General features: G+C 47.4%; 5 protein-coding genes, 3 long non-coding RNA genes and 1 pseudogene across 14 annotated transcripts in view; 2 read left to right on the top strand and 7 right to left on the bottom strand.

Moving 5' to 3' along the window:
• LOC102575846 (chymotrypsin-C-like) overlaps positions 1-41 on the bottom strand; it is a 3,841-nt gene extending 3,800 nt beyond the window's left edge. The window contains exon 1 of the mRNA XM_006265984.1: positions 2-41. Coding sequence (XP_006266046.1) covers positions 2-41 — 40 coding nt within the window. The remainder of the gene's footprint in view (position 1) is intronic.
• A 6,231-nt stretch (positions 42-6,272) lies between these two features.
• Positions 6,273-11,526, bottom strand: LOC102574676 (chymotrypsin-like elastase family member 2A). Its single transcript, XM_059716488.1, has 8 exons — positions 11,487-11,526; positions 10,575-10,663; positions 10,383-10,480; positions 10,168-10,290; positions 9,473-9,609; positions 7,986-8,131; positions 7,131-7,280; positions 6,273-6,290 (listed from the first exon to the last, which is right to left on the bottom strand). The coding sequence occupies exons 1-8, from the start codon at positions 11,524-11,526 to the stop codon at positions 6,273-6,275; spliced, it is 801 nt and encodes a 266-aa protein (XP_059572471.1).
• A 2,524-nt stretch (positions 11,527-14,050) lies between these two features.
• Positions 14,051-20,211, bottom strand: LOC132244637 (chymotrypsin-C-like). Its single transcript, XM_059716500.1, has 8 exons — positions 20,172-20,211; positions 18,347-18,435; positions 18,155-18,252; positions 17,602-17,724; positions 17,023-17,159; positions 15,769-15,914; positions 14,915-15,064; positions 14,051-14,068 (listed from the first exon to the last, which is right to left on the bottom strand). The coding sequence occupies exons 1-8, from the start codon at positions 20,209-20,211 to the stop codon at positions 14,051-14,053; spliced, it is 801 nt and encodes a 266-aa protein (XP_059572483.1).
• Positions 20,212-25,494: 5,283 nt separating this feature from the next.
• Positions 25,495-40,046, bottom strand: EFHD2 (EF-hand domain family member D2). The gene is made up of 4 exons (XM_019500054.2): positions 39,776-40,046; positions 30,171-30,318; positions 28,683-28,817; positions 25,495-28,018 (listed from the first exon to the last, which is right to left on the bottom strand). Exons 1-4 carry the CDS (start codon positions 40,030-40,032, stop codon positions 27,884-27,886), a joined length of 675 nt encoding a protein of 224 aa, XP_019355599.1. The 5' UTR covers positions 40,033-40,046; the 3' UTR covers positions 25,495-27,883.
• A 1,504-nt stretch (positions 40,047-41,550) lies between these two features.
• On the bottom strand, positions 41,551-97,347 carry FHAD1 (forkhead associated phosphopeptide binding domain 1). Of its 7 annotated transcripts, XM_059716327.1 has the most exons (30): positions 97,125-97,346; positions 95,749-95,868; positions 95,072-95,278; positions 88,266-88,539; positions 86,460-86,551; positions 85,258-85,488; positions 83,012-83,135; positions 81,861-81,991; positions 76,750-76,815; positions 76,049-76,153; positions 74,274-74,381; positions 72,137-72,217; positions 71,245-71,376; positions 67,612-67,807; positions 65,049-65,119; positions 64,469-64,606; positions 63,087-63,194; positions 61,798-61,887; positions 60,874-61,099; positions 60,080-60,161; positions 58,839-58,945; positions 58,008-58,167; positions 57,529-57,655; positions 54,291-54,426; positions 53,148-53,257; positions 52,270-52,362; positions 50,183-50,403; positions 48,235-48,400; positions 44,490-44,612; positions 41,551-42,161 (listed from the first exon to the last, which is right to left on the bottom strand). In XM_059716327.1, exons 2-29 carry the CDS (start codon positions 95,842-95,844, stop codon positions 44,514-44,516), a joined length of 3,777 nt encoding a protein of 1,258 aa, XP_059572310.1. In that variant the 5' UTR covers positions 95,845-95,868; positions 97,125-97,346; the 3' UTR covers positions 41,551-42,161; positions 44,490-44,513. The 7 variants fall into 7 exon arrangements, with proteins under 7 accessions (XP_059572310.1, XP_059572309.1, XP_059572307.1 ...); XM_059716326.1 differs by lacking the exon at positions 41,551-42,161 and having other exon boundaries at positions 44,251-44,612; positions 97,162-97,345; XM_059716324.1 differs by lacking the exon at positions 41,551-42,161 and having other exon boundaries at positions 44,251-44,612; positions 97,125-97,345.
• LOC132244610 (uncharacterized) lies at positions 89,061-100,387 on the top strand. The gene is made up of 3 exons (XR_009456215.1): positions 89,061-89,384; positions 89,514-89,660; positions 100,184-100,387. It is a non-coding gene; the product is annotated as an uncharacterized LOC132244610 (long non-coding RNA).
• Positions 100,388-104,542: 4,155 nt separating this feature from the next.
• LOC132244609 (uncharacterized) lies at positions 104,543-114,849 on the bottom strand. Its single transcript, XR_009456214.1, has 4 exons — positions 114,250-114,849; positions 111,716-114,143; positions 111,535-111,619; positions 104,543-109,796 (listed from the first exon to the last, which is right to left on the bottom strand). It is a non-coding gene; the product is annotated as an uncharacterized LOC132244609 (long non-coding RNA).
• LOC132244611 (uncharacterized) lies at positions 109,796-112,723 on the top strand. Its single transcript, XR_009456217.1, has 2 exons — positions 109,796-110,453; positions 111,626-112,723. It is a non-coding gene; the product is annotated as an uncharacterized LOC132244611 (long non-coding RNA).
• Positions 114,850-115,293: 444 nt separating the features above from the next.
• On the bottom strand, positions 115,294-118,850 carry LOC132244656 (nicotinamide N-methyltransferase-like; annotated as a pseudogene).
• Between the last annotated feature and the right edge of the window lie 12,721 nt (positions 118,851-131,571).

A 131,571-nucleotide genomic window follows, 5' to 3' on the forward strand; every position in this document is an offset into this window, starting at 1 on the left:
CCGTAGCCCAGGAGCAGGATGAGGCACACAAACCTGAACATGGTGACTTGAATTGCAGGCTCAATGAAGGCAACCTCACGGTATTTATAGTGCAAAATTAGCTTGACCCGAAGCCAGGAGCGGGGATGGTTGCAATGGAAAGTCACATCACCAAGAGATAAAGCCTCGGTCCTAACCTTGGCAAGTTATCAGTGGGCAAACATGGCACGCTGGGTGTTTTTTGAGAAAAGAGACATGCCTTTGGTATGGAAAATCGATGTGCTAGAGCATTGCTCCTCCCTGGAGGGGTAGCAGACAGCCTGGCTTCACTGAAATGTGGCCACCATGGGATGGGATTCATGTTAATTAGCAAAGGGGAAAAGAGAGTATTTTAACCAAGGAACCACCCCACATCCCCTCACCATGGGATCCCCACATCCCACGGGCCTTGCCTTGCAGATTAACCTGCCTGGAGCAATGTTCACCTCATCTGAACTCACCCTCCGTCTTTCAAAGGCAAAGGGCTGGGCTGCCCCCTTCCAGATTGCTCAGCATGCTCCAATTCACACAGCAGCGATGCCGTACATGCGCCTCCGACCATAGCCCAGGGGCAGGGTGACAACTGGGCGTGTTCAAGGAACTAGAAATGCTTCTTGGATGATGACCTAGAGCCAGACAAGGTATAGCCCCGGAGGGATAATGGATATCCATGCACTACTGTAATGGGGCCAGCAGTGGACTTTGAAGGAGTGGGGAGATGTTGCTCCTCAAAGGCGAGAGGGATGTTTAGTCCAAGCAGTCTCAGCACAGATCCGTACTGTGGCCCCTCGAAGGCTTGCACAGCCCAGGCAAGACCTGCACGTTAGTGTTTCAAATAACGTGCATCCCCAGCCCTTGGGCAGGTGAAGGGTTAAGTGATCCCTGCAGCTGGGACGTGGCCAGCGAGCCTGGGAACGGCAAACCTGGTGATTAGATGGGGCTTGGCCCAGGCTGCAAAGGTTCGTGGGAGGGGCCGTCTGCTGCTTGCTTATCCCAGAGCTCCAAGGTGAAGCTGGAGCCCAAGACACTCCCATCGCACCTGTCACCTGCTCTTGTCCCCCCTGGGCTCTCCGGACTCTGATTCCTGACCCCTCACCTGGACCCATCGCCTCTGACTTTTCTCCCTGCTGTTCCTTCCCTGGCCCCACCTCCCCCCCACCTTTCCTTCAACATGCAACCATGCTGCTATGCCCTGTATTGCCCGCTGCTCTGCTCCTCCGGACCCACGTTCCTCTCCAGCTACAGCCCCCTTCTCCACTACTTCCAGTTAGTGCCCCCTGCCTCGGTCTGCTCCTCTTCTCTGTCCTCTGATCCTCTGTAGTCTGACTGCCTTCCCATGACAACTTTCTCTGGGCTAAAGCTAATATTTTATCATTGTGAAAGTCTGTCTCCTGCCAGTTACCACTGCCCCGGGCCACACCATAATGCTTAATGATGTTGCAAATACTCCCCGGGTGCTTCATATGTATGAGACATTTTTTCTTGGTAAGGTTATTCAGGTCTACATGCACAAAGACCTCAGATCGCAGGGTAGATGGGCGCGGGCAGCCGTTCACCGGAGAGCCACGGATCGCACAGACTGTTGGGCCTTTTGCATTCAGGGTCATACAGCTAAGTTACCAGCCATTAGGAGGTGAGTCTTTCCCAGCTTTCTGTTGGTTGAAGCTGCATTCCAGCTGTTCTTTGCTCCTAGCCCCAGGGTGGTGGGCAGTTTTTGCCCTTGCAGTGTATTTTCTCTTTTGGTAGTAGAAGAGTTGGAGAGCCATTGATCTCCATTGAGTCTGATATTGCTCAGCTGTAACAGAGCCCAGAATATGGCCCCTTGTGACCAGTGCTAGACTCAATATGCAATAAAAGACCCATGGTTGTTTATGGGGAGTAATCATGTTATGCTGTGTGCAACGAACCAGGCCATGCCTTTGTGCCATCAAAGACAAAGCAAAGTTGCTCACTAAGTGCTTCTCGGTGGAGGCTGGTACCATATTTGGGTGTCTAATAATGATTTTGTCCTTGAGTAGTATATACAAACCTCGCTCTGATCAGCTTGTCCGTTTGTGTGAAGAATGAAATATGAACCCTGTTACAAAGAGTAGGTTAGGCTTAACTGATGCTGATAAAAGAGCAAGGCACTGTGGTTATGTAAAAGAGGTTTTATTCCTGAAGCTCATTACCTTCCTGGGACAGTCTGGGTTTTCATAGTTGGCAGGTCACCCATCACTACAGTCTTAACAGTGGAGCCCCTCTGTGATGCTTCTGCGTGGACAGCACCTGGATTTTGGTACCTGACAGGATCGGTGCTTGGAGTCTGTTCACAAAGGCAGTGTGGTCCCTGGAGCCTGGGCTCTGTTACTCTTACCAGCTCTATAACATTGAATACCACAGGCTGCAAAGGGACATCAGGGAGGTGAGGTTGCCTTCAGCATGAACAAGGGTGGGAGAACCTGCCCCAGAGAGAAAGAGATGCTTTCTCTTATGCTTTGTCTTCTTTAAGTGGAAATGTAAAGTGAACTTATTGCTATTTCAGTGTCCTCTGCTCTAAATGTCACTAGAATAATGCAGCTGTAGCTTTCTGTTTTTAAACTACGTGACCTTTCTCCGGCCTGTGATGGTTTTTGAAGGTTGTCACATATCTCAAGACAGGAAACAGCTTGGCCTTTTATAAAGGACTGGAGTGCCTGAGTTGAACTCTATGGGATGGAGAGCTGGGCTGGGGTTTCAAGACCGGGGCCTGGTTTTTGTGTATTGAACCTAGGCTGGAAGCAGTTCAAGCACAACTCTCCATCCCCCAAGTTCAAATCAGACGCTTCAGTCCTTTATAAAAAGCCAGGCTGTTTCCTAACTTGAGATGTGTGAAAGTATCACAAAGTTTGAACCGTGTTGAAAAAGTCAGTTTAGAGTCAAGGTCTGAATGTACAAACCAGGGCCAGTTCCAGTTCCAGTTGCTTGCCACCACTTCCCACATGCACATGGCTAGGGAGAGGTGTTGGCCACTCAGGGATAGATCTACACCCCACAGGGTGGGGTGAAGGGTCAGTCTTGCAACTTCATACATGTAGGCATCCACCTTCCACTTTGTGGAGGCCTCATGCCCAAGTGAAGTGGAAGTGCTTGGGCTCCCTATACAGTTCCTAAGGAGAGTTAGGCACCTACAAGACCAGCACACTGAATGGGGACCTGCCCCAAACTTGCTGGTAGCAAGACCAAGGAGAGGAGAGGTCCTATGCCCTGTCTCGAAGGCAGTAAGCCTCCTAATGCTACGCTGGGGCCAGGTGCCTCCCTTCACTATGGATTCATGGCCATGAACCTTCTCCTAGAAAAAAGGCACCCAAAGCTAGTGAAAGAAGAAGATGGAGGTGCTGCTGCCCCTCATGCCCAGCTGTCAGTGCAGCCACCTGGCATCTGGTCTGAAACACTTATGGGCCATCATGCCTTAGAGACGACTGGGAGAGGAATAGCTTGTGTCTGGATCCTGAGCAGGCGTAGGCGTGTGATAGGTGCCAAATTGCTGAGTCCCATGAAGCTCACATGGGAACTTGAACACAAAAACGAAAGCTGCTGTGGAGTTTGGGCACATCCAGAGTTAGATGCCAGGTGAGGTGCGGCTGTTAGGTTTGCTGTTGTGGGCTTGGGTGCCAGTGTTCAACCTGCACCCCCTCTAAGGCATCAAAGTCCTGGATTGGATTTACTCTCTTTCACGGTTCAGCTCCAAAGGGGCAGACACTGCAAAACACCCTTGCAGAGACATCCTCTGTAAAAATATCCAGTCTTGAACTCAGCCTGCTGTGAGGATTGTTTTTCCCCATTCACTTCCTAGTGAACTCGGCCAAGCTCCCACAAATAAAGGAATAGTCTGGAGCACTTGTGTCTGGCACTTGGGAGCAAGGCTATGTGCTAACAGGTGTTGCACAGAAGGCCAAACAAGTTATGGACCCATTTTTCAGCCATGTCCTAGAAATGGTGTAGCCAGCTGCTCAGGTTTCCCAGAGCCTCCCTGCCACCAAGATCCACACTGTTTGCCCAAGACGCAGCTGACTCTTATTGATCTTCCTCATGTATATAAGTGTGCAAGTGTTGCCTGTAAACTGATTGGCATTAAAGTGCAGGAGCTCTGTCTTTCCTGTCATGTCTGACCTATGAAGCCTCCTTGGGATGTTTGAAGAAGTCAGCGCTTCGGCCCTTTGAAAGCCTTCACAGTGCAGCTACACATGGACACAAGCAGATGTTATGGGCTTAGCACAGGAAGGATGAGGAGATGTTCTCTGGGTGCTGTCACAGGGGAGGATGGTGTAGATTATCAATTGTAATATAGTCTTCAGCTTTCCATAAAACTAACAGGCATAACATTCAGTCTGCAGAAGTCTGTGGACTGTCGGGACTGAGCAATGGTGGGTGTGTGCATGACCATCACTTCTTGGCATGAGCTTAAGGAAGCAGATGAATAGCAGGGAAGCTGCTGCAGGTTACCATGCAGCTACCCTGACCAGTGTCTGCACTTGCCCAGGATGGAGGTGGATGCTGTGACCGGGGAGCAACAGGGCAAGACTGTCACGCTCACTTCAGCACTCTCCTCCCCCTTCAGCTTCCTACCCCACAGCTCCCTGCCTTGCTTTCACTTCCCCTCCACCTCCGTTCTTCCTTCTCCTGCGCAAGGTACAGCCCCAGTTCCCATGAGTTTGCATTTGGTGTCGTGTAGTGAATCCTGTTGGATCTCCTTGAAAATCCCTAAAAGGCTTCGGGCAGGGGATCTCTTTTCTAGGCAACTTGCTCATTTCATTAATTCTCCAAAAACCGCATCTTACTGCTCTCATTTGTGCCCGTCCTTTTTCCCCCCACTCTCCCCAGGGCTGTTCCTTAGTGGGTGTCGCTGTCTGGTCTTTGCCGGGGCTTCGAGCCTGAAAAATGTCTGTTGCAAAGTAACTATCCATTGCTACACAGAGCCTTTTCCTTAATGGGGGGCTGCAGGGGTGCATGTAGGAGCTGGGGGCGAGGACAGCTGTGCTAAGGACCGGTCTACAGGATTGCTACCTACCTTGTTCCCCCGAGTGGCTGCTTTTCAATGTTTTCCCTACCCCTTAGGTTCAGGATGTAACCAAGGGGAGAGTCTAACCCTACTTCTCCTCTCCACTCCCCAGCTTGGACTGTGGGGACCACGGGTGGAGGCCCCAGCTGATCGGCAGCTGGTGAGAGTCTGTCTTTCTTAGTGTGAGAAGAGGTACCAATGCTTTGAGAAATGGGTGACTCCATAAAAAAAACAGCTTGGAAGCCAGTGGTTTGAGCAAAGAGAGGGAAAAGAGTTGGGCATGAGCTGCTGACTGTAGATCTGCTCCTTTGTGGCAGGATGGTGCACGTCTTGGTGACACAGTCTTTGCCAGGCCTTCCTGTATCGCTAACACGGGTGCTTCTGATGGTCTCAGGTCATCCACATCTGCTTCTTCACTATATTCATGGAAAGGGGCAGTGGCCAGAAGCATTTTAAATAGCATTTTCTATCAGCCACATAGACGAGCAAAATGCATTCTTCGCCACGACAATATGGTGTTCAGCTGAATTGAGTTAAAGCTGGGGAAGCATGTGTCCCCTGGGAGACAGAGCTGGTCCATCAACCTCTAGAGCCAGCTGCTAAAAGTGGCTGGTATGTAGCTAGTGATGCTGGTAGCTGTATTACATTGATTGGGTCTGAATTACTCTTGTCCTCTGCTGAGGGACAACATAGCATTGAGACTCTTGACTATTTTATCTGTTAAGTTGCAGCCCAATATAATCTGTAAAGAAGTCTCTCGACAAGTGGGTGGGGGTACTTTTACATTTCAAGACCTTGATATTCAAAATTGATGAGGCACCAACCACACAGCACACATAGGAGATGTAATTTTTATTTTAGTTTAAAAAAAAAAAAGACAGCATCGAGTGTGGGAGAGCCGTAGATGCATCAGAAAGAGTAGACTGAATCCTGAACCGAACAGGATGGAAGAGGAACAGTGGGTTCTTCAAACCAGACACCATGAGGCAGACTGTGATATGTAACTAGGCACAAATGTCTACTGAAAGCAGTGAGAGTTGGCTACAGATGCACCTTAAAAAACTAGGCTGCTACCTCTTATCCAGTTAGATAGTGCTGGAGGTCCTACTTCTAAAACCAATCAAGTAGCAATATATTGGACATGCTTCAAGCACTGATTTGAACCAAGGAAAATGACCAAGGAGAAGGTTTATTAGGCTTTCATGAGATCACCCACAATGACAGGAGCTGGACTTCAGTTTTCAGCCATTTGCTGTTGGAGGAGATAAAAAGAAAAAAGAAGTGTTATCTTTCATGGACTGCATTTTCCTTCTCCCCCAGAGTAAATGGTCCTGCTCTGGTGGAAACCCACTCTTCCTAATGCATCCAGAGCTGTCCTGTGTGCAAGGGGTTACAGAAAAGCCTGTTGATGAGCCTGATCCAAACAGCCCGCAGTGCTGGAGGGTCTAAAAGCCAGATTAAAATTCTACACTTTGTGGTTTAGCCGCTTCTCTGATTGCAACTCCTGCTTCTTCCCCCATTCCTTAATGAAATGCAAAGACTCTCCACCACACTGGATGTCCCACAAGCATTTGGGACATAGAGATCATTGCCAGCGATGTCAAGCTCAGATCTGGATGCTGACACTTGCAGAGCCACCACTGATACCTTTACAAGGTATCAGTAGCCGAACAAGCAGACTTTGGACTAGACTCCTGACCGGGCCACCTAGAATGGCTGGAAACGGAAATGAGGGATGAAGGATCTCCAATGCATGAACTGGGTATGTGACGGGCAAGGATTTCTGTGGGCGATATCTTCTATTGAACCAACTGTATGGTTCGGGAGGGACAGAGACAAGGGTTACCACTGCTCCCTTCCTCAGGTCTCTGAAAACAAACAAACAGCACAGCTAAAGAGCAGGTAAAACGAAGGGCACCCAATGATATAATTGATGCAATAAAAGATACAGCCCACAAAAAATCCTTGTCTTGTATTTTTCCTGGCTTATCACAGCTACATCATGCCTGTACTGTGTCAGATAGGTGTGCTCTAGAAACCACAAAGAGAAGGTTAAATACCCAAGACTTTGCTTTAACGGGCAGACACCCACCTTGTGTATCCAGTCAATGAAGGCAGACACCCGAGTGAAGACAGTCGGCTTCTTAGCAGTATTGCAGCCCAGACTAGACACAAAGCTCGTGATGCCATGCACCTCCCATGTGTCGCCGGATTCACAGTTCAAGGGGCCTCCAGAATCCCCCTGACAAAAAATTAAATAAGAGACATGAATGAGTTTGGTACACGGGGAGGATATGGTCCCTTTTATTTTCTGTGCAGTATTGGAGTGACTCGTGCTAGGAGGGATGTCGGCTGATTGAGTGACTCTCAAAAGTCACTAAAATTACTGTCTAAATGCAAATGAGAGGTGAACACACGGTGACGGGTGAGACAAGGGCTGTCAAGCTGGCTTATTGTCTTTCCACCAAAGAGTTGATTTGCAACAGTATTTTTTCCTCAAACTGAGCCCTTTGTGCGCAGGTCAGTGTTTTATGAGCACGCACAGCTTTGGATGATCATACATTTCAGAAGATGTAGGCAGCAATCCCACTGGGACAAACAACCAGGGTGGATAGCACCCTATCGCCCTCATGAGACAAGGACAGTAGTGTCTTATGAAACCATGTCAGGGCACATGCGATGAACTTGCCTGGAGTAACAGGATTTTGGCTTGTAGGCTCTTGTGGCCAAAGTGCCGCCTTCCCAGGTGTGAACTGCTCTGCAGTCCACTAAAGTGGCACCCCAGAGCCCACAAGGTTTGTCTGGCGGAGGTGCCAGGTCTCTGGTTTAACTTGTAGATGATTTCCCACGTCCCGCAACGAGATGGGGTTTCAGCATCCCTTTCAATCAAAACTCTTAGAGAAGTTCATGAGCATCACTGCAGACATTGCTGGAGGGAGGCACTTACATTGCACCCAGCAACGATTCCATTTCCTCCTGCGCAGACCATGGTCGTCTTGACGGTGCTGCCCCACCAGTCTGGCTGAGTGCACGTGGCGTGGTCCACGATGGGCATCAGTCCCTGCTGGAGGATGTCAGGAAGAGGGCCGCCAGCTGCAAAACAGAGGAGGCCACAAGACTGGGACTATCAAGAGCATTTTACGTACAGGTGAAATGCAAATGTCTCATACATGAGCAAGATTATGTCCTAGGATAACAGTAAGGATAGCAATAGTCGTAGTAACAATGCCTAGCTCTTATGCAGTGCTGTTCTTTGGCAGATCTCACAGAGCTGAACAAGGGAGGTTGGCATCAGGAACTGTATTAAACAGATGGGAAACTGAGTCAGCTCTGAACAAGCTGAACTTTGCTCCTCCTAAATGGTTTCTGCCTCCAGCCTCTGAGATTTCTTCCCTTTCTTTGGGCAGCTGAAACCTTCAGCGGTTCCCAGGGACGTGACAGATCCTCCGGTTTGTGGCAGAGAAGCTGGGTCAGTCTAGGGGAGCTGTGCCCTGCTTCCTCTCGCAAAGTGGTTCCCATTCCTTTTGGCCATCAGCACAGGTCAGCGTGCCTGGAGGTCTTTTGCAGCGCAGTCCCGACGCTAATTTGCATGGGGTACAGGCTGCTTAGCTCTCTCCATTGGCAATGGGCAAGGGCCTTGGCCTAAATGAAGCAGAGAGAGGTGAAGTGATTGACCCAAGGATCATCCAGCAGTCCCTGTGGCAGGACTGGAAGAACCCAGGTCACGTAAATCATTGCTCTAGACCACACTGTTGGCTGTGCACAAAACAGGTCACTAGTTATTCCTGATCGGAGGAGATAGCAGTGCATGAAGGGCACATGCAGGAAGGCCCAGGGGAGAATCCCTCGTGGCAGCCAAAGGGCCAATGGGAAGAAAGTGGAAAAAGATGAATATTTAAGCTCCTGATGGGAAAGTGAGACTAGGAAAGCTCTGGGAGGTAATGCACGGGAAATTCTTTCATTTCAAGCAAGAAGATTAGTTAATTCCCCTGAAATCTTCCCCATCCTCAGCTCCTGGGATATCTTAGCTCTCCTCTACTGTCGTGAGAACTGATCTGGCACCCGTGGATGTGGCAAACAGCCCACTGGGGAGTGTGGTTCAGGAGGTGAATCAGGTGTTGTGTCTTCTTTGCACTAGCAAACAGGACCTGCTGTGTGTTTTGCCCGCCTGCATGAATTCCCCTTGCCCGGAGCAGTCCTGCACCAGCCGGTGCCCACTGTAACCCCTCACGGTACCTTGCCTGCCCCAAGTCTCTGCATTGTGAGTGGGCAGCAGCCACAGCGTGTCCCCATGGAGGCAATGGACTGGCAGCCTGGCAGAGCCAGTCTCACTGTTCGAACACGGACTCTACACTAGCCACCCCAAGTGCGTTGGTGTTAGGGCATGTAGTAGGTGCTGGAAGGCACGACTCCAGGACAAGCTGCTCTACTTACTTGAGAGACGTCCCCATCCAGTGACATAGCAGGGGAAGCCTTGGGGCAGAAGTTCGCCCGCTGGCGGCAGGCAAGCTAGCCGGATCGTTTCACTCGGTACCACATGTTCAGCCAGTTTGATCAGGGCAATGTCGTTGCTGAAACACACATCAGAATTGGGAACAAGGGGTAAACTCAGCTGGAAATTGCAGGGTGGTTTTGGGGAGGATCTGTGACCTCAGCACCTTCCCTGCAAGTGATGTTGCTCCCTCATTCCCTCACCTAAAGAAACCTAGGCGACTCTGGGTCAGGCCTGGACCCGGCGGCAGGGGGGGGGGCAGTGTGTCATGGTAAGTGGGGAAAGAGAGGTGACTGCTGACGGCACACATCAATCCTCTTCACATACCTCACAACCAAGATTGGCGTTTCCAAAGAGCAATTTCTTCCTTAGCCTGATGAAGGCTTTTTGAATCCAAAAGCTTGCTTATTAACTATTCTCCAACCATTTGGGTTGGTCTTATAAAAGATATCAAATTCACCCAAGGAACCTTGTCTGCCTATTTCCCCTCTTGCAATTTTTGGAACACTTTTTTAGATCCCAGGGTCTTGGGATGAAGCCAGGCTGATGTGATGGCAGCCTTGCAGATGGGGTTGATCAGGACAAGGCTTCAGATCCACCCACCCCATCCGTGCATGTTAGGAAGCCGTGGATTTACATGATTAATAAGGAGTTCCACTTCTCGTGGACGATGATCTTCTCCACAGCAGCAACCACAGACCCGGGCTCCTCTTGTCTCAGGTTCTGTTTCCCCAGAACGACTCTGTAGGTGTTTCTTTTGCTGCATGAACAAACAGAGCAGGAGAAGACATGGGTATGCTTTGTGGCCATGGAGGATCTGCCTTGTGCATCCCAACTTGGTTGCCCCTGTACCTGATGCAGTGGGCTGCTGTCATGACCCAGTTGGTAGCAATGAGGGACCCACCACACGTGTGATACCAGGCTCCATTTCTGGTGTATTGGAGGGAAATCTGCAATGCAAAGATGTGAGGATGTTAGCTGGGTTTTGCGCAGTGCACTCAATGGAAAAGCCATAAGAACCAAGCTTGTGCACTGTATCCTCACCTGCCAAGGCCAGCTGTGGGGTCTGGCGTCTTCACCTCCTACCACTCGGGAGACGAGAGGTGGGAAGTAAGGATGGCCACAACTGTAGGCTGGGAAATACAACAGGGAACAAGGGATGAGCATGGCAAAGGTACTGTAAATGCTTACTTGCGTCCTGTCCCTTGTCTCATTAGCAGCTCAGCTAGAAGAGTAAAGAGAGTATCCAAGGTACCTTGGGGTTGGCCATACCCTGGTGAGATTTCTTTCCCCCCCTTCTCTTTTTCAGTGTGACTGCATGGATGGTGAACCCTTCGTCTGTCTGAGCTGGACAACCCAGAATGGGATGTTCCCAGCAGATGGGGTGCACCACACTAACCCAGGCTGAGAGTGTGTATGTGTGTATACAATATATTGCAGGGGGGGGGAAAAATTCACCCACACAAATTAATTTCTCAGGTTCAAATGTGAGGAAAAACCTTCTCCTGAGGTGGGTAGTAAAGCACTGGAACAGGCTACCAGGAGAGGTGCTGGCGTCTCCAGAGTAGACAAAGCCTTGGCTGGGATGATGCAGCTGGGGCTGGTCCTGCTTTGAGCAGGGGGTTGGACTAGATGTGACCTCCTAAGGTCCCTTCGAACCCTCATTTTCTATGACTGTAGTTGCCCATCTCTCACCTAGATGGCCATGTATCGAAAGAGGCCAGAGCCTGACTGCACCACAGCTACCAAATTCCCATCTTGCAAGGGTTTGCACTGAAGCAGAGGCCAGCACAATGGTAGGAAGCTGACATTGCTGCTCCCTGGGCTCTGACTGTGAATGCGCTTCATGTCCAGGTCTCTCACATTTCCGTATTGTACTCGTACAGTGCCTCCCTCCACCCAGGTGGAAGCACCCTCCCAACCAAATAGCATGGATATCGTACATGAAAAACTTACCATAGCCCAGGAGCAGGATGAGGCACACAAACCTGAACATAGTGACTTGAATTGCAGGCTCAGCGAAGGCAACCTCATGGTATTTATAGTGCAAAGCTAGCATGACCTGAAGCCAGGAGCGGGGATGGTTGCAATGGAAAGCCACATCACCATGAGATAAAGCCTTGGTCCTAACCTTGGCAAGTTATCAGTCAGCAAACATGGCACGCTGGGTGTTTTTTGAGAAAAGAGACATGCCTTTGCTGTGGAAAATCGATGAGCTAGAGCATTGCTCCTCCCTGGAGGCAAAGGGCTGGGCTGCCCCCTTCCAGATTGCTCAGCATGCTCCAATTCACACAGCAGCGATGCCGTACATGCGCCTCCGACCATAGCCCAGGGGCAGGGTGACAACTGGGCGTGTTCAAGGAACTAGAAATGCTTCTTGGATGATGACCTAGAGCCAGACAAGGTATAGCCCCGGAGGGATAATGGATATCCATGCACTACTGTAATGGGGCCAGCAGTGGACTTTGAAGGAGTGGGGAGATGTTGCTCCTCAAAGGCGAGAGGGATGTTTAGTCCAAGCAGTCTCAGCACAGATCCGTACTGTGGCCCCTCGAAGGCTTGCACAGCCCAGGCAAGACCTGCACGTTAGTGTTTCAAATAACGTGCATCCCCAGCCCTTGGGCAGGTGAAGGGTTAAGTGATCCCTGCAGCTGGGACGTGGCCAGCGAGCCTGGGAACGGCAAACCTGGTGATTAGATGGGGCTTGGCCCAGGCTGCAAAGGTTCGTGGGAGGGGCCGTCTGCTGCTTGCTTATCCCAGAGCCCCAAGGTGAAGCTGGAGCCCAAGACACTCCCATCGCACCTGTCACCTGCTCTTGTCCCCCCTGGGCTCTCCGGACTCTGATTCCTGACCCCTCACCTGGACCCATCGCCTCTGACTTTTCTCCCTGCTGTTCCTTCCCTGGCCCCACCTCCTCCCCACCTTTCCTTCAACATGCAACCATGCTGCTATGCCCTGTATTGCCCGCTGCTCTGCTCCTCCAGACCCATGTACCTCTCCAGCTACAGCCCCCTTCTCCACTGCTCCCAGTTTAGTGCCCCCCACCCACCTCGGTCTGCTCCCCTTCTCTGTCCTCTGGTCCTCTGTAGTCTGACTACCTTCCAGTGACAACTTTCTCTGGGCTAAAGCTAATATTTTATCATTGTGAAAGTCTGTCTCCTGCCAGTTACCACTGCCCGGGGCCACACCGTAACGCTTAAGGATGTTCCAAATACTCCCCGGGTGGTTACATGCTTCATATGTATGAGACATTTTTTCTTGGTAAGATTGTTCAGGTCTACATGCACAAAGACCTCAGATCGCAGGGTAGATGGGCGCGGGCAGCCGTTCACCGGAGAGCCACGGATGACGCAGACTTTTGGACCTTTTGAGTTCAGGGTCATACAGCTAAGTTACCAGCCATTAGGAGGTGAGTCTTTCCCAGCTTTCTGTTGGTTGAAGCTGGATTCCAGCTGTTCTTTGCTCGTAGCCCCAGGGTGGTGGGCAGTTTTTTGCCCTTACAGTGTATTTTCTCTTTTGGTAGTAGAAGAGTTGGAGAGCCATTGATCTCCATTGAGTCTGATATTGCTCAGCTGTAACAGAGCCCAGAATATGGCCCCTTGTGACCAGTGCTAGACTCAATATGCAATAAAAGACCCATGGTTGTTTATGGGGAGTAATCATGTTATGCTGTGTGCAACGAACCAGGCCATGCCTTTGTGCCATCAAAGACAAAGCAAAGTTTCTCACTAAGTGCTTCTGGGTGGAGGCTGGTACCATATTTGAGTGTCTAATAACGATTTTGTCCTTGCTTGGCTCCAGTCTTTGCAAAGACTTCCTGTATCACTAACACAGTGGCTTCTGATGGTCTCAGGTCGTCCACATCTGCTTCTTCACTATATTCATGGAAAGGGGCAGTGGCCAGAAGCGTTTTAAATAGCATTTTCTATCAGCCACATAAACGAGGAAAACACGGTTTTTGCCACGACAATATGGTGTTCAGCTGAACAGAGTTAAAGCTGGGGGAAGCATGTGTCCCCTGGGAGACAGAGCTGGTCCATCAACCTCTAGAGCCAGCTGCTAAAAGTGGCTGGTATGTAGTTAGTGGTGCTGGTACCTGTATTACATTGATTGGGTCTGAATTACTTTTATCCTCTGTTGAGGGACAACATAGCATTGAGACTCTTGACTTTCATCTGTTAAACTGCAGGCTAATGTAATCTGTAAGGGAACCATCTCGAAAAGTGGGTGGGGGTAATTTTACATTTCCAGACCCTGATATTTAATATTGATGAGGCACCAACCACAGGACACATAGGAGATATAATTTTTATTTTCGTTTAAAAAAAAAAAAAGACAGCATCGAGTGTGGGAGAGCCGTAGATGTTGACCACTGAAGCACCTTAAAAACCTAGGCTGTTATCTGTTATCCGTTGAGCTCTAAAACCATGCTTCAAGCGCTGATTTGAACCAAGGAAAACGACCGAGGAGAAGGTTTGTTCGGCTTTCATGAGATCACCCACAATGACAGGAGCTGGACTTCAGTTTTCAGCCATTTGCTGTCGGAGGAGATAAGAAAAAAAAGTGTTATCTTTCATGGACTGCATTTTCCTTCTCTCCCACAGTAAATAGGTCCTGCTCTGGTGGAAACCCACTCTTCCTAATGCATCCAGAGCTGTCCTGTGTGCAAGGGGTTACAGAAAAGTCTGTTGATGAGCCAGATCCACACAGCCTGCAGTGTTAGCAGGTCTAAAAGCCAAATTAAAATCCACACTTGGTGATCTAGCCCCTTCTCTGCTTGCTCCTCATGTTTCTTCCCCCATTCCTTAATGAAATGCAAAGACTCTCCCACCACACTGGATGTCCCACAAGCATTTGGGACATAGAGATCATTGCCAGAGATGTCAAGCTCAGATCTGGATGATGACACTTGCAGAGCCACCATTGATACCTTTACAAGGTATCAGTAGCCGAACAAGCAGACTTTGGACTAGACTCCTGACTGGGCCACCTAGAATGGCTGGAAAGGGAAATGAGGGATGAAGGATCTGCAATGCATGAACTGCGTATGTGGCGGGCAAGGATTTCTGTGGGTGATATCTTCTATTGAACCAACTGTATGGTTCGGGAGGGACAGAGACAAGGGTTACCACTGCTCCCTTCCTCAGGTCTCTGACAAAAAAGCAAACAGCACAGCTAAAGAGCAGGTAAAACGAAGGGCACCCAATGATATAATTGATGCAATAAAAGATACAGCCCACAAAAAATCCTTGCCTTGTATTTTGTCTGGCCTATCACAGCTACATCATACCTGTACTGTGTCAGATAGGCGTGCTTTTTGGAACTAGAAACCATACAGAGAAGGTTAAATACCCAAGACTTTGCTTTAACGGGCAGACACCCACCTTGTGTATCCAGTCAATGAAGGCAGACACCCGAGTGAAGACAGTCGGCTTCTTAGCAGTATTGCAGCCCAGACCAGACACAAAGCTTGCGATGCCGTGCACCTCCCATGTGTTGCCGGATTCACAGTTCAGGGGGCCTCCAGAATCCCCCTGACAAAAAATTAAATAGGAGACGTTGATGAGTTTGGTACATGGGGAGGATATGGTCCCTTTTATTTTCTGTGCAGTATTGGAGTGACTCGTGCTAGGAGGGATGTGGGCTGATTGAGTGACTCTCAAAAGTCACTAAATTATTGTCTACATGCAAATGAGAGGTGAACACACGGTGACGGGTGAGACAAGGGCTGTCAAGCTGGCTTATTGTCTTTCCACCAAAGAGTTGATTTGCAACAGTATTTTTTCCTCAAACTGAGCCCTTCGTGCGCAGGTCAGTGTTTTATGAGCACGCACAGCTTTGGATGATCATACATTTCAGAAGATGTAGGCAGCAATCCCACTGGGACAAACAACCAGGGTGGATAGCACCCTATCGCCCTCATGAGACAAGGACAGTAGTGTCTTATGAAACCGTGTCAGGGCACATGCGATGAACTTGCCTGGAGTAACAGGATTTTGGCTTGTAGGCTCTTGTGGCCAAAGTGCCACCTTCTCGGGTGTGAACTGCTCTGCAGTCCACTAAAGTGGCACCCCAGAGCCCACAAGGTTTGTCTGGCGGAGGTGCCAGGTCTCTGGTTTAACTTGTAGATGATTTCCCACGTCCCGCAACGAGATGGGGTTTCAGCATCCCTTTCAATCAAAGCTCTTAGAGAAGTTCATGAGCATCACTGCAGACATTGCTGGAGGGAGGCACTTACATTGCACCCAGCAACGATTCCATTTCCTCCTGCGCAGACCATGGTCGTCTTGACGGTGCTGCCCCACCAGTCTGGCTGAGTGCACGTGGCGTGGTCCACGATGGGCATCAGTCCCTGCTGGAGGATGTCAGGAAGAGGGCCGCCAGCTGCAAAACAGAGGAGGTGAAATGCAAATGTCTCATACATGAGCAAGATTATGTCCTAGGATAACAGTAATGATAGCAATAGTCGTAGTAACAATGCCTAGCTCTTATGCAGTGCTGTTCTTTGGCAGATCTCACAGAGCTGAACAAGGGAGGTTGGCATCAGGAACTGTATTAAACAGATGGGAAACTGAGTCTGAGAGATAGAAAGGGCCTTGTTCAGGGCCATCCCACAGAGCAGTTGCAAAGACAGGAATTAAATAAGGTCTCCCAAGGCCCTGTGATAGTTTGCTTTACTTGACCATGCTGCCCAATGAGCCAACGTAGATATAAGGTGATAACTAGCAGAAAGTTAGCCCTGGCAAACTTCTAGAAATGTGCTGCTGGGAGCAATGCTTGATGCTCAAGCAGATGAACAAGCCGAACTGTGCTCCTCCTAAATGGTTTCTGTCTCCAGCCTCTGAGATTTCTTCCCTTTCTTTGGGCAGCTGAAACTTTCAGCGGTTCCCAGGGACGTGACAGATCCTCCGGTTTGTGGCAGAGAAGCTGGGTCAGTCTAGGGGAGCTGTGCCCTGCTTCCTCTTGCAAAGTGGTTCCCATTCCTTTTGGCCATCAGCACAGGTCAGCGTGCCTGGAGGTCTTTTGTAGCACAGTCCCGACACTAACTTGCATGGGGTAGAGGCTGCTCAGCTCTCTCCATTGGCAAGGGGCAAGGGCCTTGGTCAAGGGTCAACTGGTGGCTTAAATGAAGCAGAGAGAGGTGAAGTGATTGACCCAAGGATCATCCAGCAGCCCCTGTGGCAGGACTGGGAGAACCCAGGTCACATGAATCATTTCTCTGGACCACACTCTTGGCTGTGCACGGAGCAGGTCACTGGTTATTCCTGATCGGAGGAGATAGCAGCGCATGAAGTGGCAATGGGAAGAAAGCGAGCGTTGTGAGCGGGCAGCAGCCACAGCATGTCCCCACGGGAGCAATAGACTGGCAGCCTGGCAGAGCCAGTCTCACTGTTCGAACACGGACCCTGCACTAGCCACCCCCAAAGTCTTGGTGTTAGGACATGTAGTAGGTGCTGGAAGGCACGGCTCTAGGACAAGCTGCTCTACTTACTTGAGAGACGTCCCCATCCAGTGACATAGCAGGGGAAGCTTTGGGGCAGAAGTTCGCCCGCTGGCGGCAGGCAAGCTAGCTGGATCGTTTCACTCGGTACCACATGTTCAGCCAGTTTGATCAGGGCAATGTCATTGCTGAAACACACATTGGGATTGGGAACAAGGGGTAAACTCAGCTGGAAATCACAGGGTGGTTTTGGGGAGGATCTGTGACCCCAGCACCTTCCCTGCAAGTGATGTTGCTCCCTCATTCCCTCACCTAAAGAAACATGGGGCACAACTCTGGGTCAGACCTGGCCCCGGCAGGGGGGGTGGGGGGGCAGTGTGTCTTAGTAAGATGGAAAAGAGAGCTGACTGCTGACAGCACACATCAATCCTCTTCACATACCTCACAACCAAGATTGGCCTTTACAAAGAGCAACTTTCCCTCTTGCAATTTTTGGGACACTTTTTTAGATCCCAGGGTCTTGGGATGAAGCCAGGCTGATGTGATGGCAACCTTGCAGATAGGGTTGATCAGGACAAGGCTTCAGATCCACCCACCCCATCCGTGCATGTTAGGAAGCCGTGGATTTACATGATTAATAAGGAGTTCCACTTCTCGTGGACGATGATCTTCTCCACAGCAGCAACCACAGACCCGGGCTCCTCTTGTCTCAGGTTCTGTTTCCCCAGAACGACTCTGTAGGTGTTGCTTTTGCTGCATGAACAAACAGAGCAGGAGAAGACATGGGTATGCTGGCAAGTACCTTGCTTTTCCTGAAACCCTCAGCTGCCGTGCAGGTATCAAAGGAGCTACAAAGCTGCAACAAGGCCATAAATTTAATCTAATGTGCTAACTCATAAATGTAGGAGGCAGTAGGAGGCTGTTTTCTTTTATGAGGGCCGTTCAGGAGGGGAAGAGAAAACCAAACCCATCCTCAACTGATGAGATGGCAAGTCTTGCTCTTGTCCCCTCTTTTCTTCCCCAGGTCTTTAACCAGGGCTGCTCCTCTGCACTAAGAAGCGGGACTCTAGCTCTTTTCTTAAGGGCTCTTTTCGCTGTTTCTTTTCTTACTAAATGATTTCAGCTTCTACTTTGTGGCCATGGAGGGTTTGCCTTGTGCATCCCACCTTGGTTGCCCCTGTACCTGATGCAGTGGGCTGCTGTCATGACCCAGTTGGTAGCAATGAGGGACCCACCACACGTGTGATACCAGGCTCCATTTCTGGTGTATTGGAGGGAAATCTGCAATGCAAAGATGTGAGGATGTTAGCTGGGTTTTGCCCAGTGCACTCAATGGAAAAGCCATAAGAACCAAGCTTGTGCACTGTATCCTCACCTGCCAAGGCCAGCTGTGGGGTCTGGCGTCTTCACCTCCTACCACTCGGGAGACGAGAGGTGGGAAGTAAGGATGGCCACAACTGTAGGCTGGGAAATACAACAGGGAACAAGGGATGAGCATGGCAAAGGTACTGTAAATGCTTACTTGCGTCCTGTCCCTTGTCTCATTAGCAGCCCAGCTAGAAGAGTAAAGAGAGTATCCAAGGTACCTTGGGGCTGGCCATACTCTGGTGAGATTTCTTTCTCCCCCTTCTCTTTTTCAGTGTGACTGCATGGATGGTGAACCCTTCGTCTGTCTGAGCTGGACAACCCAGAATGGGATGTTCCCAGCAGATGGGGTGCACCACACTAACCCAGGCTGAGAGGGTGTGTGTGTGTATACAATATATTGCAGGGGGGGGGGAAAATTCACCCACACAAATTAATTTCTCAGGTTCAAATGTGAGGAAAAACCTTCTCCCGAGGTGGGTAGTAAAGCACTGGAACAGGCTACCGGGAGAGGTGCTGGCGTCTCCAGAGTAGACAAAGCCTTGGCTGGGATGATGCAGTTGGGGCTGGTCCTGCTTTGAGCAGGGGGTTGGACTAGATGTGACCTCCTAAGGTCCCTTCGAACCCTCATTTTCTATGACTGTAGTTGCCCATCTCTCACCTAGATGGCCATGTATAGGAAGAAGCCAGAGCCTGACTGCACCACAGCTACCAAATTCCCATCTTGCAAGGGTTTGGCACTGAAGCAGAGGCCAGCATAGATTCATAGATGTTAGGGTCAGAAGGGACCTCAATAGATCATCGAGTCCGACCCCCTGCATAGGCAGGAAAGAGTGCTGGGTCTAGATGACCCCAGCTAGATACTTATCTAACCTCCTGTTAGAGACCCCAGGGTAGGGGAGAGCACCACCTCCCTTGGGAGCCCGTTCCAGACCTTGGCCACTCAAACTGGGAAGAAGTTCTTCCTAATGTCCAGTCTAAATGTGCTCTCTGCTAGCTTGTGGCCATTATTTCTTGTAACCCCCGGGGGCGCCTTGGTGAATAAATCCTCACCAATTCCCTTCTGTGCCCCCGTGATGAACTTATAGGCAGCCACAAGGTCGCCTCTCAATCTTCTCTTGCAGAGGCTGAAAAGGTCCAGTTTCTCTAGTCTCTCCTCGTAGGGCTTGGTCTGCAGGCCCTTAACCGTACGAGTTGCCCTTCTCTGTACCCTCTCCAGGTTATCCGCATCCTTCTTGAAGTGTGGCGCCCAGAATTGCACGCAGTACTCCAACTGCGGTCTGACCAGCGCCCGATAGAAGGGAAGTATCACCTCCCTGGACCTATTCGTCATGCATCTGCTGATGCACGATAAAGTGCCGTTGGCTTTTCTGATGGCTTCGTCACACTGCCGGCTCATGTTCATCTTGGAGTCCACTAGGACTCCAAGATCCCTTTCCACTTCCGTGCCACCCAGCAGGTCATTCCCTAGGCTGTAGGTGTGCTGGACATTTTTCCTCCCTAGGTGCAGCACTTTGCATTTCTCCTTGTTGAATTGCAGTCTGTTGTTTTCTGCCCACTTGTCCAACCTGTCCAGGTCTGCCTGCAGCTGTTCCCTGCCCTCTGGCGTGTCCACTTCTCCCCACAATGTCCACTTCTCCCCACGGTATAATGGTAGGAAGCTGACATTGCTACTCCCTGGGCTCTGACTGAATGCGCTTCATGTCCAGGGCTCTCACATGGCCGTATCGTACTCGTACAGTGCCTCCCTCTACCCAGGTCCCCCTGAGTTGGGTACTTCAAACTGAAGCACCCTCCCAACCAAATAGCATGGATGTCATACATGAAAAACTTACCATAGCCCAGGAGCAGGATGAGGCACACAAACCTGAACATGGTGACTTGAATTGCAGGATGAACGAAGGCAACCTCACGGTATTTATAGTGCAAAGCTAGCTTGACCCGAAGCCAGGAGCGGGGATGGTTGCAATGGAAAGCCACATCACCATGAGATAAAGCCTTGGTCCTAACCTTGGCAAGTTATCAGTCAGCAAACATGGCACGCTGGGTGTTTTTTGAGAAAAGAGACATGCCTTTGCTGTGGAAAATCGATGAGCTAGAGCATTGCTCCTCCCTGGAGGGGTAGCGGACAGCTTGGCTTCACTGAAATGTGGCCACCATGGGATGGGATTCATGTTACTTAGCAAAGGGGAAAAGAGAGTATTTTAACCAAGGAACCACTCCACATCCCCTCACCAAGGGATCCCCACATCCCACGGGCCTTGCCTTGCAGATTGACCTGCCTGGAGCTCCGCTCATCTCTTCTGAATTCACTCCCCCGTGAATTCACCCCCCTTTCAAAGGCAAAGGGCTGGGCTGCCCCCTTCCAGATTGCTCAGCATGCTCCAATTCACACAGCAGTGATGCCGTACATGCGCCTCCGACCATAGCCCAGGGGCAGGGTCACACACTGGTTGTTTTCAAGAAACTAGAAATGCTTCTTGGATGATGACCTAGAGCTGGACAAGGTATGGCATTGGAGGGATAATAGATATCCATGCATTACTGTAATGGGGCCAGCAGTGGACTTTGAAGGAGTGGGGAGATGCTGTTCCTCCAAGCTGAGAGGGATGTTTAGTCCAAGTAGTCTCAGCACAGATCCTTACTGTGGCCCCTCGAAGGCTTGCACTGCCCAGGCAAGACCTGCACGTTAGTGTTTCAAATAACGTGCATCCCCAGCCCTTGGGCAGGTGAAGGGTTAAGTGATCCCTGCAGCTGGGACGTGGCCAGCGAGCCTGGGAACGGCAAACCTGGTGATTAGATGGGGCTTGGCCCAGGCTGCAAAGGTTCGTGGGAGGGGCCGTCTGCTGCTTGCTTATCCCAGAGCCCCAAGGTGAAGCTGGAGCCCAAGACACTCCCATCGCACCTGTCACCTGCTCTTGTCCCCCCTGGGCTCTCCGGACTCTGATTCCTGACCCCTCACCTGGACCCATCGCCTCTGACTTTTCTCCCTGCTGTTCCTTCCCTGGCCCCACCTCCCCCCCACCTTTCCTTCAACATGCAACTATGCTGCTGTGCCCTGTATTGCCCGCTGCTCTGCTCCTCCAGACCCATGTACCTCTCCAGCTACAGCCCCCGTCTCCACTGCTCCCAGTTTAGTGCCCCCCTGCCTTGTGCTTTGGTCCCCTGCAGTCTGTCTCTACTCCAGTGACAGCTTTCCTGAGCCAAATCTAATACTGTATCATTGTAAAGCTCTTGCTCCTGCTAGTTACCACTGCCTGGGTCCACTCTATTGTGTGTATGAATGTGCCAAATACTCCCCCTGCCCCGCCGGCCTTTACTTGGTTATATGCTTTATATGTATCAGATGTTTGTTGTATGATTATTTAGAGCCATGTGAACAGACCGCAGTTGGAGAGCCACTGCTGATGCTGACTATTGGGCCTCCTGTATTTGGGGTTTTGCTACAGGAGGTGAGTCTTTCCTGGCTTTCTGCTGGTTGAAGCCAGGTTCCAGCTGTTCGTTGTGCCGAGCTAAAGGGCAGTGCACAGTTGTTTGCCTTTTCAGTGGATTTTTTTTCTTTTGGTAGTAGAAGACTCTGAGAGCCATTGATTTCCATTGAGTCTGGTATGTTTTGTGCTCTTACAGAGGCCAGAATATGGTCTCTTGTGGTCAACACAGAGTCAAAAACCACAGTCGTTCTGGGGGAGCGATTACCCTATGCTGTGAACACGCATGGATGAACCAGGCAATGCCTTTGTGCCGTATAGAGGTACTCATGCCATCAAAGACAAACCAAAGTTGCTCATTAAGCCCTTCTCGGTGGAGGCTTGTACCATATTTGAGTGTCTAATAAGGTTAGTATATATAAGCTTCTCTGTGCATCAGCTTGTCCATGTGTGTGAAGAATGAAATGCGAACCCTGTTACCAAGAGCAGGTTAAGCCTAACTGATGCTGATAAAAGAGCAAGGTATTGTAATTATGCAAAAGAAGATTTATTCCTGAAGCTCATTATCTTCCTGGGGAAGGTTGGCATTTCATGGTTACCAGGTCACCCATTACTATAGTCTTAACAGTAAATGTGATGTTTCTGTGTGGACGGCACCTGGCTTTTGATACGTGACAGGATCGGTGCTTGGAGTCTGTTCAGAAAGGCAGTGCGGTACCTGGAGCCTGGGCTCTGTTACTCTTACCAGCTCTGTAGCATTGAATACCACAGACTGCAAAGGGACATCAGGGAGGCGAGGTTGTCTTCAGCATGAACAAGGGTGGGAGAACCTGCTTTGTCTTCTTAAAATGGAAGTGTAAAGGGAACTTATTGCTATTTCAGTGTCCTCTGCTCTAAATGTCACTAGAGTGATGTGGCTGTAGCTTTTCTGCTTTTAAACTGCTTGACCTTTCTAATGCTTTTATAAGGTTGTCATGTAGCTCAAGTTTGGAAACAGCCTGGCTTTTTATAACGGATTGAAGCATCTGATTTGACATCTTGGGGATGGAGAGCTGGGCTGGCATTTCAAGACCTGGGCCCCATTCTGTGCACTGTGCCTATGCTGGAAGTAGCTCAAACACAGCTGTCACTGGGGTCAGTTTAGAGTCACAGTTTCAATGTACAACCAGGGCCAGTTCCAGTTGCTTGCCACCACTTTCCTCATGCATGGGGTATCTCTGTGGCTAAGGAGTGGTGTTGGCCATTTAGGGCTAGATCTACAAAGCAGGCCAGGGTGAAGGGTCAGTCTTGCAACCTCAGATGCATAAGGACCCCCCCATTCTGGGGAGGCCTCATGCTGAAGTGAGGTGCTTGGGCTTTTTATACGATGCCTAGGGAGAGTTAAGGACCTACAAGACCAGCACACTGAATGGGGACCTGCCCCAAGCTTGCTGGTAGCAAGACCAAGGAGAGGAGAGGTCCTATGCCCTGTCTCAAAGGCAGTAAGCCACCTAATTTCACACTGGGGGAAGGTGCCTCCCTTCACTTTAGATTCATGGCCATGAACCTTCTCCTGCAAGAAGGCACCCAAAGCAAGTGAAAAAGAAGATGGAGGTGCTGCTGCCCCTCCTCATGCCCAGCTGTCAGTGCATCTTAGAGAAACACCTACCAGCCATTGCATCTTAGCGACAACTAGGAGAAGAGTAGCTTGTGTCTGGATCCGGAGCAGGCGTAGGCGTGTGATAGGTGCCAAATTGCTGAGTCCCATCAAGCCCACATGGGAACTTTGACACAAAAACAGAAGCTCCTGTGGAGCATCAGCTAAGGAGGGGCTTTCAGGTTTGCTGTCATGGACTTGGGTACCAGCGCATCCCCTCCCGTATTGGATTTAGTTCCTTTCACATGGTAGACACTGCAAAAGACTGCGCAGAAAGATCAGCTTAAGATGATCCAGTCTTGAACTCAGCCTGCTGTGAGGACTGTTTTCCCCCATCCGCCTCCTAGCGAACTCGACCAAGCTCCCGCAACAATGGAGGAGTCAGGAGCATGTCTCTCTGGCACTTGGGAGCAAGGCTATGTGCTAACAGGTGTTGCACAGAAGGCCAAACAAGTCCTTAGTTATGGACCCATTTTTCAGTCACATCCTGGAAATGGTGTAACCAGCTGCTCAGGTTTCCCAGAGCCTCCCTGCCACCAAGATCCACACTGTTTGCCCAAGATGCAGCTGACTCTTATTGACCTTCCTCATGTATATAAGTGTGCAAGTGTTGCTTGCAAGCTGATTGGCATTAAAGCCCAGGGGGGTCTCTCTTTCCTGTCACATCTGACCTACAAATCATCCCTGGGATGTTTGCAGAAGTCAGTGCTACGGCTGTCACAGTGCAGCTGCACTCTGGCACAAGCAGATGTTATGGGCTTAGCACAGGAAGGATGAGGAGATGTTCTCTGGGTGCTGTCACAGGGGAGGATGGGGTAGATTATCAATTGTAATATAGTCTTCAGCTTTCCATAAAACTAACAGGCATAACATTCAGTCTGCAGAAGTCTGTGGACTGGCGGGACTGAGCAATGGTGGGTGTGTGCATGTGTGCGAGACCATCACTTCTTGGCATGAGCTTAAGGAAGCAGATGAATAGCAGGCGAGCTGCCGCAGGTTACCATGCAGCTACCCTGACCAGTGTCTGCACTTGCCCAGGATGGAGGTGGATGCTGTGACCGGGGAGCAACAGGGCAAGACTGTCACGCTCACTTCAGCACTCTCCTCCCCCCTCTGCTTCCTACCCCACAGCTCCCTGCCTTGCTTTCACTTCCCCTCCACCTCCGTTCTTCCTTCTCCTGCGCAAGGTACAGCCCCAGTTCCCATGAGTTTGCATTTGGTGTCGTGTAGTGAATCCTGTTGGATCTCCTTGAAAATCCCTAAAAGGCTTCGGGCAGGGGATCTCTTTTCTAGGCAACTTGCTCATTTCATTAATTCTCCAAAAACTGCATCTTACTGCTCTCATTTGTGCCCGTCCTTTTTCCCCCCACTCTCCCCAGAGCTGTTCCTTAGTGGGTGTCGCTGTCTGGTCTTTGCCGGGGCTTCGAGCCTGAAAAATGTCTGTTGCAAAGTAACTATCCATTGCTACACAGAGCCTTTTCCTTAATGGGGGGCTGCAGGGGTGCATGTAGGAGCTGGGGGCGAGGACAGCTGTGCTAAGGACCGGTCTACAGGATTGCTACCTACCTTGTTCCCCCGAGTGGCTGCTTCCCAATGTTTTCCCTACCCCTTGGGTTCAGGATGTAACCAAGGGGAGAGTCTAACCCTACTTCTCCTCTCCACTCCCCAGCTTGGACTGTGGGGACTTAGTGTGTGAAGAGGCGCCCACTGCTTTGGGACATGGGTGACTCCATAAAAAAAACAGCTTGGAAGCCAGTAGTTTGAGCAAAGAGAGGGAAAAGAGTTGGGCATGAGCTGCTGACTGCAGATCTGCTCCTTTGTGGCAGGATGGTGCACGTCTTGGTGACACAGTCTTTGCCAGGCCTTCCTGTATCGCTAACACAGGGGCTTCTGATGGTGTCAGGTCGTCCACATCTGCTTCTTCACTGTATAGCACTGAGACTCTCATCTATTTTATCTGCCAAGCTGCAGCCAAATATACTGTGTAAGGGCAGCATCTCATATAGTGGGTGGAGACACCTTCACATTTCAAGACACAGATATATGCTTCATCCCACTTAATTCAAAATTCTTAATTCAACCACACGGCACACATAGGAAATATAATTTTTATTTTAGTTAAGAAAAAAAAATGTACCAGTGAATGGAAAAAGCTTCTGAAAAACCCCCAAAAATTATTGAATTCACTTGTATAAACCTTTCCTAAAGAAAATCTGTAGAAGAATGGAAGAAACTATTTAATATAATGATTTCTTTTTTTTTTTTTGCAGATTATAATATGAAAAATAATAACACTTCTAAATCCACCAATGGGATTTCTTAATTTTTTTTACCAAAATAAAGGGTTAGTCTAAAAGCAATCAAGCATTAATCTTTTCATGAGGATATGAAATTGGTTGGTTTTGCATAACAGCGGTAAAGATCTTTTTGCAAATAGCTAAGTACACAAAGTCTGGTATCACACTCCACTTCCTCATCTGAATTTTAACAGTGGCTAGGGCTTGCCATGTGTACGCACAAGCTTCACACAGGTTTATTGGCTTCCATCACAAACATCACTTGATGCAAATGTGGTTCCCCTGTTTTCCAGCTGGACAAGTCATAAGTGCAGTTCAATACCTGGCTATGCTTTATGTTTTCATTACAAAACCTAGAAGGACTGAACCAAACGATTAGGGTGTGACCCTGTCTTTTCAAAATCACAGTGCATGCAAAAGGAAAAGAAAAATTAAAAGCACTTTGGGGTGGAGCGGGGGACATCGTTTCCAGCCTGAATATTGGTGTTGGGTTTTAAAGAGCCGTAGCTGCGTTGGGCGAGTTGCATGTCTTACTGCATTTGTGCGTCTCTGTATTTTCTAGGGCTGAACACGCGCCATCCTGTCTGTCCCTGTACTTCTTCTCTCAGTGCAGTTCATTCTCATTTCCCAGTTCAGGGAATGGGACATCAGGGCATGTTGCAGACACGGGATTGTGCTATCGCTGACTGCATTGTCCAGCCCACAACTAGTAGGATAATGAACCCATCCCTAAACAGTAGGAATTCGGGGCCGTTGAAGTGGGGGATGCATCTGGGGTGTCCTTGGAGTCCTGACTGATCTCTAGGGTCATGAACACATAGGCCCATTGGTTCCCTTGGCTTCACCTATCTCAAGTGCACCTACCTCTAGTGCCCCAACTTGTGTCATGGTGACTTGGAGCCAATACAGATCCTCTATTTTAAATAAAAGATGGGACCAAAAGGATGGGACCAATCTAAGAACATGTCCCCATCTACACAGCTAGGCCGTCTCCCATCCTCACACTGGAGGGATGTGGTCAGCTGTGTTAGGCTGAAGTCAGGCAGAAGGTAGGGCAAGGCAGCATCTAAGGGGATCTCTGGTCCACAGCTTCTGTAGGCGACATCGATGATAAGCAGCATTTGACAAAGTAGGTTGTTGTCTACAAAACCTCTGAACCAGTCTTGGAGGTGCTGCCTTGCTCTGCCTTCTGCTTCACGCTGATGTTTCTCTGTAGCGAGACACGGTGCTTGGGGCTCTGGCCTCCAATGTGCTGACTGCCCGTGGAGCCCCCGGCAGCTCAGGGAGCTCTCTGCATCTTGCAGGCTCGAGCTCTGAGCTCGCACAGACCAGCAGGTGAGGTGCCAAGCATCTAACCGAATCCAAACCCATTTTCTCCTCAACCCCACAGGAACAAGAGTAGGATCCTACCTCCCCCCTCCCGTCCCTACCCCCATAGGGGCAGAAAGCCCGAGACAGTTTAAAGTGCCTTACCCAAGGCCACACAGTGAATTGGTGCCAGAGGCAGGATGAGAACGCTGAGCTCCCTTTCCTCCGACACCCTCCGCTCAGTCCACGAGGCTGCTCTACCTCCGCTCAGTGCTTCCCACCCAAAGGTATCAGCTACAGGCCTTTAAAGCGACTGATTTAAAGCATTAAGTGCAGAATGTCTGATTCCAGGAGATGGCGTACATTAAAGCGGCAGGCAGCGTTTCTGCGTGGGCAGCAGCTGCTAGTCCAGGGTCCGGTACATTCAAGGCTGGGTGCTTATACCGTTCGGGTTATGCAGTGTTTGTCCCAAGACAGCACACACCAGAGTACAGAGCACATATCAAGCATTTGGCTTCAAGCAGTTCCCCCCCACCACCACCCTTGTATACACACACACACACCAGTTTGCGGACACACGTCATCACAGATAACACAGGATAAAGACCAATGGCAATGCAGGGAAGTGGGAGCGCCAGAGTCTCCACTTGCAGTATTTACAATGCAAGGAAGCAGTGCGGTAATTAAACCCGTCAGCAGCCTGCACCTGAAGGGGCCCAGCCACTCCGGATTCACACACTGCTGTCTATCAATTGGTCCCTTCAACCATCGACGCTTACACAACTCATTGCGGACATCTGCCACATAGCGCTTTGCTCGGTGTCTCCCTGGGACTCTGTGCTGGGAGGTCCTTTCCAGCGAGATCCCCGCCTGCGAGATCATTGCTTGAATGTGGACTGCAGTTCTTTGAAGGCTGCTTTTCTCTGTTTCATCTCCTCCGCCTGCTTTTTCTTCTCCTCTTGTTCAGCTTTGATCTCCTCTTCGAAGCGGCTGGCATCGTTGATCGCTTGGACCTGGGAATCCAATCACGTGTGAAATCAGAAGACGCAACCCCACCAGTGACTTTTTTAAGGGCCCAATCCAAAGCTCATTAAAACCGAAAGGGATCTCATTACTGAGTGTATTGGGCTCTGGATGAGACCCTAACACTGAGGTTTCTAGCTGTCACTTTGCCAATACAGCATGCGGTGCTGATGCACGAATGACAGTCTAGGCTTATCACATGCAAATCAGCAGCACGCTCCAGACCGTGGCACCTTCCTCCTTCCAGCTGCGATTCACCAGCATAACAAATTCAAATGAAGCAACCCAGGAAGAGCAGATGCTATGTGCAGCAGCTCGGCAGGCCACAGGCCAAGTTCGAGCCTCCTACGCTGGCAGCTGCCATTGGCTTGGACAGGCAGCACACGCACGCGTGTCAGTGGGGAGGGTTGGCTTCCAAGTGGCTTTGTAAAAACCCCTATTAGAGTGAAGCACATGGGTTATATAAAGGAGCTTGAACAGCTGTTCAGCCTGGTCAGGAGCTAGGCTGGGCATGCAACTTGCTGCCCTTCCTTCACCCCGATAAGCCAATAAAAATCATCCACGTGTCTTAACTCCCCGTCATTTAAAAATAAAAACCCAGTCCCCGCATGGAATTTTCCCAAGTTGCAAGGAAATGATGCGTTACAATCTTACTTTGGCCTCGAAAAAGCTTTTGGCTCCTTTCACACCCTCAGTGGAGACATCTATCTCCGAGAGCCGCGCCAAGGCATGCAGACCGCTGTCCTCCTGCAGTTCACCTGCGGCGGCTTTGCGGAAAATCAGAAGAAACTGTGCAAAGGGAAAGGCACAAACTCACTGTGGGGTTCACTTGGCCACGTAGCGTTTCCCTGAAGGCAGACTCACTTCCCTGCTTGTTATTAACCTACATCGGGACATCGCTGGGCCAGGTGTGGGGCAGATGTGGTGTAGGAAGAGTCCCTGCCTTGAACAGCAAACATTTTAACCAGAAAAAAGGGGGCACAGAATGAAATGTCTTGGGCAAGGCGTCCCAGCTGTTGTGTGGCAGAGCTAAGAGTAGAAGAGGATTCCTCAGTGTTCACCCACCTTCTTGGCTGTCGGACCTAGCCTCATGTGCAGCTTTCGGGTCAGTTGTTTAAGGCACAAGAGAACCAGTTAAAAGACTGCAGAGTAGTACAGGAAACCTGGCAGTTCAGGCACTGATAATGGGGCCACTGGGCAGCATGATGAGATTTAGCTACTGTAGGCCCAAACACCATGAATATTCATGATACCAAGTGGCATTGTGTGTCTGTTGCACATCTGCACATTAGTATTTTAGAGGCAAGTGCTGATATAATTGCAGCGAGAGAGTGAGTGAGCACAAATGCCAGCAAGCTCAGCCTTGTGAGCTGCACAGCACCTGCCCTGTGAGATAAGGCAGTCCTAAACGCCGCCTGAGTTGTGGGTGATCCCCATTACCTGACAGGCAAACTAAAGCCAGGTGGTCTTACTTCTCTTCTTTGAGCAGGGGGATTATTTGATCTGCAGAGACCTCCTAAAGCAGCTCAAAGAACAGCGTGCTTGGGCACTAATGCTGTTCAGGGAAGCGAGTGCCTCACTCAGAACAGCCTTTCCCCGGGCAGGGAGCATGTTAGGCACCTGGATCATGCTGCAAGGGCCTTGGAGGAAGGCACAACCTGCCGGCAACCTCCTGTAATGTAGGAGGGCTTTTAACATAATAGGTCCGTAAGTGCCCTACATCAGCAACGACGCACAAGCAGTGCTGGAGCGCTCCAGAGGACTGTGGGAATGCAGACCCAAATCGCAGCACTCTCGCAAGCCTGCCAATCCTAAGCTAAGTAGAACCACTCTGCTTTGGAGCTGGACAACTACATTCCTCCTTAACCCACCAGCTTTAGTCTGACCGAGGCTGGGATGTCAGACCAGGGACAGGCCCTTTCGGCAGAGCCATTTGAACATTTCTGTATGATCACAGATGAGCTGCAGAGCGGAGACTCATGTCACGGGGCAGGTAAAGAGAGAGGACGTGAAAGACAACAGCAAGGCTGGTAGGGGACGAGGAGGATTCTGTAGGTGAGGCGGTGGAAGGGGGTCGCACCCCTGCCCCAGGCAAGAGCACGGTGCCATCAGTGGACAGGGCACACAGGTAAAGCCAGTTACCTCCCGGAAGCTGAGTTTGCTGTCCAAGTCTTCATCGACCTCTTTAATCATGTTCTTCAGCCCAAGGTGCGTCTGGGGGGCGCCGAGTTTTTCCATCATGAGCTTCAGTTCCATCAGGTCAATGAAACCGTCTTTCCCCGCGTCGTACCTGAGAAAAAGAGAGAGAGCGCCCAGTAAATACAATGGAGATAGACTTCCCATCTTCTACTCCAGCCAGTTTGGGTTTGGCACAACCTATCGCTGTTCCCCCACCCCAAGGTATTGAAACTCTTAGAAGGCCTTGCCTTCCAGTGCCTCACCAGAGCCCTCCCTTTGCTAGGTCAGATCCGCACGGTCTAAGCAATATTCATCCCATGTCATGAGTGGCATGGGAACCCAGGGACTTCGGCACCAAAGGTTGAGACTTCCTCAGTTGAGCTTGAAAAGAGTGGTTATCCTGTTAATCTGAAGTCATGCAGAAGGCAGGACGAAGGGGGCAGGAGGGGTGCGGGGGCAACAATCCTGGCTGCAGCTTGCAGGTTGTTGTCTTGCAGCAGCCACGAGAGGGAGAAATCACCCCACCACGGTTGAAACTCTGGGAAGGATCAGGCAGGCAGCAAAACATGTGTGCGCAGGGGTGTGTATGTGTGAGCAAGTCCTGACCCCCTACATGAGACAAGCTCCCCATACTGCACTGCTACAGCTCTGTAACGCTGCCTTTCAGCTGGCACAGAGCAGACTGCAGAACTGGCCCGGGAATCCTTTGCAGGGAAATGGGTTATACAACATGTGCGTGCGCTTGCCCTCACATCAGGCCTCTAAAGCACTCGCCTTCGTGGTAGCTCTCATCTTTCTCCAATGATACAACACCTGCATGGCAGCCTTAGGTACAGCTGTGGTCACTCAGACCTAGCCGAGGGAGCTTTATCTCGTGCTGTACCACGGCAAGCTGACTACAAGAAGGCCATAACCCACCGATAGAATAAATGCCTCCAGCTTTGCCTCTTAGTGGACTAGCCCCATGCATTACACAGTCTGCTGTCCACAGGCGAGACTAAGTCATATGGGATTGCTCAGCCCTTGTATTGCACAAGCCTTTCTCACAGGCACAGGCTGAAGCTTATCACAACGTCCACAACGCACTCCATCTCGTGCTTTAGGCTAAGTAAAGAGAGGCTAGGCTGGGCGTGGGGGTGGAAAGAGCAAGAGGGCAGGCTCATTCTGAGACGGCAGGAAGCCTGAACGCTGGTGGCATCTAGACACGGCACTACAGAGACTTAGAAATGCAAGGTCTGTCCCCAGGCAAACAGAATGGATTAAACATTTAATTTTTACTGTCCCGGAGACATCGTCTTCTTCCACAGGCTGTACAGTGCACGTGAAGTAAAGCAGCTCTTCCCTCGGACGTGCTCATTGCATCGTATGTGAGGGAGCACTGTTTGGTGGGTAAAGGCTGCAGGACGTTAGGTTTGGGATCGACTCCTGACTCTGCCCCAGACTTGTTCCAATTTGGAGATGTTCATTCCAACTGAGACTGCCAAACTGCATCAAGGCATATCTCTTACGCTGGCTGGGATCAGAGGCAGAAAGAGACACAGCAGAAGCCCACGTGCAAGCGAGGGCCTTGCTGAGCGTGGGCTTGGACTGCTATATGCAGTTGCCAGTTTGGAAGTGGAAGCGCCAGGCTCCAGAGTTAGGTACTCGAGGTTGGAAATTTGCTCGAGATTCTGCAAAGTTGGCAGCAGATACAGGTACAAAATTAGCTACCGGGAAGGGGCTGAGGAACAACTTGAGTATCAGCTGTTTGGGGCAAGAACTGTCTACCGCTTCATTGAATGGCCAGTACTAGGGAGCCTCCGGCTGCTCCTTGGGCACTGTGGTATGTTTAACCTCACAGTTAATAACAGTACGTGTACCCTGGGAAACCCTCTCCACAGGCTCACGAAAGAGTTAAAGAAGAGTGGAAGCCATGCACCTATATGTCTTATGATACGGATGATGATCTAGTTCCTCCCAGGTGAAAGAATCAACAGGTATTAGTAGCCAGAGTGCCAAGATGCACTTCATGGCTCTGGCATCCACCATGAGGCACCTGCTCATGGGTCTCAAAACCCAACCTGTCTCCCCTTCTGGCTAGGCCCTCTCAGCTGCTCAGGAGGGACTGTCCCAGTAGCTGAAGAGCCCCAAACCTTGACGTTTTCTCCAATGTAAGCCTGCAAATACATTCCTGCTGGTGATCCCTGGAGCTCAATGGCTGGACGAACAGCTTGTTCAGTGAGGCTCTAATTCTGTCATCTTTGGATGCATGCAGAGTTGTGGCAATGGGTGTAAGGGTAGAAGGGGAAACAGCTTGCCATCTCCCTCTGCCCTGTCCCAAAATGCAGAAGCCCTGTCTCCAGTGCCTTTCTACAGGGACACTGCTAGATCAAGGTGCATCTCAGACATACTTGCGAATTAGCTTTGCAGCGTTTATAGTACAGCGTTGAGCAACAGCAAACGGACTAACTCAGGAGGACATGGGTGGGGGGATGTTTCAAACCCACTGAAGGCACATGTGAAACCACTAAGGGCACCCAAGAGTGCTACGATCGCATTCAGCTTTCCTTCCGATTTACACCAGTGTTTTGCAGTGGTAAGCAAGGCCCCCGCGCTGCAGCTGAGTGCTCCATTAGCTTGCAGCTTTTGTGGCTTACAACACAGTTAAAGCAGGCATTAATAGTCCCACTAAAAGGCTCCCCAGGGGATCTGGCTGCTTTTAGAATGATGCTACGTCTTACTCTTGGCTTCATTAATTCAAAATGCTTTGTTCCTCCGCATCAACTGGGCACCACTAAACAAGATAAAGCATGAATCAGATGCTTTTCAGGTAAATCCTGCTACAGCTACCAAGCACGGCAGATTGGGCTGGCTCTTATGGCCATTAGCAACACACAGGTCTGAAGGCAACCTACTTTGAAGTAGTTATTGCAGTTGTAAACATGCATTGAGCTCTGGATTTACTATGCTCCATAACTGAGCTACCAAACCCCCCCCCACCAAGTCTCTGGAAACAAGCAAAAGCACTACCAAGGGGCAATGTCTGTATTACATGGCTTACCTATGCAAGGTCCACAGTAAAAGGGGTAACTCTTGAACCATTTACTAAGAACCCATACAGTATGTGAGAGGTGGATGACATTTGATTGATTTTTATTTATAAGTGCTTATGTAAGGAGGTGCTGCTCAGGCTTCAAGGGGGCTGAAACCCAGGTGCTGAGCAGATAATAGTTTGCTGGGCTGGGAGAGTGGGAGCCAGCTGGAGCTCTTATCAGCTAATGAGAAACCATGAAGAAGGTTTAAAAACTCCAGAGGGGGAAGCCCAGGGAGGGAGGATAGATGTTACTGCTGGAGAAGAGTATAGGACCAGAGAGGTTCTTCTATTGTCTGAAGGATAGCAGCAGGTGCTGGGTTGCTTGCTTGCTTACCCTGGTTTGGGATGATTTATTCATTGGGCCTAGGAAGCTTCTCTGCGAGGAAGAATGGGTTTGAAAGCCTGTCCTGAGAACTGACTGCCCTAGTTACAGAACTGGGGTGAGTTCCCTGCTTGTAGGGTGGCTGTGGTGGGAGGTAAGGGGGCACATGCTAATGCATGCACAAGTGCATTCCCAGGTGCACTGCGTTTGCTGGGAAAAATGTATCTGCTTGGGTCACTATATGAAACTTGAAGGGAAGCTGAAAAACTCAACGAGAGGTTTGATGCTTCTTGTTTGGGACTGCACACTCAAAACCTGGATGGAGCACACAGGCTGCAAGCTAGGCAGACAACTAGCATTATGGGGTTGGATTAAATAGATGCGCTTCATACACTAAATCTAAACAGAGATTGATGTTTCTGTCAATTCTAATGGGATGGAACAAATGACCTAAACGTCCTGGTTTCCACCTCCTTTCTCTTAAGTAATAGGTTGTCAATGCACTAGAAAGTTGTGCCAGGATAATTGGGGGGTGTGAGAGAGAGAGAGCGAGAATGCATGTGATGTGTGTCTGTCTGTCTGTCAAGGTATAAAATAGCTCTGAAGGGGGTTTCAAAACATGGGTGTGTCACTAGCTCAATGACTTTGTTTCCATTAAATCAAGTGGTTTTTCTTTTTTGTTTTGTTTTTTAAAGTCTGTGAATCAGATTGTGCGATAGACAGTGCTCTCAAAAGCCGCAGCTGCTCTGCTGTGCCACTTACCCGCTCCATTTTGCGTGGTTAAGAGGAAACCAAATTGGGGTGCTTTAATGAACTAGAGCTGCCTGTCCAAAACCTACACGATTCTCATGGTTAGGGTTAGTCCCCATGCTCAGTCTTATCCAAGGATCACTTGTGTACCAATTCTTTGTTGGAGATTCTTCTAGTATTTTGTGACAAGATTAAAAGGGTATGTAAGCACCTGACTCCCACTGAAAATGAATGGGAATTAAGCACCTAATCGCCCTTAAAAAGCTGTGTCCCGTCACTTAACTTGCTTCTAGATGGTATAAGGGCAAAGGTTTCTGCCAATCCAGAAGAGCAATGAGAAACAGGTGGAAACACTTATCAGGTACACGAGTAGGGGTGGGTACTTTCCAGTCCCTGAAGTGAGGCATGAAAGTGCAATTCTTGGTATTGTGCTTAGGAGCCCAGGGAGGAAAGTCTCAGCTCTGAGCTGCTGTGAAGGGTGGCTTGCTCTTGACTCCGAATGCTTTGTGAAACCAAAACCCTGCTCTGCTCCACCTCGTGATGCTGGCTGAGGCTTAATCACTTTGCACCTTGGTCGGAAGCTGGTGCTGTGCAGGACTAGAGGCCGGCCAGTGTCCCAGGCTGCCTCCCACAAAGGATCTTGCCTGCAGGATGCTCCGTTGGCTCTAGCCTGTATGGCCGGTCTGCTGCCAGGCCGCCTGACAGCCATGTCTAAGACCCCATGCAGGCAAGAGTGGAAGGAGGAGCTGTACTGGGATCATCTCTGTGTGCTTTCTGCTAGGGACGGTGTAACTCGCGCTTTTACCGCTGCTGTCTGTAACAGCAAGATCCCAGCAGTACAGCTTCTCCCTGCCTCGCATGGGGTGAAACTAGACCTAGGGCTAGGTCACCGCACCTCTGAGCACCCACTGTGCTGCAGCTACAGATGCTAGGGTCAGAAGAGACCTTGACAGATCATCGAGTCTGACCCCCTGCCTAGGCAGGAAAGAGCGCTGGGGTCAGATGACCCCAGCCAGATGCCTATCCAGCCTTCTTGTAAAGACCCCCAAGGTAGGGGAGAGCGCTGCATCCCTTGGAAGCCTGTTCCAAACTTTGGCCCCCCTTACCATGACACAGTTTTTCCTGACTCCTGCAGAGCCTGAGGGACAACTGGCAATTCCTCTTTTCAAAATGCCTTTCTGCAGGCAGCTCGGAGGCCCCCGGAGACTGAGCAATCAATATGGCCAGGAATCTGGACGCACTGAAGCAGTCTCATGTGCTGGAGGTGATGGACCACCACAGAGAAAACCATTATATGAAGCATCTTGCTTGTCAGGCTCTTTCTGTGCCTCTCCTACCTCGGAGAAGCTGAGAGTAGCCCAGTGAGGGACTATTTGGGAGGGCAGCACTTGGAGGGACTAAGGGAAAGGCTCTCTGGAGGCTATACAAGAGCATCTGCCCAAGGGGCATCAACGCACTTTCGTTTGCATGCATTTCACTGTGTCCCTCTGCAGAAAAGCCCCAGGAAAATATGCCCACTTGAGAGCTGCTTTTCTTTTAGGAGAAAAATCCACGCATGTGTCTCATCTTACCAACTAGTGCAACTGCGACTCCTTCTTGGGAGTCCTACTGCACCTCTGTTTGGCTCTGCTTTTCATAGCAGCAATAATTCTCTAATCCTTTCCCTTGCTGTGGTCTCGGGGCCTTGTTGCAGTATGGCAGAGAAGGAAGGTCTCTGATAATCGTAGGTATGCTTGCCTAGGTTGAACGTGTATGTGGTGACAAACCCAGCTCTGAAAAGCTGCTTTTCTCTAGCCTGGATCCCTTCCACCTGGCAGCCCCCTGCGGCTCCAGTTAGACTAGTGCTGCCCCCTCGGATTTTTGCCTTCCTGCATGCATCTCAAGACTTCCTTTTCCTCTGAATCTGCAGTGACAATTCAAAGTAGCACATAAAATGCAGCCGCCCATCTAACCCCATGGATGAATTATCACAGGGATGTGAAGCTCTCCACCCCCAGGATGGGGAAGGGAGGGAATTCTCTCTCCTGCACCCAGGCTTGCATCGGGGTCCAAGTGTTAGCTGGCCCCATTATCTTCATCCCTCAAGGCAATGGCATTGAAGCAGTTGTGTATTAGGGGGCTCGAATGCTTTGGTAGCCCTCTCTCCCTGTGTCTGGTACTCTGCCTTCCCCTCTTCTGTGCTGGGGACCATCTATCGCTTAAAACAGTGGTGTCGCCTGGTTTGAGGCCAACAGATCTACTTGGGATGTGGCCTGTCATAGTGTGCAGGGAGAAATAATGTCAAAAACCTGCTTCCAGCTGGGAGATGGCATGTTTTTTTAATGGGAATTAGCTGGAGCCTCCTGGTCAGGACTTGGCTCGCGAACACAATGTGGAGAACTCGGCCATAAGCCTGCGTTGACATGACCGGCACTTTCAAGATGTGTGTGGATTCCTTGAGTAATGCAGCAGTGAGCAGCACAGGTGCTGGGTAGGCAGGATCTAGCATCTCTCTCTGGGGGGAGGAACCTCTTCCCCAATCTGCTGTCTCTTTTTTAAAGAGGGAGAGTAAGAGCTAGAACAGCACTGAATTCAGCAGCCTCCGTAGGCTTTTCATCTGACATTAAATATGATCCCAGTGGCAAACAAGTGCTGATCGTTCGCTCTCTACCACAGCAGCTTTGGGGAAAGCAGGATGACTAAGCTTGTGCTTGACCCAGACCATAGAAGCAGATGACAGTGCTTCCTGTCTTGCTGCTGCTTGGGTCCCCCTCTAGAAAACTACCCGAGGAAAAATACAGATGGCAGAATGCAGCAAGATCCTTTCAAATTAAGTTTTAAAGACATTTGAAACTTATTGAATTAAATGCAAGGAGGCTGACAGCAGCTCTCCTGCCTTGCCACCCATAGCCCCCCCCCCCCCCCCCTTCACCAAGAAAATGAGGCACATACTGAAAAGAAATGCACAACTAAAGAAAACACCAGGGAAAGAAGAGAGAAGCTCTGAAGCAGGGACACACTAACATGGCCCTGGAGGATGGCTGACTTGGATCTCTGCCTAAGGGGTTTTGGGGAAGGGAAATGAATTGATGCTAGCTCTTTTTAACGTTATTTGAAAGGCTAGGAGAGGAGCTAGACTGGACACGGGAGAGGCGTAATCGCATGCAGAGCTTTAGCCATAGAAGGTGCGTACAGCTACTCCACCCACACACGGGGTGCATCTGCACTGGAAAAAAAAATACGTGTTAAGTCACAGCTCGCATTAAAGCCCATAAAAGCAACCTGTAGTAGACATCGGGGCGAGCCCAAGTTAGTCACCTCATCTCCGCTGACGTTTGAGCCCGGGGTGGCTATCTCGGGTTAGGTGACCTGACTTTCAGGACATGGGAACCCAAATGCCCTGTCACTACTCCTCAGAACAGCAGACTCTGTTACTTCTGCAGGCCACCGGGGCTATTCCACCAGACGGCAAAGCCACATTTTAGTTCAGGGCAAGTTGTACTGGCTAAACTCCAGTATTACAGCTGAGCATGCGCGTGCAATGCATTGAGGTCCTGATCCAGGATCAAGAAGTATTTGCCATTCACGCCGATGATCTTTGAATCGCATCTTGAGTTAATATCTTTGGAAAGACTTGGAGGGCGGGGAAGAGAAGGAGAAACTAGTCAGTTGGCTGAATTTTAAGCGGGGGTGGGGGGGGAAAGCAAGGGATCACAGAGAGGCACTTAACAAAGTCCATTTCAGAATGCATGTATAATGCTAGGAGAGCTAGAGGAGTGTTCAGAGCCTCGCACTGCCTTATACCCGCTGTCCAGGCTTATTTAATGTATGTGAAGGCCACTTGGTTTACCCTGCAATCTAGCCTTGCAGCCCCCACACCCAGCCGTGCCTCTGGCTGCAGCACAATGCTCAGAAGTGTTTTATATTAAACGACATTAGGACAATCGTGTCGGGTATATAGGAACTGCTCGCTCTGTGGCTCTGTAACCAGAAGGAGCTGTAGCTGTGGTGCCAGGATATTGCTAGGTGCAGCGTTTGACAGTTATGCAGCATTTCCTCCTTTCGGGCAGTCACACGTAAGGGCTAAAATAGAGCAGTGGATTTTACTCGCCTTTGAGCACAGCTATCCTTCAGACTGTCCCCTCCCCACCAGATCTCCCCACAAAGGACTTTTTTTAACCAGTAGAAAATGAGATATCCTAGAGGAACCAGTTTGGAAAGCACCAGCCAGCAGAAATGGTATTCTGCAGCATCCTTGGGCCAGAGGCTAACTAAAAACAGAAGTCAAAGTGGTCTATTTGCAGCGTCCACAACTGAAAGCTGCAAAAAGATAAATTATTCCTTGCACTGGAGGGCCAGTTAGCAAAACAGAAAACATTTCAAAATATGACTAAGGTTTGGTAACAGATGGAGAAGTATGTGTGTGTAATTTCCCCCCCCCCCCCCCCCCAACAGTGCCTCTCTCAGTCTCCTCATATTTAATTTAAATAGGAAAAGCACTGGCTAATTTATGGGCTGCTAGCCTGAAATGTTTATACTTCAGCATGGCTTTTCTAGCAGAGGGTTTCTGTGGGTGATGTCTCTTCCTGGACCAACAGCATAGTTAGGAGCCATTTAGACAAGCTTTGGGGTGCAAGACCCCTTTCTCGAGGCCCTCAAATGCTCTAAATACGTTCCTAGCATGAGTTAGTTAAACATTGCTTACATACGTGACTAGCGAACACGTAAAGTTTCAGCCTGATGCTACTTCGGAACAGATGATGGATATCCTTCCTCGGCAAGATCCGGACTTAAAGGGGAATGAAATGCTCCTTTTTAACGAGCGAACGCACAGAAGGGTGCTCTTTGCAGTCCTTCGGCTCTGCTTCTACCCCGGCCGAACAGCCGGTCACAAAACTCGACTTTGGGGGGAGATGGGAATGGGCCTTTACGGCACGGCACAAGGGACTGCGATGCATTGTGGCGGCTTCCTACCTTTCAAAGCGTCTGGGGCTGGCTCGTGCCAGGGGCTGGATGGACACCGGACACAAACCAGGGATGTGATGGCACTAGAGGCTGGACACCAGCCGGGGATGGTGTCAGGGGCTGGACATCGGACACGAGCCGGGGATGCGATGGCACCAGAGGCTGGACACCAGCCGGGGATGGAGCCAGGGGCTGGCCAGGGACGTGATGGCACCAGAGGCCGGACACGAGCTGTCACGAGCCGGGGATGTGAAGGTGCCGGAGGCTGGACATCAAACACGAGCCGGGGCTGCGACCGTGTGCCGGAGGACAGACAAGCTAGGGCTGTGCTGGTGCCAGAGGCCAGCCACGAGCTGTCACGAGCCGGGGCTGTGCTGGTGCTAGAGGCTGGACACCAGACACGAGCCCCCGAGGGGCTGTGGCACCCCCGGGGCGGTGCGGGTGTGGGTGTGCGGCCCCCCGTCCCCCGCGGGCACTCACTGCCGGAAGAGCCGCTCCATGTCGCGGATCTGGCGCCGGGAGAACTCGCGGAACTCGCTGCAGGGGCTGAAGACCCTGCGGCCGCCGGCGGGGGACAGCTCCGCGCCCAGCTCGGCTCGCCGCGCCCGCCCGCTGCCCGCCGCCGCCTCCGCCTCCACCTCCGCTTCCACCTCCGCCTCGGCCTCCGCCGCCGCCTCCTCCTCGCCCTCCATCTGCAGCCGGCGGCTCAGCTTGCTGGCCAGCTCCTCCGTGGCCATCCTCCGCGCCTGCAGCACGGCCGCGCCCGCCCGCCCGCCCGGCTCCGCTCCGCCTCGCACCTCGCACCGCCCCGCGCCCCGCACCGCACCGCACCGCACCGCCCCCCGCGCCCGGCCGGCACCTCCCTGCGGGCTCTGCTCCCCCAGCGCCGCGCAGGGCGCCAGCACCTGCCAGACACACGCGGCACGCGGCAGGGAACACGGCGCTGTCCACATGTGCTGGGACGTGGCAGGTAGAAACCAGCGGCCACAAGCTGGTTCCCTTTTCCCCAGCTCGCAGGAGACCGACCGCCTCTTGTGCAGGACGTCGTTCTGATTTCGGAGTATTTTGTATTGCAAAAACAACACAGCCGCCTAATATCACCCCCCCCCCCCCCGCGCTCTCCGCCCAGGGGTGACACCAGGCGGGTTGGCCCTGACGCGGGTGCCTGGGAAGTCGCTAGCGCGATTTGAAGTCCATTGGTAAACTTCTGGAAGTAGAAAAGCTGCTGGCGAGCAGCCAGCCTGGGTTTGCTAAAAATACACGGTGTCAAACCTGATCTTCAACAAAGGACTGGGTGGGTGGATGCAGGGAACGCGGTGGAGCACGCTTGGATTTCGGTTGGGGCTTATGTCAGTCTCGCCAGACCTTCCCGCACATACATTGCGGGCTAGGCAAAACTGCACGATGGGTAGACAGCTTGGCTTGATATCCGTACAGGTAATTATCGGTGGATCCACATTAGGACGGCAGAAGGTTCCCAGAAGCAACGGGCGCTAGATGCAGCCTCAGGCCGGGGATTATCACTGGGTTGTGTTCGTGCTCCTGCTGGGACTAAAAAACCTGGAGGTTTCTGGCTGAAGGGTCTTGCCCCTCTGCTCAGTCAGGGCCAGGCAGGAATCGTACCCCACTGAGACAGGCATGCCTGGCGGAGGGGTTTGTCTTCCTCTGCAGCGAGGGGCACAGTCCTCGGCTGACGGTGTCCCTGCCGTGGCTGAAGAGTTCTCTAAGGTACCAGGGTAGACGCAGCCATGGATGCACAAAGCAAAACAGGCTTAATCCAAAATTTCCCTCCCCTTCCAGACAAGATCTCCGACCACTGGGGAGCAAAAGTCAACTGCTAAACACAACTGGTTCACTGATTCAGGGCTGGGTTACTCTTCCTTGTTGCAGGGGTTTGGGTTGTAGCCGTGTTGGTCTAAGGACATAGGCAGACAAGGTTCCTTGGGTGAATTTGATATCTTTTAAAATCACCCAAGGAACCTTGTCGTCTTTTCCTTGGCATCCACCATTTATCAGGTTAAAGAGACCAGGTCCCTTCCAACCCTAATTTTCTATGATTGTTTTTTTTTGGGTGAAGGGCATGCAGATGGGGACAGGAAAGACCATTCAGAAGCCTAATCCCTGCTCCTTGAGTAAGATAAACACTTTTCAGGAGATCGCCACTAAACATCACCGTATTCTCACAATTGGTTACTTGCGTGAAATGCAAAAAAAAAGGTTCAACTTCTTACTCTACTTCAGGCTGGATGGGAACCCACCCTGCTTTTAATTATTTGTCTTTTAGTTCAGATCATAAGCTTGCTGACAACAGAGAAGGTTTTGACAGGAGTGACTTATGCTTTTCACTGGCTGCGTTGATATTTTCAAGCTTTAGTATGTCTGCTAGCTAGCTAGACACATTTTTGAAAGCCAGTAGTGATGTCTTATCAAAACCTTGAGTTTTCTTTATGAGGCTTGACTGAGTGCGCTAGTTTTAAGCATAGTTATTTTCTGTCTTTTTTGATGGCTGGGCAGTTGAAACAAATTCCCAGCCTGCATTGTATGAATGATATCATTCAATTAAGATAACACTTCATTGAACAAGAGATGCAATTACTGGAGAATATTTGCAACGTAGCTACTGGAACAACATTTCTGAAGCTGTGCAATGGAAGAGCACAGCAGTGCTGCAGAAATATGTGCCGCAAACCCCCGTGCGTCGAAGCTCTAAGGAGAGTCTGTTCTATAATCCATCGAGCGAAGCGTGGCATAGATCTTTTCATGGATGGTGATACTGGAAGTGTTTAGCTATTGTTCGCTGGACTAGCACATTGGCTGCAATAGACAGTCGATACAATAGAGACGCATCAGCAGTATCATAGTTAACCTGCAAAAGGGAGATGCAGCCTTTAATTGGATGTTAAATGTATCTCAGACCGACTAAAGTAAAATCTACTACCAGTCAAAACACTATATAAAATGCTATGAGTTGTTGAATTGCATGGTTCTGGATCCATCGTCTATAGTAATAAGGGAATCGGAGGGTAATGCAAACTCCATTCAATCCTTAGTATTTCCTCTGAGACTTTCAGTGACTTTCAATTGTGCTTTCTGAGTTGTGGACAGCAATCTGTTAGAGGTTAAACATTATTCTTTGCAAGTTGGTATGGGTAAATGGTATTGGTAAATTCAAAGCAAGTGGGTATTGCAAGTGCGTGGTATGACCCTTGTGTTCAGATGCACCCTCAATGGCAACGCTTCATGCGATCACAAAATCCACTTTGTGATGTGAATCTTGAAAAATGCATGTCCTTCTGAATTCAGTTCTTAAATATTATCACTTCCTTTTTTTCAAGGCTCCTGAGAACATGCACGTTCTCAATTTTGATAGAGAAGTTCAATGCTTACGAAAGTCAAACCCAAATTTGCTTTATCTATATATTATAACCATTTCATAAAAACAGCAATGGATCAAGCAGTGTGGCTTGAATTAGTTTTCTGAACTTGGCGTGTCTTCAGAGAACACTTGAGGTAGAGATCCAATTATTAGTGACCAACACTGACTTACAGAAATAACTGCAGCTCTTTGAAGATGACCTTAAGACATGAAGCATTCTTTATGAAATCACTGAATTGGCAGAAACCAGTCACTCAGTGAATTCATAACCTGAGATGACTTTAATTGTAAGTGAGGCACCATGAAGAACAGTCGCAAAATATAAAAGAAAAGGCAAGGAATAATGGAGCCGGTGTTAATTTGGAAATGATTACTATACCCATGATTGACAAGAAGATTAAAGTTGATTAGAAACATGACAGAAGTAGATGAAACTTTTTCAAATCCTTGGTACAATAATGAAGTGCTAGCCAAAGGCAAAGAGAGATGATTCAAGGGTTCTGCAGCTTCGGAAATTGGTTGGTGGTATCTAATAGGGAGTCGTGTACCAGAAATATAAAACAACGATAGCAAAAAACACAAGGGAAGTACTACTGCAAACAGTTCAGAGAGAACAGATGGACAGGGCCATAGGAAAACATTCAAATAAAACAGGCATGCGAGATCATGTATTGTCCCAAAATAAACTCAGGACATTGCACAGATGGAAGCACTCTGCGCATCTTGTCTGAAAATTAGGCCAAGTCAATAAACAGAGCCATACTTCATCCAGTATGATAGCAACTGAACCAGAAAGTCTGCACCGGGGAAGAGACATTAGTTACGGACTGTTGTACTGTACATGAAGCTAGCAGAGAGCATGCCCACACGTGATGTCCTGGACATTTTAACACCAAGCGGCCGGTTTGTCACTGGCAAATTTTAAACGAGAATGATTTTGCCGACACAGTTGAGGATGCAGATTATCCGCTGGTGAAAGAATCCGTAAAAGACCCTCGACAAACTGTCCCGAAGGAAACGGGGAGAGGATGAGCAGAGACTAAGTGTACCAGAGCCATTAGCTTACTGCGCCAACCCTGCAGAGAATGGATTATCCTTGCCTCGCACCTTGTAGAAATGAGTTTTTCCCAGATATCTAGAATTGGGTCTAGGGGAATTTGAACCAACTTATTCCTTTTGGTTCTGCAAAGGTTATATAGCATTTCATTGTCAGGAAAGCTAATGATATGTCACCAGAATCGGGAGCAAGGTAAACCCTTGATATTAGGTACTTGGTGCATGGGAATATAGATGAGTGTCTGAAAGCTGGCTGTCAGACAAGGCTTCTAGATCGACAGAACATACCGGCACGTGAGAAGGACTTGATTTAATTGGTCCTAATTACGTGGTCTGCTCTGAATGGGTATTGCTGGACCTAAGCTTTTAGAATCCAGTGGTGTATTATCATTTATGCCCCTCCATTATGAAACTGCTGGTATTTAGGATCATGTCAGGTCTAAGAGTTACAAATGCAGGACAAAAGTCACCCTAAGGGGACCCTGGTTATCTGAAGCCACTTTAAAAGAATACCTATAAAGAGTTTAAAAAAATATAAATCAGTGTGTATTAAAAAGATCTATTCTCTTTACATTTCTAATAATAACAAAATATGGTATGGTACACAGCACAACATTTTTTTTTTTTAATTTTTTTTTTTTTAAAAGAGCCAAGTCCTCTTGCATTAAATTCTGAAATGTATCATTAACTTATTTACAGAAAGGCCAAAGTGTCATAATGAATGCTGTATCTACGTCAAGCAGTTTGTTGGCAAATTCCTACCGTGGGATTTTGCCAGCAAAATATCTAGGAGGTGTCATCACAAGGTGCTCTCCTCTTAAAGGCTTCTATCACGTGGTTTGTTGCCTTCAGCTTTTCAGAAAAAGACATCTTTTTGGCTCCAGGCTGCAAGACAGAGGGGGAGAGAGAGAAAGATTAAAATATGTTCTTGGATGAGAGAGTCTAAAGCTTGAGGACTACAAGACGAAACAGAACTTTCCTACCATAAGCTGAGAAGTACTCATTGCATATAAAATATATATATAGTGAAATCAACTTTCACGTCTAGATTCCCAAGGTGCTACCAGACTGTGTAAAGTCACGTGGAGGGAAGTATGGGGGTGCACGTGTGGATCCTGCAGCTAGCTAGGTACAGAGCTGCTACAGCTGGCTGCAGAGGGTGGTAGATTTGGATGAGGTGCCCTGATTCACTGCATGGATGCTGCTGGGTATCTGCACGTATGAACATCAGGCCACTTATTGAGTCTACCGAGATACGGTCTAGTAAATGCTTTGCTTTAGAGATGCATTTCTATGATTCTTCTGCCTCCTGTGGTTTAAAATCTCTACCATAACACTGCAGTAACGAGACTCTTCTACAGTCCAGTCCAGAATGGAAATGAGCTTGAGGGTGCGTCTGTTCAAAAGGACATCTGAAGTTGCATGCTTGTAACAATGAGCTAATGACCAGGTTGGTTTAGCTGTACATAGGCGCACAGAGCACTGTCGGTGACCTGTAACCCTAACCTGCTACAGATCTGTTTGCATCCATCGTGAAACTCTCCTTAGGAGAACGTCAGTCTTGCTGCAATCTGCTCCACTGCCTGGTAGTTTGGAGATTTGCCTAAATGTAGACTAAACCAAAATGTGAATTCATTCTAATTTTGAATCCTGATATATTGTTAGCTCTTGGCATTTGCATGACTCTTCTTCCTTTTAGACCTGGACTGTTGCTTTGCAGCGCCAGACAGCAGCAAGAGAAAACCCCTTGCCACTGCACTGTTACTGGTCTGGAGGTTGGGGTACTTCTTGATAAGATGGCACTTGTGACTGGACAGAGCCAGAGAAAATAGCACAGAGGACAGTTACCAATTATTGTCTTCATTACGATTTCCACCTTCTTTTCTTATGCAGACCACATTTGATCTTTAGATCCCTTTCGGCCCCCTCTCTCTTTATATCAAGTTTGGAACACGTATCAAGTGGGGCTACTTTAGGGGATTGTCCAGGCTCGGGTACCGTTCAATATCTTCAGCTATGCTTGAGGATGAAACTGAGAGTACATTTGCTAAATGTGCAGATAATGCCATGCTTAGTGGAGTAGCTGGTAACGTAAACCAGATTAGGACTGAAAATGACCTTGATAAGTTGGAAACAGGGCCTGAAATAGGGGGAAATTAAGTCCGGATGAATGCAAAGTATTACACATAGGAAGGAAGAATCAAATGCACATAAGCAACATGGGGCATGACTGCTGAGGCTGCAGTACTGCAGAAGATCTTATAGTGGGTCATTACAGTTGGGATCCTAGTGGATCAGAAGCTGAATATGAGCCAACAATGTAATACTCCACAGCCTTCAGCACTGCTGAGGCCTTGCCTGGAGTACTCTGCCCGGTTAGGGGCACTGCACTCCAAGAAAGGTTTGGGCAAAGGGTCCTAAGGGGAGTAATTAAAATATTTAGTGGTCTAGAAAACATAGTAGGTGAGGAAAGGTTGGAAGAACTGAGGTTCTCTTTACAGAAAAAAAGACTGGGGGGGAATTTCATTAAAGGCCGTCAAGTACAAAAAGGGTTGTTATTAAGAAGATGGTAATTCATTTTTGTGTTTTGTGGCCACTGGGGGCAGGTTCAGAAATAATGGGCTTAAATTGCAGCAAGGGAGATTTTAGGTTATGTATTAGGAAAAACCTTCTAACTCTGAGGGTCATTAAGCACTGGAACAGATACATTAGAGGTTGGGGAACCTCTGCCACTGGGAATGTTGTAAGTGCACGCTACATTAACACTGGGATGCTTTGGATGGAAGTGATCCTGCCACGAAGTGCCTTCCAGCCCTATGTTTTTATGGTTCTCAGTAAGCCGTGTGCTAGACAAGTCTTTCAGGATCTGGTTTCCCTTCCAGTTGCATTTGGTCCAAAGCGAGCTCACCTGACTGCAAGTTCCTTTCTCCAAAGAACACAGTTGTAGGCAGGATGATCCTGACGGCACTCTTGCCGCTTGTCCTCATCCAACCCCTGTCATCATCAATCCCTTAGTTACTAATCTTATAATGAGTACGACTCTCCCTTAGTGATGTAGTGGTTAAAAACTCTTGAAGTCCTATCAGAGTGTGTCTGCTGCCTCACTCCTGTCAGCTCTCATTGTCGTTTCCACAAGGAAGTTAATCAGATTTGTTATGCATGACCTCCCCTTCGTAATCCCTTCTAATTGATCAGAGCAATCTAGGTCTGGATCCTGCTTTTTTAAGCATTTACTTACTGATATAAATAAGATGTACTCCATTTCTTTTCTTCCCCACACAGGGGATGCCTGATATAATGTATGAATGTGTACAAAGCAGTAATCAAGTGACTGAGAAATTGCCTCCCTTCATCCACATGGACTTCAGAGAGGGCTAGAGATTTAAGTGGCCTGCATAGTGTAGGTGGGGGCAGATCTGTAAAGGAGATTACCAATTACTGCTTCAAAACCCTGGCTTCTTAATCTTGGGATCCGTTTCAGGGAACCTTGTTCTTGGGCAAACTAAACTGCAGCTCACTGTGAAAGAGTGGTTAAATATGAGGACTCTGGTGCTTCTGAAAATGTTAGCCTGCTCTGCAAGGAGAAAACGTTAGCCTCTCTGCAAGGAGACTCTTACAGCAATGTGTGAATTGTGTGTGCCAGCATTGTGTGGTCCAGATGCTAGACCTCTACTTAAGTTGCCAGAAGTTTTGTTGCAACCATGTAGAGAGCACTTAACTTGCTGTGTAAATAGAAGGTATACCCAGGCTAGATTATGCTGGGAGAGGATGGCTTTTTGCATGCTGGCATATGCTTACCGCTTTGAAATACACAGCGTCTTTCTACCGCAAGCTGCTCGCAGACATCTCAAAACTAATGCCTGCTCATGTTTTCAGTGAAATAACAGGCAACTAAGGAATGAACAACTCCTCCAGTTCCCTTAAGGAGTTTGGGGGACTCTAATTTGGTACTTTTTCAATCAAATACCAGGCTGGCTTCCTTGCTCCCCATTTCCCTGCATTGTTCTCTTCCTCCCAGGTTCCTCTGGTAGGCGCTACCTCCCCTCCGTAGCTTACCTGCTGTGTCTCTTGGTGTTCATGAATTAGCAGAGCTCGCCTTCCCCTGCATCCCTGTGGCCTCTTGGCTGAAACACTGGCCCAGAGATCAGGAGAGCTGCGCTCTGTTCCTGCTGGTGCCTCTGGCTGGTTCAGAGACTTGTTTAAAACCACACAACTTCCCTGTGCCTCGGTCTGTACAACGGGGATTTCTGCTCTGAGTTATTTAACTGGATGCCACTGTACATACGCGGCTATTCTTTAGTACTGCTACAGCCTTATTCACAGCTCTTCATTCAAATCACTGGACCTCTGAACGTTATAGCACACGTGGGAACTATTAGGAGATGGATCTCAGTTTCTGCTGTATAATTTAGCCAAAATCACTACACTGATACTACTGCCTTTAGCTACCAGAGCTGCTAGCGGTCCATAGCACCACTTCCATGATGTTGGGTCCAGAGACTCTTACCTTATGCAGTTTAATAGCTCGGTTCAATCTTTTCTCCTGATTGAGCTGGAGTTGTGTCCTCCCTAGAGCTTCTTTAAGCAGAGCATTCTCCTCTGCTTCTCTATAGACTTCATCTTCCAATTTAGTCATCTCTTTCTGGCACACCTGCAGAGACTCCTTATTCACCCTGTACAAAACAGGTAGGGCTTTATTTTCATTCACAGTAAAAACACCTTTTGCAGCTCTAGTAGCAAAAAAAAAAAAAAAGAGCCTTGAAGGGAGGAGGAATGCTGTTTATGTCCCTTTAGGCGCCTCTGCAATGTTATAGCTGTGTAAGTGAGGATCAGGCCCGTCCCCCATCCTTATTGGAAAAAGGCTGAATATATTTTAACAAGAGACACCCCCAAACATTTCTGCTTTAGTCCATAACAAATCTCTTATTAGGGTGCAGGTTTCTGCAGAAGGGAGTAGCTAGGGGGCTATTCCTTGCTTTTTCCCATTGAAATAAAAATGCTTTCTCATCAATGCAAGCAATGATGGAGGTAGCAGCACATGCGCATGCATGGACACGCACGCACGCACATGTCCACTCTAAGTATATTTGCTGGAAATATTCCCCGCTTATTCCTAAAAGGTACTAAGAGAGCAGAAGACGGACAACACAGTGCAGTGCTCAATAAACATAATTTGAACAGGGGGTGAAAACTCTGCAGATGCTCTTGGGAGTTCCCTCCCGTGGGAACTGTAATGAAAATACCTGCCATCCATCTGGGCAGAGGTGGGCAAAATGTGAGCCAGCTGCGGCCTGCCAGGTCATTGTATCCGGCCCGCAGGGCCCCTGAAAATTTAGAAAATTTAATATTTATCTGCCCCTGGCTGCCTGTCATGTGGCCCTCGATGGCTTGCCAAAACTCAGTAAGCGGCCCTCTGCCCAAAACAATTGCCCGCCCCTGATCTGGGGTAATTTAGTACACTTCAGAGTTAAAAGACCTCCCCTTCAAAAGTATTTTTATGAGTTCTGGCAGACAGATCTTAGTATCCAGGAGAGGGAAGAGAAATAACCTTAACCTTATCCTTTCCTTCCATTTGAAAGCAGGATTTTAGGATAGGGATCCAAAAGATCTCATCCTGTTCTCTACTCTTCTTTCTGGTTTCACAGTCCAAATGATTTAGACATATTTCTTTTACAAGATAAAGAACACATGCAATGTTTGTGACTAAACAGAGTAATGCTGCCTCATCTGCCATGGTTTTTTTTTCACAGCATCATATAAATAATTAAAGGCTAAATAATTATTGTACCCATTCCTAGTTAAGATGAATATCAATTAGAAAAAATCCACAAGAGTAATGTAATATTGCTACGGAGTAAAGCCAGAAACCTCTGTATTCATGCTACCAATCTTTTAGCTACATCTCAGAACGCTAGCTTCAATTATCACATTTTAAGCTTTTAGAGTGGATAATTAATTTCTTTATCCCAAACTGGTTTCAAATGAAGACTTTAAATAGACGAACGTGTAAACAGGATACAAAGGCTTAACATGGGATTGTATTAAGGTCTCCATTTCTGGAAACTGCATGTACAATTTCCATGTGTTCAATTGGTTCTTTGGCCAAGCACTCCTGGACTTCCATGCAACAGCAGAGCTGGCCATCCCATGCCATCGGTTTTTAAGAAGGACCTGCATTTATGCTATCAGTTCGCTTGCTGTGGAGTTAGAAGGTATGGTTTTAGGGAGCTATGCAGCTCAAAGACAGCCTTTCTCTAATTTATGCCAGCTTTACAACAGACGCATGCAATAACAGAATGAATCTTTTTATAGAAACGCGCAAATATCCTGCGATATTAAAACCGAAACATAAATCGCTCCTTTTACTAAATTTTTCATCATGGTGTCAGGCCTTTCTGCAACAAAGCTGGATCTGCTTTCAGGGCTCTGTAAATACTTCAGCGGGCTTTCTGTACCTGAGCTGTTCAATGTCTGACTCGTACTCTTTTAGCAGCAGTTCTTTCCTTTCTAGCTGGCTTTTGAGTTTACTGATCTTATCATATAACAATTCAAGGTCCTTCTGGCGCTGCAGTCCCACTTTTTCCCTCTCATCTTGAGAGAGATGTTTAACAGGCTGCACCCCTGTCAGCTCCTTCATATTCATCAGACTTCCAAGAGCGTGAATTAAGTCAAGGTACTGTAAGAAGAACAGAGAGTGAATTATTTACCAGGAATGCTAACTCCTAATTAGAATAATATCACACCGCTCGCCATCTGTTTTCATTCTGCTTTAGTGCAAAAGATTAAAATGTAGTAAATAAACCATTTTATGCGGTCTTCTTGGCTTACATTTAACGTATATCCCCCTCTCAGCTTATTTTTATATCTTCCTTAAGAAATCAAGCAGAACAATAAAATACCCAGTATGTGCATTCAAGCATAATACAACATTAAAAAATAATAATCGGACTAGGCAAGGTTGATGGACTTAGATTTAGAGCCAGATCAGAATCAAAATAATACCGAAATTCAGAACCACCACTGAAATGAGGGCAAAGAACAAGATTTGGGGGCTCCGTTTGGGTTCCAGGAAGGAGGAACCAAAGTGGGATGTAACTTGTGGGTTTAAGATGGGGAGATTTTATTTAAAGTACTCTGATTTTTTTTTTTCCCCAGCACACTCTAATGAGGAAAGAACAAGTAAAACACGGCAGGTGAGCCATCAGTATAAACAAGATGAGTCCAGTGTGCTGGCTCTGTCGCAGGGCAGTGATTCCTGGCCGTGGATCACAAAGCTCGCCTTGGGCATGCAGGCCTGGTGTGGCACATTTGAGAGCCACGCTGTTGGGAAATGGGGAGGCAGCTCTCATTTGGTAGGTTCACTGGAAATGGTTCATAGAATGGAAAGACCTGAGTCCCTCACAAAGGGAAGGGTTCAGATGATGAGCAGGGCATAAATGCAATACCGTAGCTGGCAAAGCAAACAAAACTCTGGCTTGCATCTACCGATGCATCTCGAGCAAGACCCAGGATGTCATCCTCCCACTACTCGGCCTTGGTGAGGCCGCATCCAGTTTTGGGCTCCACAGTTCAGGAAGGATGTGGAGAAGCTTGAGAGAGGCCAGAAGAGAGCCACACTCGCGATCAGAGAGGCTGCAAGCTATGGGACTCTTAGCCCTGGAGAAGTGCAGGCTCAGGGGTGACTTGGTGGCAGCTGATAAGTACATAAGGGATGTGCATTGGGATCTGGGGGAGCAGCTGTTCACCAGAGCACCCCAAGGGATGACAAGGTCCAACGGTCACAAACTCCTGCAAGACTGCTTTAGGCTGAACATAAGGAAAAACTTCTTTACTGTCTGAGCCCCCAAGGCCTGAAAACAGACTCCCCCCATGAGGCGGTGCAAGCACCTACTCTGGACACTTTCAAGAAACATCTGAATGCTTATCTTGCTGGGATCCTTTGACCCCAGCTGATTTCCCGCCCCTTGGGCAGGGGGCTGGACCCGATGATCTCCCGAAGTCCCTTCTAGCCCTAATGTCTATGAAATAAAAGCCCAAACTAATATACAGGATGCAACAAAAACCCTTCCCATCTTAGCACAACCAGGAAATTGAATCTGATTTTTAATGGACTCTTTGGTTGGCTGTGGAAAGCAAACTAATTAGAGAGAGACGTATCCATTTACCCTCTGAAAGCACTAACATTCCTCAATCTGCTGAAATTTGGAAGCTCCTCTCTTTTCAAAGCCTTGCTTGTGCCATCCAGCACACATGTAACATGTGTGGCCCCTTGATTGAGATCCCCCTCCCTGGTGGGAAGTCTTGATCCTAATCTCTTCAAGGGCATCTTTTTGGAAATTGAAATGGAAGGAAAGAAAACGCACACCATTGGGAACTGCAAGGACTGCACCCTCCAGGTAGGGCCGTGGGGTTTGGGCAGCACCTGCAGATACGGGTGCATACACCAACAAATCTGAGATTCCTGAAGTACTGAGAAGCAGACCTTAAAATGACCCACAGTGTACTACCCACAAATGCAAATTTACCTATTCTGTTTACTCACCATCTTCTCACTGTCAAAAGCATCAGACATTTCCAGCTTTGCTGTCCTTCCCATGGCTATATTTGAATAGACATTGGGAGAATAGCGTGATGGCTGAAACAGAACAGGTATTATTCATTATAGACCAAACTACCTTTGTCCTTCTCTCGGAAGATGAACCCGAACCCCCCTCCCAAGTCTGCGGTGTAAAAACTGTTACCAGTGTCGATATGTGGCATTTCTGGATGATGTAAGGTCCATTTAAAATGCATTTTATGTTTTTGTGCAAAGTACCGTGGTACTCGGGTCTGAGCAAAGGATCTGTCAGGGAAGTCTCTGCCTATGCACTCTTCTCTTTTTCTTTCTCCCTAGCTTGTCTGTGTTTTATCTTTCAATTTTTAAGGCAGAACATTATCGAATATTGTCAAATGAAAACCAAAACATTCACTTCAACATAAAGAAATCACTGGGTTTCATCCTTGGTTGCCTTCCTGTTTGACAGTCATTCAGGCCGTCAGAAGAGTCCCCTGATTTGTCTTCCATACAGATTGCAAGATGGGTCTGCAGAGGATGTGGGCGAGATCCTCTGCTGGTCTATCTGCCTAGTTGCACTGAAGTATAACATTAATAGGAGCTGGCCATCTAAATCCCCTTACAGCCTTGAAAACTGCAGCCTAAAAATGGAAATCCACTGGCCATTCATCATAACATGAAAGTACTGGAAAAGTTGCAAATTAATATAGACACAAGTATTACAAAGAGAGGATAGTTCAGGAAATGTGTTCACGGCAAAGATATTGAAGAATATTTATTTTGCATCTTATTTTTATTGAATCTTAAAGATGCACCTACTTATTCTAATGAAACCACAATCAAAATGTACACACAATTCTAATTACCTTGCTGGCTTCCTTTTTCGTAGGCATATGTTCCTTTTCTAAGCCTATTTTCTGAGTTACTTGCTCAGATAGATCTTTCTTTAGTACGATAAGTGCCTCGGGAACTTTCTCTTTAATAAGAAAAGGAACAAGAAAACCCCACACACAATTGTTACAGGATCACATATAAGATAAAATGGATTTACTAAAAGCACACTGTATTAAAGCTGAGTCCTCAAAGTATTTCCTAAGGAAATGTGTACAAATATACACACAAAATGCAATAATGCATGTACCACGTTGGTTATGAAATCAAGAACAGTATCTATTGCAAATGTAACAGTTGGATGCTATTTTCCAAGTTTGAAATTCAGGGAGAGCAGAGGCAATGGTTGTTTTCATTCTGGAATTTTATGGGGATCACTTTTTCACTCTGATATTTTTGTAAAAACGTTAAAAATTATGATGCTTAAATGAAGCACAATTGATTAAAAATTAAAGAAAACTTAAAAAAACCCACAACTTTATAAATACAGCTCATGAAGTTAAGTTCATTTTCAGTAAAAGCAGGCCAAGTGTTGATCTGAGTGGGATTGTACCTGCTTACAGCAAAAGAGGCTGTTGACCATGATATTTAGATATTAAGTTGGGTTTCTTTCTTTACTCTAAATTTTGAGCTATAACAACTGCAAATTAAAAGGTGTTTCTAGCTGATTCACTTTCCCAAGCATTGAGCAGGGTGTATTCCTTCACACGTATACCAGCCTGTCTCTGAAGGATATGTAACCATAGGCCTGGTTTTGCAGTCAATGATACAGGATTTCAGTGGTAAAAGTAAGAGAAGAATTTGACCCTCTAATGTCAACAGTTATAACTCAATCTTCAGAGTGTATTTCTTTGTTTTAAACAGTCTACTCTTTCAATCCCCAAATTTGCAAGGACTTTAAATGCATGAGTAATCTCAAGGGTTGACTTGGACTACTTGAGTGTTTAATGTTATGTTACGCATGTGTTAATAAGTCTTAGCAGGATAGTTGCAAGATAACCTGAAAATTCAGTGGTACTAACATCCCACGCTTGAGTTTTAATTTTCAATTGTAGAATTTGCTGGATTCAAATAATTACCAAGGATGTTCTAGCAGAAGTAAAGCATGCTGTCCTTACTTGCAGAATGAGTCTTTTCTAGTGTCTTTATCCTATCTCGCAGTTCAATCAATGCATCTTTTTGACGCCGAATTACTTCTTCATGTCTGAGGCCTTTACATTTGGCTCCTAGGTCTGCCAAGTCCAAAGCTGGCTCCTGAAATGAAGAACCCATCCAAACCACTCTTGATTAGATTACAGTTTACTGTGCTTTGCATGAAAGACAAGTAATTCTCGAAGAACTGTGATGTTATAAGCCTGGTTTAAAGTAAATATATATATATATATGCAGGTGCCTGGGCCATGAACATTTTTCAGCCTTCCCTAAAACTCCTTATGTTTAACGTCTAGTACTTGCAATTCTGCTTTCGCTGGCTTGAAACTATATCTGGTCATCTTAGACACACCAAGAGGCCAGTTGGTCTAGAGAAAGTGGCTTTCTCCATGGGTACGGGAGGTCCAGAGGTAAAATAGGAGTGTAGGCTATTTAGTCAGTCCTTCCCACTGCTGGCTAGCAGTACCTATAGGAAGTTTATTGAGCATTAATCTCAAAAGTGTAAATTGAAGATAAATTGTTCAGCCCTTTCAATCCTGTACAAAGTTTAAATAAAGGTGCTGCTCCCCTGAAAGACTTCTCCTTTCTTCTGCCTTCAAGATATTTCATGCAGCGCATTGACACGTTTCTCGTTTTCAAAGCACGCCCTTTGAATCCTTCTGAAACGCACATTTGGAAGTGATCCCAAAAAGCATGCAAATACATTGTTTAAAATATGCAAATGAGTATTTCAGTATTCTACCACAGCTAGTGCTTTATTACTAATATACATAGATGTAAATCTGCACGAACACATTAATTCAAATGCATGCAGTGATAAACGGAGGATACTAATTAGAGTAGCTGCAAACTTTCCCACCTCCGTGTGCATCCAATAAACGGTTGGTGATAAATTCTAGTTCATGTCCAGCCACAAATTACTATTTGGCTTACTGGAATCAAATCATTTCAGCTTACCTTGTTCCTCTCATTGTTTTTGCAAAAGATTGGTACAGTGCAATGAATCTTTTCCTGCTATTACTACTTATTTTAATCCATTCAGATTTTTGAAGCAAGGAACTATATTCAGTGTTTCCAAACAAAATGGGGAAAAAATTGCATTTTTTTTTCCTTTCTTTATGCAACTGTATAGTTGGAAGACAAGCTTTTGGGTGCAAAGAACTCTTCTTCAGGTCTAGGGTGGAAGCACATGTGGCCCAAGCTAAACACCAGATATTCCCTTTTTCTTCCTGTCTAATATTTTTCCCCAACTACAGTTGGTCCAATAAAAGATAAGTTGGTCCAAACCCGCCCCCCCCCCCCTCCCCGCCATATTTTCTGGATGACAGTCAGAGGTACAGCACTCCAGTCCTACTAATGCATGAAGGATATTGAAATTCTCCAGCTAGAAGGTAAAATCCACAACATGGAAAAAGAAAGAAGCAACTGGCATTTAGCCTAGGCTATACCTATTTTTTCCCAGACCCAAGGAAGGGCACTCTCAAGTCTCTCTCAAGTACAGAGTGGGTCCAAAAATGATACTACCAAAAACCCATTGCTTCTCATGTTTCCTGGACTGTCATGCTACAAGAAGACTCAAACCCTACTTATCACAGAAAAGAACAGCAAGAGATCTGCAAAAGGAAACGAGAGCTAAAGCATATTATCTTTTTACAAGCTGCTTTTTTCCTACCTAATTGGCAATTATAACAACACTTAGCACTTTCAACACTTCACATTTGCAAAGCGCTGTATAAACATTAGCTAATTACCACCACACAATGCCTGTGCAGTAGGTAAGTCAAGACAGTGGTGCTTAGTTTTCCGTTGGAGAAATAAAAGAGCTTAAGAACAACATTTTTTCAGAAAGGCTAGTGACTTTGTGTACCTCAATTTTAGGTGATCAGACTAGGCAAAAAATAAGTCAATGGTCATTTTTTTCAGAATATTGGTTTTAATGATTTACTTAGGGCTGTGCAGCAGGTCCGTGCCAGAAGCGGCTACAGTACCCAGGATTTTCTAGCTCTTAGTCCTAGGCTTAGACCAGCAGTGCTCAAATGCCAGCCTATGAACCTGTGTCTTTCAGCTCATCTGAGTTCCAGAAATTTAGCAGCGGGGAAGTGGTGGCAGTCCTAATTGCCACAGCTCTGTGGCCCAAGATGATATGGCCCTGTGTGCTAAATCACATCGGCATGAAATCAGGTCAGCACGGGGCTGGATGCAGATGTGTATGGTCGGGGCAGCACGTGGCTATATGTGGCCAGGCCAGCATACCAGATTGCTCCACAAACCACACCAGATCTGGCCTGTACACGATCTGGCCCATGGGCCAGCTCTACACCACTCATCCAGTCTGGGGGTCGGGTATTTTGGGGCACCCCTGGCTTAGACCATCAACATTGCTTCTCATCTGACAGTGAAAGTACCACCACAACAAAGACAAATAAACGAATTAACACGTTCTCTTTGTCATTTCCCCAGCCGCTATATCAGGAAGTTTAAAGTACTCTCATGGCTTGTCTTTACCAAACTCCTTTCGAAGCGGTTTACTGCTAAACCAACAACTTGGCTGTGCTGCAGACAGATTGCAAACTTTCCCACCTTGTGTGCACCTGATAAGTGGTTGGGGATAAATTCCAGTTTCTCATCGATGCCACATAACCGGCATACAGAGCCATCCATCATATAACTGGCTTCTATAGCTATTATTCGTTTATGATGCAGCAGTACTCAAAGGTCCTAAGCACGATGATCAAGCATGTGTACCTCACTGCCTCGTTCCCTCTAGAGTGCCCCGGCATCCAAGCTGCATTCATAATTTCAAGTATGCGCTAGAAAGCGCCAAACCCGGTGGGTCTGCTTCTTGTCTCGTGAATTTTTCACTAGTGTCGTTCCATTGATTTCAGCTGATTTTATTATATTTGCACTGGGATGAGGTCAGAAGCAGGACCAGTACCTGACTGCTTAGAGAACAACCCTTTAGGACAGGCACGTCTCAAATGGAAAATACGATAGAAAATATCATCAGTGTATTCCTTCCCTCTCTTTTCAATCTCCGGGTATCCCGTAACCTAGGCCTTGGGCGTGTTCAGTCTAAATGTTACCGCATCAAGGACATATCGTTCAGCTTTCTTTATATAATGGTTACTTATTTTATTTTTCCCTTTTATCTATTGCATTCAGAAAGTTTGCTCACAAGTTCTGACTGTTGTGATTTGGACTTGCCTTCTTGGTTTCAGGGACATCATTTACTGTAGCGGTATTGGTCTGCACACTCTTTTGAGGCAATTTCTCAAACTTGACCTCCTTTTTTTTGGTTGCGTTCAGGATTTTCAGGTTCTCTTTGGCACGCCTGTGGCGAGAGCAGAAAATATTGCTAAGGAGGATGACAGATGAAAATGAACAAACAGTTTGCTGAGGACAGCAACAAACTTAGCTTCTGAAGAATATAAATGAATAGGCAGGAATAGATAATAAGCTATGATTTAGTTGCAACTCAGTTGGCAACGGTCCTTCAAACCCGTATATCAGACTGTTTGAGATTTCCGAAAGGGAAGGACTGGCTTGATAAAATGTTACCTTTTTAAATATTGCTTTTGTTCCAAGGGAATTAATTATTTAAATGAAATGCTGATTTGACTTTATTATTTCTTTTTTTCGGGAACGTTATAGATTTCCTATCATTTCTGCTGATGCTCTTTTACCTTAATTCTTCAGCTGCTGTTTTCAGGTCCTTATCCTTCTTGTCCACAAGGTTTGACATTGCAAATAGCTTTTGTCTAAGCATGTTCAGCTCACTCTCTTGGCATTTAACAAGGTTTAGATTTCTCTCCAGCTCCATCTTTTGTTTCTCACTGAGCTCTCCTGCACAGAGTTTATAGTGGTTATTGGCTACTTTATGCCTAATAGTGAAAAGTATCCTCAATTCCTATCAAAATCAATGTTTTGAAATGTTTTCTCTTTCCAAAATATGTACTTCCAAGGACCCAGGCTTCTGACTCTGCAGAGCACTGGACAAATTTTATCTTTCTGACTATTTGACTGTATTGCTATTAGACCAATGATTTGCTTGAGTTGGAAAGGTGTAAGAAAGGGTAGCTTGTACTGTTTATTGCGGGCAGCTTAACTGAATTTGCTACTTGCAGTGTGGGTTCATACACCCATGTTTTATAGCTAAAGGAAACCTTAAAGAAGGCGGATTTTCAGGAGGGGAATGGCTCAGCACTTCTATGAATCAGCCTCATTTCTCAGTATCTCGGGTTGGGTATTGCAAAACCAATCAGGCATAATCAGTAACCACTTCTAAAAACGTTAGCTTCTTTTTACTGAGTCCACAGTATAATTTACCCAGGCAAAGGGAAGATGAAATAAAAAAGTTTGCTTCTGCCTAGACCCAAATGAAAATACTGTCAGGAGAAGTGAAATCCTTTTTTCATTATCTCTGGGATTGTTTCTCCTTCAACTAATATCTAGTCTCCAATTATTTTGGGGGAAGTCATGACAGCTTTGTAAATCACATGATACATTTGACAAACCTATCATATCCGACATCCTAGCTTTGGCTTCTGAGAGGTCTTTCTTTAATCCCAAAATGATAGCCTGTTTGGACAGGATTTCCTTCCGAGCAGCCGCTAATTCTTCTCTGAAATTCATGAGATGGATAATTGCAAAAACCAATTTCATTTGAAAGATTAATATTACTTAACATGTACATGTCTTATAAGGTAAGGTCGTATAATTAATACATACAAATTATTTTTAAAGTATGATTTTAAATCCCACAAATCCAGAGATACAGAGTTGGGATTTACAGTCTCTCAGTTCTTAACTCAGGCTGTTATGCCCAGTTTTGCAGAATGGAAAAGAGATTAAACAAATGTAGTATTCTGCATCACAGACTGCTCAGATCAAAGCCGACTGCTACATACTGGACACCTTGCTCCAGCTGGTTTCCCCTCCATGTGCAAGATGAGAACAGCACTTGGGCCATGAGATGTACACTGACCACACATACTAAAAACAATTAATTTAGTAGTCTAACATGACAGGCATAACAAGCTATATGTTTCTGTGGCTTAATATACTTTCAATCCCCCCTACCAAAACCCCCCCAAAAACAAGACGGTCCAAAAACTGGTTTATCCCTCACATTTCCCATTAAGATGGGCCTCTATACATACTGGGCATGTCTACACATGCACATTTACTGCACAGTAATTTAGGTTACCACACAGTAACCAAAATCACTGTGTAGTACAGGCATGTGTCTACACATGCACACCCAGACTGTGCAGTAACTATGGTGACTTGCACCAACTTGGGCATAAATTTGATACCTACATCATGCACGTAAAAAATGTTATGCCTGATTAGTTACTGTGCAGTAACACACATGTAGATGCCTTACTGCACAGTAACACTGTGCACATAGACTGACTTAGGACTAACTTTAGTCCCAAGTCAGTCCACACAGCCTTACTGTGCTTTAACAGCTGCACGTGTAGACGTTGGCCTAAAAGCTGCTTACTGCGCAATAAATGCATGTGTGGATGCACCTGCTGATTAGATAATCTGGGCCAGATTCTCATTTGCACTCTGGGGCCTGAAAGTGGAATAAAGTTGCACTGGCACGTTCTCAGTGAGAATGTATAAACAGGCCTTACTGTAAATGAGAATCAAGCCTCCTCTCCTTTTAAAACTCTGTTTGTGATTATGAGGTTCCTTTAAACCTTCTTCCACAATGAACAAAACCAAAGAGGAGTTATCAGTTGCTTACAGAAGAAGACTATGGAATTCTTCACTGTCCGAAATGTCTTGTGAAATGGATGATGATGGGATGGGAGGATCTTTTTGAAGTGCTGAAAAACAAACAAGACTATTTACAATCAACCAAGTAAAGAGCTCAGTCTCAAAGACTATGGGTACTTTACATCTGTTTGCTTTTGTGGAGGGATCTGAGCTCAACAAAGGGATTTCAGGAGACCATTTAGTAGATTTTCCCATCAACTAGTGAATCATGTCATTTGATTAGCATCCTTCATCCTTTCCCAAAGTCTCTCTCTTCCAGTCTAGAAATTAATAAGCAAGAAGCCACTACCAAGGAAGGCTTTGACTTGGGAACCACAGGATCTTTGTCTTCTAAACCAATAATGATTTTAAAGTTTAAGTGATGGCTCTTTAAAAAAAACAAAGTTATTTAGGCGTCGATTCAGGAAGGATTTCAATGTGTATTTAAATCCATTCCTATTCAGGTTTACAAGCACATGCTTAACTTTAGGTCTGTGCTCAGGTCCCACTTTGCTTTCCAGGGTCTTTCTTGAATAGAAGGCCTGCCTGCATTGAGGCCTCACTGTACGTAGAAAAACCATGTAATAGAAGACATTGTAGAACAAAAAGACTTTTCAAAGATGTATTATTCATACTCGTGGAAAATCACTAACTCACGATATCGCTGAGCTACTAAGCTATCCAGACCCAGTTCAACAGAATACAAAAAGCGCGCAACATTGTTTTCCTGCTATAAAAGAGCACTCTTTTTGTAAGTACGCAGCTAATTTAACATTTAGCTACCTTTAATTTTTTCCTGTAGAGCTAAATTTTGCCCCTCGATATTCTTCTGATGCAGCGTAGCCTCCAGCAGCCTGTCTTCTAGAGCAACTATTGTCTGCGAATGTTGTCTGACTTGTTCTTTATATTCCACTATCTCTTCCTGAAGTTTCTGCTTCAGTATCTCGTTCTCATCCCGAATGATTTTTAGATGATTCTCTCGCACCTGTAACTGCTCCTTCAACATGGCCTAGGAAACAGGATGCATTAATTCTGTGAAAATTTGGTATATTTTAGCAAGACAGGATAATGGCAAATATCTTTCAGCCTGGGCAATACGAGTAGTCCCCAGGCAAGTAGGTATTGGGGAAAAAATTCAGAGCTCTATTCCTACTGCTTCCTCTCTGCCATGGTGGGAATGAGGGAATATGCTATGCCTCATGCCCTCCTCAGGCCTTGCACCTGATTGACGCTCCCTGCTAAGAGATGTGCGCAGAGGCGGTGGGATGTTTGTTGTAGGATTGGAAACCTTCCTTCTCTAGCTCCTTCACTTCTTGACTATTTCTCTTGCTCCAGGGACCAACTCCTGCAGCTTAGATGCTGTTCTTGGCCCATCATCCTGGTCCCCTTCTTCCTCCAGCACTGAACCCATCTTACAGTTTTACGTTGGGACTGGCAGAGTTTGAATGGTTATGTTAAGAACCTTGCTTAGGCCACCGGCAACATCTGAAGCTGGGATTTACAGAGCTAAAAAGATAAGGCATAGCAACAATCCCCGATTCTGGTTACAATCAGATAGAAGGTGACCCCTCAGTTCGGCGATTCAGAAGGGGACCCTAGGAGAGCTTGAACCAGACCTGCTCTTCATGATGTAATAAAAAAATTGCATTCAGACAAAACTGTCTCTAGTTCAAACCCTGCTAAACCATCTCCTGCTATGGTGGTTACCTCTCTTTTTCCAGCCTCTTCTAAGCTGTCCACAGTTTCTCTTAGTTTTGAATTTACAATGTCATCTTCTTTTGATTTAAGTTCAATTACCTAAGTCAGAAAATAAGTGATTAGATGAGGATAAAGACCCAGAATACTTCCTTTTATTTCTAGTAGTGCTGAAATCTATTTGAACACTGTATATGAGAAGCAAAGGGAGATTTTGTGATACAGCTTATCGGACAAACTGTATAGCTGGGAGAGATGTTGAACGCTGTATAAGCCAGTGTAGTCAGAGGTTCATGCTAAGGAAAAGTTTCAGATGTGCAGTACTGAGCTCTGAATTAAAGAACTTAATTTTCACTGGAAGTTGTTTACAATGGTTGCAAAAATTGACTTCTGAACTTCCTCCTGTTATCAGATGTTACAATACCAGTGTCAAATGAGTCTGCATTCATCCATTCCTCCAACCGCCATCATATATGGCTTCTGATCATGAAATTTCAGAAAGATTAGCAAATGCCTTCTTTTAACACCCTCATGTTACATATGCATATCTGAGAAATAACCCTGGGTGCAACTGGGCACAACAACAATCAAGTCAAAGGAGATGTTCCCTTTTATACCAATGGTGAATCTGGTGCACAGTCATAGACGTAATTCAGTTTGATAGTTGGACATTAGGCCATGTGCAATAAATACAGGAGAAAACTAACCGGTAAATATTTTATCTGATTGTTATCATTAATACTATTATTTCAACTGGAGAAACCCACTATCATGTACTTCTCATTTTCTTGCACAGATTTGAAAAAAGGTCAAAGCTACCTTGCTGCTACAATGGGTTTAATGAGGTAGTTCTAGTTGGTGCCAATTATTTCAAGTAAAAGGCACATATATAGTCCTTAGAAACATCAGCACAGAAAAGACCATTTAGGTAGGCTAGTGATTACAGAAGAATCATTGACATCGTTGTTACTGCAGAGAGAGAGAGCAACATTGCATTGATCTAACTAAACCCCGTGGCATAGATCTTTGCTTTTCCTGATGGCTGTTGTTCTTGCTTCAGGGATCTTCATCATTTCAGCGTCCTATGGATGGTTGACCCATATCCAAAGTGTTCGTACCAATGTGTACATACAAGCACAGGCTGAACACAAAGCTTGCACATTCATTTTACGGTGACATTTTGCACATGACCAAAACACCATGGCCCATCGACCACCAGTCTGATGGAGTCCATAAGGTACACTGGATTTACCAAACGAGGAGTATAAAATATTCTCCTTTGTCACTGGATTTCTACCAACCTCGGTCAAATGTCTCAACTGACTTTCCATATCTTGAACCTTCTGCTTTTCTCTCTCCAAAAATTCCTTTAATTTATCCTTCTCTGCAACGACAGCATTTTCTAGAATCTGAGAAATAATATCATATTATCATACAAGTACCAACAGCCATCCTGTAAGGAATCTTACATTGAGGGAGGATAATGCTGAGCTAGAAAAGGGAAAATGAAAGCAGTGAATCACAACTGTGGAGGGAGGATGGGTTTTGAAGGAAGGCTCGCCGAGTGGGCTCTTTTGAAAAGAAAGGGGAGAATACTTCAGAGAGGCACTGCAGCGATGGCAAGAAGAAAAGAGGAAGTGAGCCGGCTGCCGATTAACTGATTAATTTGAAAATCGGAAGTGTAGGAAGGAAGTTTCTACAGGGGACTGATGAGCAATTCACACAAAACTATAATACATGGCATCACTGAAATACAGCTACTAGCAACCCATTAAAAACCAGTTGGAGTTTGTAAGTCCCCACAAAGTTTATTTAGAAGTAATAATGTTTAAAATAAGTGTTTTTACAATGCATCTTTCATCCTCAAATCTCCAAGTGATTTACAGATAGCAGTCAAGTCTTGCAGCACTTGGTGAGGTAAATAAATCTACTCCTATACTTTCTCATATACAACATGCAAACACCAATTCAGTTGCTGGAAATCGGTGCATGCAGGATGTGCAAGAAAAACAGTAAGAGCAGGTTCTGCCGCTCGTGGGTAAAAATGAAAGTAAAATCAGGACCAATAAGTAAAAAAAACCGTCTTTCTTCTGGTCCTGATTTTACTTTGAATTTTACCCATGAGTGGCAGAACCTGCTCTTACTGCTAGTCTTGGCTTGGCTGCCTAGCTGCTGCAACTCAGTTACTTGCTACGAGGAAAGATTTTTTTTCTTGTTCATTCTTCAATACACAAGGTGTTCATTGTATCCTAGGATGTGTTGTGTGCAAGACAATACGGTACAGCTTTAATTCTCTTGCTCAGGCTCACATGTAGACTTTGATTCTTTGCTGCGCTAATCTGTCGATCACAGCATCTTTCATATTCTTCTCCTGGTCCCTATCATAGTTTACGTTCCTTTAACAAGTGGGCCGTGATTGCAAGTCTCGATCTCCTCCCTTTAACTAGAGCAGCGCAGGGTATGGTAGGCATAGGTCCAGAGGAGAGCGCTACTGAAGAAAATACACAAGTTCTTGTGACTTCATCATAGCCAACATTTTACCCCTGGGCTTTGCAGGCATTTCGATCTGGATGTGCATTTGCAAGAGACACTTTCTCTTTCCTAAACAGGCAAACATAATAAATGTTTGTACATATTCTTTGTGGGTAAAAGAAACATTGTACAAGGAACAGCTCTATTGTACCTTTTTATTCTCCTCCTCCTTCTCCAGGACAATAAGCTCGATCTTGTTTTGCAATTCTCTCTCGTATTCCAGTTTTTGTTCATTCAGCTTTTTCTGTAGCAGGGAAGTCTGAGATTCCTGCAACTCGTCTAATTGGGCCTAGAGGGAAATTTTTGTTAAAAAAAGATATTGAGGGACTTGTATTTTAAATTAAGCAGGCTGAAAAGAAACCATGTTAGATGTTAGCAACTTATTCCAAAAGGAATGATATTTTCAAGCATTTTTTTCTTTAATATATAGTGACTTTGAAAAACATTGCCCAATTCTGATTTGGTATTTGAACAATGAGAGCGTGATTCCAGGCAGGCCGCGCTGCCGGCACATCCTCCTGCGCTTCCTGTATTCCTCCGCTTTTGTAAGACAAGGCTGTCTATGTCCTTCGACCGACACAGCTACAACCAACCACCCTAACGCATGGAAGATACCCGCTCTTGTAAAATGCTCAATGGCGGTTTTAAACCAAATCTATAATAGCTCCTATGATTTTTTTGTCTTTTATTCATGCAAATCCACTAAGAGAGTCTCAAGCCTTTTATTTTACCTGAAGTGTTTGAATTCTGCCCACGGTTTGATGATGATTCTCCTGCAGACACTTAATGTATGAAGCCAACCCTTGGAAAGAAAAGATATTTCAATGACATGATGTGTTTTTTATTACTGGAGGGTTCTGTCACTTCAGCCACTTAGTGGGAAGCAATGATGCATGAGAAAGGTTTAACTAAGGGTGCAGCTTGTTTTCCTTTTACATCAAACAAGGCTGGTCTTCATTTCAATCTCCTCCTTTATAGCTTCTCTCTTCCCTTACAAACTGAAGACGGGATCAAACAGACCTGCATGGAATAATTATCCCATACCAAAATGTGGGTACCATGTCAAGTGTTGAGTACGGTATATAGATACAAAAGACACAGGAGAGTGAACATCGTTTCTTGCTTATGTGCTATTCAATACGGAGGCAATTTACTCCCCGTCATTAGCTACTTTTTTGAAAAAGGAAGCATGCTATACCCATAGACGCACACATACACATCGGTACATATACATGTACACATACATACATATGAATACCCCCACACACACTCAGACACACATACATATATACATGCATACACACACACACATATTACACACATACCAATAATATGCTGCATGGTATAGTTTGAGCCTTCAAAAGCTGGATTGGCTTTCCATTACACACAGCGTTCTCAGGCTCTTTTGGCACTCTAAGCTATGCTAGCAAAAACAGCATAAGAACACGCTCCTGCCATGACTTGCAGTGTTGGCTGCCTCCATCCACCCTCTTATTTCATATTTATATATGTAAATGTATTTTTTAGAGCTCTGTTAGCATTCACGGCACAGGGGAATTTTCCCTCTGCTTTTCAGTGTAATTAATCACCGGAGGTTAAACTACATAATATGACTGACATGACACAATAGACTGTTCTGCACCAAAGCATGAAAAGCTATCTGTTTTTCCATACACAATCGAAGCTAACTTCTTCCCAGTGTATCAGAAATAGCAACTGCTCTGTTTCAAAATAGGGGTTAGAATGGAACAGAAAGACAAGACAATCTGTTTCCCTGCACCGCAGATAAGAGAGCTGGCATTAAAGCAGTTAGCAATGCTAAATTCACTGTCAAGGACCTTGTATTCTATTGCAAAGAGAAAAAAAACGCCACAAAATGGATAACTTCAATGGAGCAGGATATCTGATTGCATACAATCCATCATCTATATAACACATTTGAAAAGGCAAATACCGCATATGCTCTGGCTGATACCAACTGCAGTGATTTTTGTATCAGTTAGATAATAAATATAGGGATACTGTTAAAAAAAAAAAAAAAAAAAGAAGAAGATAAAGAAAGAACGGCTGGAAAATCAAAGTCTATTAGTGCTCCAGAATGAATAATAGCCAGAGCAGAAACTAACTAACCTGATAACACTCAAACACTACCTGAATCCAAGTTGCAAACTTAAAGCTTTATTCCCCCAAAGTTTGGGAGTGCCAAAGGTGAGCTTATGGCTTAATTCATTATACATGTAACAACCAGCTATTACAATGAAATAACTAGACTCTGAACTAAAGTGTGGAGATGTTCAGAGCTAGATTCTGGTTTGGAAAGAGGGCCTAAGAAGTTGAAGGTCAAAAAGGGCTCATGATGACCAAGGGACTGTTTTTGGTACAACTAGGACAGCAGCCTGTTATTGAACAACATCCCCCCATGACTTTTGATACAAAATAAATCTAGGGTAGTGGTGGGTGAATGAAAAAATGACCAGAACTATTAATATAGTTGAGATAATGTCTTTCATTTGGAAGCTTGTCTAACTCTGTTACACAGTTGGTCCAATAAAAGATATCACCCTAAGAAATCCTTGCCTCTTCCGTAGTTTCTGGGCCATCCTGGCTACAACATCACTCTTGCACTACCAAAACTACTAAGGACTTCTTAAACATTTTTTGTTGTAATGTAAAGGACATCAAACAAATATTTATTATGTGATTGATTTTGCCCTATGCTGCAAGTTCCCTTTTTTTTCTCATAATAGTAAAATTGTCGTCTTTGTCCTGACTTTCTCCATATTTTCGCATTATGATCAATCAGCCTTAAGGATGATTTACAAAGCTGCAGGTTCAAAAATATATTGCTGCAATGTTCAAACTACTGTAGGATGATAATCTCAAAGGAGTTCACGTGAGTTGGCGCTCATCTCCCATTTCAGTGAAAGATGAGTGCCTAAGTCTCTTGAGTTCTTCTGAATTTCCCAGCTACATAATACAAAACGGTGAGCTTGAAAATTTAGTTTCAGAACCATCTGCTTTCCTTATTCTACTTAGCTGTTCTGATCTTCTAACTAGACCTGGTTTTGAAACGCACAGGAATTTTGCTGCCTGTTACTCTGCACATGTCCTCTTTTGACCCTATCTCAAGCTATTAGTTGCTATGCTCATTCCTGGTTGTCGCAAATTATGGGCTTTAAGATTCAGAAGTGCTCATAATTTAACGTGCATTTTGAACGTGCGTGCTTAGTTCATGGAAAAGCATTTCACATGAGGCCGATGAAAGGAAAAAAGAACAAATAGCGAAATACATACCTTTGTCAGAGTGGGATGCGTCAATCCCCACATCCTGCAGGAGCAGTTCAGTGCCTTCTACCCACGAGAGTAAACCGTTCAGAATTGCAATTACTGGTGTGTGGACCCACAAGACGGACGTGTCGATGCTCAGCTCTTGAAGTTTACAAATCTCTGATTTCAAGCTATGGCTGCAGTAGGAGGTTTTTAAAAAAGCCTGAAAAAGAACTAATGATAAACCATCCAGACTTTATGGTCATTTGGGTCTTAAAACAACAGATAAAACACTGAACCGTTTATCGCAAGATACACTACATTACTGCTCTCAAAATCATGCTCTCTTTTAGGACTACTTTTTGCAACAGCTATCAGGAAAGTGGGTTTTTTGTTTTGGTTTTTTTTTTGTTTTTGTTTTTTAGAGAATATAATGCTATTTTCCTCGCTCCATTGGGTACTGAATATGCCCTGTGTCGCAGAGCACCGGGGTGCCCTGCTCTTAGAGGGGCAGAAACTGCCAGAGGAAAAGCTGTGGCAGTGCATAGGGAGCCCTAGCAGTGATTAGGGAGCACAGCTGTGGGTTGCCGGGGCAACTAATGAGTCAGCTGGCCGGAAGGGGCAGGGCCTGGCTCTTATAAAGCCCAGGGCTGAGGCTAGGCTGGCACTTCCCTGCCAGTAGCCAGAGAGGCAGGAGCTTCCTCAGCCATGGTGCAAGAAGCAGTGAGAATTGCAAGTACTGCTTGAGCAGAGTTACAGAAGGCAGCTTGGGAGGCTTGAGCCGTGGTGTTAAGTTATAGCCAGGCGGCTTCAATTTCTGTTACAGCCTAGGGGCTCGTGATTTTGCTTTGGCGTTGTTATTTATTACACCGGTGGTTTGGGTGAGGCTGTAGGGGTTGGAGGAGGCCTCACTGGGGACTCACAACAGAGGGTGAGGACCCCAGAGCCCGAGTGGGCGCAGCATACTCATAGGGACCCACAGTGGTGTGGGGGCCCTAGCGCCAGTGAGGGCGCAGTGTACTCAGGGGGAACCCACAGTGACGTGTGGACCCCGGTGCCAGTGAGGGCGCAGCTTACGGGGTGCTTGGACCCCAGCCCCAAAGAGGGGGCACTTTGGAGAAGCCCCAGTGCGGGCGTAGCGAGCCCTAGAGAGGGGCAACTTTGAGAAGCCCAAGTTGGGCACAACAAGCCCCACGAAGGGGCAGCCTTTTTAAGAAGCCCCGTACGGGCGTAACAAGCCCCAGAGCGGGGCAACTATTGAGAAGCCCCAGTGCGGGCATGATGGCCCCAGGAAGGGGGCAATATCTTAGAAGCCCAAGTGTGGGTACGACGAGCCCCAGGGAGGGGGCATTATTGAGAAGGCCCCGAGAGAGGGCGACAGCATGGAGAAGCCCAGTGCGGGCGTGACGAGCCCCAGGAAGGGGGCAATACTTTAGAAGCCCAGGTGTGGGCACGGAAAGCCCCAAGGAAGGGGGCGGCATTTTAGAAGCCTGAGCGTGGGCGCAGAGAGAGCCCCAGAAACGAGGGCATTATCGAGAAGCCCCAGGAAGGGCATAGCAGGCCCCAGGAGGGGCACTATTGAAAAGGCCCAGACAAGGGGCAACAGCGTGGAGAAGGCCCCGAGAGAGGGCGACGGCACAGCGAAGGCCCGGAGTGGGCAAGGAGAGCCCCAGGAAGGGGCGTCAGCGTACAGAGAGAGACAAACCAATGTCTATCCCATCTGCGAGGCTTGGGGCGTGGTATCGGGGGTGGTTGGAGCCACACGTAGCCCATAAGGCTAGGGTGCCCCAAGGCCCATTTGTGCTGGACAAGACCCACGAGGGGTCCAGGAGTCTACGTGTCCAAGAGGGCATAAGGCAGCCTCCCAACTTAACTTAAGATCAAAAACATGGCGGGTGAGAGTAGAGGGTGCCCTTGGGCCAACCTGACACGGAGAGGGGGCCTCAAGGAGATCACGGCCCTCTTGCAGGACCCCGCCGTGACACCCTGTTTTATCTGCAGTATCCCTATACTGTCATGGTCACATCCATTGAGTTCTGCACTCAACAGGGTTTAGCCCCCTATTTCAGAGGGGGTTTTTAAAACTCCCTGAGTGGGGACCTGCCTACTGCTCTATGGTACAATGTATTTCTATTTTCGGCACAAATTATCCCTATTAGTTCATAGCAGCCTTAAATATAAACTTCTTCCCAGGAGGACTTTTCTAACTCTAGTAAAACCAAATCAGATCTGTGTAACAGTAGGAAGTAACGTACAGCACCTACTCAGGAAAAGGATTGGGCCAAATCATCATTTTAAAAAATTCTGAAACAGCAAAATGTTTAGTTTTTTCCCACCCCAGGCCCCAGAAATGTTACAGGGGTCAAATTAAAAAGAACTTATATCCTTAGGAGTTTTGTATCTAGTACTGGAGGTTAATGGGAGTTTAGTGCCCAAATCCCTTGAGCTGTGAAAACTCCTGCCCACAATTCCTATAAGTCCCTTTTCCTCTGGTTTCAATAAATGACATTTTACTGAGCAGTCTGACTAGCTAACAGCAAAGCTTCTTCTGCTGAAATGGATGCTGAATATTACTAGTCTCATAACTTGATGAAGCACTAAAAGAAACCAACGTGGCATATTAAAAGAATAAAGCAAAAGTTGCCCTTGTTTTATAGACCTGCACAAGACTTTTGTATTCACATATAAATGACTCGTCAGAAACTAATTTGTCCTTATACATGCCATTGTCATAACTGCAGGCACAGATTTTGTTGAGTGCAATTCTAAAAATCTGGAACAAACTATTTTCAGTTCACTTTGAAGAAACATATAAGTTGCATTCGTGCTTTGATCTTGGATTTTACTTCAGTGCAATGACTACAAATTTAGTTTTAGTGCTCAGGTCCCTGCCACTTGTTTTTAGCAAAGGCCTAAGGACTGAACATGAACGATTTTACACGTAAAATGCAGCTTTATGGCAATTTTCTCCTGCCAAAAAAACAAAAAACAAACCCTGAAATGCTCGCTCTCTTATATGGTTTATAAAAGGGAGGTCTGCACTTGCACTAAAAAAATCAGTTTTGAAAATAACTTTTGTACCAACTCAGGACGAAAAGCCAAATCCTCATCAATTTTTGCATGAGTGAAATTCTGCAGTATTTCACTCTGGAAACACTGCAGGAATGTCTCATTGCTTCTGAAATAAAATAATCTCCTTTGACCGCCCCCGGGAACCTTAAAGCCTTAGGAATCCAACTTCCGTGGCAGCACAGCAAGTGATCTGGGGAGCTGGAAGCCCTGGGAGGTAGGAGATCTTGGACTCTCAGGGTCTCTTGCAGGCCAGTCAGGATCTTGGAAGCCTTCAAAGTCATAGCTCCACAGCAGCCCACCGAGGGGGAGTCCTGATCCCTAGGCTTCCTGCAAGATAAGCTACCAAGGAGAGATCCAGGCTGACAGAATATTTCATTTTCAATAAAATCATTTTTTGCTGAAGATAAATTTCCAAACAATTCTAGCAGCGAAGCATTGCCATTTGTAGAGTGGCAGTTTATCGCCTCCATGTGATGTGCCAGCGGATCTCTGCTCTGATTAAACCTCTAAATTAAATCTGTCTTCAGGACAATAAAGTGCAATATATCAGCTAACATCCAGTTTACAAAAGACACTTAAACAAGTGACCTGGATTTCTTCCAAAGATTTCTTTAACACATCAGCGCTTGCGTGTTGAGCGTCCTTGGAGCGCATTTCCTCGTCTAATACTTTCTCCTTTACACGAACCTCCTCAAAAATCTGCTTTATCTTCTCGACTAACTGTCAAAAGCATATGAAGGGAGATACAGAAATAAGTACATTAACAAAAAAGACATGCCCTTTTTTTCATTTGAAAGTCTTAATATATAACAGCTTAGTTTTTTTACAAATTTCCCAAGTCAGCAAAAAAAAAAAGGCTGTAGTATGTATGGTAGCTTGGTGCTTCGCCAAATTATTTAATTATTGTGACTAGGCATAAAGAGTATCCCACCTTCAATGGGCCAATTTAAAAAAAAAAAAAAAAAAAAGCTGCGCAAAGTATATTGGTGCAATCTAAAATTTGGAGGCAAGAAAGAATCATATTTCCTCTTAAATTTAGTAATGTTACCTACTGTTGCTTGCAGCTAAAAAGGTCAGATTATCCTCAACCTATTGATTACTGCTGTTATAAAAATGTCTGATCAACCAATTTACCCATACAGTCCTCACCATTTCTATCCCTCCTCCTCCCTGTTCCAAAATCACCCTATCATATGTTTAAAGACATCTTAGCGCTACGCTCGTGAGCCTCCTTCGAACCAGGTGCATTTTGTTACCCGGTAGGAGTTGTTTGCTGCGCACGGTCTGCACGGAGACAAGCCTCTGCAGCCCGGACAGGGGCAGCGTCGTTACAGATTCACTTGAATTTTCAAATGACCAAAGGAATCTGTGTAATTAAGAACATGGCCCAGCAACAAAAGCTGTGTAAACAAACCAAAATGTTCTTCCCCTAAGTGTGAGAGAGGTCAGTGAATTGATACTAATTTTCATCCCAATTAACCTGTTGATCTGTCACTGTCTTCTCTGCAGTGTCTTCTGCCGAGTACACGGTTCCAATCATTTGGCTTCTGAAAGACTTCAGCTGAAACAGAAATGAATAAAGCCAAGACAATCACTGGCGGATAGAATTTCTGTTGCATCTATTTGCCTAGTCTTCACTAGCCCGGAAAAAATCAATTAAGAGGGGACATCAGCTTAATTATTTTGTTTTATTAAAACCCTCTATAATTATAGTGGGCAGCAGCATTGAAAAAGAACAGTAATTATCAATTAATTTGGAGATCTTAGGCCTACGATCGTTGATCTTGAAGCCCCTTGTGTGCTTTTGCTATTGCATCGGGATGCAAAATAAGCTCACAATCAATTTGCTACCAGAACGGTCCACAACAAGAACTACTGTTAAACTGCTGGTTTACACCATGCTGATAGCATAGCAGTATAATTAATAATATCAGGCATGTTGTCTACTCAGGGAAAGGGTATAATCTGCACTAAGGCTCTCAGGAGACTGTCAAATCCATGTCAGCCACATAACAGTGATTCCCCAGAAGCTCATGCCATCTTTCTAAGTACAGTGTGTCAGACAGAATGGGATGAAGGAGTGTACAGACAATCTCAAGCAACACCACTGCAAAAAGAACCCCACAGTAATATCCTAAATAAAGAGAGCTAACCTACAAAAGAGACGAAAGTGTTTAATTACATGGCAGCAAAAGAGAAGCAAAAGGAATTATTAAGGGACTTGGACAATTGTGATCCAGATCTGCTCCCACTGAGATCAGTGAGGGTTTTGACGTTAATTTTACAGCAAGCAGTTTTGGGACATCAATGCCGGAGGTGGTAAAGGTCAAGTGCTAGAATGGGATTGAAGGAGAGTCTTGCTAACCCTCCAGCACCAAACTGAAAAGAAGATCCAGCTGATTCCCCTGAGTTACTTCTCAAGATACCCCTGGAGTACTTGCCGTCAGAAATGACAACCCTGAAGGTGGTACAGATGTTCCTGAAGAACAAAGGTACCAGATTGCACCAAGCGTCAGGTATTTTAAATTGTTTCCCAGTTCTTTTGCAAGGTCTTGCTTAGGTCGCATTTTAAATGCCACAAGCTGGTCATATTGCTAGACAGTTGCTGGCGCAGCTACTCTGGGCGTGATTCTCAAATACCTCCTACCTTTAGTGAAGCAGTTAAACCAACCCAAGCTTTTGAAAATGCTACCCCCACTGTGTATTTTCAGCAGCAAATTGCAAACATTTCCAGCTAAATCAGCTCAATGTAACCTTAGCTAACTGATAGTGGTGTCTCTTGGGGCTTATGTCCCTGAGACAAAAGTTTTATCTTTTGTGGAAGCTCTTGTTAAAACACTGGCAGGATTTCACTGAGAAGTAGCTACTGCCAATGGCTTGCAATTAACCCTTTCCAAATGAAGTGGATTATTAACACAGCTCTCTTTCAAATTAACCCGAGAGCAGTTTCTCAGCCCAGTGTCAGCTAGATTTACATTGCTAAGAATATTGCTAGCTGAACTGTGCTACAGGTTAATGAAGAAGATGGGCACGAGGCAATTGCTTTGAGTATTTTGGACAGGTATAATAACACTTGTGAGACGCATAACATCTGCATCCATGTGGAACAGAGGGAAACTGCCAAAACCCACCAGCAACAACTATATTTAAAGAGGGTCATAATTAATATAGTCCTGTAAGGACAGGGCCTTAAACCAGGAAATTAAACGCTGAAAGGATTTGCAATTGCACTAAAACAGACGTTTATGAAATTAAAAGTACTTTGCAAAAGGGCTTGTTCTTCACCGAGTAGATTCAGTCAGTAACTGTGGGACAGGGATACAGGGTGCTGGGCAGGATAATAGAAAATTGAAACATGTGTTTGTACATCATATAAACTTTAGCCAGCTATAAAAGAAACATAGGAATGGACTCTTGTAGCCACAATGCCCAGAACTGGAATTAAAATGAATGCGTCAGCCACAACGTTCTCTGCTCGGTTTTACACATTTCTTTTCCAGCGTTCCAGGTTTGGCTGGCTTTCATGCCTGGTACAAATAACATTTTTCTATATAAATGCTACTGCCAACTGCACCGTCGACTGCAGAGTGAGCATATTTCTTTTCTGTAACCTCTACCTGAGCTTTCGCTTGCTCCAAATCACCTTTAACTAGGCGCTCTCTGCGACCCATCTCTTTTAATTGGAGAGATTTCCTTTCACACTCTTCCTTCAGCTCCTCTTCAGCCTAAAACAACGAAATCATTTGAATATCAAAGTAACATCACAGAACAGTGCTCTCAGCAGTTCTGTCACAATTACGTACAGAAGCCTTTTTAAAATAGCATAACCCATAGATAGCTTTGCAATACCGTGTTAGGCCATGCAATACCATGTTGGGCTATGCAATGTTATCTCCTTTTTAAAATATGCAGGCCTTGGACATATCAGCTATTTTTCTTCCTAGCTGTAAGTAACTGGTAGCTAATCAGCATCATACTTCTAGCCACATTCCCTACATTATCTAAGTCTCTGGCTCAAGAGTTATTTGGGTCTCTTTTGCACAAGATAAAATGCTACCAAATAAGCCTTATTCTGAAGTCAGTCTATAAACACAAGATCCCTGTAGGCTCTTTCACTTGCTAGTAATTTAGACAACTCTTCCGATTTTCACCAGTATCAATATGCCTTACAGAAATTAAAAGAACATGTCTAATTTTCCATGCACGTGCAACATTGCAGCCAAGATGTGTGTGTCAGTACATGGCTGCCCTCTACTGAATGTAACCCAGCCTGTTCAACTACCAGTTGGTCTGTGATTATATAGCTGTTGGCCAGCAAATAGCATTAGTTTTCTATTACTATAGTCAAATAAGAGAGAGTCTCCTTTAGTTTGAATTAGTATTTCTCAACTGAGACATTACAGCTCCTTAGGATACCATGAGATTCTCTTCAGGGGTCGTGGCGTGCCACACCATACGAATGCTGTTAGGTGTGCAAGCACCTACCCGTGATTCACAAGAGAAACCCAGAGATTTTAAATAGGAATCCATATTGTGAAGAATATTTGTGAATTGTTGTGGTCTTCCTGAGTTCTTTGCAACAGCAGCGTTGCTCTATTGTTTTTCCCTAGGCAGCAAATGAGTGAAAATTAAGAGCTGCAAAACTCTAGACCTCTTGGTTTTATCAGACCAACTAAGAAATTGCAAAGAAAGATAATTTTTTTGCAATCTTTTGGGCATACGCACGCTTCTTCAGGCTGAGGACAGATCTTTAGTCTACGCACAGCCCAAGATGATAAAAATCCTCATAGGTAGAAAATAAGCTGCATTTTTGCACAAGGGGATTTTGAGGCTGGAAGTCTGTTCCCGTAGGTCTGTGAGTCTTTTGTGCGAGCTGCTCCTTGATGTACAGATAAGGCTTTCAGACCCAAGGGAACGGACTTCCAGCCTCAAAATTCACCTGTGCAAAATGAAGTTTATTTTCTACCTATGAGGAGTTTTACCACCTCGGATTTGTCCTCAGCCTGAAGAAACATGTGAGTGCTTGAAAGCTTGCAAAGAAGGATATTTTATTTTTTTTGTGATTTCTTAGTTGGTCTAATAAAAGGTATCATCTCTGAACCAACAGTTCTAGAGTTTTTTTGCATTTCTTTTTGTCTCAGACCGACATGGTTACCAAATACATCCCTAAAACTAAGAGCCGGCATTTTCCAAAGGGTGCTCCCCAAGTCTAATGAGGAGCGTCTCGAGTCTAAAAGGTTGAGAAGCACTGGTTTAGATGATAGCAGTTTATTTTACTGGTACTACAGGCTATGTATTTGGTCTCACTGGCACCTGGTTAGCCAGTGAGTCTCCGAATGCTAATCTTTTCAGGATTGTATGTTAGAGGACGGCAAGCGGAAGGAAAAGTTACCTTTGCTTTTTCTGCAAGCCTATTTTTTAAGACTTCCTCTTCCGTGCAGCATTTCTGTATTTCTCCCTGAAGCCCCTTCACTTGAAACTCAAGCTCTCCAATGCGCTGCAGAAGCCCCGATAAAATACAATTAGCTATACAAAATAAGTCAGCCAGTTTAGATCGACTGCATTTCAATGATAGCTTCATTACATTAGCTTCAAGGTTTTCTTTGTTTTAACTAAATGAGTTAAAACAGTTATTACCAACCCTAAAACATTCGCTACTAAAAAAAAAATAAAATTCATTTCCCCTATGTATCAACTTAAAGATACTGGATTTATGGAGCTGGGTAGAAATAATCATGAGTTGGTTTGGGAAGCTAATTGGTAACACTGCACTTAAGAACAAGGCAGGTAGGTTCCTTGTTTCATTTTCCACTAGATGAAGTTTACAACCTTTACAGTGATTTCCACTTACAGTTTAAATCCTATTTCAAACTAAATGCCATTGCACTTAGTGGCCATGAAAATATTTCCTGGAGTCAACATTTCTTCAGATCTGCTACACAGTTAGGTCCCTTTCTATTACAAGAACTGGATTAAGAATCATTGTTTTAAAAATGTCTAGTTTAGCACTCTCTGGGGACATCTGGTTTCCACTGCTTGCTTTCCTGTGACTAAAACAATCCAAGCAACTAAAAACTAAGAAAACTAACTCACATTTTGGTACGTAATAACTTCCCTCTCTCCGAATTCACGCTTCATTTCCTCTTTAATCCTAGAACACTAGAATGAATAGCAACCAAGGAAAAAATGATCAAGCAAGCAAGATACTAACAGTTGTGTATTTTGCTGAGCACATACCACAAGAGCATGGCACTACCATAAGATCCCCTTCCCACAGGATGCAAAGTGCCCTCAATTCACAATAAAAGCAATGACAGTAGCACTGTGAAGGATTGGGCCTTTATAACTCTATGTCAGGGCTTAAAAAAGAAAAGCAAAACAGATAATTAGCAGAAAACCAAGCTGCACAAGACAGATCCCCTGTGTCTAAGCAAACGGGGTGGGTAAAGAAAATGCAGATACAAGGAAGAAAGGACTAGAAGAATTCTTTAGAGATAACCTGAGCCCGCATTCAACAGATATTTTAAAACAATTATATTGCATAATATGTCTATGCTCTGGGAGAAGCCATCTAGAGAAATCACTTGTATCCATAAAGGTGGGGGTAGTTGAGAGCCAAATTCTGATTGCCGTGTGTGTGTGTGTAGGCACGCTCCGGAAAGCCCAGAGGCACAGTATAAAAGCACTCGGTGAACAGGTTTTATGCCCTGATTCTTCCTAAATTCCTGAAGCGGCATCTTGATGAGCTCTGCACAGGAGGGATGTGCTGCAATGCAAATATAGGCAAAGACAAGATGCTTTCTGCGTGTAAGCATCTGCCTCTTGACCTGATAAAGGAAACGGTCTGCTCTGTCCCTCTCCCCACTACTAAGACGCAGCTAGGTGAGAAGGAGAAGGCTGAAGTGTCGTAGGCCTTCCAGTGCATCCATTCTGCAATCTTTCTTTTTCCAACGTCCCTAGGGCTTTCCCCAGTCGCCTCTCTCTCAGAAGTAATCTCACTGGCATCAAGGGCCTGGCTTCTTGCATGGGTAAGGACTGCAAGCCCAGGCCTCCGATACCACTAGCTAGTGTTGGATATGTGCAGGTGACTCTGTGCAAGGTGAAAGATCCTTGCAGGTCTTCTACAGCGCTACCACGGATCTAGCTGGAGTACAGATTGCGGAGAGCGGGTGCTGAGAAATACCGAGCGTCTCCTGCAAACTGTGAAGTTCCATCAACTCCCACAGACTTCACAATGTACAGAAGCGCTGCAGATTTTCGGCGAGGGAACTGCATCCACACTGAGTCACACGGAGAACTCAGAGCCCTGCTATTTTAAGAACGTAGCTGTTTTTTTCACTAAACCCCGCAGTTACAGGTCTCTCAAACCATCCACCTTAAAAAATCGAAGACGCTGATCCAAAACCCAAAGGAAAAGAAGAGCAAATGTATTAATTTAGTTAAAGGCAAATAGGTTCGGTTACTTATTACCTAGTGGTAATTCATGGTTACAGCTGCCTGCTCTTTAGGAATTCTCCCACCGTGCCCTGTGAAACTCTGGAAATCCCAGCCTTTCACACCCTTAACAGGACACTGTGGCTCATGTACCATTCGTTGAGCACTCTCCTCTTGAACATAACCTTGCATAATTGCACCTGCACTGTGCTCCGGTAAAGCCTGGGAGGTGTTAAGGGAGAACGATCTGCAATGAAGGATATGCGAGAGCGTGAGCAAGAAAGCTGTGAACGTTTCTTGGATCCAGTATGTGTTGCTGGGTTTTTTTCTATTCAGGTCTTCTTCACAGTCCACCCCCCCCCCCCTTTCTGTTTGAACTACAAAACAGTTAAAATATTCAGGAACACTCCTTGGCCAAAAGCAATTAATAGTTCTTCACTTTGAGACTGTTCTACAGATGACGTGGTTTTGCAAGAGATGTGAGTAGAGCGAAAGGTAACGGCTTTGCTGACATAGAAAAGGGGGAATGTTTCGGCAGTTTTCTTGAAGAACATATTAAGATGATCGTGGATGATGATTGGATTCGGCTGCGGGACACAGCAGTTTGATTGTATTTCAACAGTTTATGCCTACACGTTTGGAAATAATTTAATGTGAGCACTCTCATTATGGATGATGATACATATAAAATCAATTCCTGAGGAGCACCCGGGACCAGAAAGGGATGGAAACCGGCAGCTCTGTAAGAGCAGAAGCCATAGAAAGACTATGCAGCATGCCAGCTCTACAAATGGACCTACGTATCTGGCCCTCACCATCACATTCCCATTGACTTCCAGTTGACGTGGATCAGGCTCTGCATCTCAGAGGGGAAAAAGAAAATCACTAAGAGAAAGCTGTTTGAAACTCTGGTTTTCCAAAGCTCAAAAGCCGGGCCCAGGAGTTGAATAGATGTCAAATGCAGGGCTCCGAGAGAAGAAGAATGGTTCTTACTGGGAGAATATCTGTGCAGTTGCCCTCTCAGGAGATGTCAGGTGCCAGGTGATGACGGTGAAGCAGCAATAGCAGCTTTGTGAGACCACGCTGTAACAGCAGCCACACGACTTCTCCCAGTGGCATCCAGGAGGACAAAAGAAAAAGTAGGGGCTCTGGCGTGCCAAAGCCCACGCTCCAAGAATTGGCCCGTGTCCCCCCACCAGATAATCACATCCGCTTCAGACAAAGAAATGGATCTGGCTTTCACTCCCACCTAGGCAGGAACACAAACATGTGCTCACATGTACGCAGTCAGTTCTGCTCCCTTTCCTTCCCTTTGATTTCTGGCTAAAGTGCCTGGCCTGGCTGGAGAAATGCCATACTTCATGGGCGGCTGGAGTGAGCTCAAAGCTTTCATGTCCAGCTCCACACACGCAGAAAGCCTGCCGGTGAGCAGTTGGTTTGCTCTTTGGCAAATACGCATGGCACTGGGCAGCCCTGTGGCCCTTCCCTAGGATGCCAGAGAGAGGTGACTATCTGTCTCAGTCTGATGTTAAGCAGACAGCAAGGCAGGGTGGGGGGGACCTCAGAGACAAAGTGGCTCAGAGAGGCATAAGCTTTTGTAGGCAATGTCCTATTTTGCCAGGATGCTAGAAACAGTGATAGCAGCCACAGCTCCTGGAGAGCCCCCCAAATACTCAAGTTGGCACCACCGACTCTACAAATGAGCACGGCTACAAACAAGCAGCAAAGCAGGAGGCAGAGAGAGGAAGAAAAATATAGGTGCCAGCTAAATAAAAGTGTAAACCCAGCCTCAAGCCACAAATCGGCCCAATCTAAATACTGAGTGTGTTTGCTAATCAAGAGAAGAAAGGAAGGAAGCTATCATGGTGCTATTAATATACTCTGTTGAACACCCCCAAATACCAGCTGCAGAATCATTTCAACCTGGCATTGCACAGTTTGTGCAGAGGGAGTCTTAGCACCGGTGAAGTAAACAGCTGGGTGTCAAATAAGTAGAATTCACCAAATTCAAAAGCTCAGGGAACACAGCCTAACCGAGACACTCTGAATGAACCACTTGCTCCTTCATGAAAGGTGGTAGTTATAGGTGTAACAGGTCATTAGCAGGGCTTTCTGGCCCAAGTTAATACATTAGGATTTGGCACGTTTTCATTAGATATGCAGTTTTTTAAATGATCCTGGAGCAGCTTCCTGGAGTGCTTCACTGTAGCATCCATTAGCATAGTCCTCTGCTGGTGCAGACAAGTCTATAAAGTCCTATAGCTTGGCATTTTTACCAGGCTTGCAATAATGGAGCATACATTTAGCAGGAAACTTAGTGCTATTCAGTGGAATTCATCTTGAAGAGCAGGAGGGGGTTCAAAGCGCCAGAAGCAGACAAAAATCCTGAATCACCTCGATATGAACAGCATGAAATCTGAGATTAATACAGAAACTGAATAGAGTAGATTGAAGAGTCGCATTATATGATGAGTATATATCTTATTTAGTTAGTCTGTGCATATATACATCTTACGTAGCCAGTCTATGGATGTGGTCGGACCCAGAGGGTGGTAGTTGCCGGAAGTCAATCGTCATGGTGCCCTGTGACCAGTGGGGTCCCCCAAGGCTCTGTCCTTGGACCCATACTGTTCAACATCTTCATTAACGATGTGGACATTGGTATCAGAAGAGGACTGGCCAAGTTCATTGATGATACCAAACTCTGGGGTAAAGCATCCACACCTGAGGATGGGAGGGTGATCCAGGCTGATCTTGACAGGCTCAGGAAATGGGCGGACGAGAACCTGATGGTGTTTAACACTGAAAACTGCAAGTTTCACCACCTTGGGAGGAAAAACCTGCAGCATGCTTACAGGCTCGGCAGTGCACTACAGATGAAAGGGACTTGGGGGTCATCATTGACCGCAAGATGAACATGAGCCTTCAATGTGATGCTGTAGCTAGTAAAGCGACCAAAACGCTGGCTTGTGTCCATAGATGCTTCTCAAGCAAATCCCGGGACGTCATTCTCCCGTTGTACTCAGTCTTGGTGAGGCTGCAGCTGGAGTACTGCATCCAGTTTTGGGCTCCACAATTCAAAAAGGATGTGGAGAAAGCTTAAGAGAGTGCAGAGGAGAGCCATGCACATGATCAGAGGTCAGGACAACAGACCTTATGAAGAAAGGCTGAGAGCCATGGGACTCTTCAGCCTGGAGAAGCGCAGGCTCAGGGGAGAACTGATAGCCACCTGTAAGTTATCAGGGGTGCTCACCAGGATCTGGGGGAACGTCTGTTCACCAGAGCACCCCGAGGGGTGACAAGATCAAATGGTTCTAAACTCCTCCAAGACTGTTTCAGGCTGGACACAAGGAAGAACTTCTTTACTGTCCGAGCTTCCAAGGTCTGGAATAGGCTGCTGCCGGAGGTGGTTCAAGCGCCTACATTGAACACCTTCAAGAAAAATTTGGATGTTTATCTTGTTGGGATCCTGTGACCCCAGCTGACTTCCTGCCCCAGGGGCAGGGTGCTAGACTGGTCCCTTCCAGCCCAAATGTCTATGAAATCTATAGAGATGGATACTACAATGCCTTTTGGGAATAAAAATCTCCCTGACTCTTCACTTCTTGTCCGGTACTGAAATATTCTACAAATCCAGAAACTAGAGGTACTGGGCCAAATCTGTCCCTGGTATTAGTCTGCTAAAATCTATTAAGCACATTTCATTTACATGCTTTCCTAAACCCTTTGCAAGACGGTAAGTAAAAGAGTACATAAGTATGAGCGTTAACCTTGGCAGAAACAAGTGCAAGCTGATTATCCTTCTCCCTGTTTTCCTTCTTTAATTTATCTGCATCCAGTCTCAGTTGCAGTATTTTCTGCTGCTTTACAGAAATGTCTTTTTGCAAACTAGTCACCAGGCCTGTGAAGAACAGAATTTAGGTCAAAGAATGCTACAGCACCTTGGTTATGAAAACCCTTTAAGCACTGAAGGAGAAAATATGATTCACTGTATTTTAAAAATATCTGACTTAGAAAACATTCAGATTTAGAGTATAAATTCTGGGAGTGACGCAGTGTGGCTATTTTTCTCAGGGAATGCAGTGCTTTGGAGCATGCACCATAGTCAATAAGAATAACTCTCTTACAGCTCAGTTTTTCTTGAAAAATGATGCTTTGTTTTGAACCGTAGGACACTTGTCCCTGAGGGCCTGTGTCAGTAAATATTAAATATCCTGTTTACTTCTGGAAAACTAAGATGAAATGAAATGTTTCTGCTAACAGGAGCGTATTGCGAAATGCTGTTTAAAGAAAAACACCAAATAATTTGTGCAAACAGCCAAGCCCTTTTGATTGTTAAGTCACTGTATAAACACAGGCTGGAAAGTGGCCTATAGTCTTTAAAATCGGAGCCTGCTATAGATATCCAAAGCTTTGGACACTGACCTTCAGCAGCTGTACAAAAATAACAACAAGACGATTAGCCTCCTCCCAGTTTAATTTTTTTTAAATTTATCTGCATCCAATTATACTTGCAATTTTTTGTCCCTTTACAGCTCCCCCACCAAGTTCCACTAAACTCAATGGAGATAAAAACTGATTTAGGCAAGTTGGCAGTCTGGTTTTTGGTGACCAAATAATTTATTTCAAAAGAAAAAAAAAGAATGATAAAAAAAACTACCTGCCCCAACCAACACTACAGTTTAGGTCCTGTTGTTCCTTATTTCTACTCCACTATTTCACAGGTCAGAAAGGATTAGTAAGCCTTCAAGAAACACAAAAAGTACAAATAATTTGATAAGATCCAGATAGCCACTGAGAATCACTTCTCGCAGGAAAAGTTTGCAAGTATTGGATTTAAAAAAAAAATACTGTCCTTTATAAATTATATTTTGACCTTTGTTCTAAATGTTACTCTCCTGAAATGTCAGAGAAAATGTACCTGTGGTCAGAGTTTGCTCCTTCCTTAATTTCTCACCCTCTTTTTTCAAGTTCACAATTTCTCGATCTTTTTCCAAGAGAGAATGGCACAAGACTTGGCTGGAGCCTTTCTGAAGATTGCTTATCTACAAAATACGTCCAAATGAATTACTGGTCACTTTAAACAGGAAACGGCTGAACCAACCTAAGTCTTACAGACCTACCTCTGTATTAAATTTGAACCAAACTTTTTTTTTCCTGAGAGAGTCGAAACAGGATGACGAGCTTTTTGTTTGGCTTGTTCATGTATGCTCACATCTACTCTGCCCAGTTTGGATGGACCCAAAAGGAGAAGGGATGCATTAATATGAGACAATGTTCTTGCTACATTTCCAGATTAATGGGAGAAAGCAAGTAACAGAGTCTTTGCTTGAGAAGTTGCTCTCCCAAGATCTCCAGCCCAGTTCTTCAGGCCTGAGAGGGTTATAGTTTATATACATATATAAAAGCCTTACAGCTTATACACGCGTGCACACACACACGCATACACACACACACACACACAGCTTATGACAGTTTATATACACATATAAACAAGCCTGACAACTTATCCAAACTGAATTAAACTTCCAAACTGTTCACATCGAAAATCTAATGTAAAAAGCAGACCCAATCAATAATCCAGATAAGGAATGTATGGCTTGTATACTGGTGGAAAATTATAACAAAGTAACCTTCAAAGATATGTGGAGTTTAAAAGCTGTTAATATGTGCAGCTTTTATACAGAAAAACAGCTAAAAATGCTAAAAAAAAAAAAAGAAAATGTTTTATTACAAATAAAGATCAAGCATATTACTTAGCTATGTAGTTCTCCCTATCATGGTCTTAGAGACCATCAAAGAAAGGAAATATACATTTCCCACTGCTGAGATAACTGGCTTTTTGAGCCTAATTCAAAGGGGTTTATTAGGAAGTTGGAAGGAGGGAATTCACTGGTTTAGTAGCATTTGTGAGAAGGACAGCTGTATCCGCAAACATGTCCTTGCAACAGAAAAGAAAACCCAGCCACGGACAGCTTATGGAAAACAATCACTGATAGATGACACAAATACAATCCTACTTTGGATCCAGTTTTTAAAGTATTGCTCTTCTCTTGTTCTTTGCATATTTGCATATTTTAAAAGAGATGCTGTATATTTAAAAGCCAGTCTATAAAAGGATATTAAAAAGTAATCTCAGATAATACACATGCCCAGCCATCACACCAGTTTGCATGGCTTCGCAGTGATATTCTACAGAATCATAGAAATGAGGCTGGACGGGACCTCAGCAGGTCACATCTAGGCCAGCCCCCTGCTCAGAGCAGGACCAGCCTCACCTAGGTCATCCCAGCCAAGGCTTTGCGTAGCTGGGTCTTGAAAGCCTTCAAGGATGGAGACTCCACCACCTCTCTAGGTAACCTTCAAGTGCTTTACTACCGTCCCAGGGAGAGAGCCTTTCATAATATCCAACCTCAACTTCCCTTGCTGCAACTTGAGCCCATTGCTCCTTGTCCTGTCATCTGCCCCCTACTGAGAACAGTCCATCTCCATCCTCTTTGGATCCACCCCGCAGGTATCTGATATCCCACCTCGGTCTTCTCTTCTGCAGACTAAATCATCCCATTTCCCTCAGCCCCTCCTTACCAGTCATGTGTCCCAGGCCCCAAACTGTTTTTGCTGCCCTCCACTTGACTCTCTCCAATGTGTCCACATCCTTTCTGTAGTGGTGGGGTGGCCAAAACTGGACACAATACTCCAGATGTGGCCTCACCAGTGCCAAATAGAGGGGAAGAGTCACTTCCCTCGATCTGCTGGCTATGCTCCTACTAATGCACCCCAGTATGCCATTAGCCTTCTACACACCCAGGGTGCACTGTTGGTTCATATTCACCTTATTGTCCACTGTAACCCCCAGTTTTCCTATTTTAAAAAGTGTCTTCTCTATCCTGCATTCACATAAAAGACCCACACAAATAACTGGGGGAGCTAGCCATCTCCTTGTACAACAGAAACAACAGAAGTATTTATTCCCAGAGGGGTGTCCGTACACAAAGTAAGCAAACCGAAAGAAAAAAAAAATTCTTTGCTCTAATCTTTTGCAGGTCCAGCAGTAAGATGCTTCTTGCACCCGTGAACAAATATTTCTCATTGCTAAAGCAAACAGCAGAACTTCAGAGAGAAGTTTGAATCTTAAAACAAACAGACATCCCTTGAAGTGTTTAATACCTGCTCTTTCAAGGCTTTAATCTCTTCTGTTTTTGCTCCAATATCTTGCTCAAAGCTGAGTAGTTTCTGAGTAAACTCAACATCGTTCCTAGCAGCCTCCTGAGCCATCTTCTTTGTCATCACTGCAATTTCATCCTGAAGATTTGCTATCACTGTATCTTTATGTTTGGACTCGCTTTCAAGACCCACAAGACGACTGATTTCATTTTCCAGTTTTAGAATTGCTTCATCCTGAGGGCAGATTAAATTAGGACTATTACATACAGCTGACGATGCAATGCGGGACACGTTCCAAAAAAGGTTTTGAATTATTTTCACTAGAATTTACTGTAAATGTTCTGTCTACAAAATACTATGCCTGCGCTTTCTAGTACTATACAATATATCACATTTTCTCTCATACAGCATGCACTCTTCCCCCCCAAAATCAGTCCCCCCAAGACTAGGATGCATGTCTTAAGCAGGGAAGCTGACTTTTGGCCAAGGATTGGAAGCACCCTGGTGCAGCAGCTGTAATATCACTGTTCAAGTAGCTGAGGGAGTCAATTGTCATAATGGCTCACCACTCTTCACTCGAGGCATTCACAATCATCTCTCCTAGGGCAATTTTGCTATCTGCCAGCTGCTCCTGGTCTCTCCCAGTTTCACAGCCTCTTTAACTGTTTAACACAGCCTCTTCAGCTCTTTTCAGAATTATAGATCCACCCATGGTGAACCACTCTCCAGCAGTATCTAGGGATTCAGCTTTAAGTTATGCTAGAAAGGGAAGGCGATTCAGCTGAAGTTAGGCTTTGTCCCTGCTCTATGCAAACACGACTCTGGAAAAATCATTTCTTTTCACTCTGTCTTTCGAAAAGGAGGAGTAGCTTATATTTGGGGCTGTGTTGTATGTGAGAAAACATGGTGATATTAAATAACTTCAGTAATAATTGTCAGGTACTTGTATTAGATGCTCTACATATCCTCACTCTGAAATCCGCCAGCTCCAGGACAACTCCTTTCTTTATGTGAGCAGTCCATTTGAACTCAGTTACTGTGCCTTGATGTAAGTGAAGAAAACATCATCACCACCCATTTACACATACTATTTATATGGCATCTCTGCTTCCTTTACTTACCAACTCGTCCTGACACGTAATATGTTCCTGTCGAGATCGGCAGTGCTTCTAATTACCTACCACGCAGTTATGCTCGTGTGTTACCTTTTCCTGAAGAAGTAAATCCACGGTATTAATTCTTGAGAATGGAACTCCGCTTGCTCCAGCGTGACTGTTTCCTTGTACGCCTGTCAAAACTAATAATTAAAAAAGATGAAATTATAATAGGGATTTTTGGCCTTTACAATAACATAGAGTGAAGCTGTTCCAGGTATGATTAATTCATCTTTATCTATTTAGTTTATCTACAAGCTTTCTAAACTAACCATCATTTCCATATTTCTTAATTTTATCCAAGCCACCACAAAAAAGAAAACAAAAAAATACGTACTAAAACAACACTCATTGACAGAAACGCATGGCATCACCAGTGAAGAATAATATAGTTTTAAAATGTGAAAAATTTGCCAAGCTGAGGAGTAGGTATAATGACTGCAGGTTTTTCTGAACATGCGGCATTATTTAACTATGCATATCTCAGCTATAATGCAATGACATATGGGGTATGAACAACTATGACTATATTAACTATAACATTGTGATTTACAGCATATGGATCACTTTGGCCCTAATTCTGGTAAACATTTAAGCACAAGTTTCAATCCATCCCTATTCCTGAAAGCACTTACACATGTATTAACTAAGCAAGTATTTAAGTCCAATTAACTGCAGTAGAACTTAACTTTAAGTTATGCACGTGCTTAAGTGCAGTCTTCAATCACAGCCTTGATGTTGGGCTAACATAACTGCAGCACTTTAGTGTCTGCAACATTTAGGACCATTTCAATTTGGGGACTTGCCATTTTTCTAATTTTGCATATTACTGCATACAAAAAAACCCCAAGAAAAAGAAAAACCAACATCAGATTTATACCATGCTGTAGTGTAGGGGCCAGCAATCTTTTAGGAGCGGCAGGCCAAATTAGCACAGCTCGCTCCGAAGGTGAGCTGCCGCCCCTTTCCCTGCTGTGCTTTTGACCCGGTCAGCTCCTTCTCTGCCATTGAACTCATGTCACCGCTGATATCCTAGGTTTGCAGGTCAGATGCAATTGCTTAGTGAGTCAGGTCTAACTTGCAAGCCATTTTGCTGACCCCTGCAACAGTACATTAGAGATGCTACAAAATCCCTATTACAGAACAGAACAAAATCTTGCTGGCAGGTCGGTTTATGTTGGCCAACCTTAGTTAAAACTTTAGATTCAGCTTCTTCAGTTGTTGTTGGAATTACAAGTCCAGAAACCTGCTGTGGCTATGACTGTGACACTGTCTTGTTCCAAGGACAAAGGAAATATATGCAAGATATGACTCCATATTTAACTTTCTCAAAGTGAAAAGAACTGATAACCACAGATCAAAATGGGGTGGGAGGTAGTGGAAGGTTATTCCAACCAACAGATTATAGTTGTTGAGTGAATCACCAAAGAAAAATACTGCATGTAGTATAATTGTGCAAGTTCCACCCTCACATACAAAAGCCAGAGATAATTTCACACCAGGTAGCTGAGGCAATGAATGTTTCTCATTGCTAAAGCAAACAGCAGAACTGTACTATGGACCTATTTCAATACCCGCTGGAAACAATGCCAAGTCTTCTGCTGACTTCACAGGACACTAGGTCAGGTCTGCACGCTTAATTCACCTATCATTTATTAATATAAACCAACACATCTCCACTAAGGTTAGTAGAATTACATCCCCGAGAAACTGGTTTGAGAGAAGAATTGGTCCCAGTCCCAGACTCTATTTCAATTCTATTACCACCAGGGATAAAAGAAAAATATATCATTTTGTATGGAAGCCTTTGTCAGCTTTACTGTCATATAGAAGAGCTAATGAAAGCACAAGAAATACCTTGTCTGGCTGCCGGAGGCCTATTGAATGCATCCGGAGAGCAAGAAGATGTGATCATTCTGCCCCGAGCACTTACAGGCCGTTTTCTGACAGGCGGACAGGGTGCAGTGCCATTTGCTCCGTGCACACAAGTGTTGTGAACACCAGCTGATTGCTGAGATTGGAGGAAAGGAAGCTGAGAAGGACTGGTTGAAGGGGTATAAAGTTTTGTCTCCGCAACGAACTGTAGTTGCCCGGACCATGCTGTACGACGTTTCAGTGATGGATAGGACATCTACATGGGGCAAGAGAATGCAGTATTATACAGAGAGCAAAATAAAATACTGCAGAAGAATAATTCCAATCAACGTATTTTATGTTGCAATTTTCAACTTTGACTTTTGGTTTTCATCACGCTGCACCCACTCCTTGTAGCTTCCCCAAGTTGTTCTACAGCCTTGTCCGGTGTTAGCTAACCTAAATCATTGGGTCATCTGCCAAATTTGTCAGATCTTTGTTCAGCTAATACACTGCAGCTTTATCCAGAGTGCATGACCCAGGAATCTCTCTCAGCAGTCACCCACGTTTCCAACCAAAGGTTAATTTTACTCATCTAAACCGTGCATGAATATTTAGAATTAAGACAGATGTTCCTCAGGCATTCAGACATCAACTGGTACCTTATACCATAGTGGAAAGCAAACTCTAATCAACGGGGCAATCCACATGCTTCAAGTTTGGCATGTTTTGAAGTACTTGGCTAGATTAGGTCATGGCTTCCTTAATAAATCTTGTGCAAGACTTTGCCATGGGCTTCATCAAAATACCTACTAGTTTTCCTTTAGTTTTCACATTATTGAAAAGATTCAAGAATTCTAGCTGTTACAAAGACATGCATTTCTTTTGTTTGAACAGGGCTGGGTTGTATCAGTCACTTCAAGGTTAAGGATCCTTCTAGGGAATCTTCTGAAGCAAAGCTGACTGCAGGACACGTGACTTGAGATCAGTCCTTAAGAATGATGGACAATCAGATCCAAGACTTAAAAAGAGGCCTATGTTTCAGTGAGCGTGGTTGAAATGCAATGAAAACAGCTCACGTGGTTTTGGCAGTATTCATCCTACCATATATCCGATTTCTAGGTCAGTATTAAACCAGAACCCACCCTTAATGCTGATGTAGCTCATTTCTAGAAAAAAAGGGATGTACGGCAAAGGAACAGCTGCACTCGCAATTAGTAACCATGTTGTTTAAAACATCTCTTGCTACAGGATACGACCCAGAATTTTGCAGGAGAAGTGTGAAACTTTTACGCGCTGCATGGCCCACGAAATCAAGTGCTGCCATCAACGCACATCTCTCCACACGAAGGGCGGACCATGCATCTCTTCTGGAAGTCTCCCAAGTTTGTAGCAAAGGTTAGTACTGCTCCCTGTACTTTAGTAGTCCTATTATTATGCGTTAACATTATGCTTCTTGCGCAAAGAACCGCTCTGCATGACCCGACTGTACTGATTTTCCAAGAAAGGAAAAGAGCTAGGCTGAAAGAATCTCTTGGCTACGGAGTAGCTGTAGCTGGAAAAAGATATGCACTTGGTGAATCAAACAATATTTTGTCTATTTTATTCTTTGAAATCTGTGTCGCGGGGCACCTCGCTGCCCCGCTCCTAGAGAGGGGAAAACTGCTGGGGAAAAGCCTTCGCAGGGATAATGAGCGCGGCTGTGAGTTGCCAGGGCAACTCGAGATAGATTGACTCACACCTGCCGGTGGTCAGCTGGTGATGTAGGGCAGGGCCTGGCGCCTATAAAGCCTAGAACCAAGGCCAGGCTGGCAGTTCCCTGCTAGCCGCCAGAGGGGCAGGAGCTCGCGGAGCTAGGATGCGAGTACCGCTCGAGCACACTGGAGGATGGTGGCTCTGGGACGCGGGAGAAATGTTGTTACGGCCAGGCGGCCTTAAGTTAAGTTCTAGCCAGGAAGCTTGTGTTTTGTTTTGCTAGTGTTTGTATTTTACCGGTGGCTAGGGCGAGGCTGTAAGGGGTTGGAGGAGGCCTCATAGGGACCCCAGAGGGGTGGGGGCCCAGCGCCTGAGGAGGGTGTACTCATAAGGGCCCACAGGGTGGGGGGCCCTAGCGCCGGGGAAGGCGCACTATTCTCAGGGGTAACCCCAGCGGCGAGGGGACCCCGGCGCCAGTAAGGGCGCAACTTGCGGGGTGCGTAGACCCCAGCCCCAGAGAGGGGGCAGCATTATTAGGGAGCCCCAGCGGGGGCACAGCGACCCCCAGAGAGGGGGCGATAGTATCAGGAAGCCCGGCACAGGCATGTAAGTTCCCCGAGAAGGGGGACTATTGAGAAGCTCGAGACAGGTGTAGCGAGCCCGGCTGTAGTCTAGTGCAGCAATAGCCTTCAGATAGGGGCAGGGTGCTGCGGTGGACCCCGACGGAAGGGGTTGGCAGTACAACGCCCCAGGAGAAAGGCAAGGTGCTGCGGTGGTCCCCGGCAAAAGGGGATAGCAGTGCGCTGAGCCTGGATCAGAGAGGGTAGCCGTGCGGTGGGCCTAAAGGACCGGACACTCGCTAGAAAGTCCCGTAGCGGGCTAGATTATTTTAGAGAAGGCCCAGAGTGGGCTCGACGAGAGTCCCCGTGAGGGGCCGCATATTGGAAAAGACCCGGGAGTGCGCTAGACTACAGAGGAGGCCCGGGGGAGCGGGCGTGTATCTTGACAGACCAACGTCCAGCACATCTGCGAGGCTTGGGGCGTGGTATTAGGGGTTGGTAGGAGCCACGCGTAGCCCGTAAGGCTAGGGTGCCTGAAACACACCCAGTGTACAGGGAGACCCCGGTGGGTCTGGGAGAACACGGGGCCGGAGGTCCCAGCTAACCGTGCCTAGGAGACGTAAGGCAGCCTCCCAACTTAACTCAAGATCAAAGACGTGGCGGGCAAGAATAGAGGGTGCCCTTGGGCCGAATACACACGGAGAGGGGACCTTAAGGAGATCACGGCCCGACTGTAGGACCCCGCCGTGACAATCTGTTTATCACTAAGAGTTTGCTTATCAGCTCCTCAGAGTTTATCTTTGCTTTCAGTTGTTGTGGAAAATAAATACCAAAAATTCTCTCAGGATTAAGGAAATGACATAGCACAAAAATGCTGAACCGTATATTTGCCCTCTTCTCGGTCTCCTTTAAATAGCCAACAGTGGAGAAAAAGGACAAGGTTCGTCCTTGAAATGCTTTACGCAACACACACACATCCTAGGATATAAACAGAATACATTAAAACATTTTAAAATTACAAATACATTTTGAAGCAAACTCTATGAAAATGCTCTTGCCAGTAAGTACACTTCAGGGTTTAGTATTTTTCTTGCATGAGTTTATAACATCACACACACCTAATGCAGCAATATGAATTCAGCTCCCTGCTCTGCATAGGCATTTGTGATGCTCAGGTGTTACCAGGTGAAAAACGAAAAGGCTCTCGGTTTACTTTTCAAATGCATTTGCAATTTCAAGATGCTACATTTGTTCTGGTCGGGATGCTGCAATTCAACATCTTTGCCAGTTTTAATCTTTGAAAAGATGCGATTCACCTTTACAACTACGGCAAAAAAGAGATAACTGTCTAGATCAGCAGTTCTCAACCGTTTTGGACTTAAGGCACCCCTCGCTGGACTCGAGGCACCCCTCCATCATTGTTGCGAATTGAGTGGCACCCTATTTTGAAAACTCGTTTCTATATTACCGTGCTTTCCTCCTTGTAGAGGAACCAGGGAATGGGGGTGGGGGATTGGCCAGGCAGGGACAAGCCTGAGCCGGTGCTTATCTGTACCTTGTGGCACCCTTCAAAGGACGTGGCAGGAGCGCAGGGTACCACAGGCTCTGGTTGAGAATCACTGTATTTGACATGCCCAGCATTAGCCTGAGTGATAGCAGCTATTGGCCCATTAACCCACCTCTGTTAAAAATTGTACTAGGACAGTATTTCCGTCTTTGCAGTCTGGGAATAGCAATGTATTGTAATGCTATAGTTGTCCTTATGCATTTCTCCTCAAATAAAGGAGGAAGAAAAGACCTGAATCGACACGATTGTTTTCATCTTTTTCAAAGAAGCTGCATTTCCTTGAAAAACTCAAGACGGAGGGCAATGCAAATATTACTGGTTCTTATCAATTCTTTCCAACATAAATGTCCTGAAAGTTTGGTGACCCTACCTGACTATACCATGATGGTTTTCTGTCATTATATATTACATTTATGTTTCAATGTCATTTTTCCTGTACCTGTGAATATTTTTTTTAATACCATGAGCAAGGCTGGCTGTGCCTTTTGCACAGAGGACACTGCCTTTTGCTGAGGCACACCAATACCCTGCATGGTGCTGTGGACACGAGTGATACTGTTGTCAAGTAAAGGAAGTAAAAACGATCCAAGTTCACTTTTGGGTTTGAAAAGGGCTAAAGTCCCTTTGTATGAAAAATTTAAAATACAACTGTGTCGTGGGGCACCTCACTGCCCCACTCCTAGAGAGGGGAAAACTGCCAGAGGAAAAGCTCTGGCAGCGCAGAAGGAGCCCTAGCGGTGATTAGGGAGTACAGGTGTGGGTTGACGGGGCAACTAATGAGAGTCAGCTGCCTATAGGAGGCAGGGCCTGGCCCTTATAAAGCCCAGGGCTGAAGCCAGGCTGGCACTTCCCTGCCAGCAGCAGGAGAGGCAGGAGCTCCCGCAGCCGGGGTATAGGGAGAACCCTGATTGCAAGTATAGCTTGCAAGAACTCCAGAGGCTGGAGCAATGATGTTGTTATAGCCAGACGGCTTTAAGTTAAGTTGTAGGCTAGTGCGGCAACAGCCCTCAGATAGGGGCAGGGTGCTGCGGTGGACCCCGACGGAAGGGGTTGGCAGTACAACGCCCCAGGAGAAAGGCAAGGTGCTGCGGTGGTCCCCGGCAAAAGGGGATAGCAGTGCGGTGAGCCTGGATCAGAGAGGGTAGCCGTGCGGTGGGCCTAAAGGACTGGAGACTCGCTAGAAAGTCCCGTAGCGGGCTAGATTATTTTAGAGAAGGCCCAGAGTGGGCTCGACGAGAGTCCCCGTGAGGGGCCGCATATTAGACAGAGCCCAGAGTGGGCACAGGGAGAGCCCAGGAGGGGGCACTGCCATAGAGCATACAGAGAAGGCCCGGGAGTGCGCTAGACTACGGAGGAGGCCCCGGGAAGCGGGAGTGTTGACAGACCAATGTCCAGCACATCTGCGAGGCTTGGGGCGTGGTATTAGGGGTTGGTAGGAGCCACGCGTAGCCCATAAGGCTAGGGTGCCTGGGCAGCACCCAGTGTACAGGGAGACCCTGGTGGGTCTGGGAGAACACGGGGGTGGAGGTCCCAGATAACCGTGCCTAGGAGACGTAAGGCAGCCTCCCAACTTAACTTAAGATCGAAGATGTGGCGGGCGAGAATAGAGGGTGCCCTTGGGCCGAATAGGCACAGAAAGGGGGCTTTAAGGAGATCACGGCCCTCCTGGAGGACCCCGCCGTGACAAACTGTTTTCTACAATCAGTTCCTTTTACCCTATAGCTTTTGAAGATGGTGGTAAAAGGGCAAGGCCCCCCCCCTTGCCCTTTTACCACCATCTTCAAAAGCTATAGGGTCAGTTTGGTTATTCTGTACGTCTAAAAAAAATACTACTTTAAAAAATTGAGACATTTTAAGGTTTTCCAAGGCCTGCTTCTTTTTGCACTCCAGTCAGCATTTTGGGAAGAGAAAGGTTTTAAATCTCCAGATGAAGAGACTGAGTTTGCTCAGCAGGGGGAACTAAAGATTTCTTATTTTCCAGTCCCTGCACACGAGATCTGTGAGCATTTATTCCTGGCATTTTACAGAGGAGGCTCCTCCAAGCAAAACACAACTCACCTCAAAACCAGAACTAGCTATACAAACTTCGGAAAAAAAGCAGATAAAAAAAAAAAGCAGATGTTTAATCTAGGAGTATGGTGATCACAGTAAATTTCTATTCATTAGAAATGCCCTTACATCTAGAATCAGAAGTACAACCGGACCTAGAAGGCTCTCACTGTCCCTCCTAAAATCCACCCACTGGACTACTAAGAGAGCAAGCAATAGTAGCAGAGAAAGGGAACATGGGGCATGCAAAGAAAAGGGCGAAAGAAAGAAGAAAGAATACAAAGTAAGGCAAGGACCAGCTCTTTGCCCTGTATTTGTATAGCAGCTGGCACTACGGGGTCCCGATCCTTGATTGAGGCTCATAGACACTATCGCAATGCATATAAGAAACAAGGACAACGGTGAAAAAGGAGAAATGCAATGAGATAAGTTGATAAGGAAAAAAAAGAACAAGAAATGCAGAAATTACAAGAGTGCAGAGCACAAAACAGGAAACTAATACTAGCAAAAGAACGTATCTTATGGTTTTATTTTCTTGGTACATTAACATAAGAAGTTTGGTTTAATAAAAGTCACTCGGTACGTACCTAAAGTGTCTTAATTCTGCACTGTCGTCTAAAGTCAGTGGGAGAACTGGCTGAGAAAGAGGGACCGAACAGATTCAGGATCTGATCATTTGGTATAGTCGTATCTAATATGATCGCAGAATTAGTTAACTGTCTTCTTTTGCTTTAATCCACATGTAAGCAAAACCTCTAAAATTCAGGATTTATTTTTGAACTGGCTTAAGCGTGTGAATCAACAAGCCACATTTGTACAGGCTCCGGAGAAAAAATTCCTACCAAGTCTCAGAGCACCAGGACTTCAAATCCGGAGAAAACATTCATATGCAGCTACCTTAAAAAGGATGAAGAAGCGATCAGTTCACTGGACATTACCTGGGGAGCGTTTTCTATCGCTAGCTCATAGGACGTCCCTCCTGAGCCGAAGCGCAGAATATCTCCTGGACCCACTCGCACTGCTGCATTCTGTATTTGGCAATCGTTAACAAATGTACCGTGAAGAGAGTTGAAATCTCGAAGAACAAAACTGGTTTCTGAATCACTGAATTCAATGGCTGCGTGGCGCTCTTCCACACCTGCAGACTGAAACCAAAACTAGGTGAAAAAAAGAGTTTCACCAATTTCATCGGCAGTATGAAAAAGTGGCCAGAGATATGGATCAGAATAATCAGACTTTTAGTGAGTTCAACCCCAGCTACTCTTGAATTAAAATCTGGTTGGACTCAAGAGGAAGTCGCCCATGTCAGCTGATGGTTCACGTGCGCAAAATGCGGTGTGTTCTTTTTCTATTTTATTTAGTATATTTTGGCAAGCTTATTCTTGTGCTTTTTTCCCTCATTTTTATTTTAGACCGAATCTGACCAAAACGTACAAGACAGTAGCAATAAAAATGAATGACTGATACGTCTATTGCGTACATGCAAGTATGCCAACTATGAAGTAACAGATGAAGAACTTTTCCCCGCTTGGTGGAGTTGCTTTCTCTGGCATGTCAGTTCATATCTAATATAGTACGCCCTCATCGAGATTTATAATGAATTTTATGCACCTACCTTCAAAATGATGTCTGAATTTTCATGTCTTCCTATAGTCGTTCCTTTTGACTTCAGCATAAAAACACCATCTGGACTTTTTAAAAAGGCTCTCATTGTCTCTCCTTTTTATCTGTAAGGCTTCAATTTTAAAAACTCATTTAGTGAGGATTACTTGGTACACTGTTACAATTATTTATGTCAAAACACCTTGAATGGCTCTAATGAACAGGATCAACTAACACAGAAAACAACCTCATCATTTATTTAAAGGGATTAAAATAACAAGGCATTTCAGAACAGCCTAACAGAAGTAGGCATCTGTCTTTCACGAACATTCAACTCTGACCCTATTACCGAATTACTTTTAGCTATTTCATTTAGTCGCCTGCCTTTCATACTGGTTCATTCTATCCCAATAAAATGGGCAGGTTGGCCAAGTACCCTTTCTTGTTCGCTAGCTAGCATCACATTGCAATGTTTGCATGTCAGGCGCTCAGTGAAAATATTTAGAAACCACCAAACAAACGTTTCAAATGCTCTTTAAAGAACGGCATTAAAAGGTGCGGGGGTTCTTTGGTGCAAATGTGTTCATCCCATTGCAGCCTAGCCTAGAAGACAGCGTCATTTTAAGACGTCGAACCTTCCTAGCCGAGTAGAAACGTACCTATAGCCGGCAGAATTGGTCTTCTAGGCAGCCGGCATCATATAAACGATGCTGACTTTCAACAGTCGGATCAACTGTTAAATCCTAATTCTGCATCTGACCTTCGGCTCTTACCCTGGAAGCGGTTTCCACACAAGGCTCACGTGCTTGTTTTACATTTATTTTGGAAATCTCTCACAGCTCAGTTGCAGTACGCCACCAATATTTTAACCAAGGACTCCTACAAACATCACCCCGCGCAGCCTATGACAAAGCTGGTGTCCAAAAGTACTGTGGAAATGATGTATTTATGTATCTTTTTATTTATGTTGGTGCTGTGGGGATAAAAATACCATCATCAAGCCAAGAAGGGGTGGAAAAACAAAGCAGCTACACTTCACTGGAAACGCAGGCAGCACGATGCTTAAAAATATTGCCGGTGCAGCAGGTTGGCCTGTTTCTTTTGAAGAAGGGCGTGAAAAAAATTAAAGCGCTGACCGTGCGACTCGCACACATTGGTGTGGTCACAAACCCACTGCTGGAAAGAGGTGATTTAGGAGCTTATAGGCTCTCTCGTCACATATGGAGCTGCAGGGACGTGGGAAGGAAACTCCGGACAAAGAAACCAAGCGCACGGTCCATAGGAGAAGAGGGCGACTTGTGCAAGCCGAAGGGGCAGCCCCTCCCGGCGGTCTCCTATGGATGCCACGAGCTACGCAGCAAAGCCAAGGGGCTGAGTTCAGTTTCTCACCATGCGGGTGGAGCAGGGAGTGCTTTGCTGCACTTACCCCTGGCTCCTTGCAGCTGGCACCGGGCGGACGTGCAGCCGGACAGCCGCGGCCCTGCGGCATCGCCTGCGCACGGGGAGAAGGGATGTTGGTGCGTGATCCGACCCTTGGCTCACCCCCGCGGCGCTGCCACCGGTCCCCGCACCCCAGAGCTCTGCCGAGGTGGCCCCGCCAGGAAGCAGCAGCTGCCCGGAGTCCTGCCTCCCGCCCCCCCCCCGCCTCTGTGTACCGCGTCGCCCGGCAACCGCGGGGCGGGGCGGGGCGGGGCGGGGCGAGAACCCGCGCGAGAGTGTCTCACCGCTGCCTGCACGCGCACGGCCCCCCCCCCCCCCCCCCCGAGGAGGAGGAGCGCGGGGCGCGCATCGCTGCAGGCCCCGCCCCCGGCCCGACCCAACACACGTGCGCTGCCCCACGGGCACGGGCACACCGACCGCGCCACTGAATGCAACGAGATTGCTGATGTGCACACACACAACCTAGCCAACATACACACATACATATACACTGATGTACACGCACGCGTACATATATGCATAAACATATATACACACACATACACAAATATACACACATATATAGGTATATACATATACACACACACACAACTACATACATACACACACCTCTATATACACACACACCTGTATATGTATGCACACATATAAACACATACACATGCACACACACAGATACACACACAATCATATACATATACACATGCATATATACACACATCCATACACACACATATACATACACACACACACACAAACTCACATATGCATACACATATACACACACACAAATTTATATATACATATGAATATACATATATACACAGACACGTTTATATATACATGCACAAATATTCACACACATACACGCAGACACATATATAGGCATACATACACACACACTATATGTAGATATACACACATATCCTTATACACATACACAAATACAAACATACATATACATACATATGTACATATACACACGTAAGTATATACACAGGTATACACACACATACATCTATAGATACACACATGCATCGACACACACACACATTGACACAGACAGGCACACACACGCATATAGATATACATATGCATACACACATGCATACATAGATATAGGCACATGCATACAGACATATACATATATACACACAAACATATATACACATGTATATCTACATGTGTGTGTGTTTATATAGGTCTACATGTGTGTATGTGTGTATATGTATACATGTGTATATGTATGTGTACATTCATACATACATGTGCATGCACATACGCAGACACACAGATACACACACATACATACAAACACAAATTCAGACATACACGTGTACACTCATACACATACACGTACATGCATACACGCACATACAAACACAGACATATACACATGCGTACACTCATACACATACACGCACATGCATATACACACACAATATACACACACAGATACAGACATATACACATGCGTACACACATGCATATACACACATGCATATACACACACATAATATACACACAAATACAGACACACACAAATACAGACATATACACATGCATACTCATACATACACGCACATACATACACACATAGATACACAAATACAGACATACACATGCGTACACTCATATATGCACATATACGCACATGCATACACACACCATATACACACAGATACACACACAGACATATACACATGCGTACACTCATATACACACACATAATATACACACATGTTTTGCTAGCTAATGTGTGTATAAACTGCAATGCAACTATTGCAATGTTATGCTAGCTAATATATACATACACACATGTACACACACACACACACACAGGAGAAAGAAAATAACTTCATCTTAAAACTTAATACAAAGCCAAATGAAGGCCTGATTCTCCCCGTCTCTGCACCCCCCATGATCCCATGTACGACAGTCAGCTGCAGGTGGCAAAACCTGGCTCCAGGTCCGGCTGTGCAAGTGCTAATAATTTTGAATTATGTTTAAAAAAAAGAGAGAGAGAGAGATGTGCATAGCCCAGAGAGACAAGTGCAACCGTGTTCTGTATTTGTGCCATGTTTGTGAGCAGGTCACTTTAAAAAAAAGAACAAACAAGTATTGCAATGCCGGAAATCTGACTTATTTAGCTTGGCATCTATAAAATAGCTGGCCTTTTAAAAAATAAAATAAAATAAAAAAAACTAAACCAGACCCAGCTTTTCTTGCCATTTTCAGAGACATTTTGTCTGGTATTCGTGTTGTAAACTGCAGTGTAACTAAATGACAGTAACTTTTAGTCAGCGCGGGAAAGTAGGGTAACTGGTTCCGGCAGAACAAGTCTGAGCAGAGAGCACAATGCACTTCTCTTTGTCTCTTCTTTTAAATGGACACTTCCAGGTTCACTAAGAGCCACAGGTTGGCTTTCTTGGGTTACAACCACAGTCTCAGAGAAGTTTTTTAAAAGATACTTGGGCTCTACTTCCATTATTTGGTCATTAAAGTGGGAAAGACGTTATTTCCAAACAGAAACAAAACGTTGGTGCTTTTTTATTTAATACCTGCACTCATTTCATTCTTTCCTTTCTGCATCGCTTTCTTGATTGCAGTAATTCAAAAAATCCTTACAAGGAAGTGCTGGCATATTGCCTCTGCTGAAAAAAGATGACCGAAACACAACCCAAATCTGCTTCCTTTAATGCTGGCCAAGAAACTACATCAACTTTTTTTTAAGCAAGAGCATTTCAGATCAGTTCCAGTTAAAAATTCTGATTCAGTGCAGACAGGGCTTACAGTTACCAAAAATCAAATTATTTCTTTCGGCAGTACAAACGTCATTAGCCAGGGTGTTTTAAGAGAGAAAAAAAGCAGCGAGACAGAAAACCTGCAGACAACAAAGGCAGCTATTGTACAAGGATCTTTGTCGGGGGACACAATGCATTTTGACACGAAGGGGACTGCGTATTAAAAGGGCACCGCCGCTGACAGCCGTTTCCCATTGCTTCCAGGTCTTGCACGCCACTGCAGCCAGCTGAGTCCCATCATGGCACACGCACCAAGTGTTGTAGGACCAGGTTTGTGCGATCACAGAACCCAGGTGCGGCTGTCCTTCTCCACTGGAAATCAGGTAAGTCGCTTTGCGCGGTGTGTTCGATTGTACAATAACGTAAAATTTACAGGAGACAAAAATAAAACTTTGCCGCTACATGACATAGCACGAAGAGCCTCCTCTAGCACTAGTCACATTCGTCACAGAACCACGCTGGATGACCCCTGCTCCCTCCGTACACTCGCACGCCTGCGGCCTCTTATATCGCACCTATCTGGTGTGCTGCAGCTCCTCAACTGAACGGGCTTTGGTCTACCGCCTCAGTGGAAGAGCAGTTGCTTGAATTGGGACTCCATTCTTAATGCAAGTCTACTTGTAGCATATTATATTTATACACACACACACATATACATATTGTCGTGGGGCACCTTGCTGCCTGGCTCCTAGAGAGGGGAAAACTGCTGGGGAAAAGCCCCAGCAGGGATAATGAATACAGCTGTGGGGTGCCGGGGCAACTAATGAGAGTCAGCTGCCTGTAGGAGGCAGGGCTTGGCCCTTATAAAGCTCAGGGCTGAAGCCAGGCTGGCACTTCCCTGCCAGCAGTCAGAGGGGCAGGAGCTCCTGCAGTTGGGATGCGAGGAGAAGCCTAACAGCAAGTATAACCCGCGAGAGCTCCAGAGGCTGAAGCAATGATGTTGAACTACAGCCAGTAGGCTTATGTTGTTATGGCCCAGTGCCTTATGTTTTGGTGATAGCTAGGAGGCTTGTGTTTGCTTTAGTGTTGTGTATTACACCGGTGGTTTGGGTGAGGCTATTAGGGGTTGGAGGAGGCCTCATCGGGGACTCACAAGGGAGTGTGAGGACCCCAGCGCCAGTAAGGGCGCAACTTGCGGGGTGTATAGACCCCAGCCCCAGAGAGGGGCGTTTCGAGGAGCCCCAGCGTGGGTGTGGCGAGCCCCAGGGAGGGGAGCGCACTTTCGAGAAGCCCAAGCGTGGGCACAGCGAGCCCCAGAGAGGGGGCGGCATTATTAGGGAGCCCCAATGTGGGCACAGCGAGCCCCAGAGAGGGGGCACTACGTAAGGTCCCCGAGAAAGGGGACTATTGAGAAGCCCGAGATGGGCGTAGCGAGCCCAGCTGTAGGCTAGTGTGGCAATAGCCCTCAGATAGGGGCAGGGTGCTGCGGTGGACCCCGACGGAAGGGGTTAGTAGCACGATGCCCCAGGAGAAAGGCAAGGTGCTGCGGTGGTCCCCGGCAAAAGGGGATAGCAGTGTGGTGAGCCTGGATCAGAGAGGGTAGCCGTGCGGTGGGCCTAAAGGACCGGAGGCTCGATATAGAGTCCCAAAGCGGGCAAGGGTCCCCGAGCGGGACAACACTTTTAGAGAAGGTCCAGAGCGGGCTCGACAAGAGTCCCCGTGAGGGGCCGTATGTTAGAGAAGACCCGGGAGTGGGCTAGACTACAGAGGAGGCCTGGGGGAGCGGGTGTGTATCTTGACAGACCAACGTCCAGTACATCTGCGAGGCTTGGGGCGTGGTATTAGGGGTTGGTAGGAGCCACGCGTAGCCCATAAGGCTAGGGTGCCTGAGTAGCACCCATCGTACGGGGAGACCATGAAAGTCGGGGAAATCTACGGTGGGGACAGAGGTCCCGATACGCCGTGCCCAAGGCGGTATAAGGCAGCCTCCCAACATATATTGAACAGCAAAGATGTGGCGGGTGAGAATAGAGGGTGCCCTTGGGCTGGCCTTGACGCGGTGAGAGGGACCTTAAGGAGATCACGGCCCGACTGTAGGACCCCGCCGTGACACAAATACACGCACACACACACACACGCACAAAATCAACAAAACCCCTCACACGTATCTGCATATGAACACTAGTAGCTTAAGACCCCATCTCTTGGTCTGAGTACAACTCCCTGGGCAGAATTGGGCTCATTAATTTTGGTTTTGATGTCCTGTCCGGTTACCTGACCTCCCATAGAAAATGCATGTCTTTCTTTAGCACCTGCATTATAACCCAACCCATCAGAAGAGCTGCTGTGAAGCAGGAATACTTCTGTAGGCTCCATGGCATTGCCTTCTTTGTTGGTTATTAGAGCCGAAGGCCCCAGCTACGCTGGTCATGTCCCTAGGGAAGCCAGAGTCAAAGATTCCCATTATTCCCAGTGCCTTGCAGCACCAGTGCTGTGCAGTGTGTGTGTGTGTGTGTGTGTGTGTGTGTGTGTGTGTGTGTGTGTGTGTGTGTGTGTGTGTGTGTGTGTATGTATGTATATAATCTTTTGACTGGGTGTGCTAATTATGAACAGAACCATGTCACATAAATGACTCTCGTAATTAGCACAGGCTAATAAGATTCAACTGTGCCAGTTTACATTTGTTTACTGCATTTCATTAATTTGTCTCATTCATTAGCACATTGTAAAAGCTTTATTAAGGCACAATTGGCTCATTTGATATAATAGACCTGGGAAGGGAGCAGATCTGCACAGGGTGGTAGTTTGAGCTAGCAAACACCAAGTTGTGCGTAATAGCTACTGGAAATCAGCAGGCAGACCCGGCCGTTCATTGACACGCATTATATTGGAGCTGTTTTCTCTACCGATTATCCAAATTAAGTGGGCACGCGTATGCGATATAGATGCATTCAGTCCAGGTGCACGATGTGTACCACCCACGTTCTGGAGTGCATGCACTTCACCCATTTCCTTCGCCAACTGGCTCCCAAAGCTTGTTCTGGTAAGGGGCGAATCTATCCCATTTCCAGTAGGGAAGCTGCCCTAGAGTCTGGAGAGCAGTGTCCAGAGCTTCAGAGGAAGGCAGGGAAACCAATGGATAGCAATACATGCTTCCCGGCCTTTACAGGTGAGCAGCAGATGCCCTGAAGCATGGAAAGAAGGGATTCATAAAAATCCTTGGTATCGGAAACACAAAATTATAAAGCACTGCACCCAGGATCAGATTTTTTTCTTCTTGTAGTGCTATTAATGATATTGAAGTGCTACTGTAATTTAAGATATGAGCTGCGTCTTCTGTTAAGCACCACATTGCTTAGTCACGGGCAGAGGATGTGTGAACAGAAAAAGGCAGAGGGATTTTGCTCGGACACAAGAGTCGTGGTATGGATGCACGTGTCTCTCTCAAAATAGGAGAGCGGCGACTTCTGAGCAACGAGCTAATGCTTTCACAGCTTAGGTCCCATGACTCACATTAGCCTGTTTAGACACCACTGAGATTATCTGCAACGTGCCTAAACAGGATTCACCAGATCTTAACCGAGAGTCTGCCCATCTTGAACTGTATTAGTCATGGCGTACAACAACTCTCGCTGCTGATTTAGGGAATCGGGTCCTCTCCTACAGTAATCCTACTTAAAGGCGCAACATCCGTTAAGCATCTCCGCAGAGAGGTGCACAATACACATCACAACGGAAATCGCAGTCTTTCTGTTCAATTTTTAAGCTCTTTTCCGCTCTTTAAAAGGAAAGGAAATACGGAAATTGTACCCTACATCATGCCGTGATTAAAGACAGCAAAGAAAACCACATGCTTAAATCAGCAGGAGTTACAGGTCTTCAGGCCAGACAATTCATATTTAGCCTCTTAATTATTTTGAGTTTCTCTAGAGTAGGCCTTCTTATTAATTAAGACAGGATCACTTGGCACTCAAAAACATACCCCTTTCCACCCCTCTGCCTGAAGGGTGTTTGTGCCCGAAAGCTTGCAAAGAACAACTTTTACAACTACTTAGTTGATCTAATAAAAGACACCACATTTACCCCCAAGCCCCAGAATTCACGAGTCTTATTTCATACCAGACACAAAGTTTCCTAATATGCATTGCTCTGTAGCATCAGTCTCATACAAAGCAGCCACATTACTTGATCTTATTCTATCCCTTAATAAGTGGCTTGGTATACCAACATGTTCAACAACTGGTTTCTTCTCAGAGGGAGAAGTGCCAAGGACACTTCCAGGAAAAGAGACATCAGGGAAATTAGCTTGCCCAAAGTCAAACCAAGTCCACTTCCTCATACCAGAGACCGAGACAACAGATTTGTGACTTGTCTGTTGAAATCCAGGAAACTCCTCGTCCAAGCTGCACTTACCGCATATTTCTTCACGTGACATCACAGATATGCATGCTTATATGGTTCCCGTGGCTTTACTAAACATGTAGATGTAGTGCATCACGAATGTGGCAACAGCAACTTTCCAAGCTGAGAAACAGGAGAAAACCATTGCGTCCTACCTTTCATTCATCCCGGGGTTAAAGCAGCTCACTCGTTCCCACTTACAAACCCATACAGATGCACACACTATATACAAAATATTTATTTTTGAAGTCTGTTTGCACAGCACACACTCAACACTAGCTTCGAGCATTTTGAACACGTTTGCCATGGGACGCTAGAGCGGTGTCCAACTGACCGAAATTACACAAGTCAATCTTGAACAGACTGTCCCTTCATACCGGAGCGCCCAAAATGATGCTCCCCCTTTGGCCAACAGCACATAGAAAGCTCCTCACTGGCATCGCGGGTTAACGGTAAAACGATTAAATAAATGCGTGCTGGATTTCACGTTCTCGTTTCATTCAGTGGATTATTTCTCGGCAAACTATGAAACGTTGCAAAAACGTAGGCTTGCTTTCTACCATTAGCCCAACTCCATTTTTAATGGAAGCAGAGAAAGCTACAATGTTCTTTATTTGTATTTTCTTAAATGAAAGAAAAAATGTCAAACTAAAGGGGGAAAAAAAAAGAGTTAATCCCCCCCACCCCCCCTCTTTTCCACATGTAAAATTGTTAAAAACCCCAAACAACAACACTTTAGTGGCTTAGAAAGAGACTATAAAAGATGCAGGCAAGGTGCTCCTTAATTTAAAGAGTATAGATTTAGTACTTCTTAACTTCATTTCTTTCAGAAGATCAGATGCACCAGTGTTCATGAACAACCATCTGTTGAAAGGCTCATTTGGTCCATCTAAAAAAAAAAGAGGTATATAGAGTCCAGCATTTCCTTGATCTCTTTCAAGCTTGTGGAAATTTCACTGTTTTGTACCCAGAAATCAAAGCTCAAGTAGTGTTTTTACCTGGACAGTCCATAGATATTAAGTCCCTTGTCTACTATCTGGAGCTTTGTCCTGAATCTCATCATACTGTGGAGGAGGGGCCAATGGCTCTATCGTTATATGACTTGAATTTTTGTCTGGCAGGTTAACCCGGATGTCCTTTAGGTGCAGTTTTTCGGACTTAATTCTCCGAACCTTCAGGGGTTTCAGGCGTTTGCTCAAGCGAGAGCTGTGTCTGCTTGGCTGCCGCTCCGCGTTGGCTTCGGGGCCTGTAGCAGCGGTCGCTGAGGTCTGTGTGTTTTCATCGATCCCAGTTAGAGATTCATAGGAGGGTAGAGACATGCTGATCCTGGTGCTTCTGTCCAAGTCTCTTGTCTCGGTGTAGCCAGTGTTCATAACCTCTTCGTAACTGGGGACGTAATATCGGGAGCGTGAATCATCATCCTCTTCTTGACTGTAGACAGAAGTTAAAATGTTACAGCGGTCAGTGCACCAAGCCATTTCAGATGCATTGCTGATAGCTCAGCTTTGAAAAAACCAAAAAGAATAAGCGATACAATCCGCATTTCCACAATACTTCTCATGAAAGGGTTTCAAACGGTAGCACAACTATCAGATAAACCTCTGACATCCCTGGGTGCAAGAACTATTTTACAGACGGGGGAAACCAAGGCGCAGGAGTTGCGACTTGCCTCCGGCAGATTTGCTAAGTTGAGATGAGATGCCCAAGTTGAGAGAGAGACCTGGAGAAAGAGAGGAAACATCCATTAGTACATGCAACACAACACAAATGTGGAACAACGGCGGCCGCTCGGCATCGCTTTGCTCGTGCCACGGGTCTTCACGCCGGCAGACGTTCTGCACAAGTCACAAACCGGGATGGGGGTGAGCACCAGAGTCCCGGCTGCCCATTTGGATCACGCCTGGGAAAGACAGCGTGCCCCTACCTTGCTTTTTGCCAGGTTGCTTCTCTCTCACACTGCGAAAAAAAGATCCTCACCACTTGCCAAAAACCTCCCTGAAGCTTGACAAAAGCAGGCGGTGGTAAAATTTCCTTCTGACTCAATTCCAATTTGAGTGGTTACACATGTTGCCTAACTGCAGTCCCCCCTGTGATTTCAGCTAGGAAGTCTCTCTTCCCTTCCTGCAAATAAATGGCTGTGCAGTTGAAACACAGCACGTATCACCAGACTCCTCGGGGCTCTGTGCTGGCCTTTGGTAGAAGCTCCTCTTCCAGCAGTACGGGACCACAGGCAGAAGCTGCTGGTAACGTCTGCCCCAATGAGTTATTAATCTAAAATGCCATTTGAAAAAACGAGTGATGTGGGAGTTGAAATTCCCACTGACTCACAGTCAGACTTCAGACACTTCTGCAAAGTTTTACCCTTTGCAACCTACTCATCTGTGAGATGAAGAATTCTTACCTACCTCGGTGGTGTAGACACTAGACACAATGATTAAATGTTTATTAGGCAATCTGAAATTAAAAAGGGCTAATTACTATTGGTAAAAAAAAAATAAAATAGCTGTATGATGTATGATGACTTGATAAACATGATACTGCTTTGGAAGCTCATAGTGAAAGGTATTAAAAAGTTGACTGCAAAAAACCCCCCCCACAAAACCAAACCCTTCATAATAGGCATTTTAGATTCTTGCCACATGCCCTACGGGCCTCCACAATTTTGAAGACTAACTGCAGTTGTCAAAATATACTGGGCGTGAAACCAAAATGGAAAGCTTTAATACATTTAAAGAGCTGATTAGAGAGCTGGCTGCGGTCTGCAGCGATGCGGCTACTTCCCTCGCAGGCGACAGGTAGACAAGGGATGCTTCTGTCCCACCCTCTCCATGCAGGGACGATTTGAACAAGAGATCCCTCACCTCCCAACTGCCCTGTTCTCTGTGCTCCCCCCGCCAAAAAGTACACCAACATCCAACTCCTGAGCACAGATTTCCCCTTATGCAACAGAAGCTGGTGATGGCAAATCTTGACCTCGTGTGTCCAAACCGGCAGGCTCCTCGTTAAAGCTCTGAAGCAGCAGCAGGACCAGCGTCATTATAATCTCTCTTAGATTCATCCTTTCCCACACAAAGCCTTGGAAATTTAATTGGAGTTCGCACGGTTGATGGACCTAGAGACTTGCTTTGCTTTCCTACAGCAACTGGCACGTTATAAATAGAGGCAGGAAAGTGCAGTCAGCCCAAATGCAGAGCCCCTCAAAGCCCTTGCTTCTAACCGGAGCCAGCTGCATCCAACCAGCACGGTTACAAGCCTCTGGAAGAGCCACTGCCCCTCTTTGGCTCTGACCACAAGTGTCCTGCTTGGCCGGATGCAAACCCAGTTAGCAACCAGCTCTTGGAGCCCCCAGCACTTCCCTTCCTCCTGCTGGGCATCCCCTAGACCCAGACTGCAACTGTGCAGCTCATCTGAAACCAGCAGCAATTGCTGCAAGCCCTTCTCCCGCTCAGCGCACAGAATTGGACGCGGGGGCAAAGCTCACCTCGATGTCAGGGTGCAGCTGAGCCTGGTCTGGGGGGCTCGCACAGGCCCCGCTTCTGCAGAGCTTCAGCAGCACCGATCCCGACCTGGAGCCTTTCCAATGTCGATGTCTCACCTGGCCGCTGCTGGGTCACAGCTTGGCCTGAGCCCCCAAACAGAAGCACCCTGCCCATGGCACCAGTAGAGCACCCAGCACTGATGGTTTGCAGTGGGCTGAATGCTTGCAGCAGGGATTGGGGCTCCCGGCCTGCGGCACTGTGGGTGGCCCTGCACCCCTCACCCTCAGCAAGAGCAGGAGGCTTTCTGAGCCCAGCTGGAGGGGACTAGTAGCTGCCCACAGCCTTGGTGTTGGAGGGGCTGAGCTTGGGGGAGTCGTGAACTCTGCACTGGCAGAGACCCAGGCATCTCTAGGCCACTCCCTTGCCCCAATAGTCCTCAGTCCCAGTGGTCCTAAAAGGGGACACAGCACCCTGTTAAACTATCACTCCTTCAAAACCCCGTGCATCCAGTCCTGGGGAACGTTGCAGAAGCAGTTTTCGACGGTAACAGCACTGAACTGCTCCTTGCCTCAGTCCCTTCTTGTGCTTAAGGAAACAGCCCAAAAAGGATACTGCACCACCCCCAGGACTGATCATGCCCCAAGTGCAGGTCATAGCTGTGGAGGATGCTGAGCCCTACACACCCCCAGTGCCTGCCTGGCAGCTGTGTCTCTGCCTTACCATCCTACGGCAGCACAATCCAAACCCAGCCAGTTAGGTGGTAGCTCAGGGAGAGCTTGGACCTCGTTCCTTAAGATGCATCCTCAGGCCCATTTTGTTTTTATTAAAAAGCAACCACACCATGCCATTAGAAATAGCAGGACGTGTACTCAAGGCATTCAAACAAGACGGTCTGAAACAGCTGGACTAAAAAAACACCAAGAAGCTCACAAAGTTTCCTGAGCATTTTCTTTTTATTGGGACCATTTTTTTCTTTTGAGACAAGAGACAGCTGAACTTCAACAGATTGCACCCAAGCACCACACCTTCACCGTACCTTCTTTTTTATTTTCCTCAAATAAATCAGGACTGATTTCCTACAGTGCATTAACAGTTGTAAATTGGTGACTAGGCAGCACCTGCCACATTATATTACCATTTTTAAATCAGAATAGGAAATATTTTTATTCAACAAGTACGACAGATCAGATCAGTAGACAAAAAGAAAAAGTTTATTCCGCCAGCCAGCTTGCACCAGGAAAGGGTAAGGGCCAAGTCCTCTCAGTGTAGAAGAGCACCAGGCACAAGGTGAAAAGTTTTTTTACACTGTTTATTGTTCGATTGTGCATGTCCGGTTTGACGCTGAGCACGCCAACTACCGCTAGGATCATTTGGACACAGGAGATCTTCATGCGTGGAGATGGAGATTAACCCTTTCAAACGCCCATGGAGCTTCAATTTACAGACGCAACCAAATTGCACCACAAACAGCCTCAAACTGGCCCCACAACCTACGGCTAAAGCAAGCTACAGCCAAGCCACTAACCGAACTGAGCACAAACCTGCATTTCTACACCAACACTGACAACCCAACTCAGAAAACCCTACATACTACCTTCAGTCACATCTATTTTGATCAACTCCTGAACTAGCAAAGCAAAACAACCTGCAAAAACCTAGACTGCCACATATCAATACGCAAAACTAGCACAACACCTCAACCTCATTGTCCACAAATCGGGGCCAACCCAATACGCACACCACCTCAACCTCACTGCCTACAAATAGGGCCAAACCCAAGACCGAGTCCATGGTGCAACTTGAAGCGTGCAGCAGCTTGCTCCTACTGAGCGTTTGAAAGTGTAGAGATGCACATGACAGTCTCCACCATCTGTACTTATCTAAGCATACATTAAACATGTGCCTCTCTTCCTCCTGTCCACACCAACCCACACTTGTTGTTTCTGAGCTTTCTTGTCCTGCTTCTGCTCCTCCTCCTCCAGCTGCTCTTCAGGGACCTGCAAGAGTACACAAAACAGAAGTGGAGTTGGCTGGCAATGAACTGCACACACCACTAAAAATATACACGAATGTCGCTCACGCCGCCCATTATACTCACGAGCTTGGTGACCTTTTAAAAGAAGGGGGGTGTGACCGGCTTCCTGCTTGCAGGGAGGTCCCACTGCTCCAAGGCTCCCTCAGCCACATTTTGGCTCTTACGTGACAGAGCCAAGGGCAGGGCGATCACTGTGTCCAGAGTCCCTTTCCTTCGCACCCACCTCACACCATCCCAGTCTTTGTTCTTGCAGTGCTGGAAAGACTCGGTGGTGCAGGGGTAAGTCAGCACAGCCTGAGTGCATCTCGAGCAGCTGCAGCTTCTCCCTTTTCAGCCCTGCCGTGAAGGGGTTCCTGCAGCCTCCCTGCAATCCCTAGGTAACCCCTCTGCCCAACCTCACAAAGTAGCCTAAGTGTCACAGAGCACTGGGGTGCCCTGGGCCTGAAGGGGGGAAACTGCCCACCTGGGGGTTGCCAAGGCAACCAAAGGTCAGCTGACCAGAGGGGCAGGGCCTGGCTCCTATATAAAGCACAGAGCAAATGGCTGAGGCAGTTCCCTGCCAGCAGCCAGAGAGGCAGGAGCTCCCTAAGCCAGGATATGGGAAGAAGCAAGACTGCAGGTACAGCTTATGGCAGCTCGAGGCTTGAGCAGTGTTGTTTTAGCCAGGCGGCTTCAATTTACGTTACAGCCCAGGGGCTTGTGTTTTGTTGTTACAAGACGGGTGGTTTGGGTGAGGCTATTAGGGGTTGGAGGAGGCCTCGTAGGGGACTCACAGCGGAGCGCGAGGACCCCAGCGCCAGCGGGCGCAGCACACGGGGTGCATAGACCCCAGCCCTGGAGAGGGGCATTTGAGAGGCCCTAGCATGGGCATGGCGAGCCCCAGAGCGGGGCACTATTGAGCAGCCCCAGTGCAGGTGTGGTGAGCCCCAGGAAGGTCGGCAACTATTGAGAAGCCCAAGTGTGGACACAGAGAGCCCCAAAAAGGGGGTACTATTATTGAGAAGCCCAAGTTGGGCACGGCAAGTCCCAGAGAGGGGGCTGCATGATTAAGAAGCCCAAGTGTGGGCACGGCAAGCCCTAGACAGGGGGCAACGTTATTGGGAAGCCCAAGTGGGACACGGCAAGCCCTAGACAGGAGGCAATGTTATTGGGAAGCCTCAGATAGGGGGCAGCAGTACAAGAAGTCCAAGTTGGGCAAGGTGAACCCCAGGCAGAGGGCAGCATAATTAGGAAGCCCAAGTTGGGCATGGTGAACCCCAGACAAAGGGGTTCATCATCAGGAGGCCCAAAGGAGGGCACAGAGAAGGAGGGCCCAGGGAGGACAGGAAGGGGCCAAATAGGGACAGAATAGAGATAACAGCGATTCCATCTGCGAGGCTTGGGCTGCGGTATTGGGGAGGAAAGGAGCTGCAGACAGCGCCCCCTAGCAATGGGGCAGTATAAGGGCAGCCTCCCACCAATTAATACTAATTAATTAATCAAGATCAAGGCATGGCAAGTGAGGAGGTGGGCAGTTGCCCAGAGACAGGTGCATGGGCCACATTAAGGGCGGCCCAGAGCGATGACCTGTCACACTAAGATTTGGAGAAAGCAGGGCGGGAGACCTGTGCCTTGCTTATAAGCCAACAGACCCAGGAGGTCCTGGCACTCCAAGCTTTCCACGGCTCTCATACCCCAAGTCTTTACCCAAACTCTCTCACCTTTGTCTCCCAGTGGGCTGGCACTGTTTTCTGCCCTGGTTATAGGATAACTCCTATTTGTCTGTTGTCTTCTCTGCTTCTTCCTCTGGAGGCAAAAAGGACAAGACAGAAACGGGATGTGAGTCAGCACGATGGAAGATGGGTCTGCAGGCCCCAATTTCTCTCCCTCTTTTACCCGTACCTGGACCTGTAGCCACTGTCCTCTGTCCGCAGAAAGTGGGGAGGGCAGACATCTGTGGTCTGGGCTGCCGACATCTGGGCCAGCCAGGAGCAGAGTGCGAAGGGCCAGGACTCTGGACAGAAGTGCTAGGACGGCACCGTGAAGGTGACCACAGACACCAGCAACCCTGCTTACAGGGCGGTGCTCCCTGCACACAGCTGGCTGCGGGGCATGAAGCCCAGAGAGAACCTGTAAAGCCCTGAATGCCAGCTGACGGGTGCCTCAGGCAGTCTCAATCAGGGCTCAAAGCAGCCCCGTGTCTGGGGACACAAAGGTTCAGCCTCCCATCACGACTGTCACAGAGCCCAAAGGGCTAAAAGAGGCCTCCTCCCCCCCAAGGTCAGAGGGGTTGGGGGGGCGCAGCCCTGTTTACAGGGTGCGAGAGGAGACCATCTCAATGGTGCCAGGAGCAGCAGAGCAGAGACCTGGACCTGAGTTACAGGAAGGTCACAAAGCCTCAGGGGTCCCAGCGCACCCAGTACCCTCCACAAGCCTGCAACCTGCCTTGTAGTCTGTGGGTATCATCTGTGGCCAACCTCACCGAGTGGGGCGAGACCCGACCCGGAGAATCAAGGGGGCCCGGACCCTGCTTACAGGCTGCAGGCCGGGGGTGGGGGCGCAGAGCAACGGCTGGCCAAGTGCCAGGGCACTCGTCCCCAGGGACTCGGGTGGGGAATACGTGGCTGTCTCTCAAGGAGAGCAGGAACTGCACTCGAGCTACCAAGTGCCCAAAGGAACCCAAAAAGAGGGGGTCTAAGGCCTGTACCCTGGAATACAGGGAGGCCGTGTGCCCAAAAGTATTAGAGAGGGGGCCTAATGCTCCCCGAGACCAAAAGGCCTGGAAATCCGTCCCCCTAGGTATGGAGGTGGGAGGAGAAGGCTACGAGGACGCATCTCGCCCCTTTTCCAGCACTGGAAAGAAAATAAAATACGCTGCAGCGATTTTAACAACAAAAAGAAGATAACAAACGCTTTCGCTCCCAGGCGCACCTCTCTCTCGCTCTCCACACACTGACAAGGGAAAAAGTGTTCCCAGGCTGGAAAGGAGCTCGACGCTGCAAACTGCTTGACCTCGAACCTTACCCTGAAAATCCTCCTCCGCTCCCAGGGGGCGAGAAGAGAAGGCTGAAACCGGTGCCCTCGTTACAGGGCCCGGGCCGCCTGGGGAGTCAGGCTGCCCGCGGTGGGCAAAAGGGAGAGGCGCAGAGCCCTGCTTACAGGGGGCGCCGCCAGGCCAGGGAAAGGACAGAGCTGTCCACAAAGGCACACTGTGACCTGGACCCTGCTTACAGGGCAGGCCACAGCTCTGCAGAAGCCAGCCCTCCATCAAGTGACACGGGACTCGCTCCCTTCGTTACAGGGCACGGTCCGTCTCGCTAGCCACACTGCCCATAGGAGGCAAAAGGAAAAGGCCGAGCCCTGCTTATGGGGAGGGCTGTCAGACCAGGGAAAGGACAAAGCTGTCCACAAAAGCACACTGTGACCTGCACCCTGCTTACAGGGTGGTCCACTGCTCTGCAGAACCTAGTTCTCCACCAAGAGACGTGCGGTTCGCACCCTCGTTACAGGGCACGGTCCATCTGACTAGCCACACTGCCCACGGGGGGGGGCAAAAGGCAAAGGCCCAGAACCCTGCTTACAGGGAAGACCGCCAGGGCAAAGAACAGAGCTGTCCCCAAAGGCACAGAGACCTGGGCCCTGCTTACAGGGCGGTCCACTGCTCTGTGCTATTTAGCCCTCGACTGGGGCACGGGACTTGCACCCTTGTTACAGGGCGGTCCAGGGGTCCAGACATGGAGTGTCAGACACAGGTGCATGAAAAAGGACAGGTGCCTGCACACAGGGCTCAGAGAGGAGGCCACAGACTTCAACCCAGACCACAGGAAAGTCAAGCTCTGGAGTCTAAAGAGTTTGCTGTCATCCCATGAGACTCGGCTCTGGTCTGCAAGGCCGCCCTGCGGCACAATGCTGCAAACTGCTCCGGCTATCTAAGACCAGTGGAAGGAGTCCACCCAGCTTACAGGGGCTCCTCTCCGACCGGCCGGGAATAGCCACTGATTACAGGGTGGGGCTGTGCTGTGCAAGACCACCAACCAGATCCGTGGCCTTTACAAACATGATGGTGGTGACAACTTGATTACAGGGTTGTCCACCTTCCACCTGACTGCTGCAAAAGTGCAACAACATCAAGGGCAGAGACTCGTTTCTGAGTTACAGGGAGCTCGCCCAAAGGCTCACAAAGCTGAAATTTGGCTAAGACGTGATCGAGACCTAAAGGCAGAGATGCCACTGTCCAGAGTCCCTTTCCTTCACATCCCGTTTCTCTGACTGGCTTTTCTCCTACCTCGCCTCTTCCCCCATCTGCATCTCCTTCCGGTTCTTCCGAGGCCTGCAAGCACAGGGACCGAGATGGGCTGTAAGCGAACAGAGCCAGAGCATACACCAATAGGAACCCCCGGGGAGGGGCCAGTCCCCCTCAGCGCCCACTTTCTCACCTTGTCGCTAGGGCACGTGGGGGGAAACTTTCCTCCTGCCGTCTGCTGATTGGCGGGGAGGGAAACGCCCCAGCCAATCAGACCGCGCCGTTCTGCTCCAGCTCACGGGGCCGCGGCATGGCTGCCACGTGCGCGGTCTGGCTCTGCGCAGCGTCACGTGGTGCCTGTCCGCGCACCCTGGCTGCGCCGCCCGGCGCGAAGCGGGCTTTGCCGGCGTTGCCGTGCTTCCTGCCGGCCGCGTCGCAGCGCGGGGCGGGCAGCGCCCGGAAGGGTTTTTTCTGGTTCTGTTTTGTTGGGGGGAGGGGTCTGCTCTGTGTGGCTGCGCAGCAAACCTGTGCTACCGGGCTTGAGGCGTGTTAACGTGCATGGGGACACAACGTTATCTGTAACTACACGCATCGCTCCCCCTCTGCTTGCGGGGATGGCCGCGCTGCTCTAGTGCGTGTTGTGCACGCGCGCGCACACTTATTGGCACACATCGCCGCCGTTTCCAGTTTCCCGCCACTTCCGCCCCGCTCCTCTCCACACGCGGCTGTGCAGAACCGGGTGCCCCCGCGGCTTCTTCCCGCTCTTCCCGCCCCGCGGTTCTCGTTGCTTTCTTTCCCGCTTGCTTTTTATTGTGAAAGAAGGCGGGGGGGGGGGGGGGGATGCCGTGCAAACGCCGCGAGCGAGGAGAGCCCCTCCCCCCCGGCCCGGCCCGGCCCGGCCCGGCCCGGCCCGCGCTATGGGACCGCCAAGGATCGCAGGCGGACCAATCGGCGCACAGAACGGCATCCCTTCCAGCCAATCGCCGCACGACCTCCTGTGGGGACCAGGGCTGGGCTCCGGCTCCGCGCCCCGCGCAGGCGCGTGCTGGGCTGAGACTGGCGGGAAAGTGCGAGCATAGCGCTGGGACACTGCACCCAGGGACCAGGGCTCGGAGGCACAGCTGGCTCCCACTTCCCTCCCTCCCCTTCCCTTTCCTTAATCATGAAGGGGACTTCACTAGCAAAGTGCTCTTGTTTCTGGAAGCTGGCTCCTCCACTGCACCGCCCGACGCTGCAGGAGACAGGCCCCCCAAAAGGTGGTAGGCAGCACTAATAACCCTTTCAAGCTGGCGGAGGTTTCCAGCTCCACTTTATTGAAAAGCAAAAGGTAATTTTTGAACACAGTGGCTCGCCCGAGAGCATTTCCCAGGTGCGATGCAGAGCAGACGAGGATTCGAGCTGGTGTCAGCGCTGAGCAATGCTCCTCCTCGCGCTGGTTTAGGGCCCCGCTTGCGTGCAACCACATGGAGCAAGGCTCCAAAGTCTGCAAAGGTGTTTGGGGAACGTTCCTGAATCTCCTTGATGGACTTGATGTCAAACCCAGCATTTTAATGGCTTCTTCCACTGACTCCTGGTCCAGGTCCAGGCAGGAGAAGCTGCGCTGGTCAACCACGTAGCAGGTTTCTTTCAACACGGTCACCATTACCAGGGGTCCCCCTGGCTTTAGCAGGGAGCTGATGTTCTTCAGAGCAGCGCGAAATGCGCCCAGGTCTTTGCAGGCAGCTTCCAAGCACAGCGCGGAGAGCAGCGTCCCGGGGGCCAGAGGGCCGGGCTTCCTCACATCGCGCTTCAGAGCCTGCTTCACTTTCTTCCTCAGTTTCTCTTCCTTCTCAGCCCACTTTTCCCTGGGAGGAAATATTGAGTGCATGAAACCGCTCAGTCACCTGCCTGCCTAGAGGCTTGTGTGGATAGAAAAGGGAGGGCGTTCAATGAAACTGAAAAGCAGTGCCTTGAAGAGGGGATGCTCCCCTCCCCCCCCCCCATTATACACAACGAGGCTGTAGACCTTACTGCCACAGGAAGCCATTGAGGCCATGGCCAGGCACCTGCACTTGTTCCCAGACAGAGAAAGGCCCCTAACTCTGAGCTCAGGGTCCCCAGTGGGAGACTCGGGGTGCACATGCACTGCACACTGGAGGAGCAAGGGCATCCTGTGCAGACACCCCCAAAGCTGCTTCCGGGGAGCTCAGATGCCAGCACGAGAAACACTGAGCTGTGGAAACCCCAGGGCCAGAGACTAGATTAAAGCTACGTGAGTTGGTCAGCACCGCTGCATCACATCAGGAGAAACTAGAGTTGCTGCATGTGGCTACAGCTGCAGCTGGTTTCCCATTTGCATTGCCTTATTCACATCATGGCCCTTTGCAAGGCGGCAGAGATAAAGGTCCTGTTCGGAAGCCCTCTCCTTCGGGGGACAGAGGCTGGTGAGACCTGAGCTAGAACGAAGGGCCCACGAGCCCTCAGCTGGAATTGTACAGAAACTCACGCGGAAAGGTTGCGTTGTCTGCAAAAATGTATAGTGTGCGGTTGTCTAGGGTTTTCAGAGACTGTCAGGGGCTGCAAGGGACCTGGTAGGTCGTCGGGTCCAGCCCCCTGCACTAGGCAGGAACAGACAACGGGGGTCAAATGACCCCAGCGAGGTGACTGTCCAGTCTCCTGTTGAAGATGTCCAGGGTAGGTGACTGCACCACCCCGGCGGGAGTTATTCCACAGTCTGGACACCCTGACTGTGGAGGCGTTTTCCCTGGACTTGCACCTGACGCGGCTTCCAGGAGTTTGTATCCTTTGCTCCTGGTCTTCCCCAGGGGTGCCCTGGTGAACAGCTGTTCAGCGAGCCCTTGATGTACTCCCCGATGTAGCGGTAAGCTGCTACCAAGTCCCCTCTCAGCCTGCTCTTCTGTGGGCCGAAGAGGCCCAAGTCCCTCGGCCTCTCCTCCTACGGCTTGTCTTGCAAGTCCCTGATCGTATGAGTGGCAGCGTGGTGTTTGCCCTGCGGGCCGCAACATCGCACTGCCAGCTCATGTTCACGCGATGATCTAGCACTACCCCTAGGTCCCTTTCGGCCATGGTACAAGTCTAATTGTTGCCACCGAGCCTGAGGTCTGTTGGGGATTGTTTGCCCCCAGGCGCAGCACCTGACACTTCTGAGAGTTGAACTTCATCTGGTTCTGGTCCGCGCACCTCTCCAGCCTGGCCAGGTCCACCTGTATCTGCAACCTATCCTTCGGCGTGACCACGCTGCCCCATAACTTGGTGTCGTCCGCAAACTGGGCCAGCAAGCTTTTCACCCCCACATCCAAATCATTGAGAAAGATGTTGAAAAGCACCGGTCCAAGCACGGACCCCTGAGGGACACCACTGCCCACTTCGCGCCAGGACGACACACATCCGTTCATGGGAGCTCTCTGGGCCCGACCCTGGAGCCAGTTTTCTACCCACTGAACCGTCGAGCAGTTAATTTTCCCACAAGGATACCATGGGATACTAGATCAAAAGCCTTTTGGAAGTCGAGGTGTATAACGTCGACCTTGTCTCCCGTGTCCAGGTGGCGAGAGACCTGGTTGTAGAAGGAGATGAGATGGGTAAGACAAGACCTGCCCACGACGAAGCCGTGCTGGCTGTCGTTCAGGATCTTACCCTCCACGAGTGTATCGCACATAGATTCTCTATTGAGTTTTTCCAGGGTTTTCCCTGGGATGGAGGTTAGGCTGACTGGCCTATAGTTGCCCGGGTCCTCCCTCTTCCCCTTCTTGAAGATGGGCACAATGTTGGCCCTCTTCCAATCCTCAGGTATCTCCCTCCCCTGTGTGCCACGATTTCTGAAAGAGCTTTGCCAGGGGTCCCGCAATGATCTCCAGTGGCTCCTACGGCACTCTCGGGTGAAATCCATCTGGGCCTGCTGACTTATACATGGCTAGCTTTTCTGGTTGGTTTTGCACCCGCTCAGCATCCACAGCGGGAAGGCTATCAATCCCACCATACCCCTGTGAGCCGTATCTCGCTTGTCTTTCCCCTTGGTCCGGTGAAACACCGACGCAAAGTGGGCATTCAGGAGTTCAGCTGTTTCCTGAGTGTTGGTTACCAGCTGTCCCGAGGTGTTCAGCGGGGTCCCCGCGCTAACATTTGTTTTCCTTCTGCTCCCTACATACCTAAAGGACTTCTTATTGTCCTGGACTCCCTTGGCTAACTTCGACTCCGTCACTGCCTTAGCAAATTAAATAGTTTTAATTTCCTATTGACACCTTTAGCCTACTGATTCTCCAAAAATCCTCATTCCTTCCAAAAAAAGGAAGGAAAGGCCCCTTCCCTTGAAGGGTGTGTCAGTAGCCAAGCCTCCTACCTCTGTCCCTCCAGCTCGCACACGTATTTCACCACCGGGGTCCAGTCAAACGCTCCCGGCTCCTTCTTCAGCCACTTCTCCAGCTCCTGGCGGTTCCGGTCCGCATAGTCCGAAACGATGATCTCGTTAAACTTCTTGCAGGCAGAAAGGAGCTGGTAAATGGTGGGGCCACTGCCAGTATCTATCAGGATGTCACCCTTCACTTCACCTGTGTTGGAACAGGGGGGAGCAGTGTTACCTGGCACTGGAAAGGCAATCGCTGCTGTCCCGGGGTTGGGAATGACCTTGTTTGCACGCTGCCTCGCACGGCCGGTGCGCTGGATGGGTGCTGCTCCAGCAGTGACCCGATGCCAGCCTTTGCACAGACAGGAGCCAGTAATGGGGGTCTCTCTTCGAGTATGGAGAAGCAAGTGCCAATTCAGTTTGCAAACATTTCTGGGTGTTTCCCGAGGGTTTTATCTGCACTTTGCCAGTAATTGTTGTAATTGTCCAAAAATTTTGCTTTGACAGTGCTATCCTCAACTTTTGTGAACCTCTTGCACCGGCCAGTACCCCTCATTCTCTGCTCGAAAACCACGCTGCTTCTTTCGAAAGCCATATAGTCACCCAGCGGAGTCCACCCTGCTCCTGCAAGGTACGTCCCACCTCTACTGCGCTACGCACCGGCTGTAGGTCGGAGTAGCAGGATGACTGTCGCGTGAGACTGCACCTCTCTTTTCTTTTATAGCAGCAACACGAGCCCAGGCATGCTGTCACCCACATTTATAAGCAGTCTATCTATCTATCTATCTATCTATCTATCTATCTATCTATCTATCTATCTATCTATCTATCTATCTATCTATCTAAAGCTCTGTATATCTCTGTGTAGGCATATACATAGAGCTATCTCTCTGTCTATCACTATATATCTCTATCTCCATTTCTATAGAGGTGTATTTCTATCTCTATCTCTCATAGTGTTTGCTGTGCAAGCCCCAGACCCTGTGAGAGGCCATGGCTGTCTCTCTGCAGCCCATTTTGTAGCAGTCCTGGCTCTGCACAGCCGGGGCACATGAGTCCAAGTCCGAGCCCCTGGCCGTGCCCCGCAGCAGGGCTGGCTGGAAGGAGAGGCAGAGGCCTGAGCCCTCGGAGGGACGCTCTTGCCTCTGGGGTGTCAGGCCCCGGCACAGGCTGAGACGGGGAACCGGGGCTGGCTCGGGCTCAGCTCCCAGCTCCGTGACACGTGGCTTGTCCTGGGAAGGAGCCTCGCGAGCGCCCATCAGGCGTGACTGCCCATGATCAGCACCTGTCCCACCGCTCCCCAAGGGACCCGCAGCTCCCAGCTCCCTGTGGCTTTGGTGCAGGTCCCCGGCCACTGCCCCTGCCCCTGCCGCCCCACATATCATCTAATATGGGCGGAGCATAACTCGCCACTCGCACGCAACATCTGGCGTGAGCGCGGTGAGCACTCCTGGCCGCGCGGTGCAGCTGGCCCTGGCCCCCCAAGAGCCGCAGCTGGGGTGCTGGCGGCCGGGACCCGCAGCCCCAGCAGAGGCCTCTGCAGCCTCCTCGCACCGTACCTCCAGCCACAGCCCCGCAGATGGACGTGCCCGTGTGCAGCCACAGGCCCTGCCGTGCTCCAGGTAAGTGGGGCACGGAGAGACTGGGCGCAGCCGGGGGAGGCAGTGCAGGGGGTAAATGAGGCCTGACGGCTGGGCCTTGCAGGAGCTGCCTGAGGCCTGCTCGTCCCACAGGAAGAGGGCAGGCAATACCTGTGCCCACCCCGGAGCCTGACTCGCCTCCCAGGCTGCCTGACCTGGGCGTAGCACTTCACCACGTCTCCCCAAAGGCAGGGTAGATGTACACCCGATAGCCTGGAGACCTGGGATCACGGCTCTGCTCCAGGTCAGGTCAGCCTAAGTTTCAGCAGCCGAGCTGTCTGCCATGCTGCCGGGCTCCTGGGTGAGGTGCTCCTGCCTGCTCTCACCTAGCTGGACCCATTCCCCCGACGGGAAGTGAAACATGGAGGTTCAGACCTGGGACTAAAACCAAGTCAGGCTGGGGCTGTAACCACTGTGCTTTTTTGAGGCTCTCAACCAGGGGCACTTAGTGCCTACAAGGAGGACCCCGCTCAACAGAAGACACATATTAGCCAGCGTTTCCAGGAGCCTGGGGGGTGGCGTGTTTTCGGGGCTAAGTCCCACGCTGCTACGTCAGCGAGACTGGAGGTCAAGTCCTGATACGGGAACGGTGGGTCTTTGGGTGTGAGCAGCGCGACTGCTCATCTGGACTAACACGGGGCCCATGCAGAGACACCGAAGCCCTCAGTCTTTAATGCTCTTGTTCCACCTCAGAGGCACCGAGTCAAGGGGCGCAGCCCAGAGCTCTGATCCAGAGGTGCTTGGTAGCCTGGAGGGCAGAGCACTGGCCTACAGTCTCCATGTTGTGAGTTTGGATCCTGGCTTGGCCGGTAAGGTGGTTTCCTGCCTGACTTCTTTGCTCTTGTGGCCTCCTCCCTCTTTCATTGCTGTGGCCGGAGGTGCCGGGTCAAGAGGCGCACCTGACAGCCTCCCTTTCAGCACAGCTTGCTGGCCTTGTGGGGAGAGTGCTTCTCTAGAGACTTGGTGTCAGTGGTTCAAATCCCACCCTGGCACTGTGAAAAAGTACCACTGACCAGATGGTCTCTGGGACAAGTTCTTTACTCCCAGGGCCCCCGAGTCTTTCATTGCTGGGCCCAGAGGCACCGAGATAAGAGGCGCACCCGACAGGTGTCTGAGAAGGAGAGCTTGCTGGCCTTGTGGGTGAGGCGCTGCCTTGAGACGCTGGAGGCATGGGTTCTAGTCCTGTGCGTGTCTGGGCTGGTGAGTGATCCTGGTTGAGCCCAAGACCCATGGCCTGGGTGCCCCCCTAGCTGTGCTGTTTGAGCGCACAGCAGCTGGGGTTGTCTCCATGCTGCTGCTCAGTGTGACTTTGTTGTCACCTGACCTTTTGGAGGTCACAGAGAGGTCGCCCGGGGGGGGGCGTCCGGTTTTGGCACTCCAAATGTACAGTGTACAGTCGTACGTCCAGTGTACAGTTGTCCAGGTGAATGTAGAAGTCCACGTGGACATGACTAGTCTGGTTTTACGTTCACCTGGACGACTGTACACTGGACGTACGACTGTACACTGTACATTTGGAGTGCCAAAACCAGACGCCCCCCCCCCCCCGGGCGACCTCTCTGTGACCTCCAAAAGGTCAGGTGACAACAGTAACCAGCAGCCTAAGTCATGCTGAGCAGCAGCCAACCCCAGCTGCTGTGCGCTCAAACAGCACAGCTAGGGGGGCACCCAGGCCATGGGTCTTGGGCTCACCAAGGATCACTCACCAGCCCAGACACGCACGGGACTAGAACCCATGCCTCCAGTGTCTGAAGGCAGCGCCTCACCCACAAGGCCAGCAAGCTCTCCTTCTCTGACCCCTGTCGGGTGCGCCTCTTATCTCGGTGCCTCTGGCCGCAGCAATGAAAGAGTCGGGGGCCCCGGGAGTAAAGAACTTGTCCCACAGTGCAACACACCATGCCAGGGTGGGATTTGAACCTATGACACCCAAGCTGTAAAGCCAGCAATCTCCCCACTAGACCAGCAAGCTCTCCTAACAGGAAAGCTGTCGACTGCACCTCTTAACCTGGTGCCTCCGGCTACAGAAATGAAAGCAGCAGCCCAGCACAAGAACAAAGAAGTTGCCAAGGAGAACACCTTACCGACCAGGCTGGGATTCAAACTCACAACGCTGACCCTCTAGGCCAGGTCTCTGCCCACCAGGCTAGCAAGCACCTCTGGATGCAGAGCTCTGGGCTGCGCCCCTTGACTCGGTGCCTCTGAGGTGGAACGAGAGCGATAAAGATGGGTGTCCTTGTTTTATCTCCAATAAGACGAAGCCCCATTCAAAGACACCAGTCACACCGTTCATGCCAAAAGACCCACCGTTCTCGTATCAGGACTTGCCCTCCAGTCTCGCTCACATAGCAGCGTGGGACTTAGCTCCCAAAACAAACTACACCCCAGGCTCCTGGAAACAGTGGCTAATATACGTCTTCTGTTGAGCTAGCGAAGCCAAACAACCCGCAAAACCCTCGACTGCCGCCTATCAGTACGCACAACCGGCACAATGCCTCAGCCTCGCCACGCACAATCGGGGCCAACCCAAGACCGAATGCACGGTGCAACTTGGAGCGTGGGGCTGCTTGCTCCTAATGGGCGTTTGAAAGTGGAGAGATGCACACCGTCTCCATCAGGACTCCTCTAAGCATGCATTAACAATTCAAGGAGGCTCGAGGAGTTCAGGTGAAGTCACTGAACAGCCTTGAGCCTTCAACCAGGGCTGCACCGGGGCAGGGGCAGCCTCCATTGAGCCCTGCTCGTCCCAGGGCTTGACCCCAGGGCTCCAATTAGTGGTAACGAGGGCCTGCCCACCAGCTCTGATTGAAGGGCCAGTGAGCTCCTCCTAGAGCTGCAACGAGGCACAGGCTGCAGCCAGGGCTGCAATTAGCACCTGGGGAGCCCTGGGAAGGAGCTGCTTTCACTGCAGGAGCGTCTCCCAGACCAGCAGCAAGATCCTGCTGGCAGCCAGGGCTCCAGGTAGTGCCTGGCCAGGAGGGCAGGGCCAGCCTTTGTGCAGGGGGGAGTGAGCTCAGAGCGGCCCTGCCTGTGCCCAGCATTTCAAGCAGGCTTTCCCAGAGCCCTGGCAGGTGGAAGGTGTTGGGCTTGACAGCAGTCCTCAAGCAGAGCGGTGGTGTTAGGCAGGATGGGAAGCGGTTGCCTTGTGCTCACAGTCGGGGGAGCAGAACAGGAGCAAGAGGTTAATTTGCTCAAAAGCTTGACTTTGAGGATGAGCTTCCTTACTGCCTCCCAGGGGTGGAGAACCCCAGGGTCTGTGGAGTCTCCAAGCTCGGAGGGGTTGGAGTCAAAAGCAGGCAAACCCTTAGCTGGGCGGGAATATGGCTATGGTACCTTACAGTTGTGTACCTGTGCGTGACGTGGTAACTATGCAGAGGGGTTGCATAAATGTCTACCCCAGGACACAGCAGAGCCGGTGAGTGCGGGGTCGCTGCTGGCCATGCTAGCCCTTCTTGTTGCCCCCGGCTGGGGGAACAAATAGTGTGGGTTGGGGTGGGCGGGAGGGGAATTGTTAATGCATGCTTAGAGGAGTCCTGATGGAGACGGTGTGCATCTCTCCACTTTCAAACACCCATTAGGAGCAAGCAGCCCCACGCTCCAAGTTGCACCGTGCATTCGGTCTTGGGTTGGCCCTGATTGTGCGTGGCGAGGCTGAGGCATTGTGCCGGTTGTGCGTACTGATAGGCGGCAGTCGAGGGTTTTGCGGGTTGTTTGGCTTTGCTAGCTCAACAGAAGACGTATATTAGCCACTGTTTCCAGGAGCCTGGGGTGTAGTTTGTTTTGGGAGCTAAGTCCCACGCTGCTATGTGAGCGAGACTGGAGGGCAAGTCCTGATACGAGAACGGTGGGTCTTTTGGCATGAACGGTGTGACTGGTGTCTTTGAATGGGGCTTCGTCTTATTGGAGATAAAACAAGGACACCCATCTTTATCGCTCTCGTTCCACCTCAGAGGCACCGAGTCAAGGGGCGCAGCCCAGAGCTCTGCATCCAGAGGTGCTTGCTAGCCTGGTGGGCAGAGACCTGGCCTAGAGGGTCAGCGTTGTGAGTTTGAATCCCAGCCTGGCCGGTAAGGTGTTCTCCTTGGCAACTTCTTTGTTCTTGTGCTGGGCTGCTGCTTTCATTTCTGTAGCCGGAGGCACCAGGTTAAGAGGTGCAGTCGACAGCTTTTCTGTTAGGAGAGCTTGCTGGTCTAGTGGGGAGAGTGCTGGCTCTACAGCTTGGGTGTCATAGGTTCAAATCCCACCCTGGCATGGTGTGTTGCTCTGTGGGACAAGTTCTTTATTCCCGGGGCCCCCGACTCTTTCATTGCTGCGGGCAGAGGCACCGAGATAAGAGGCGCACCCGAGAGGTGTCTGAGAAGGAGAGCTTGCTGGCCTTGTGGTTGAGGTGCTAGCTTGAGGTTGGGAATCACGGGTTCAAATCCCACCCTGGCACTATGAGTAAATACCATTAGTAAGATGGTCTCTGGGAGAAGTTCTTTACTCCTGGGGCCCCCGACTCTTTCATTGCTGTGGCCAGAGGCACCGAGATAAGAGGCGCACCCGACAGGTCCTCAGCAAGGAGAGCTTGCTGGCCTTGTGGGTGAGGCGCTGCCTTGAGATGCTGGAGGCATGGGTTCTAGTCCTGTGCGTGTCTGGGCTGGTGAGTGATCCTGTGTGAGCCCAAGACCCATGGCCTGGGTGCCCCCCTAGCTGTGCTGTTTGAGCGCACAGCAGCTGGGGTTGGCTCCATGCTGCTGCTCAGCGTGACTTAGGCTGCTGGTTACTGTTTGTCACCTGACCTTTTGGAGGTCACGGAGAGGTCGCCCGGGTCTGGGGGCGTCCGGTTTTGGCACTCCAAATGTACATGTACAGTGTACAGTTGTACGTCCAGTGTACAGTCGTCCAGGTGAACATAAAACCAGACTAGTCATGTCCACGTGGACTTCTACATTCACCTGGACGACTGTACACTGGACGTACGACTGTACACTGTACATTTGGAGTGCCAAAACCGGACGCCCCCAGACCCGGGCGACCTCTCCGTGACCTCCAAAAGGTCAGGTGACAAACAGTAACCAGCAGCCTAAGTCACGCTGAGCAGCAGCATGGAGCCAACCCCAGCTGCTGTGCGCTCAAACAGCACAGCTAGGGGGGCACCCAGGCCATGGGTCTTGGGCTCACCCAGGATCACTCACCAGCCCAGACACGCACAGGACTAGAACCCATGCCTCCAGCGTCTCAAGGCAGCGCCTCACCCACAAGGCCAGCAAGCTCTCCTTCTCAGACACCTGTCGGGTGCGCCTCTTATCTCGGTGCCTCTGGCGGCAGCAATGAAAGAGTCGGGGGCCCCGGGAGTAAAGAACTTGTCCCAGAGACCATCTTATTAATGGTACTTACTCACAGTGCCAGGGTGGGATTTGAACCCATGATTCCCAACCTCAAGCTAGCACCTCAACCACAAGGCCAGCAAGCTCTCCTTCCTAGAAACCTGTCGGGTGCGCCTCTTATCTCGGTGCCTCTGGCGGCAGCAATGAAAGAGTCAGGGGCCCCGGGAGTAAAGAACTTCTCCCAGAGACCATCTTACTAATAGTACTTACTCACAGTGCCAGGGTGGGATTTGAACCCCTGACACCAAGTCTCTAGAGAAACACTCTGCCCACCAGGCCAGCAAGCTGTGCTGAAGGAGAGGCTGTCAGGTGCGCCTCTTGACCCAGTGCGTCCGGCCACAGCAAAGAAAGAGGGAGGAGGCCACAACAGCAAAGAAATCACCCAGGAAATCGCTTTACTGGCAAGGCCAGGGCTCTCTCTGTGACATAGGAGGGAGACAGCTGGAGAGACCAAGGGTGCGCCACAGGCCTTGGGCCCCGGCCCTCCCCGGGAGCTGGTTAAATACGGGGTTGTGTTCCTATATTAATGCAGACCCTAGGACCATCTTAGACTCCTCTCAGACTTCCCTTGCTTTACTTAGCCAAGGGGTCATCATCACTGCACCCGCGTGGTAGTTCTAGTTGGTGCCAATTATTTCAAGTAAAGGACACATATATAGTCCTTAGAAACATCAGCACAGAAAAGACCATTCGGGTAGGCTAGTGATTACAGAGGAATCGTTGACATCGTTGTTACTGCAGAGAAAGAGAGCAACATTGCATTGATCTAACTAAACCCCATGGCATAGATCTTTGCTTTTCCTGATGGCTGTTGTTCTTGCTTCAGGGATCTTCATCATTTCAGCGTCCTATGGATGGTTGACCCATATCCAAAGTGTTCGTACCAATGTGTACATACAAGCACAGGCTGAACACAAAGCTTGCACATTCATTTTACGGTGACATTTTGCACATGACCAAAACACCATGGCCCATCGACCACCAGTCTGATGGAGTCCATAAGGTACACTGGATTTACCAAACGAGGAGTATAAAATATTCTCCTTTGTCACTGGATTTCTACCAACCTCGGTCAAATGTCTCAACTGACTTTCCATATCTTGAACCTTCTGCTTTTCTCTCTCCAAAAATTCCTTTAATTTATCCTTCTCTGCAACGACAGCATTTTCTAGAATCTGAGAAATAATATCATATTATCATACAAGTACCAACAGCCATCCTGTAAGGAATCTTACATTGAGGGAGGATAATGCTGAGCTAGAAAAGGGAAAATGAAAGCAGTGAATCACAACTGTGGAGGGAGGATGGGTTTTGAAGGAAGGCTCGCCGAGTGGGCTCTTTTGAAAAGAAAGGGGAGAATACTTCAGAGAGGCACTGCAGCGATGGCAAGAAGAAAAGAGGAAGTGAGCCGGCTGCCGATTAACTGATTAATTTGAAAATCGGAAGTGTAGGAAGGAAGTTTCTACAGGGGACTGATGAGCAATTCACACAAAACTATAATACATGGCATCACTGAAATACAGCTACTAGCAACCCATTAAAAACCAGTTGGTGTTTATAAGTCCCCACAAAGTTATTTTAAACATTGTTACTGCTAAATAAAGTGTTTTTACAATGCATCTTTCATCCTCAAATCTCCAAGTGATTTACAGATAGCAGTCAAGTCTTGCAGCACTTGGTGAGGTAAATAAATCTACTCCTATACTTTCTCATATACAACATGCAAACACCAATTCAGTTGCTGGAAATCGGTGCATGCAGGATGTGCAAGAAAAACAGTAAGAGCAGGTTCTGTTGCTCATGGGTAAAATTGAAAGTAAGATCAGGACCAGTAAGTAAAAAAGACCGTCTTTTTCTGGTCCTGATTTTACTTTGAATTTTACCCAAGAGTGGCAGAACCTGCTCTTACTGCTAGTCTTGGCTTGGCTGCCTAGCTGCTGCAACTCAGTTACTTGCTATGAGGAAAGATTTTTTTTCTTGTTCATTCTTCAATACACAAGGTGTTCATTGTATCCTAGGATGTGTTGTGTGCAAGACAATACGGTACAGCTTTAATTCTCTTGCTCAGGCTCACATGTAGACTTTGATTCTTTGCTGCGCTAATCTGTCGATCACAGCATCTTTCATATTCTTCTCCTGGTCCCTATCATAGTTTACGTTCCTTTAACAAGTGGGCCGTGATTGCAAGTCTCGATCTCCTCCCTTTAACTAGAGCAGCGCAGGGTATGGTAGGCATAGGTCCAGAGGAGAGCGCTACTGAAGAAAATACACAAGTTCTTGTGACTTCATCATAGCCAACATTTTACCCCTGGGCTTTGCAGGCATTTCGATCTGGATGTGCATTTGCAAGAGACACTTTCTCTTTCCTAAACAGGCAAACATAATAAATGTTTGTACATATTCTTTGTGGGTAAAAGAAACATTGTACAAGGAACAGCTCTATTGTACCTTTTTATTCTCCTCCTCCTTCTCCAGGACAATAAGCTCGATCTTGTTTTGCAATTCTCTCTCGTATTCCAGTTTTTGTTCATTCAGCTTTTTCTGTAGCAGGGAAGTCTGAGATTCCTGCAACTCGTCTAATTGGGCCTAGAGGGAAATTTTTGTTAAAAAAAGATATTGAGGGACTTGTATTTTAAATTAAGCAGGCTGAAAAGAAACCACGTTAGATGTTAGCAGCTTATTCCAAAAGGAATGATATTTTCAAGCATTTTTTTCTTTAATATATAGTGACTTTGAAAAACATTGCCCAATTCTGATTTGGTATTTGAACAATGAGAGCGTGATTCCAGGCAGGCCGCGCTGCCGGCACATCCTCCTGCGCTTCCTGTATTCCTCCGCTTTTGTAAGACAAGGCTGTCTGTCTATGTCCTTCGACCGACACAGCTACAACCAACCACCCTAACGCATGGAAGATACCCGCTCTTGTAAAATGCTCAATGGCGGTTTTAAACCAAATCTATAATAGCTCCTATGATTTTTTTGTCTTTTATTCATGCAAATCCACTAAGAGAGTCTCAAGCCTTTTATTTTACCTGAAGTGTTTGAATTCTGCCCACGGTTTGATGATGATTCTCCTGCAGACACTTAATGTATGAAGCCAACCCTTGGAAAGAAAAGATATTTCAATGACATGATGTGTTTTTTATTACTGGAGGGTTCTGTCACTTCAGCCACTTAGTGGGAAGCAATGATGCATGAGAAAGGTTTAACTAAGGGTGCAACTTGTTTTCCTTTTACATCAAACAAGGCTGGTCTTCATTTCAATCTCCTCCTTTATAGCTTCTCTCTTCCCTTACAAACTGAAGACGGGATCAAACAGACCTGTATGGAATAATTATCCCATACCAAAATGTGGGTACCATGTCAAGTGTTGAGTACGGTATATAGATACAAAAGACACAGGAGAGTGAACATCGTTTCTTGATTATGTACTATTCAATACGGAGGCAATTTACTCCCCGTCATTAGCTACTTTTTTGAAAAAGGAAGCATGCTATACCCATAGACGCACACATACACATCGGTACATATACATGTACACATACATACATATGAATACCCACATACATATGAATACCCCCACACACACTCAGACACACACACATATATACATGCATACACACACACACATATTACACACATACCAATAATATGCTGCATGGTATAGTTTGAGCCTTCAAAAGCTGGATTGGCTTTCCATTACACGCAGCGTTCTCAGGCTCTTTTGGCACTCTAAGCTATGCTAGCAAAAACAGCATAAGAACACGCTCCTGCCATGACTTGCAGTGTTGGCTGCCTCCATCCACCCTCTTATTTCATATTTATATATGTAAATGCATTTTTTAGAGCTCTGTTAGCATTCACGGCACAGGGGATTTTTCCCTCTGCTTTTCAGAGTAATTAATCACCGGAGGTTAAACTACATAATATGACTGACATGACACAATAGACTGTTCTGCACCAAAGCATGAAAAGTTATCTGTTTTTCCATACACAATCGAAGCTAACTTCTTCCCAGTCAGTAACTGTGGGACAGGGATATAGGGTGCTGGGCAGGATAATAGAAAATTGAAACATAGGTTTGTGCATCATATAAACTTTAGCCATCTATAAAAGAAACATAGGAATGGACTCTTGTAGCCACAATGCCCAGAAACTGGAATTAAAATGAATGCGTCAGCCACAACGCTCTCTGCTTGGTTTTACACATTTCTTTTCCAGCGTTCCAGGTTTGGATGACTTTTATGGCTGGTACAAATAACATTTTGTATTATACAGAGAGCAAAATAAAATACTGCAGAAGAATAATTCCAATCGACGTATTTTGTGTTGCAATTTTCAACTTGGACTTTTGGTTTTCATCACGCTGCACCCACTCCTTGTAGCTTCCCCAAGGTGTTCTACAGCCTTGTCCGGTGTTAGCTAACCTAAATCATTGGGTCATCTGCCAAATTTGTCAGATCTTTGTTCAGCTAATACACTGCAGCTTTATCCAGAGTGCATGACCCAGGAATCTCTCTCAGCAGTCACCCACGTTTCCAAGCAAAGGTTAATTTTACTCATCTAAACCGTGCATGAATATTTAGAATTAATACCGATGTTCCTCAGGCATTCAGACATAAACTGGTACCTTATACCATAGTGGAAATCAAACTCTAATCAACAGGGCAATCCACATGCTTCAAGTTTGGCATGTTTTGAAGTACTTGGCTACATTGGGTCATGGCTTCCTTAATAAATCTTGTGCAAGACTTTGCCATGGGCTTCATCAAAATACCTACTAGTTTTCCTTTAGTTTTCACATTATTGAAAAGATTCAAGAATTCTAGCTGTTACAAAGACATGCATTTCTTTTGTTTGAACAGGGCTGGGTTGTATCAGTCACTTCAAGGTTAAGGATCCTTCTAGGGAATCTTCTGAAGCAAAGCTGCCTGCAGGACACGTGACTTGAGATCAGTCCTTAAGAATGATGGACAATCAGGTGCAAGACTTAAAAAGAGGCCTATGTTTCAGTGAGCGTGGTTGAAATGCAATGAAAACAGCTCACGTGGTTTTGGCAGTATTCATCCTACCATATATCCGATTTCTAGGTCAGTATTAAACCAGAACCCACCCTTAATGCTGATGTAGCTCATTTCTAGAAAAAAAGGGATGTACGGCAAAGGAACAGCTGCACTCGCAATTAGTAACCATGTTGTTTAAAACATCTCTTGCTACAGGATACGACCCAGAATTTTGCAGGAGAAGCGTGAAACTTTTACGCGCTGCATAGCCCACGAAATCAAGTGCTGCCATCAACGCACATCTCTCCACACGAAGGGCGGACCATGCATCTCTTCTGGAAGTCTCCCAAGTTTGTAGCAAAGGTTAGTACTGCTCCCTGTACTTTAGTAGTCCTATTATTATGCTTCTTGCGCAAAGAACCGCTCTGCATGACCCGACTGTACTGATTTTAAAAGAAAGGAAAAGAGCTAGGCTGAAAGAATCTCTTGGCTACGGAGTAGCTGTAGCTGGAAAAAGATATGCACTTGGTGAATCAAACAATATTTTGTCTATTTTATTCTTTTAAATCTGTTTATCACTAAGAGTTTGCTTATCAGCTCCTCAGAGTTTATCTTTGCTTTCAGTTGTTGTGGAAAATAAATACCAAAAATTCTCTCAGGATTAAGGAAATGACATAGCACAAAAATGCTGAACCGTATATTTGCCCTCTTCTCGGTCTCCTTTAAATAGCCAACAGTAGAGAAAAAGGACAAGGTTCGTCCTTGAAATGCTTTACGCAACACACACACATCCTAGGATATAAACAGAATACATTAAAACATTTTAAAATTACAAATACATTTTGAAGCAAACTCTATGAAAATGTTCTTGCCAGTAAGTACACTTCAGGGTTTAGTATTTTTCTTGCATGAGTTTATAACATCACACACACCTAATGCAGCAATATGAATTCAGCTCCCTGCTCTGCATAGGCGTTTGTGATGCTCAGGTGTTACCAGGTGAAAAACGAAAAGGCTCTCGGTTTACTTTTCAAATGCATTTGCAATTTCAAGATGCTACGTTTGTTCTGGTCGGGATGCTGCAATTCAACATCTTTGCCAGTTTTAATATTTGAAAAGATGTGATTCACCTTTACAACTACGGCAAAAAAGAGATAACTGTCT

Source organism: Alligator mississippiensis, chromosome 13, assembly GCF_030867095.1.
Source record: "Alligator mississippiensis isolate rAllMis1 chromosome 13, rAllMis1, whole genome shotgun sequence".
Taxonomy (NCBI): domain Eukaryota; kingdom Metazoa; phylum Chordata; order Crocodylia; family Alligatoridae; genus Alligator; species Alligator mississippiensis.

Excerpts from the sequence above, each read along its gene's own strand:
- LOC102574676 (XM_059716488.1), bottom strand. The coding sequence starts at position 11,526 with ATGTTCAGGTTTGTGTGCCTCATCCTGCTCCTGGGCTATG. Across the intron at positions 8,132-9,472 it reads TGGATGGGGACGTCTCTCAA|CTGGCGGCCCTCTTCCTGAC; the intron begins GTAAGTAGAGCA and ends TCTGTTTTGCAG. Across the intron at positions 7,281-7,985 it reads GAATCGTTGCTGGGTGCAAT|GGGGATTCTGGAGGCCCCTT; the intron begins GTAAGTGCCTCC and ends ATTTTTTGTCAG.
- FHAD1 (XM_059716327.1), bottom strand. The coding sequence starts at position 95,844 with ATGAGAGCCTTTTTAAAAAGTCCAGATGGTGTTTTTATGCTGAAGTCA. Across the intron at positions 74,382-76,048 it reads GGCTTGCAGAAAAAGCAAAG|GCTGAAGAGGAGCTGAAGGA; the intron begins GTAACTTTTCCT and ends TCGTTGTTTTAG. Across the intron at positions 44,613-48,234 it reads GAGCTATTAAACTGCATAAG|CCTGGAGCCAAAAAGATGTC; the intron begins GTAAGAGTCTCT and ends TCTGTCTTGCAG.
- LOC132244637 (XM_059716500.1), bottom strand. The coding sequence starts at position 20,211 with ATGTTCAGGTTTGTGTGCCTCATCCTGCTCCTGGGCTATG. Across the intron at positions 18,436-20,171 it reads CATCCTGCTCCTGGGCTATG|CCTACAGTTGTGGCCATCCT; the intron begins GTAAGTTTTTCA and ends TGTATTTCCCAG. Across the intron at positions 15,915-17,022 it reads TGGATGGGGACGTCTCTCAA|CTGGCGGCCCTCTTCCTGAC; the intron begins GTAAGTAGAGCA and ends TCTGTTTTGCAG.
- EFHD2 (XM_019500054.2), bottom strand. The coding sequence starts at position 40,032 with ATGGCCACGGAGGAGCTGGCCAGCAAGCTGAGCCGCCGGCTGCAGATG. Across the intron at positions 28,818-30,170 it reads GCAAACTCAGCTTCCGGGAG|TTTCTTCTGATTTTCCGCAA; the intron begins GTAACTGGCTTT and ends CCCTTTGCACAG. Across the intron at positions 28,019-28,682 it reads AAAGCTTTTTCGAGGCCAAA|GTCCAAGCGATCAACGATGC; the intron begins GTAAGATTGTAA and ends TTGGATTCCCAG.